Source organism: Blennius ocellaris (genome assembly GCF_963422515.1).
Source record: "Blennius ocellaris genome assembly, chromosome: 8".
Taxonomy (NCBI): domain Eukaryota; kingdom Metazoa; phylum Chordata; class Actinopteri; order Blenniiformes; family Blenniidae; genus Blennius; species Blennius ocellaris.
The window spans coordinates 7,468,668-7,612,846 of NC_137657.1; the positions used below are offsets into that span (position 1 = coordinate 7,468,668).

Here is a 144,179-nt window from a genome sequence, read left to right on the forward strand (position 1 = left end):
TCAGCTTTGCACAAACATGAACTCGCAATCCCTGAAAATCAGCGGCGATCCCTTTTATGGTGTAGTGTTTATGTGTGCTGCTCACACATTTATTTATTTATTTTTTGATAGTTTAAATAATTAATTGGCAAACACAGAAAACAAAACTACCAGTTTTGTGGTCAATAGATTCCAAGGCCAATATTTCACACCGGGGGGGGGGTTTTGGATGCTGTCTTGGCATTAAATATCTCAGATTAAATATCAAATCAACTTGAGTGCCAATATGTCAACGTTTGTAGTTCACACGAGGATTAAAATTGTACTTCAGACACGTGCTTGAAAATCAATGCATTATATTTTTGTATTTGCACAAACGTCAGGTAAAAAAAAAAAAGTCAAATATCCACCAGATTGTACCAAAAAGATCTTATAACACGTATGATATTGACCTAATTTCATAGTCTTGATTTATTTAAACTATATGAAAAAAAGGCTTTTAATTCAGCGCATTTGAGCAGTATGCTTCGCTTATTTTGTTTTTAGGAATACTTTATTCAGAACTCGGCTGCAGAAACTCCAGCGTAAAAGAACTGTGGTGACGTAGACGTCAGTGTCACCAAGGTTCTAGTGCAGCAGTGGATATGATGCAACACTGTCCCATACAGATCTGTATCTATATTACCATCTATTCTACCACGACCTCAAGAAATGACTCTTGCATTTCTTCATTACTGGTAGATCTATGTGTTAGATTAAGTCGTGCTGATGCCACCTTGTTGATATAATCTGGGATACAATGGTGAAGCTACATTTGATCTCCAGATTCATATCTTACCGGCTGGTCTCTGCATTGATCAGGTTTCTGACACTGAGCAGGTTCACGCTCATTCATGCAGTTGGACTTGAAGCCTTCGCTAAATCGCTTCAAGCAAAGATCAACCAAACAGCCAACTCTTTCCTGAAAGCTCTTTTAGCTCCGAAACGGTTTTCCTCAATGTAAAACCTTGAACGACGGACCAGACTGACATGACGTCAGCTGATTTGTTCAACTGGTGTTCATCGATTTTCCTCGATGTCCGGCGGCCATATTTAAAACACAAGGACTTATACGAGCTGGCGATTCGATGCCAGCACATCTCTGTGGAAACCTACAGTCACATCAGCTCAGTTGCTGAATTCTGCTGTGTGCACATTTCCAAAGAACTGAACATTTTGATTTATTGCACCTTGAGTTGCTTTATAATGATGAAATAAATTAAAACCTCCTTTCTACGAGACCAAACTATGAAGACGTACTGCTTCTTTCGCAGCCTATTATACTTGTTTCTTGGCTTCTTTTCATTTCAACATCTTTAAACTCAAGAAAGTTCTTGATTGAACCAGAACAACCACAATCGTTAGAAAAAAAAAAAACCACAACTTTGGATTACATCAAAATGCCTGCGCCGACTATCGCAGGGATTCTTGACATGCATGTTAAGAGTGTGACGGGGAGGCGACCACCGAAAACCCGGACATCCTGCACACACACTGTGTTTTCTCTGCTGTAGGCAGGAGGAGGTGCTGAGCCTGATCAACCTACGGAGATACTCACATCCACCGAGTTGTGCCCTGCCGGAGGCCATCTGCCGCCCTCACTCTAATCCAGGGGCTTGTCACTGGTGATTAGCCGGCCACTCCATCACTCTCTCTTTTCCCTCCACCATTATACGTTCCTGGCTTGTTATGCTGATAGCAGAGTTAAAGCGGGGTGTGGTGTGCGCACTCACTAACTAAACTCCCTTTATTTGGATATTTGATGCTTACAAATCCGCTCCTTCTTCCTCTCTCAGCCTCTCCACCTTCATTATAATTTCCGAGGGTATAACGCTGATGTCTGGGTTTTTAATGTGCTTAAGTGTGCTCTCTCTTTCTCTCTTGCACTATTTCCTTTACTTTGCATTTTAAGATGCTTTTTTTCTAATTTCTTCCAGCCTCTGTGATTTTATTCAGGAAGACTTTTCCCTGACGCTAAAGAGATTAGAAATGTGGATCGATTTCAGCAGCAGTCTCGAGACAAAGACGACAAACTCGAACAGTTTAAACACAAACATGATCTGTGTGATTAATAAACTATTGAGAGGTTTCAGAGCATCTTGACATAAAATTCTATAAAAAGAAATATTAATCTAAGTGAAGCTTGTTTAATTGAACAAATTAACTCATTGAGAGTCCCAACAATTGACATACATGTTAATGAATCAGAATATTGCTTTTCTATAATCACCTATATGAAAGCGTGATGATGGATGGATGAGAGTAAAGGGCAAATGCATGAGCTACTCTTTACTATTGGAAGAGCAAATCTTTTATTTTAACAGTGTTTTTCCTATCGGTTCTATTCAAGGATCCATGAATGAAATTGTCAATCTGTTGCTCAAATCAGTCAAAACATTTTCATACCCTTGAAACCAACATTTTATCAAGGTTAAATCAAATTTAAAACAAATTTAACTGAGAGAAGCTCAGTTAAATTTGTTTTAACTTTGCCTGATAATACCTTGTTGACGGATACTGAAGGATTTTTTAAAGCCAAAAAAACCAACTGTTTGCCTTCATATATGAAAAGCTCCTGTTATAGGGTGTAAAACAAAACAACCAATAAGTGTCGATTGAGAGCATTATTAAAGCCTTCCATTGCTCTCAAGCAGCCCCTATTCCCAGCACACCAATTCAGTCAAGTAAGATTTCAAATAGAATTGTCATTCTCGGATATGTCGCCACAAACATGTTTGCTTTTCGCTGACAATTTATCTCGCGCCGTCCTGATGTTTGGCATTTAAGCTTTAAACATTTATAGATTGTCTCTTTGGCATTTACTCTTCAAGCACTAAGTATGGACGGGAAACATGTGGAAGTAAAGCAGCGTGTACTTAAGGTTCAACGAACTACGAGGGAGTTAAACTGTGGGGTTGAGTTATTGGGGCGAGTGATTGTCCGCCACCAAAACCACTATTGGATTGACTGACATACATGTTTTTTTTCCGGATTCGATGACGACAGCATGGTTTATTTGAATAACTATTGACGTGATATTCAAACTCCACCTTTGTATGGGACCAGTGTTTCTCACCTGAGGGCTGATGAGGCCACACGGCAGCTATGAGGTTGGTAAATATACCGTTAGAAACACTCCTTTAGGCACATTTGGTTAACTGCCTGTTAGCTTAATTTACAAATCTCCTGCTTTTGTCTGTTGATCCACGTGGGCGTGCCCACTGGGTATTGATGCTTCACTGTAATCCTTCGGCAAAAGCAAGTTGTAAAAACAAGAGAAAAAAAAAAGAAGACTGAACATGTTTGTGGATATTTTTTCTTATAATTTTTTGGGAACCGGCACTTTGAAGTATTTATTTATTAGAGTCAAATGTAAAGCCCTGTGTGTTTGTGTTTGTGGAGCAGAAATGACTGTTTAAAGACTGGTGGATTTGAAGCTTCGCTTCGTCTGTGATACATCTTGAAATTCACAAACCCACGAGGGCACATTCTGATTGAGAGTTTATTGATAGACTCTGCAGGCTCCGAAATGAAAAACAATGAGAACAGGGTTTCCTCAAGAAACATAGAGGATTTCAGCTTCCCAATGAAGAGGACAGTTTTAACTTTCCGTATTGATTCCTTTACTAAAGCCTTGACGACTGCAACACGATGCAGCTACACTTCTTTGTGTAAGTGACAGATTGATGGATCACATAGGGAGTAATGAAAGGAGCACTACTAAGAGCAATTCATCTGTATGGAAGGAAAACGCTTTCCTGGACAATGAGGTGCTATCACAGACAGAAACTTTTCAAATGGAAAGTTTTGACGGCACTCAGTCCATCCGTCCATCCATCAAAGTGCTAACACAAATAAAGAACAATCCCGTTCACGTTTAGGCCGACGTGCAATTTAGGGGCAAGAATAACATGCTATGCATGTTATTGAACGCAAGTAGGTTTTCAAAATCAAAAATCGCAACAAACGAAAGCCACAAAAAGCTACTTTATCGTAAAGACCTTGTGATTTAATAGCGTTCGATGGGCGGTGGCGGCTCAGAGGCTTGAGAAGCGGACTTGGGATTGGAAGTGACACTTCCCCTACTCGTATGGCTGCACATCAGCAAGCAAAGTAACATTAACTTTGCCGTTTCGGCTGCAGTTATTCAGTAAACATAACAGTAATGCTGGAAGCAGTCCAAGGTAAGTCTACACCTATGTTGTTGTTGTTCCCCAATCCAGAACAAAACTGAAAAAACCTGGCACAAAAGTTATGGCCGCATTGTGCCCATGTTGGGATTTTTCGGACCAATCGATGTAAACTAAACAACTTGTTCATTTCTAATGTTACTTCCACAAAAATGCACCAAAGACTACATGATGCCTCTTGAAAGTCTTGCGGTTGGATTTTTTTTTTTTGCCAATGAAATGTGCAAAACAATCAAAACAACTGCAGGATGTCCTCTGTAATGCACACCGATCACAATGAACTATAAGTATACAGCACTTCTAAACAAGTATGACGCATCCTGTGTTTTGATCCACACTCCAGTTGAACTTAAATTGACTCACACCAGAGTTTGAAAGCGAGTGGACACGGTTTGAATGTTTCATGTGCACCAGGGTGCCGATACAAACGCTGCCACTTCCACACATGCTTCGTTTCAATATGACCACACATGACAAGTGTGAACAAGCCTGGAGACGGTGAACAGATGAACGCAGAACACAGAGAATGAATCCAGCAAAGTCTCGGGTGTCTCAAAGCGAGGGTTTTAACTCGTTCCCCAGTGTAAAAAGTCGATAAAAACACTGCTGTTGCATTATGTAACAAGTTTCCCTAACAATATGTTAAAACTTTCCAAATAGAGCACATATGAATTACAGCTTCCTCTGAATCGTCGGGCTGAATGCCGCTATGGGGGCAGTAGAATCAAAACTCACTGTGGTAACAAGAAATTTCCACACCAGAACATTTGTTCCAATACAAATCAATGTTGTTTTTTTCTGAACATGCCCAAAATGTTGTTGCACTTCCACTGTTTTGAAACTATGTGGAGTTGCAGTGTTGAGACGCAGACAGGAGTTTGAGGTTTTGGGGGTGTCCGAGACATTTTCTGAAAGTTGAACCTCTAATCACTCAGACACCATAGTTCCACCAAATCAGAGTGATTCACGCCTGAGATTTACACAGCATGCTTTTATTTTTTTTGTAATCGTAGCATACTTGATGCCACAAATACAAGCCGTATGTCACAGTATACTCCAAAATGTACATTTTTGACTAATAAATATCAGCCGATACAACTTAGTGCTATATGCAATTACCAGTTTTTATATTCAAGTCTATTGGATCCTCAGGGCGTCTTGACCTTGAGAGTCAAGATCTTCCAAAGCCGCTGAATAATTTATCTTCATCATGAGGATATTATAAAAAGCTCAATGACTATTATTCAATAATGTGCTCACATGCTCATATGGATCTGCAGTTAAATGATGATCCGTGTGTGTAGATTCATTTTCCCACTAACTTACATTGTAAGGTATCTGGCGAGGTCTTTTTTACACTACCAAGCTATTATAGTCAGAGGTGCACTGTGCTAACGTCACGATCTCAATGTTTGTCCTGTCAATCTGCCCTCTAATTGGCAAAAGATGAGCCTGAGCAAGGAAGCACACTCCAATAAAAAAGAGCTGGTTTAATTACAGCGCTACTTCAGAAACTCTGGATTAGAAGTGACGTGCAGATCGATAGCAAACGACCACTTCCAATATCACTTGACTTCATTTTGGGATTGATACCCGTATTGATTTTACATTGAAGTTACAATTTTTTGATTTTTTTTTAAATCAAGTTTAAAAGATTTGACTTTATTCAGGTCCTTTTTTCCTGTTAGTTAACATACCTGCCACATGTGGTTAGTAATGTTAATATGATGAGTTCATAATGTTGAAATGAGCTTCTATGATGGCTGAATGCTAATGTTGTAGCTGAGATAAAGAATAAAGAATACTGTTTACATTGCTGCATTATCTCTGATTTGGGATAAAGTACTTTTATCCTTTTTTTTAAATTTTAAGTCACCACAGAACCTCAGAGTTACATGACCGCATTAGGTTTTTGGAAATAGCAATTCTATATATGGTTTCATTTCAACCCAGTCTCACTCCCAATTGTGTCATACCTATGTTTGTCCACAGCTCAAAAGGGTAGTCATTTCCCAATATTGCAGAAAATGGCTCTGAAAAGGTAACAGGGGTATATTTAGTCTGCCTGCTCTTTTTTGCTCCCAACATGAAGAGTTTTAAGAGCCATGATACATTGATTTCCATAGCAACCACAAAAAACAAAACAAAACCTAGGTTAATTTAGAAACCTGAAACAATGTACATTAAAATGAAAAAAGTATGGATCGTATGCATGAACTGAATAGATAATATGAAAATAAAGTGTACATTCATAGCTAGAAAAGCTATCAAAACAAAGCTAAAGCCACAATCTATCTTAAAATATAGCAGTTTCTACCAAAAATAGAAGGGATGTCCGACATGCTTTGTCATTATGTCGAGAATAACTCGGCACCCATGTGATCTGAAGTCTGAATAAACAATTTTGTGCAATTTTGTGAAATGACTACGTTTTTCAGCTGTGAACAAACGTAGGTATTACATAATTTGGAGTGAGACTGTGCATGTTCTACACTTCTGACGATTATTGTTGTAAAGGTTTGTTCATCCAACGTAACTCCAAAGCATCCCTTTAAGTCCATTCAATTCAAATGTCATTTGAATGGCGCCGTAAGATGCTGAGAATATTGTCCAAATTATGCCTTCAGTATCAACATTACCATTGTGAGTGTGTTAGCATGCTGACTTTAGCATTCACATCAAGGCACCACTGTGCCTAATTACATCCTCTCAGAGCTGCTAACATAGCCGCCTCTCAGTCATCTTAATTAATACCCTTTAATCACTTAACTGTACAATGATAAAATGCAGAAGTAAAACTAACGGGGGGTAATAAAAAAATAAATAAAAAGTTGAGCACAGGGGTGAGAAGACACAGAAATCCAAATAATTCCACAGATAGATACCATCAAATCAGGGATTGGCAAACACTGTCACAAACAATTACCTAAAGCCACTGTCCTGTCACTGTTGTTTAGGGCACTCTGAGGAATTACTGCACCATTTTCGCTCGACGTACCGCGAGCACCCGGCCCAAAAAACAAGCAGAAAATCATTCGTAAATGGGGTCAAAACTGCAGCAGTACAATGTGCCTTTCAGTCACCCAAAAAAAAAGAAAAAGAAAAGGGAAAACACTGGTTATATAAGATTCAAACCAACAGCAGCTCAATGTTCTGGGGTAATTTTCTCATGTTATTCAGATTTAGTGGCTTTGATATATGACTTCTTTTCCACGCTGCAGATTATAGTTGCAGTGTTTACAGTCCGTCACATGACCTAATGATGAATTAATCTTCCTGCAGTACAACAAGTGCTTTCCAGGGCATCTACTTCTACATCAGATTACCCACCAGGCAATGAAACAAAAAGCTTTTATGTTGTGTTGAGGGGGAAAAAAAAAAAAGTAGATGGGGGGGGGGGGGGGGGAGACAATATAAACTAGGCCTATGACTACACTGCAGCTGGAGGGAAAACAATTGATGTCCAGTAGGAACAATGAGAGATTCACGACGGCATCGCGACGGACAGGGCGATATTTACTTCCCAGCCGCCTCGGTTGCTTCAGCTTTATTAGAATAGCTCGGGAGGCGGCAGCTCGGGCTCTTTTCAGGTAAATGTCACTGCTTTCTTCGATGATGATGCCGCCGTTCCTCTCGGCTCGCCGAAGCTGCCTCGCGTGTCTCTCGGGGAGTCGTGGGCCTGTTTTGAATGCCACTCCCCGGCCATGAAAGTGCTCCGTTTCCCCGCAACGGGTCCCGGGGTTTGTTTGTGTTCCAGCTTGTGGTGGAGCAGGTTTACGTTTTCGTGCGGAAGAGGAGAGACTCTAACGTGATACGATCTCTGCAAGGAGACCATATTTCATGCTTCTTTTACTTTGTGGGGAAGAACAATGAGTAAATAAAGGCACAGATGTTCACCAGATTGAATTTGTGGTAGTTGAGGCCCAAAACGCGAGGCTGTAGCACAGCTTAACATGATTTACTTATTGTTTTTGTGTTTTTACATGAATGATGGAAACAAAATCTTCTCCACACACTTGTAGTGGCAAACATAATGATTTACAACCCTTTTAGACGTTTAACAGTATGGGAAATTGATATAATCATGGTAATTAAACTGTAATACGAGGTTTTATTAGTATACCTTGTGTTAAATCAATTTGGTTGGAGCATTTCATGTGTCTGCATGGATTGTTGGTTTAATGAGGTTGCTATAATACACTTTGAAAAGGCTCCATCTTTGTAAGAGCAGACTGTTACTCCACTAAACGTGGCCTGGCCCGTCACCCAGGCCCCGAGGCAGCGGGGGTTATCAGCTACATAAGACTCTCAGGGCTCAAGGTATTGGGGTCAACCTACGATATCAGGGTTTGGATGTGGGGAGGCTGCAGCTGAATCCCACTCCTGCTGTTTTTAAGTTTGACCCTGTTGAGTTTGGGGGCAGCAGGGTAGAAGTGAAAAGTTTCCTCGCACTCTGGCACCAATCAGAGGAAAGGAAAGTTGGTATGAATCAGAGGAAAGAAAAGTTGGTATGAAATCGCGCATCACAAGCCATGACCCAAGAGATGTGGGTTGTTCCGACAGTATATGACATACGCTCTCACACGGTGAATGCCAGCATCAAGCCCAAACCCAGAGTCAGTGCCTCGCTGGTGTTTGGAGAACTTCGTAAACAAGCAACTATCAACATTTCCTAAAAACAGTGATGAATATGGGACGTAAGAGCCTCACAGAAAGGAGGCGTCAATTGTTCTCTGCAAACCCACTGTGAAAAAAGCTAAAATAATTGGATATCAAACAAGACCATGCACTTGATAAAAATGGGAAGCAACCATGCGGAGAAGACCAACGTGGTTCTGCTGGATGCACTTGGTCCTGAATAACAAGTGTGAACGAAACCTTACATCTGTGCTCTGCATTCATTTCCTTCATATTCTGTCGAGTGAAATCTGGACCGCCGGAGCAGTACCACTTGTCGTCATCGGGGGGTGCTGTTGAGATTTGACATGAATACCGCATATAAAAATGTTCAAAAGAGGAACTGCGTGACACTTGATGTTTATCCAAACAGACAACATCCACCTGCAGCGAGGCCTTCAATGGTGCCTCGACACTGGCGCTACCTCATCCTGTCACTATCGTAGTTATTGCTGTCTTTATTGTTTTCTCAAAAAAAAAAAAAAAAAAATTTCCATTCTTCTTCTACTTCTTGGTTACATTAACAGTATGCTGATTACATTGTACTTTCCAGGGGATTCTATGTATGTCGCTCGTTCCAATGCATACCTAAGGACGTATAAAGACAAGACACGATTTGAAATGTATGTTTTTGTGTCTGTGCGTTTAATCAATTGGCCTTTCAAACCCCATGCAAGTGTTTTTGAGCAAAGCAGTGAACTCCCAAATGTCTTCTATTGGTGGGTGGGCAACTTGTCAAGTGAAATCACTTAGATATTTTACATGCATACAGTATCTACATCGAGTAGGACGGGCATGACAATGTAAGTATTTAAAGTCTTTTGGAAATCCCAACCGTATCCAATAACCAAGAAAAAGGTGCCAGAAAATTATGATGCACTCTCATGCTAAAGCTGCTTTCTCAAGGAAAACTGACTGGAAGCAAAAACACGGAGTAGGTCAGTTGCTCCCTCATGTACTAATCCCTTCACGGCTGCATGTGCCACTTTGACACGCCAGGACCAGGCTGAAAATCGGAGTGAAAAATATCCCTACATAACATAAATCTACTCACTGATCTGCTTACTCACACCACAACCGTCCACAAAGGACACTGGTCGCCGAGATCCATGACGTAGCACTATAAACTATGTTACGAGCCATTTGTACATAGTAGCATAAAGCAGTGGGAATCCTCTTATGTCACTCTAAATAAAGTTTTTTGGGATGATGTGTAATCTATAATCCTGCCACCCCCCCATATCGGTAATAGCCAGGTTTTAGTGTAAGCTCTGCCATTTAGATTAAGCAAACTCCAGCATCTCTTTGGCATCTCGCCTCCGCTCTGGATGGATTGGCAATTTTTGGAGAGTGGGAGAGTAATATATCTGAAGCCACAAAACAGATCAATGTGGGTCAAACGTGACGTATCTCACTGCGAATGCTTTTAGAATCAAGTGCAGCGTCATGGTAAAGCCATCAGAAAAGAAAAAAAAAGCTCAGTGTGACACTGGGCCGCGGTCCTGTGGAGCTCCGGCAACCTCAATCTTTCTCTGCTGACACGAAAAGTAACTTTGAAAAACAGCTTCCCTCCTCTTTTAAGGGAGAAAGATGATGCTGTCCTGGCTTTTTTATCCCCAGAATCCGACTGCGCTCTTACAAATGGTTTTGGGGCCAGACGCACGGCAGACGCAATTAGCCTTCATTTCCACTCTAATTCATGGTAAAAAGCAAAACAAAAACAAAAGCATTCCGAATTAAAAAAAAACCCATTGGCATGTTCCGTTATGAAAAATGAAATTCCCATGGAAATTGTCTTAATTTGTATGCATGGCCTAAATTGGTTGTCTGTTGCTATGGAATTTTTAACAGTGGCTAGCCGATTGCTGGTGTCTGCCCTCAGGCGCTATATGCTAATGAGGGTCACGGAGGGTCATGTTGTAATGCACTCGCTAAAATGAGGCGGGGATCTCCGAGGGATATTCTCATTTGGGATAATGCCAATTACCACCCCGCTGCTCTCAAAGCCTCGGCCACCCGAGCAGCCGTGTGTCGGTGTGCGACTGAGTGAAAGGATGGGAGTTTGACAGAAAACAGGTGGAGCGGGCGTCAGCGCACGGCTATTTAAGGCGGAGGATTTTCTGGCTGTGCTTGGACGTCAGACGTTTTATTTTTAAAGCCAGTGCCCGGGTCAGCCAAGGACACCAGTCAATCAAGTATGATGGGAAAAAGAAGACTTATAATCGAATGAGAAGCTGTAGATGAGAACGCCCGACAGTGTCAGTCCTTCTGCAGCGCTGTAACGGAGTGAGATGCTGCAGGACGCTGGAGCACGTTGGATAGGTTGCACAGATCACATTCACACAAAAATACAAATTGACTAACCAATCAGAATCAAATATATGTTGTTGTTTTTTTGAGTTTCTGACAATCATTCCATAAAAAAGCAAGTGAATCTAACCAAATGGATTTTAGTTCTGTAATTCTTTTTACCACGAGAGCCGTCGCAACACACTGGGCATAATTAGTCATTTTCACACATTCACATACATGTATTGTGAATGCTGCAATGCAAGAAACACCACTTAGTGTTCCAGTCTTCCAAAACAGATGTCAATTGTGGACTCTGTGGACATTTTCTAAAAGGTGATTGAAGATTAGCCTTTATCAAATTCTGTATATATTTGTGTTTTTGTACATGTTTGATCTGTAAAAGTGCTGTATAGACAAATATTCATTCATTCAGATGGACACAGCGAGATGGGAGATTGAACTGACAAACTTGGGATTTGAGAACTGCACTTATGACTGAGCCACATCTTTCCCAAAAATTGGAATCCAATGCTTTGAATCAAAAAACCATGAGTGGCCTCATACAGAAATAAGGAATATTCAAATTGAGGTTAAGCATGCATTAGGTCTTCTTCGTCCAAGTTGGATCTGCTGAAAGTTCTGTCATTTCCTCGTTTGTTCGTCTTTATTGGAAATGCACGTGCCAGTGATGGAAGTTATCAAACTTATGGAGTTGTTGACGCAAATACATCTGAATTTGGCCCCCAAAAAAGTCGCAGTGTAGGAAATGGCCACCCACAATGTCAAAGTTTGAGGTAGGATGTCGATGTACCTTGCAATAAAGTCAGCAAATAAAAGTCCATGTGCAGGTTCTTTCATGGGAGAAAAAATACGTATGAGAATCAAAACAAATTCAGTTCTCAGAAACTCAAAGTATATCACGACTACACCCTGGTCTGCCCTTTTTCTCCCGCACTCACCTCATCCTGCATTTGGTTACTACAACCACTTTGGCTAAAGGCCATTTCGCCACATAATGACCTTGACTTGTGAACTTATGAACCCATCGCACCGACTCTCCCTGGGTCTCAGCGGGTCGGCTGTAATGGCAGGCGATTGAGGAAGAACCACTCACATCCCTCAGAGAGGCTGACATCCTTCACCGTTAGTGTTTCTGTAAAAGGGGGGGGACGTATTGGCCTAACAATGGCCTGTCAGCGCGAATCTCCCCGTCCCCGCACATTGGAAGGTGACATCAGCGGGATGATGGCAACACACAGCCGGCGCCGTCCCTCGTGCCGAACGCCACCGCGCTCCCCCGTCGTATGATACCATGCAAGACTAACACGCCATTGTTCCTGCAAAGTTGACAGGTCATTAGAGATTCGGGGCTGACGCATGTCCCATCCCACACATTCAAACCTTTCAGACACGTGCATAGAACTTTAGAATCACAAGGATAAGTTACTATAAATACTCTTACCGCACTTTCTACAAAAAAAAAAAAAAGGTACTTTCTGAAAGTTTCATTAGAAATGTTTTTCAATTGATTCAGCCCTTTGAGACGAAAAGACAAAACTGTTAAACCGGGTTAACTAATGTAAATCGAGTCTAATTTGGACTAATCTTTTTTTTTTGCTGAATTTGAATTCCTCCTTCATAAAGAAGAAAGTCAACACATTTAAACCATTTTTTCTGTCCATGCAAAACATCATTGTTGCAACTAAAGGCAGATTTTCCAAAATGCCCAAAATTTTATCATATGGAACATATCACATTAAAAAATCTTGAACATGTTCATTTTTGGTATTACTATCTCCTCACATGCACATCTCGCTTGACCATGAGATCATGAAATGTGGTTTAAGTTTTACGTATACTTCCCTAAATGGGGAGGTTGGCAATGTCAGAATCATTTTTATTGAATGATGAAGCTGCTTTTTTTTTTCTTCAGAAAAATGAGATGGTGTCAATCTGTTCATAACACTTGTCGAGGAATCTTTTGACATATATTCCAGATTGCCAGCATGTGTATTTCTCAGAGACAATCACTTTAGTCATGAAATGGTCAAAAACATTAATGGAATCAGTCGATTACAAGAATGATTCAAGTTGGATTTATATGATCTGATTCTCAATGCAGGAAGCCTTTAAACTCTGAAAACAGTAAAAACAATCAGGTGGCTCATAAGTCACTTAGATTTTGTGTTATCAGTCTAAATCTGCTAAATATGGCACAAAACTGTTTTTAAAAGTGATCAGCTCAAACTCAGAATATGAATATAGACACACTCTCCCGGTTGGAGACTAAAGAATGTTTGATCAATTAAGGTAAGATGTGGATGTGTCAAATGCCCCAACCGGCCTGATGCCAGGAGGCACACAGGGCAAAGAGCAACTTGAGCTGATAAGGCGAGAGGGTATGAGAGTATAGATCGGCTTGATAAGAGGCCAGAAGTGACTCCTGCATCGTTTCAATGAGAGATATTCCAGATCCCAGGCAGATTACGTTCAGTCGACGAAGCATCTTTTGAAGTTTGTCTTGATTTCCCAATTTGGGATCTGCTGAAACCAGGGGCAGATCCAGAGGGCTGGCAACATATGGCAGACGTACATATACTGAATGTAGTTCGTGCTGCATTCGCTGCTGTCGGACATTAGAAATTCGCACTTGGAAATGTCAAATGGGCCATAACTTGGCAAGTCTTTTTTCCGTTGTACCACCCCGGGTAGATCTGTCCCATGGCTGAAACGTTAACCTGCGTCACTGGCAACCCGCGGCGAGGTGTTGGAGTCACACGTAGAGTGTAAGAGTGTCGGGCTCACAGCGAAAACGAAGATGTCGAGATGGTGTGCGTTTGCTTGAAGACGCCGTCACCTATTCTGCCACCTGTAATTGCTTTGTCCTCAGGCAGACGTGTGAGGTCTTGACAGCTCAAACCTGGCAACCTCTTCCATTCCAACAACGGAGTCTAATGAAGCACGCACATCGTACCCGAACGGGGTACGATGCACCTGCTCTGTGTGTGTGTGTGTGTGTGTGTGTGTGTGTGTGTGTGTGTGTTTTTGTGGCACTTGTTATCTATTACAACAGGCTACAGTGGTATTTGTTGACATCCTGGTGTTATCAGCAACAGAAAAAGGTTTCTCTAGAATTTCATCATATTTTCACTGTTTCATTAGCTGGTAGGAGACGAGAGAGTGAAAAAAGCTGAGGTTCTTCTTCTTCCAAAAAAAAAAAAAAAAAGCAATGCAGAATATAGTACGAGCGCCAGTGAAAAGAGCGACGAAAACGCAGAGGAGTGCAACGAGAGTGCATGTTGGTGAGGAGAAAGACAAGAAGGAGAAGAACGGTGTGAAAATCTGTGACAAAGACAAACTTGCAGCAATCTCGGAGAGAGCCTGGGAAAAATGTGTCATGCCATTATCACCAACATCATCCTCATGGTGGCTATAATCATCCTCTTTTTCTTCTACCTTCAGTTATCTTACCGCCACCTTCAGAAATATCACTGGCAGCATCTGCCACCGCCTGTTGTCTCTACCTGTCTCATTTGAATAGTATTTCACAGCAAAAAAAAAAAAAAAAAAATGGCTCACCTTCCAAAACAGATACATCATATTTTCACAGAAGGCAATAAAAGCGGTGCAGGCCCAATTCCCCACAGTTTCGAAGACAGGGGCTGTATTTCAGCTCGACTCATCAATATGCAAAACATCAGAGCATTGCTTTGCCACAAGAATATTCCCTCCACTGCACACTCTGCAAGTGCACACAAACATCACATTTAATGTTGCTTTTCTCTTTAAACAGCCGTCCATTGGCACGAGAGGGAGAGAAAAAAAGAAAAAAAAAAACTGTGCGAATCTTGCACGAACATAATCACATTTTGATGAAAAGCGTCGGGATTCAAAGCCGTAAATTGCCCTATGTGATTTTAATACTCTGCAGGCAACTGTCAAACCAAAGAGGCCCACAAGAAAAAAAGAAAAAAAAAGAAAAGAGGGCGACGGCGACGACTCCGGGGCTGAAATCAATGCGCTACCTTTTTATTTGAAAAGAAGTGAACAAACTCCCAACACTGGATTACATTTCAAAGAGCAGGGCCTGGAGCTTTCCAGTGCACACAGTGTGGGAGAAAGGTGGCGTAGCGTGGGAGAGAGGCATAATCATTATGACCTACAGTAGGGTAGATGTAGGTTAAGTTGGAACCTCTCTCTCTCTCCCTCTCTCTCTCTCTCTCTCTCTCTCTCTCTGTCTCTGCCTGCAGTGCTCGCTCTGCCTTTCTCTTTCTCAAGTCGGTTCCCCGGGCTGCCTTTCCTGGGTTGTTAAATCCCTGCTCCTTTAATCTCCTTACTCAGCTACATCCTCTTTAAAGATGCAGAACCACAGGAGAGACGTGGGATACGTCAACCGGGGAACTGGTGCCGAGGAAGGCGGGGCGGGGCATGTGGGGGCTGGGGGGGAGAGGGGGTATTTGCTTTGAGAGTTACAGGGAGAGAGAAGTTGGTTTGATGTAGAGAAAACATTGGAATTCATCAAATGTTAAGAGCACGTCATCACCCGCTGAGCTGGAGTCGAGTCAAGAGAGAGAGATAATCATTTAAAACCCACATTTCATGACTTGTAGGTCTTTCTTTTTTCTTTTTTTTAAAGGTAATTTTCTGAATCCATTACCTGTCTTTTTGGTGATAATATGCATTTCCTGTAAGATCTCTGCTCCTTGACTAAAAAAATTAAAAAATAAATAAATCTGACAGGTCTGTAATTACATGTCAAGCGTAATAATGCACCTGTGAAGCAGCTTCAGCAAGATTGAGTGGGACCGGAGACATAACGCCAGCGATGTACACATCTCAAATGCACAAACGAACCGCTGTGCTCCCAACGTCCTATCAATACAACCAACCACTCAGTCCCCCTCTCCCAGGCAGGATTTGTGAAGCGGTGCCGACCCGTCATGGGCATGGCTGCAACACACAGCAGCTCAGCTCCATTTCAATAATGGTGCGCCACCTGAGACTGACGGAGATGAAAGTAATCCATTCGAAAATGGATCACAGTCGCTCAGCGTGCCACATGCTGTTGGAGCGTGAGGAGACGGGTCTACTGTAGATTTCTGGGTCATCTTTCAAGCGCGTGTGTTTGAAGTTTGGTGGCGTAGGGATGTGTATGTACCTCCAAATGACAGATGTAGGAGTGTGTGTGTCGGCATTATGGTTCTGTGCCATGTCAGTTAAGCATGAAACCATCTCAGTTCTGGATCCCTCGCAAGTTCGGTTCACACTTATCAAAATGGAAAACACACATGACGGCAGTTCTCTGAGAGTGGGAGCTCACGGCGACGGCGCACGCCGATTCACCAACAGCAGCAAATCAGAAGCAGCCCATATGTACAATCTGAAATGTAATCTCTAATTAGTGGTTCAGCGGTACCTGTTTCCCAGAAGTAGACAGACTTCCCATCGTCTGTCTGTGTGTGAGCCCTCCGGAAGCCGCACAACAGCAGCAATGTCACCAAAAGGTACCAGCAGCTCTCCTCTGTCCTTTTCCGGAGGGTCCCCTCTGCCCCCCTCCACCCCGGCCCCATGGTCCGCCAAAGGGTAAAAGTAAATCCACTCAGCTCGGACGCTCGGCGAAGGCAGCGGTGGCCCAAAGAGAAAAAAAAACAAAAAAAACAATCACCCCCCCCTCAAAAAAAACAAAACAAAACAAACCCAACTAAAATCTCACGTCCAAGAGGGAAGGAGAAGTGAAGTCTGCTTCAGTTAGTGAGGAAGTGTGTGAGAGGCAGACGGGGACAGATAAAGAGGTTTGTGTACGAGGAGTCCTGCAGGAGTTGAGAGGTCCGGTACTTGGGTCCTGGTGAAGGACAGAGAGAGTGGTAGTTGCTTCCAACTTGGCCGGATGGTCCCAGCGGGGGGCCGTCAGTGACGGGCACTGAGCCGCAGATGGATGGCACAGCAGCCGCCGTCCTCCTCCATCGTATCCACCTTCCACTGCTGCCGTCGCTGCCTCTGTCCTCTGGCTGTGGAGCAGTGACAGTGGGCGAGTGTCTGCAGTGTTGTTCGCCTCCCTCCCTCCCTCCCTCCCTCCCTCCCTCCCTCTCGCTCTCTCACTCTCTCTCTCCTACTCGCTCACTCATTTGTGCTTCTCCCTAAGCAAGCTCTCTCTCTCCTCCTCCCTCCCTCCCTCCCTCTCTCTCTCTCCTATTTCATCTCCACTTGTTTCTCCCTCTTATTTCCTTTTCACCATTACACTCTGCATCTCTTGCATGCTCACTTCTCACTTTCTCTGCCTCCCTTTCCTCCCGCCGAAGGGAGGAGGAGGAGTACTTCTCCCCACCACCTCCTCCTCCTCCTCCTCCTCCTCCTCCTCCACCACCTCCTTCCTCTTGCTTTGTCTCCAACTCGCGACTGGAGACCGGCAGGGCTCACACTGGTCTGAGGAGATCCCATAAGCACTGCTCCCGGGATCAGAGAGGCAGAGAGACAAGCGGGGGCTTAATGCAGAGCGGGAGAAAGGGGTGGGGGGGGGGGGGGGGGGCAGAGAGGAAGAGGAGCACGAGGAAGGGTGCGAAAGGAGGGGCGTGAAAGTGAAATGATGAAATAGAAAAAAAAAAGTGAAAATGAAGACATGCAGTTGCAATGCTGTTGCCTCCTCCGAGAAGGAAAACTGCTTGTAGCAGCAACAATTAACTGTACAATATTTATATACTGTAAACATGCGGTGCAGTTATTTTGAGAAGGAATCACATTTTCTTTCACGGCATTTTTCAGATTTTTCTCTTTTGCATACTCATTCTATTCATTCTAACAAAATATGCAATTCATTTATATCCTTGCATTAAAATAGTCTTAATAGTTCAAATTAATTGGTTATTAAATAAGTGAAAAAAGATTTCTGAGGAATGGGTGGGATATAATAAGTCCCTTTCAGACATGCAACAGAATTGTACTGTTCTGTTGTTTAGTGCTTGATGAGATAATTTCTGATCGACTGATCATGGTCAGTGGTTTATTTTGTACACGTTTGAAATCAAATATTTGTTTCTCATTTTTGTAAATTTGATTTGATTATTTTTCCATTGGGAAGCCACAGAAACAGACAAAAACATTCCAGAGGTCTTCTCTCGATGGATCAAACTTGTTACAGTCGAACATAAAACCAATGTGCATCAGAGGGCGAGTCCCCCCCCCCCCCCCCCATTCAACTCATTCACTCACAGCCATTCACACCACAAAATGCTCAAAAGCCTGAAAGTAAATAATTACCCCTTGTTGTGTTAACACTTCGTCAAAATTGAACATCAATTTTGTCTGATTTAAAAATGTAATTCTACCTCATGTCATCTAATGTATAGCTTTAACAACAGAGTGAGGCCAATGGCATCTTTAGTTTTAGCACTTTACAGCTTTTGATAACATAAAATAGTTCCCATACCTAAATTAAGAAATGTGAATTTAGTGAGCTGCAGGTGATTAACACTCTTTAACTAACTTAATGAAAGTAGCTTTTTTCACAAACAAGAGCCCATGTGATTATAAAATGCTCAAAAATATAAATGTAAACCAAAAACTACAACCAATGACAGTCATGTTGATCAGCTCACAAAACTAAAGTGCAGAATTGCAGATTTTTTTTCCGAGAAACAATAAAAAGGCTGCACATTTCAACGCATAACCAATTGGGTTTTATTATTTTATGATTGAGAGATGCTCTATTGGTAATTGGATAAATGGAAAATCTTACTGGAGGAATCAACTCGTTTGTCATCTGATGACGCTGAGCCAGCCAGTATTCAGGTGATGGTGAAATTTCAACTTTCGATTTTCACACACATCGCCCTCATCTTATCTGCCTCCCTCCATCGGACTGACGACCTGCAGCCGGCTGCTTACAGTTGACATTTAAAATCAAATACGGCGACATCCAGACGCTATGTCATTAGCCTTTAACGCCATTGTTACGCTGTCAAATCGTGTAAAGGGACAAATGTCAGGAAGTTTTATAGCTATTTAAAATAAGTGCAATGCGAATCATACTTCAAACTATATATGCAGGATTTAAGGCAAAGAAATCTTCAAATCAAAGGTTTTGCTGAGCTTTTTGTCGGCACGCATCTCAAGGCTAAACAAGCATTTCATGAACTTGTCGAAACTGAATGTTATTGCTCCTATCCGTTATGGCATATTTTATTGTATTACCCCTCTGTTGCACAAAACAATCGGTTTTCATCGGTGTGCATTATTTTCCACACAGCTGCACAGCCTCCGTGTAAGAACCTCAATCTCTTTCTATGCAAGTTCAGCAGAAAAAGTTGCTGCACAGGCATTATGGCCAGAGGATAAGCAAGTTAGTGGCCCGGTTATCCGTCTATCCGGCCTCATGCTCGAGGCGTTCCTGGGTAATTCCACGGAGTTCCCACTAAGCCAGGGTAAATATGTGATCCCTGTGGAGTTCGCCCCGCCCAGTTCGACGTGCCTGTGATGAATCTACAGGGAGTCATCAGTTTAAGGACCGTTTGGGGTTTCTAGAAAAGATGTGTGACCCAGCAGAGGTTTAAGAAGGAAATCGTATCTGGAGCACTTCTGGCTCCAAACACCCAGAAAAGGTCCTTGCTGGCGAACAGAGAGGAAGACGGGAGATCAGATTGTAATAAGGCATTTTCACTTTCCCGCCCTGTGATAAGCCAGACTGTGGGGAGGGCAATAGCTCGGCGTGCTCTGGAGTTTATGGCTCTCCCGAGCAGACACGTTTTCAAAAGTCTGCGCCCGGTCTTCGTCAGAGGTACTCGCAGACTTGGTCAAACAAATCAACAAGCCGATGGCAGCCACGGTGAAACAAAAGCATTGAGGAAAGGACACAGCTTTTGAGATGCATGAATGAACCAATTTCCACGACCTCTCAAGATAATCGTCACCGCCTTGCGAAAACAGACATTTGAAGATCTTCTGGGAGAAGCATCTCAATTACTCAGATTGTGACTTCTGCTACCGCCCGTGGCTATTTCCAAATAATAAAAATGGAACAATCAAAAATGATGCAGGCATTGCACGAAAACATTGAGTGCTGGACCGTATCGACCCCCATATCAAACTTTCTCCCCAACGTTTAAATGCAGCTGCAACATTTATTCACTTGCCGACAGCAGCAGCTGTGTCTCTACGTGCCATGCAGGACAACAAGGTTTTTCTTGTGTATAGAAGTCCATCATAGCAGTTGTTGCCTCCGATTGAGTTAAACTGACCACTGTGTCTATTTGAGGAGGAACTAAACTTGAAAGCCTGTTGGTTCATATGAGGTCCATTAACGTCCGCCACACAATGCTGGAGGTGTTTCCAGTCTGTTGGTCAGCAGGCACTACGAGCCGGTTGGTGCCGACCGACACAACCAGATGAACAGACTCCTTATAAAGCTCAGTGACATCCTGATTCAATGGATTCAGGAAGTCGGAGGGAAAGATATGGTCCAAACTGAGGTCCATCCGGGGAAATGTCTCCCTCCTTCCATGATGTACCGATGAACAGGAGAATTTTCAGTAATGGACTCTTTCCACCAAAATGCACTACAGAGTCACATGAGCTCCTTTCTTCATGTGGCCATCAAACTTGGAAATAGTCCTTATTTAAATTTATTGTCAAACCCTTCTCCGTTTACAAAATGTACTTATTCTTATCCAATATTAGGGTTTCTTCTTCTACATTGTCAACTCCTATATACTATGTAGACTATGTATTAAAAATATATTTATACTGTGCAATTTTTACATGACAGACCTGTGATGACCAAGTTTACACCACAATAGGTCCTCCTATACACTACCTTCCATACTGTACAATGTACATTTGTTAAATTTGGGTACATCAGTCAATTTGACTGTTCGACTTGACCGACAGATGGACAGACTTTCCAGAGGCAGGAGCTTATCATGTTTTCTGTTGTTGCTCTGCAGCCTCTTGTCTGTGCAACACAAGACCTTACATTTTAAGACAACCAGATTGTTCGTATTTCCTCTAAAAAAAAAAAAAGAGCGAAAAATCACAAAGTCAAATCGCCCCCATGAGTCAGATAGAAGATGGATGGTACTGATGCATAAAATAGTGTCAGTGATGGTGGAGGTATACGTCAGTTTTCCTGGCTCGGTTCTTTGTGGGGGAGACATTTATATGACAGGACAGAAGTTTTAAAGCCACGCTGATGCCACTTCTCACATTTTCTGTTCTAACCCAGTCTGATACGTAGACTCATTGTGAAACAACAAGAAAAATAAAATGACACAAGAGTTACCCTCTCCTCAGTCTTTAGTGCGTCTGTCACTAACCAGGCTTGTGCCATCTCCTCAGACTGTCCCGTCCAGGCGGCACCGGAGCTGAAAGTGCCGATGACAGGCCGACTGAGCCTCGGTCGACGCCTGCCAGTCACACGTCCCGGCTCAGCCTTAAAGTCGAGTCGTGCTGTCAGGAGCTTCGACAGCAGAGGAGCTCCCATTTGTTTCTGCTCACAGTGTTTTGGAATCTGAAAAGGGCCGAGATTTTTCTAATTCTCTACAAGTCTGATGAGAATGTCACGAACTGTAAAGAACTCGTCCCTCTCTGTTTGTCCAACGCTGTCAGAAAAATGAAGGTGGAAGGAGAATCAACCAGGTTGCACTACTGTTACTGTTAAGCCGATTTCTATCTATATTTTACTGCATCGTCAATAGCGGGCATTTCATTTAACTAACTTATACACAGTCAATAAATCACACAAGTGTAAATAAATGCAGACAAAAGGAGAATTCAATCTCTTCAGAGAACTTGTTGGCTTCAAATATGCACTTCAAGGAGTTTTAACAGCATTACATTAATTATTGTGAGTGTACTCAGTGGCAAGTTATGATTTTAAATGAAGCAAAGATCAATACATAGTAATAGAATTACCTCCGCATATAAAAACTTTATGATGATAATCTGTTATTTTGCCATCTTTAAAAAAAAAAAAAAAAAGTTGCCTCCTGCAACAATAAGCACTCACTGCTGCACCAGATGTGCATTAATCCACATCTGAGCGAAGGTTACAAACAAATGCACGACTCTTTCTTGACGAGTTATGACTGCTGTAAATCTAACGCGCGACGGTTTGTGAGGGAGCAACAAATCAATATATTTTTGTAATTTGTCTGTTTAAATGTGTGTTTTGAATGCAGCAGGGAAGGAGGAAATTAAACTGACATCCTCATGTTTTTAATCAGCGATGCAGACTTCCGCTGACACGTTTGGCACAGCGCTGCCACTCATGTTTTTTTTCTTTTTTGCTCCATTAAAAATTTGCACATCAGTCAAACAGTAGGTGTCTTTTCATGGACATTTTGCTGGTGTCGTTCCTCGCGGTTGTGTTCTCTGTTGTTTTCAACATGTTTATATCTTTCCAGGTTTTGGAGCGTTTTCTCCAGGTTGGGGTTATAAGGCGATACATTGCAGGGTAAATATAGAGCGACAGACACGTTCACATTTATAACTCAAAAATTATGTGTTTCTGGTCTGTGGGAGGAAACCACTCAGGGAAAAAAATGGGAATATTATGCAAAATCCACATTTAAAATTGCTTAAACCAGGGATTTTTCTTACTGTGAGGGAAGAGTCCTAACCACTACACCTCTCTGCATGACATTTACACCATAAATCTAACCGATTGATATGCCCGGTGCATGCAAATTTACAATTTACAGAGAAATACAGAAATAAAAAAAAAAGAGAGACATTTAAAAAGCAATACTAACAGTATCGATAATAGTTTCTCTTTGTGGTTTGTCAGTATTGAGCGCTACATCAGAATTATAACGATATCGGCAACATTTAGTTTTAAAAACATGGGCACATATCCAGTGGCGTACATCCCTCGTCGTAACCTTTGAACTGCAATACCCAAACTCTGAACAAAATGTTTTCCACCAATCAAAAAAGGGACATTTTGAAGTCCAAGTCTTCTGAGTCAACTTGACGTGTAAGTATTTGTTTGTTCTTTATGAGAGTGAGGACAAAATGAAAGCAAGTGAAGTTACTACTAAAAACACACCAGTTTATCAACTTTGATTTGCAAATCTAGAATTCAAAATTTGTTTCATCAGATTCAGCTTTATTTTATGATTAAAAACTGAAAGTGAAGTGAGAGTTTTATAGGACTCGTACATTGCGGGGGGGGGGGGGGGGGGGGGGGGGGGGGGGGGGAATCAATCCTGAATAAAATGCGAATCATTACCATTACAAGAACATTAAAATCCCAAACAAAATGATGTAATAATGTAAATATTAGGCATGAAAATATGCAGCAACAGAGTTGCACAAATAGGCATTTATCACCATGCTGCCCAGAAAAGCTCGGAACAGTTCCCGTCGGCGTGCAGTATGTTAATAATGTCGTTATAGAATCATTTCTCAGTTAGAAGAGGCTGATCTCTGCATGTATACACATCTCAGTGCTTTAAAGAGCCGACCGTCTCTATAACCACTTTGCTCATGATTTAGTACAAATAGCTTTTCCTCCTCCGACGCTTCTTGTGGCAGTAAAATATCTCCGATAACTCAGATAACGGCCGTGATAATGGACAACAATTTGCTTGTTTTTGCAGGTCGTGTGGTTACGTGGCCTCAGAGGTTGGTTTTTTTTTTATCTTCCCTTCCTCTCTGTGGCATTATAGCTGAAATCAAATGTACATAGACATTCTACAGTCTGCAGTCAACACCTACGCACCGTAACACGATACATATTTATGTACATCTGTAGGCTTGTTAATGGCGCCCGTGTTCACACCTCGTTCACCTCGATGCATATTTACACACATGCTGGTTTAATCCATACTGCATCATTTCATTTTATTGAACTGCATTTTATGTTATTTGCATTTATGTATCTGAATCAATTTCACATGTAAATTCCACCAGAATTGGTTTTCTTTGTCATTTCATTGTATGGATTTTTACTGTATTCAGCCTCAGCATGCATTTGAGTGCCTTAATCACATACAGTGCAATTTCCTTAAATCTATATATGCAAATAATTTGCGTATATTCAGCTCACGTATAGGATTTAATGCTTCTACTTTTTGTCTTTAATTCAATTCGTTCAGTTTTGTTTTTCCTGCAACAAAATGCTTTTCCTCCAGAGGATCACTGCAGCTTTGTTATGGGCTGTAACTTTTAATTCATCATTAAACCAGAGTTTGTTAAGGTTACGTTTAATTATGCCAAAGTGTTGCCGCGTTTCCTCCAAGTGGTTCGCTTATTGAGGATTTGGAGTTTCTGCACTAATAATTAAAAGAAGGCACAGGATCATTTATCAGCAGGCCTGAAGCTGTGCATGTGTGTGTGTGGAGCGATACGACCACATTTTATCACTTGTCAGAAATAAATTTGGAGTTTTTGGTGAAACCTGGTAAAAAAAATAATAAAGGGGGGGGGGGGGGGTGTAGGGTTTGCAAAATGTGCATCTTGAATTGTGTTATCTCCCTCAGTTTTAATTGCATGTGTGATGACTTACTCTATCAAGACAAGTCTCAAACATTCGTAAGGGCTAATCTTTCCCAAAGCTGCACTTTGATGAGGGGCGAGGCAGGTGTGTGTGTCTGTGTGTGTGTGTGTGTGTGTGTGTGTGTGTGTGTGTGTGTGTGTGTGTGTGTGTGTGTGTGTGTGTGTGTGTGTGTGTGTGTGTGTGTGTAACGTGGAGGATGAGTGAGATAATAACACAGAAAAACACAATCGTTCGGCGCAGAGATTGCAAAGATTAAAACCGATTAGCGAAACACAATGAATCAACAAATAACATTATTGCTTTTCTTGTTGCGAATTACAGACTGCCGCTCTCCGAGGCCCCGAGGCGTCTTGTTCGGAAATCACAACAAAAACTGGCATGAAAATCAGCCACACTACCAATATGTGAAAAGTCTGAATGTTGTTTTGCTTCTGCTGAAGGACATAAATCAGATTTGAATGTTTGGTAAATTGTTATTTGTCCAAAAATAGAAAAGAAAAACATAATTTGACAATAATACAGTATTCATTTTTTTTTTAAAATAATGTCAACCTCCACTAACTAATGTAACATCAGGTTTCACCTTAAAAGTAAACCTAGTATCATAACAACACTACAGTAATACAACTATGGTAACATTACTGAAACTGTACAAACTGAGTAAACCATTTCTTCTATTCACTTTTTATTTGCTATAACTCATCTGCTGATTTCTTATCGAGTTGGCATCAACCACCAACTTTAATTAACTCTCCTAATAATGCAGCATTACCGTTGATAACTAGAATGGATTTATTTTTAAATGAAAAGGAAAAATCCCCAAATGCTCTAAAATAGGAAATTATTTGAATGAAATAATTCGTTTTAATCAATAAAACCCTAATTTTGTAATTGCTTTGTTTTGGACCATCATTGTACAAGAGATTATGCTCCTTTTAAAAGTGACACTAGATTGGAGATGACATGCAGAGCATATTATAAAAAATGTCAGATGATTTTTAAAAGATATTAACGCAACTTTGTGATCTATTTATTTATACGTCACCTCTTCGAGTGCAGATTGAAACCAATGCTCGTCGTGAGACGACGCCGCACTGTGCTTTGCAGATGACGAGCATCAGTGGAATTACTATTGAATGGATTGGTTTGTTTTGCCGCACAGACGGGAAACGGGCACTGGCCGAGGATAAAAGAACGGCTTATCTGATGCAAATATGCTGCAGAGAAAACTTTACACAGGTGAGCTTTATCAGTCGGTGTCGTTTCAGCTGCTAATGAGGAGATCAGCTCCGAACACATTCGTCCCTTCGATCCCAGTCGACTGTGGGTGAGAGGCCAGGCACAACCCGGACAGATCACAAGGCGAACGCACGCGATCGGATTCACAACTGGAGGCAACTCGGGGCCACAAATTCACCTCAAATGCATATTTTCGGTACCGTGGAAGTAAAGTGGAGCAAATGAAGAAACCCATCAGGCCCAACATGAAACCAGAAATGGCCAAAAAAGTGTACATGGAACATGCATTAATAAGGAAACATTAAGACTTTCAACAAATTTTTACCTGTTGTAGGAATTAAAATGACGCATTAATGAATATACAAAGGCAGGGAGTGGGAAAGCGTGTATCACTTTGACTTTCTTCCGTTTCTACCCCATAAAACACTTTATGCTAGTTTTTCCTGAATTTTTCATTTCATTGTTCAGCCTTTACATTTGGAACTGTGATCAAGTTGAAAATTGTTGAAATTAATCATGGATTCATTTATTAAAGTGATGCAGTGAAGCACTTAGAAATGCACAAATGTATTATTTCTATGTTGTCAAGTAGAGCAACTCTGTTGTTTTCGAAGGTACCCGGAACCGATGGCAGGATGTAATTTGATTTGAGTGCCGAATACCAAAAACTGCATCCTTTCCATTGGATAATGGAAAGGATGAGAGGTTTTTAAGTACTTCATATTTCTAATAGTTTTAGATTAAGATAGCCTTCATGTATCAGTAGATTATATATAAATACATTTGCCTTGCCCAAAAGTGCTACACAAATAAAGTTTGATTTCAATTTTGAAGCATAACATGAACCACAACAGTGGGAAGGAAGATGCAAACTCCATGAAATAAATAACACTCACAAACTGGGCATTTTCTCACTGTAATGCGACACGAGTGTTTTTACAAGTGTGTCTTATTGTCTTTAGCAGACACTGAAACGTGAACATAATGCTGCTCTAAGCAAGTATTCACAGACTTTTGGACGTGAATCTAATAGTTGGTATCATTATTAGATTTGAGTCAGAGCGGCGCAGCGCCGGAGGAAAAAGGAGCAGAAATGAGGTGCAGCTGATTACGGGAAGAAAAACACACAAGTCGTGGAAACCGTGTTTGGATTTCTCGTCAGAGGCCATCCGACTTCTCTCTGGTGGCTCTTTTAAAGCTGAACTATTTCATCGAGCCGTTAAGTCGCACTCTGGAACGGAAAAGACTAAAGGAGATGCATTTTTCAGTTGGAAACTGAGCGCGGGCGTTTTAAAATGGTTTTTCTCTGAGCAAAAAGCTTCGACGTTAATGGTGCATAAATCAGGTTTGAGATTTTACTTCATGCAGCTCTGGCTCTTTTTCCTTTTTTTAAGTTTATTCATAGCACTTAATATAACATGTCTGCTTTTATGTGCATCATGTTGCAACAATAAAGAAAGTTATGTAATGATAATTGCCCCGAATTCAACCAGAGTATTTCTGTGAAAGAAACGCCTGCTGACCTTTTCCATTAATTGAACATTTATTTAACCGATAAAGGCATAAGGGAAAATGTCAAGTGTCATTTCCCAGAAGGGAAATCTTACATTTAAATGGTGATCAAATATTGTAATGTATTCTGATCATAAAAGCTGGAGTGTTTCTCGTCTTAACCGTTTAAGCAAGGGACATGGACATATAATAGTTATCCATCGTGTTGTGAAACATTTTTTCATACACGATAAAAAGAGGAAATAACTTTTGCCGCAGGTAATTTTCCATCATGTTTGAAAAAACTAGAAAAAGTATCACAAAGACTTTCATGTAATTTGTCAGGCATGTAATTGATCCACTATCTAATCCCAGAAGTCAAAGTAAAGTTAGATTCAGCCTGAAATGTGGCTGATCTGCGTTCGTCAGTGAAGAAGGAACCAATCAGAGGAAAGACTGAAGGCAGGATACAGACTGCTGGCAGATTCCAAATATATCGTTACAAAATAAAGAAAGCAAACTAATCACACTTAAAGAAATTCCTTTTTTGTCTCATCTTTCAATTCATGGTGCATTCATGCTCCACAAATGCAAAATGACTGAATTTCAGGAATGGAAGAAAAGCAGCATTAATCGTGGTCAATTCACAACAGGAACGATTACCTGAGTCATTTCTTTTTTTTTTTTTTTTTTTTTTTTTATCAAGACAAAGAAAAACAACTGGTTTGCTCTTTCAAATAACAAAGACATAAGATATCCAATCCAACCAGATCAAACGTAACTTTATCAACTCCACAATGGACCAAAGCGCTGTATAAAGAATAAATAAGATGTAAAAGTGTGCAGTTCACACCTTTAGATAAGACATAAGATACAATACATGCAATAAAACAAATGCAGTAAAAACAAATTAAAAGGGATGAAGATCTGGGCAGTATAAAAGACATAAAAAGATGAGTGAAAACAAAAAACTGCTCACATTGCATCAAAGGCCAAAGAGAAAAGGTGGGTTTACTTAAGGTTTTGATTTATTACAATATGCATTAGTCACACACAGGTTTTACAGTATTCCTGCATCTTCTGCAGCTGTGAAGCAACACGACGACAGCGGTGACGATGAAACGAGACTGTGAAGATGTGGGCTGGACGGTAAAATAATGAGCTGCTGTACAGCCGGGAGAAAAGGAGCCATTGGTCCTGATTCGTTCCTATAAAGAGCCGTCACTGTATCCAGAGTTTAAACTTTAAAAAACACAAAACTGGTTTTAGACTCATAACAATGTTCTCAGTGTGAATTCAGACACTTCCAGCTTACATTATTGTGACTCGTCAATTTGATCACCCGGTGTGTGTGTGTGTGTGTGTGTGTGGGGGGGGGGGGGGGGGGGGTATCCAATGATGGCAATGATATTATGCAACTCCTAAATAAGCAGAAATATGATGTTCATGCTGTGGAGTTTGTGAATAAAGATGGAAAGCGGTAGGTGGGATATTTATATATTTATATCCAGCAAGAACTATTGAAGTTATGATGTATAGGGAGAAAATAATACTGAGTCCATTAAAAACGCATGTTTTAGGATTGAATTTAATGCAGATCTAGTGGAGACCAACAGGGCAAATGGCTGAGGAGAATTAAATAAAGTCTGACTGGTGGGTTAGAAGAAGGGATACCAATAAAAACCACCCTTTGTTTAATGGACGGTGGTTTTTTTTTACTTTGACATCTTTCCAAAACACACAAACTAAAAGCGAAAAAAAACTTCAAATAATGAGCCGTTTCCTCTTATTTTAATGATCTGTATGAAGAGACAACACAGTAATGATGAATATTCTCTTCGGTTTTATTATGTCGTATTCTTGCTCGGGGTTTCATTTCCCCCGGTGGTTGACAGCATGACTCATAAAGCAAAGGACGACGACTGTGACACAGACGCCGGAGTACAACCGAGCGGCGGAGCCCAGGATGTTGCCGCGGCAACACTCGTCACAGTCAAAACACGGCCGTACTCCAGCGCCACGCGGAATTGGTGACCAAGCGTGTGACACAATGAGATCAGCGAGCCTCGCCGGGGAGAGAACGGCCTCCTGGGATATGGGAATATTCTAAACCGGAGCCGATTTGCTCTGCGACGGCGATCGCGCCGAAACGACACAAAACGCAATAATGAAATGCAATAACCAAAAGAAATCTTATGAGCTACGGCGGCGCATCACCTCTGGCGGCGCCGTCCTGCCGCCATTCTTTCATAAAACTTCGCTCAGACACGATTAATCGCCGAATGAGTTTGTGTCTCTCAGCAGATCTGAACTGAAAATGAAGTTTATGGCAGAAGCAATAAAACAAAAAAAAAAAGAAAAAGAACTGCCTCTGCTTTGTTTAGACAAGATTTAATGGGAATCTTTGTGGTTTAATTGGTTTGTGGCGTCGTTGGAGTTCGTCTTGGAGTCGTTCGGCTCTCGAGCCTCACTGGGAGGATTTAAAAGGGTCAGCAGAGCGGAGATTTGCGGCAGTAACGTCCCTTCAGGGGGAACTCCAGCATGTACTCGTACTCAAATGACAGAACGGATCGATTTCTGCTCGCCGCCGCAACAACAGAGGCTCCATTCACACTCGCTATTAAAACTCGTCTCAGAGATGGTATTCAAATGCCACCGAGAACCCGCCCACATCAATATCTGACAAGATTATCACAGACAAAGAAAAACAGGCCTCGTAGAAACATTTCATTTTCAAAGACCTCAATTTATGTAGGAGGCTGCAAGCAAATCATGTTGAAATACTATTTTTGATTGTCCGAGTTTGCAAAAGTACTTTCAATTTGCCAATTTGTTTCTGCATTTTTGATTTTACCTTTGAATTTCATGTTAAAAAATGTTTTACTTGGCCTTGTTTTATTTTCTCAGCACCTCACCTGTGCGACTGTACAATTTCTTTTTTTCCATTTTGACAAAATGGACTTCAAATTGAAAAAGATAACATTAATAAATACAAAATCAGAGTAGACAAACCTTAAACGTGAAAAAAATATTTTTATAGCTCAGATTGCAAATATTGATAGAGTAAATTTCAATAATTACTGATGTATAGATATTTCTTTCTCACAAAAGTGACAGTTTTAGCCTTTATATACTAAGAAAGTACAGTCACAAGTAACGTTTTTGGCTTCAGTCAGGGTGTATAAATCTATTGTTATGGTAATACACATTTTAAGAGTAGATACAAAATAATAATCACAATAATAGTATTGAGACAGAACATGAGGTGGATCATCCCTAATCTGGACCCGTGTGGAAACGCTCCCTCATCATCTCACAGTGTGAACGTCCAACAGGTGGAGAGGAAAAGGTTCAATATCCATTATTTTTAGGTTTCAAACATCATGGAAAAACAATAAAATCCACAAGTATGTTGACCTGTAATCCATCCTGAAGACTTTCAGGACACACAAGGTGGGTAATGGCTTAATGAGCTCAACCCCGAGGTCAGAGGACTTACAGGAGTCTTTACAGGAGTGTCCTGCAAGGCGGATCAGACGACCTGGGCGTTAACAGAGGGAACACCTGCATGCATTTCTCAACCTTTACCTCCCCGAGGTCAGAGGGAGAGAAATTAACGCCTCAGATCAAATTGATCTGAAAAAAAACCAACATCTGCTGTGACGGATGATGAACGGTCGCAGACCTGTTCAATCTACAACATGTGAAATTAATTATCAAAGACATTAAAACTGTAAATATTGATGCAAATTAAGCAAAAGATGTGTTTAAATTGAAGCATGCCATTTATGAGAAATTTAGAAAATGAAAAAGAAATTAAATAACACAAATTACAAAGTCAAACAACAAGGCGTTAAACATTTATTTTTTTTTAAAAAAGAGGCGATTAAAACAAATATTTTATCAGGGACTTAAACGTATAAAGGCACCAAAATCCCTTTTTTTCCACCCATAAATATCTGTATTTTGACCCAAGTCCTTTTTTTTTTTCCAGCACTGCAAATGAATCCCAACAGTTAAAATCTGGATTAAAAATTAATTGTGAGCGTAAACAAACTTGTGTCCTCAAACTCGTGAACCATAAATAGCCGTTGCAGATATGGGTCAGTGTCGTTATCAGAAGCCACTGCAAAAAGGGCTCAAGCAGAACGAGGTCAGGCTGCTTTTTTAGCGGCCGCTCTGCCAAGCTACTCCAAAATAAATACAAAAAAAGAAAGAGAAAACCTCGACCCACATGTCAAATCTCTGCCTCTGTCCGCCCAGCGCTCGCAGCATCAGGACCACTCCTACTCTGACAGACATGAAGATCCTAGCAGCTCAAACCCAGGGATTTATTAACCCTTCATACGACATTGTCCGAATTGAAACTTGTTTTAATTAGGTTTTATTGTACTTTTGTGACTTTGATTTAATGCAGAAAAAGTGAACTCACTTTCCGAGGCCTGGTTGATCTTCCTTTCATCCTGATCACTCCCCCGTCAGCTGTGCCTCATTATCTCTCCACTCCCTCTGTGTAAAGATAGAATGTGCCTTCCTCGGTCACGTTCATCTATTTAACCATTTTGCCACATATAAACTAGAGAGTTATTATTTGAACTTTCCTATTTACCAGGAACATCCTTAATTGAACCTTTCTTTATATGGCTCTGCTTGATGGACTCCCTCTGTGTCGAACCCTGATTGCAGTTGGATTGGGGCTAATCTGACAGCCTGATGTTCTGCTGCCCACGCTCCTGACACTTGCCCCCTTCTTCTTCACATCCAACCTGTTTTCTGTGTGCGATAAAAAGTCTCCATCACACCCCGCCACATTCAACAATCCTGAATATGTCTGTGAGTCACAGTTTGACTCAGTTAGATTGTGGTGATCTTAACATGCACCAAATAAGACCAATGTAATGAGATATCCTGGGGGTATACTGTGCTTAATAGCCACTACCTGTAATTTTAGATTGTTATAAATATGACTGGGGCCAAATTAGAAATGAGAAAAATGTCAAGTTTGTCATTTTAGCTCAAGAAATTGTTGGCCGTTTTATTCTTCAAAAATTTTTCATAAGTACATAAAACTAAAATTGCAATAGCTGAAACAGTTCATGTGCATGAAGAAAATCTGTCCAATATATAGGGCCACATAATTAGAAGACTGAAATTTTTCCTCTTTTAATTGTTTCCTTCAAAAGAAATTGACTAAGTCGCCATCACAATATTTTAACCACATTAGACTCAATTATCTGGACTAAATATAGTTTTATCATGTTATCTTACACACTCTTACAGCAATACTATAAGAAATGTTAACTTTGAAACTGGTGTTTAAAGTAAATAACCCATGGCGAGAAGAAATCCAGTGGGAAAAGATTTCATCACTGAAATCCTGAAGCAGGTGCAAATGTAATGAGAAATAACTAAAAGAAAAGAAAAAAAATTTGAATTAAGAATTTGAGGGTTAAAAGAAAATAAAATTTCCTTCAACCGTCCAAGACTTAAAATCATAGAATGTATTTCCAATGGCTTCTGGTCAGTGAATGGAAACATCCAAAGAAGTTTTGACCCTGAAATCATTTGCCGTTATTTGATGCAGCTCTTGAATGAATCACCTTCAGCGCAGTAGTGAATCGAGATCTGTGATATTATAGTTGCAGCGATCCTGCTGCTGCAGTCGTCTTTCTGGAGACGCCTGTAGGAGCGACCCGTAGACCCGCTCACTGCTGCCATAGCAACCAGCAAAAAAAAAAAAGAAGAAAGAAAGCAGCCTGACCTGATGCTAATATGATTTGACAGGCGGGAATGTGCATGTGCGAGTGCACGTGTGCGTGGGAGTTTTATAGAGGGTATATACGTTTTATTTTTTTTTCCTGGTGCGTGCGTGTGTTTGTACGTAAAGCTCATTAAGTCCTCAATGTGCCGTTGCCATGCTTCTTCGCCGAGACTTAAACAAAAATGAAAGCCGGATCGGTCGTTAACCCTCTACGCTCACCTGCCTGGTTATGAGGGTTGTGGATGTGAAGCACTTAAATTAATCCGCTAAAAAGAATCACTGCAATTAGAAGCTGTTCGGAATTCGTCGCCTCGATCTCAAACCCCCCCCCCCCCCCAACATATTTACCGAGGAACGATGAGGATACTGATCAGAAATCTGATCTTATCCTCCAACAGGGATTTTCAAAGTGTGGGAGGATGAAATGCATTGTTTCCCCCCTGAGCCGCGCCAAGTGCCACGTGCTGGATTTCCTGGTGTTTTTCATGTCAGATGATGTTATAATTATTATTAACAGGCGTTGGGATCCGTTGGCAATGAAGCTTTTACTGTGCAAGTTGGATGCTTTTAAGATCCCGTTTCACGTTTCAAGGCAAAACGCATCGCTTTTGCACGTTTGTTTCAGAAAGGTTTCACATTCATGCGAAAATATGTCCATTTCATGTCGTAGTGAAGCTACACACGCATATGTGCAGACCACATCTAGAACAACATCAGCACAGCAGTGAAACCGCACACAAAACTCCAACGGCTGTTTTTCCACCCAAAAGACAAAATAGACCCGGAGAATAAACGCAACATGATGTAGGAAATCCTGTCAATAATGTGACAAATGGTACATTGGTGAAACAGGCAGATCCTTTAATATAAGGAAAAGAGATCAAACAGAATGTGAAAGAGAAACAGCGGGACGACTCACAAGATCAAAAAAAAAAAAGACACAGCAGAACAAGAAAATGCTAAATCAGCATCACCGACCAGTGCAAAAGAAACAACCACGTCATGAACTGGAACCAGGGAAGGGTCATTATATCAGAGGATCTGATGAAGACCGACACGTCAGATGACGCAGCATAAAGCCGAACCAGCATTTACCCGTCTATACATTTGTATTTAACACACGACACGACAAAACGAGCACAATACACACGTGTGCGCCCAGAGAACGATACGCTATAAACATTGGCAATGGGAGATCATGAAGTTTCATACGGACAGACGATTGGCATTCCGGAGATTTGACTATTAAACTACCGAGTCCCAGGAGAATCTGGAGTCACTGTGGAGGCCCCCCGTTCTTGTTACTGTCCATCTACTGAGCATGGGCAGAAGAACTGTTTACTCCGGCCGTGGTGTGCATGCGCGGCAGCAGCATTTCAGAAGAATTGCATCGACCCTCCCTCCCCGTTTCCATGGAGACTGAGTGTTTTTGAAAAATTGCATTTTCAATGACTCAGAGCACCGTTGTGGTGTAAATGGACTCCCAAAGTGCAATAAAAGTTTAATGTTTTCGGTTGAAAATGTCATGTCAAACAGGACTTTAGTTTGTAGTGTTTTTAGCACAGTGACAAAATCTCCGGTTCGAGTCCAGGCTCACGGTTGTTTCTGTAGGAACTGCTTCAAGATGTTTTAACGTCCTATTTATGAAAACTTTGAAGTTGGTGTTTATATGTATTCTGCAACAGTTAAAACTGGCACTTCATGGTTTTGCACTAAAGTACATTTTTAATTTATCCCCACTGCACTTCTAAAAATGCATCTGTATATTTTTGTAATCTGCAGAAATCTGAAAAAACACTGTTCTAACCAAGTCCGAATCATTTTTAAGTTAACAGGGACACTCCGCGGGTACAATAAATAGTGTCACAATACATTATGAGGATTTGTTTAAATTATTCGGTCTCCCTTTTGTCACGGATCATGGACAGGACCCAAGTGCAGGACTCTGGAAACAGGCTGAGTTCAAACAAGTCTTTTATTGACTGACAGCACAGACAGATGAACCGCCGGCTGCTCCTTGACATGCGGGGTGCAGCAGACTGGACTCCAACGCCCTGGACAGACCGGACGAGACATGGACGACGAACACTGGACCGGACGGACAGGACATCAATAACAAACAAACCAACACTGAACAAACACACAGACAGGACATATATAGGGCAGGGTGATTACAGACAAGTGGCCACAGGTGAGGTGCTGGACAGCCCTGACCTATGGCCCGCCCACTCTTAAAGGGGACCTCAGCCTACACCCTGACACCTTTAAACAAACAACTTAATTAAACCCAACGTCAATGTCCTCAAATAAGGTTATTAACTAATAAAATAATAAATGGTTAAATCCATTATTTATTCTCCTCACAACTCTCACCCCCATAAATCACCCTGCACCTCTGCGACTCAGAAATTACTCCGTATATCACTTCCTTCCCCCGTTCCTAATGAAGCAATACGCACCAGCTAATACGGGGAACTAAACCATTCATTTCCTTTCAGTCTGACTCTCAGAAAAGCAAAGTGATTTCTGCCTAAGTGACGTGTATTTGGGCAGATTTGCGAGGCCGGCGCCACTCGCCCCGCTGAACATTTGTTTTCCTGCGTTTCTCTAATCTCCACAGTGGAGTTGAAGGAGTGCAGAGTCAACAACACCAGCCGCAGTCACAGCGGCGGTAATGATCGGGATTACAGGCAGATTGAGAAATGTCATATTTTCCGCTGCACTTGTCGTTGTCGAGTAACGTGAAACCAAAGTCGCTCCGTCAGTGCAGTTTATATGTGGAAGGCGTAAACATTTGCAGAGTCTCCGGGGGGGGGCATCAGAAGACCGACCCCCCCCCCCCCCCCCCCCCCCCCCCTCCTCCTCCGGAACTTTTGCTCCACTTCCAAATTAAGTGATGCTGGTATGAATGAGGGACGGAGAAAAACTCCCCGAACGCAGGACGTGACTTCTTCGGAACAGACGTTTCCCTGCAGCAGATTCTTGATGTGCAACTGAAGAATCGCCTGTAACTGTGAAAAAAAACAACAACAAACTATCAGATATTAACCAATCAATTCCAGTGTGGATGCAGATTAAAGTAGAACAGTGCAGTTGTTTGTCTCTTCTTTAGACTACAATCTGTTTCCCGCCGTTCCATCAAACGCATCGGATCAAGAGCTATAAATGAGGTTCGAAGAAAATAATAAACTGCTGATTAAACATCAGTGATGAGTCACAGGGCTATTATGTCTGGAACCGTCTTTCGGTTGAATGGACGGGAAGATTTTTTCTGCCAACGGCTGATTTCAATTTTCCTCCCATTGACAACCTTTAAAAAGTGCTGCGTAAACCTGGCGGGGTGAATAAATTCCCCAATAAAGCAGGTTTGTGAGGGTAATTCTCACTGTTTTGGGGATCTTTCTAATCCTTTTTTTGTGAAAGCTGAGACTCTTTATGACATGATGCTGGGGGGGGGGGAATGATTACAGCAGTGACATGACAATCCCTAGGTTACATAAAAGGAGAGAGAGAGAGAGTGAGAGAGAGAGAGAGAGAGAGAGAGAGAGAGAGAGAGAGAGAGAGAGAGAGACCTCCACTGTCTGGTCAGTGTTGACTCCAGGAGCAATTACCCAACTAGCTTGGCATTAGTGCCCTGGCCTGTTTTCGTCCCCGTCCTGTCCTCTCCTGTTCCCCGATCAAGCGGCAATTTTGTAAATTAAAAAGGTGATCAAGGAGATTAGATTGTGTGCAGACTGCGACATCCCATTTGCCAAACTAACACCAGGATGACCTCAAAGAAAAAAAAAAAAAAAAGGAGTATTTAACTGAACACAATTACAGGTGGCTGCAGGCGGCTACACTTTAAAGTCTGGACAGTTTAATGTGTAATGTCATATTTAATCTGACTTAGACTTTATGGACAGTATCTCCATAGTGCTGCAGTCGATGCTTTTCGCAGTGCGACAACATAAACAGTTCATAGAGAAAATCCTCCCAAGCCCGGACTCAAATGACAGATTTCCCTGCCGTGTTGTGAGAGAGTGAAACACGACTTCACCATGCAGACCGAGGCCCCGTTTACAAGTGAAGATATAAAACATTTGTGGTGTTTCAGGTGTCGGTTTAAAAGAACAACGGTGCTCGGGGTCACTGAAAACGCAACTTTTTTGAAAACGCTCCGACTCAGTCTCCATGGAAATGGGGAAAATTCAACCATTTGAAAAAAAAAAGCTCAGACTCCATGGAAAATACAACTTTTCTGAAACGCGACTCCCAAAATGGCAACTCATCGTTTTCAGTGTTTCTGCCGCTTCCGTTGTAAACGGTCGTTTTCAAAACGTTGCCGTGTAAACGTGAACGTTTTCTGAAAGAAATCCATAAAAAAAATTAAACGTTTGTTTTCATGTTGAAATGAGGTCTCAATCAGTACCAATAAAACTTTTACTCTTCAAAAAATATTGACCAGACTGAAAGAATTTTAATTCCGATTACATCTGAGAGAACCTACAGTGGCCAATAAGACAATCAGGAATGTCTGGGATAATAATGTGTTCCAAACAAGTCCTGTTTCTGCTCCAGAAATATGTCTGGTGCTATATCGGTTATCATTAAACTACATGTGAACAAATGCGTAAACATTTTCAAAAAATTCTTATGGTGCAGCCAGAGTCTAATATTGGTAAATCTCTCATTTGAATAATTTTTTGCGCCGATGCGCAAATGCGCATTTTTTGCGCATCTCTGACCACCGCCGAAATCTTTGTATACAAGATCGTAGTAAATCAGGCTCAGTGTGGCAAAAAATTAATTCCAACACTGCAATTTAATTTCCTCCTATATTACCAATGTCTGATAGAAGAAGTCGTTTTATGCCAGTTTGGTAACTTTGCTCCAACTTTGGCTGCTCATTACACATTCCTCCACGATGACAATTTGTTATGTCGACCAGTCGAGAATTCTAGCATTTTCCCAGTGGTGGTGTGGCTTTCCGAAGCAAGATTAATGCAACGTACACCAGGTGATTGGACAGGTAATTGGCCCAGACCTGTGTTGGAAGCTAATTAGACCACTGTGCACACCAATGATTTACACCACTGACGGCTTCCAAGGGCACTGAAAAGTGGATTCTGACAGGAAATCATATTAAAGCAGTGTAACCCCACCACCGCCACATAAGCCTACTTGCTGCATGGAGAGCAGTTTATTACAAACACCAGCAAACATAAAACACATGTTCATAGCATGGGTTCGCTTCAAATTCAGATTACATCTGTGTCCAGCAGACACGAGAATATGTGAGCTGAATTATTGCTACGCTTCTTCCATCTCTCCTTATCCATCATCTAACCCTCTTTGCAAATCCCTCTGATATTTTTTTTTCTTTGTTGTGTTCCAGCTAAAGTGTTTCTCTCTCTCTCTCTCTCTCTCTCTCTCTCTCTCTTTTTTTTTTTTAAGTAGAGCATCAGATTGGATTCCAGCAGGAGTTAATCAGAAATGCTGCATGGTGTTCAAAGATGACATGCTTCATAAGCAGGGTGGAAAATAACCATCAGCCTCCAGCCTCCAGACAAAATGCTGGCAAAATTTGACAGAAACTGGTACGTGCATCAATGGGCCCCATTGGAAGACGTCCAGCCGTTATAAAGATCCCGCAAAAATAAATTAATAAATAGTCTTGAAAGCGTGCGAGTGGGCCGCCGATGCATTACTGGTGGAAAGAAAGACGTTATCCAAACACATTCCCATGCTGAAACGCCAGAACAGATCGATTTGGACTTTCCAAATTCAACATATATTTCTGTTTGCATGAACTAATTTCACCCTTGGTGAACAACAGTGGAGGCTTTAGTTGCAACACGCTGGTGCCGGGTGTGACCTTGTTGTTTTTGTACTCTTGGAGTCGCAGATGCAAACAAACAACAGGTTTTGGTGCGTTGTTGATGTGGTGGCATCAACGTGTTGCTGCAGATTTGTTGGTTGCACGTCCAAGATGGAGTGTTTTATCCTCCTTTCCATCAGAAGACGGTGCACCAGAAATACAACATACTTGGTCTCAAGTGGACCAAAACCAATAGATAAGAGACCTCTGATTTAGTGGATTCAATCGACTTATTTTTAATTCAAGTAAAACTGTCCAAAATAGGCGAGTTCTTCTGCCTCTTCCCTTTAAAGGGTCACAATATCCAGCTTTAACACTTTCACATGGTCTCGTTGGCCCAAAAACTTGGTTTACAAATTGTATTACCCCAAATCCAGCTTTTTGTTGATTTTCCACCATTTGAATTTTGGATCATAGGAGCTGCATTCACAATCTGCTGTGTCTGTGTGAGCTGGTCTGGCTCCCCCCACACATCTTGGGAAGAAGAGGAAGAACTTCTTCTCGTGGTGTCATGTGCCAGAGCAGAGCTGCCTAATTGTGTGAGGAGTCAAAGGGGAGGCCGACCTTGATTGGGATTGGTTCAACCCAATCCCAATCTTAAACCAAAACACTATATTGGGTTTGATTTCTGATTGGCTGGTTGGAGCAACACACCTTTTAAAAACTAGACCAGGCCAGTGAGAGAGAGGACAGACTCTTTACTTCTGGGGCGTCATTCCAGGCATGGGAATGATTATCACTGTTGGAAAACCATTACAACGTGAATTTAGCATAATATGACCCCGTTAAAGTAACTTCAACTTTCAATATTTGGCAGTTCTTCAATCTGCGCGTTACCGAGGAGCTCATTCCACACATGTGAATCTCATCTGCTATTGGACGGACGTACTGCGGCAGTCTACGAGGGCAAAACCCCATTTCTTCATCTGTGATGGCTTTTGAATTATCTCGATATTTTGAGAGAGAGCGGCGTGAGAGTGATGGCTACGACTTACGAGGAACACGCGAGCCGAATCCCGTCAGCGGCAATGGGATAAAGAGCAAAAAAGGCTTTAAGGAGGACTTCCGTTGCCAGAGCCGGACAGGTTTAAGCACCACTGGCCGAGCCGAGTTGAATCGCAGGTCACCCACACAAGACAACAACGGCTAAAAGGATAAAGCAAATTGCCCAAAGATGGTGGTTGGGTTTGGGATTGTCTGACAGAGGCTGCCGTCTCGCTCCTCTCTGCAGTGTCACTGCACTGCCAGTGTTGGTTAAGTGCCTGGAAGCAGCAGCCCGGCTGGAACACATCCATTCTCTTCTGCAACATCTCCCCTTGTCTGTTTTTTCCCCCTCTCTCTTTTCCTGTCTCAGCATACAGAAAGTATTCAGGGAAGGCTGAATGATATTGTTCCGGAAATAGAAAACCTGCTTGAGTTCTCGGTGTTAGTACTGTTATGAATCACTGCTCATTTCAAAGAAAAGCAGTTCTACCATCTGATGACGACAAAAAAAAAAAAGAAAGTGCCTGCTCTTTCAATTGGTTTTATCCACCTTTTCTGCCATCTTTAGTTTATTCTTAAGATTATCTATGCCTTGTGCTTCTGAGCAATGGGCTGCACAATCAAGCTAGCACTCTTGCTTCACATCAAGAAAACCCCCAGTTCGAATCCAGGTGTCACAGCTGTCTTTGTGTCTTTGTGGAGTTTGCCTGGTCTGTATGTCGCGTGTTCAGGATCCCCCCCCTTTAGTATGAGGTGAATTAGTCGATGGATGAATTCTAAACCCGTCGTCTTCTATTTGGATCATTTACGCCCCGTGTTCACACCAAAACATATCGATACATTTCAAATGTCACATACAATCCCATGTGTCCAACGCAATTAAATGTGCAATCAGTGTTTAACCCAGCAGATGACAGCCGTTAAATCAACACAGAAGATTAGAGTTCTTTTTAGAGAGATGAAGACCAAATTCAACAATAACTAAAACGGTGATGACTGGAAGAAAAAAATGTAGATATTGAGAAGGAGAAACAATCGGAGGTCTGAAGCCCATAAACGCCTCGACGTGTCACACACTGCTGCTGGAGAACTAATGAAATACTGCCCTGGTGGCTTTAAGCGGTACTGCACCTTTGAAAATGAAGACCGGGGGACTTTTTAAGTTGCAGCGGTACAGGTAGCCTACGAGTCGTTTTTCAAAAGCGTGAGCTCCAGGTGCCAACACTGGAGATGCATGCCCATAGTGATTGAATTGTAAAAGTCCCCCCCCCCCCCCCCCCCCACCTCACTCAAACCAAGGAACTTCAGTTCCTCACAGTTCAGTCGGGATTTGATGTTTCCATTGATGCATCGACTTGACTAATCGTCACGTTACGGCACCATTGTCGTCACAATTCCTGCACATTGGTTTCAGTTGCATTCAAAGTAATTTTGCAAATTGAGGCTTCCATTTGTTCCACACATTTAGCAAATGTGCATTTGCATGGTAGATTTCTGTGCCCCCCCCCCCCCCCCAAACACTCGCTGCATGTTTCTGCTGTGAGAGAAATAAATCCTTCCTGTGCCGGGTCAGAGGAAGATGAATTCCTGGTAAAACTCTTAATACGCTATTTGTGCACTGGATTTTAATGCGTTTGCTGGGTGCATGGATTTCTTAACGGGAACGCGTCTCAAAGCCGCGTCTTCTATTTATTTATTTATTTATTTTGTGTGCATAATCCCACCTTGAGTAATTACCAGCACGATTCCACCAGTCAAGCCGAGACAGACGCCCATAATGAATGATATTTTTTCCGTCAACCAGCCAGAGGCACCATTACTCTTTTATTCTCATTATTATAAGATTAGAAACCAGTCAAATAAGTTCCGTCCCTTGAGAATAAGAAACAAGTGGCGGAACAAGTGCATCACAATTTACTTGAGGGGTTATTAACGGCGAGTTTAAGAGCTCAGATGGCGCTGTTTATTTTCACTGCTCACTTCATCAGTCTTGTTACAGCTGCTCACAACTGGGACCGACGGCACACACCTCTCAATAATCCCCAGCAGCTTCTCATTAAAGTCAACGCTCTCGGTGTCACGCGCTTGATCATGCCAACGAAACTGAAGTGTCCTCATACGGCCAGGCCGCAAATCAACGAAAACATTGGCAGAAAGTTTCCACTGACTACAAATCCCACCAGATTTTTTTTTCCCTCCTTAAGGTTTTGAACAAGTCGACACCAAACATCATTTACTACAAACTCAGAATATCCTCCACTTCACCTCTGCAGTATGGAGGTTGTTTTTTGTTTTTTTTTTAAACACACATTCTGTCTGAAGCTGTGCTCCTGGCTTGAAGTGCTGACACCTGAAGTGGGCCGACGCGTCCTCGCCGCTCGCCGCCTCTTATCTGGGACACGCAGGCGGCTTCCTCACAGCACGCCGGACCCACGGTGCCACTTTTAAGCCGCTCCCTCACACCGGCACCGGGGCCTTTTTTTTTTTCCTCCCCCTGCCCCCATGGTGATTCAAAATGAAATGTTCTTCCCTGTGTACGACACGACTGTATCGGTAAAGCAGGCTGCAGTGACGGGACGGGACGGGGAGATTAGAGAAGACTGATTGTTGCACCAATAAAACGGAGTAGGGCGCCAACCCCAGTGCCCATTAGCAAGGATTACGTTTGTTAGTGTATCATCAGCACTTTTTTTTTTTCCTCCGTAGACAGTAATGAATCCCGGTCATGAAATAAGTAACAATTAAAACTGTCAGTTTGTTTCTTTTATTTGTACATAGATGTTTTAAGAGCTCATTAACTGGCGTGAATCTAGAAAACATCCAGATTATAGAGCATCTTCCTCCTAACATCCAGATTATAGAGCATCTTCCTCCTAACATCCAGATTATAGAGCATCTTCCTCCCACCAACTGATGCAACTTTAGGAAACACACAGATTATAAAGCATCGTCCTACAAACACCAAGATTATAAAACATCTATCCCTCACCAACATCCAGATTATAGAGCATCTTCCTCCTAACATCCAGATTATAGAGCATCTTCCTCCTAACATCCAGATTATAGAGCATCTTCCTCCTAACATCCAGATTATACAGCATCTTCCTCCTAACATCCAGATTATACAGCATCTTCCTCCTAACATCCAGATTATAGAGCATCTTCCTCCTAACATCCAGATTATAGAGCATCTTCCTCCTAACATCCAGATTATACAGCATCTTCCTCCTAACATCCAGATTATACAGCATCTTCCTCCTAACATCCAGATTATAGAGTATCTTCCTCCTAACATCCAGATTATAGAGCATCTTCCTCCTAACATCCAGATAATAGAGCATCTTCCTCCCACCAACTGATGTAACTTTAGGAAATGCACAGATTATAAAGCATCTTCCTCCTTACTGCAACTTGGAGGATTTCTCCACATGTTCATACACCAACCATGTGACGAAGATGATATGATTTAGCATTATATAAAATCATATAGATTTAACTCTTGCACTGTTTGCAGTAAACAGGAAAAACTACCAGAAAGTAGAGAAATACAGCTTCACGCTCTTCAATCTGACTCTCTGATCACAGTTTAAATTCACAGAGGTGTTTCCGACTACTGACCACCTGCCAAGATGTAGAAGTTTAAAGTTTTGTTGTAAAAAGGAGCAGAAGCACTGACAAAATCAAAACAAGTCTGGATATGAATGTGACATCTTACAGACAATCTTAAATCAAATTACACTAAAACACTGCTTCAAATTCAATCATTTCCCAGTAAACCAAATGAGGTATGAGTGCAGAGAATTACTGGCTCTGACATAAACACAACAAAAGAAAGTCAACAATCTGCAGCCTGGTGGGATCAAAGTGTCAAACAAAGCTAGAAATCAGCTCCTGGATGGTTCAGATCAGAGAAAACAACCTGCATCGATGGCCTCCTTTTCTATCAACAATGACTGGTTTCCTGCCAAAAAACAAAAACACGGAACTAAGAAACTGGCCACGACCTACTGGCACGAGAATCCGCCGCTGGTCATTTCTGATCCATTTAATAATAGAAGAGGAAGTATCCCGACCACAGAGTCCTGCATCAGCAGCAGGGACGCTCCAGTTTGTATTTTGTTCGATACTAATTTTGGTCCTGCAGGTTCAGCTGCAGGTTAATGTTGCTCCTTGCTGCATATTCGCCTCTTAGTTATTCAGAAACTCAATGGGGATGTTGTTGATGGTCTACAGAACATTAAAAAAAAAAATCAAAAATTCCTGTCAGTGCTAGTCATTAAAAACATATTTTCAAATCCACATTTCTAGCAGGATATGTTGATTCCTGTCATTCAGCTCTGGCACGGAGACAAACGACGGCGCCAAGTAGGTCGACGTTTAAAGCCGACCTGTCAAACAGCCTTTTCTGTTTATTTATAGGTGGATTAATAAATGGAAAATGAGTGGCTACTGTTTAAAATCAGCACTGTAGATTATTATAAAAAAAAAAATTCAATATTAGCATGAGGCTGATCACTTTTCTGGAGTGAAAAACATCATAGGTTATTAGTTGCGGTTTATTTTTTTCCCCTGCAGCTTTTACCGAGAGTGGGACGCAGACGAACGCAGACGCACAGATTAAACTGATTAAAATGAATCTATTATCACTGCAGTCTGATGTTTGCTGAGAGGCTTTAATGGTTGGTGGTTGACTGGAGCAACCTGCAGCCTGGGTCACAGTCACACGTGGCAGCACAGCGCCATCATGTGGCTGATCGCGTTCCCACACAGATTTAATCACTGGTGAGTTTAGAGAATAAATACATCTTAGTCCAGAGGACACGAACAGCCCAGTTTCATCCTGAGTGGACCGGACCGGTAAAATAGTGCCATAATAACCTTTAAATTCAAAATGTAAAGTTTTTCTTTGTGGTGACAGAGTGTACGGAATGAAAACGTCAATATCAGGTGTGCAACCTGTAGCTTAATGGAAATTATATATACACATTTTTACCCTACCATCTATTTTTTTTATTTTTTTTTATGCATTTGCAGGTCTGGTTTACTTTCAAAAAGAAAAGACCCCCAAGCTAAAATAGTGGTAAATAAGTAAAACTGCAAAAAAAAAAAAAAAAAAGCAATGTCAAAAAAATGTATTAAAAGTTGCCAAAACGTTTGAAACTGTTGAGAAAAACACATCAAAAGGCAAAATGGTTCAAACAAACTGACTAACCCTAAAAACTTTAAAACAGCTCAATTAATTCTAAATTGGAGTCATGAAATGCCATAAATGTATGTTTTACAAAACTACATAAATAACTTTTGAAGTTGTGTGATCTTTTATGATTAAAATTTATGATTCTTGTGGCTCAAGAAGAATCTTACTTGGTGGAAAGTCAAACTGCTCTTTTGATGGGAAAGGTTGCAGACCATTGGTCTACATTCTCACAAAAACTAAACAAAAAGTGAAACTGAAACTGAAACAACAAAAAAACTGAAAGTGACAATTATATCAACATGAAAATAACTTTAATGAAACCTTCTGGTGCAAAATACAGTAAAATGCCCCACAAATGTATCCTATAGTTAGTACATTATGCAAGTTTTTTACAAACTCACTCTGACAGCTCAGTTAATATGGCATAATTTTAGCAGTCCGGCCCAGTCAGGATGATATTAGGCCCCTGGACTAAAATAGCAGAGGGTCACAGAACCAGAGGGGCAGATTAAACCAGGACGAGGTTCTTTACCCGGGGACAGACAGGAGAAGTTCTGAGTCTGAGTGCTTGAAGGTCAGACGTGAGTGAAGAGAATCAGGTAATGAGCCTCAGGTGAGGTTGATCCACCTGATGAGGCATGGCAGCTGAACAATAGTAGGAAAAGCCTCATTTTACCAAAGTAATTCTTTATTTTAAGCTTATTCTGCTTCATTCTCTGTCCTCGCCACATTTTAAAAGTCAATTTGTCGTTTGATAATTCCCTGCCAGACAGGTTCAGTTCACCTGAACCAGAATGATTGAGCCTGATGTAGAAACTGTCAACAAAACAATCCCAAACAATAAGGGCTTGATCAGATGTTCGCTAAAACTTCAAACGGCTATTTCAACATTAAATAAACTGCAGACAATAATGGATTGCAGTTGTGCACATTTTTCCCAGTGGAATACATATTTTTAATCCGGTGTATTTGTATTTGAGTGCACAGTTTGCATGTTTTGCCACACAGGGTGCAGTTCATGTCCGAGAGAATAAACATTTTGTGTAGATTTTTCCCCTACATTTTGCACTTTTTCCCCAAAGTGTGCACAGTCTGCTTTCTCATGTGCATAATGTACAAAAACTACATATTGCATGTTGTGTATTCTGCATATTTTGCTTTATATAGTAAATATTTTGAAGGTTTTGCCCCTAGGACGAGCAAACATACAACAGAATACATGTTTTGCCCCACAGAAAAGCCCATTTTGTCCCCAAGGATGAACATTTTACATGCTTATGCCTGTATTTGCTCCACAGAACACATTTTAATCTTTTTGATACATAAAAAGTACATTTCTCCCCCATAGTTCACTTTTTGCACGAGAGATTTACATCACAGAGTGTATAAATAGACAAAGTACACATTATCACATGCATTGCCCAACAGCATGAATTTTTTTTTCGCATTGAGAGCCTGTGTGTCTCCCAGACTGCACATTATACATGCTTTAGACTACAAAGGCCCCACAGTGTATATTTTTCCCACAGAGTACAGTTTGGCCCCACAGAGAGATTGATTTTTTTTTTGGTATGTTTTACTCCACAGATTGAACTTTTATGCCCGACATAGTGCATAATCTGCCCCCTCAAAAAGCACATTTTCTCTACAGATTACACTTTTTCCCCACAGCATGCACATTTTGCCTTTTGAAGCGTGTGTTGTACAAGTACTACACATTGCCTGTTGGATATTTTGCTCCATATAGTTTATATTTTGAAGGTTTTACACCTGAAATGAACAAAAGCGGCACAGAAGGGTTACATAGAGAGCCCATTTTGTCCGAACAGCGCATAGTTTGGCCCAATAGTGAACTTATTTTCCCATCACATAGTTCTCAAGCTCAATTTGCCCCATAAAAAAGCAGGTTTTCTCTGCGGAGTGCATGTTTCTTTCCACTGAATACATACCTTGCATGCTTTTTCCTGCAGGGTTGAATGTTCCCCCTGAAGAATACAGACTTTCCTCCACAGTGCAGGTTGTGACCAACAGTTTTTACTCCACAGAGACGTGTTAAACCACAAAGACCACACATTGCATGTTTTGTACATTTTGTCCCACAGCGTTGGTGTTTCGAAACACAATGTGGAGATCTTCACAGGGCCTCAGAAAGAGACCAAGTTGCCTTCTGTTTTACTCCACATACTGCAACAACCCCCCCCCTCCCCCGACAGAATGGACGCTTTGTGCAACAGAGTTTATATTTGCATGGCTTTTCCACAGAGATGAATGACGACCACAGAATGCACTGAAGCCACAATTTGAAACAAAGACAAGTTTTTAACCCTGTGAATGCACCACAGAGTGCACATTGTACCTTACAGATAAGTTATAGATCCATAGCGTGCACAGTTTTCTTTCAAAGTACAAACAACGGATACAGTATTGCATATTTTGCCCATTGTGCAAACCACATGCTTCACCACATGTTGCACATTTTGCTCTGTAGTTTATATTTCTAATGTTTTGCCCCTCAAATGACTCACAGAATACATATTTTACTATGAAAACTATATGTAGCATGTTTTCTTCCTGCTTAGTTAATATCATATACACATTTTGACTCATAATGTGATATCAGCATCTGAACAATATTCTTCTAATATTATTCTTCTAGTGTGCATGTTATAGTTTATATATTGAATGTTTTGCCCATTCATTTACAAACTGCCCCACAGACCACGAGTTCTGCCCCATAGAGTGCATGAGTTGCATATTTTGCATGTTTCAGCCCACTTAGGTTTGCGTCATGTTCACGTTGTGCCCACCAGAGGGCGTGCTCTCCCACAAAGACGAGATCAGGGGTCTGCAACCTTATGACCAAATTAGCTGTTTTCACAATTTTCCAACAAATTAATATAGTCTGGAGACGCAAAACATGTACATTATCTGAAAATAATAAAAAAAAATTGTTATGCAAACAAAACGTTGGGTTGTATTCATAAAGTGCCACAGATTCATTCATTTTTTTTTAGCTCTTGTGGCCCTTTTTAGAGGTTATTTTTATGGATTTTCCCACTTTTGCTGCTTTATGCATCTTAGCTATTTTAGCAGCTTTAGCCATTTCCCAGTGGTTAGAGCAATTTCCCTTTCTGTTTTTCTACTTTTTTCCTTTTATTCTTCTTTTTTTCCTTTCCTTTTTTATTTTGTTCTATTTTTCTTTTTCCCCTTTTCCTTTATCCTATTTTCTTTTCCTTAAAAAAACCCTGTTTATCTACCCATTTTTACATGTTTTTCAGCAAAATCTTATTAGTAGTAGTAGTAGTAGTAGTAGTATCTTTTTGGCTGTTTTATTTTAATTAGCAGTCTGTTTGATAATCAGTGTGGTATGAAAATACAATTCAAATACTGTAAGCAAATTATTTATTTACAAATAGTTTCCTGAAAGCTCCACGGAGCCGCTCCAGGAGCCTCTTGTGGCTCCAGAGCTGCAGGTTGCGGACTCCACAGTGGATGTTTTGCGCCATGTGCCTTTGGAACAACCAATGCACTGCGTTTCTGGCCCACGGAGTGCATTAATAAGCGGTGCATGCTTTGCATCGCAGACAGAGTGCAGTGCAGTATAACAGTTCCATGTGCAGCAGCGGCTCCAGCGGATGAGCTCACGACCTGCGGCGCAGTGACTCCGTCCAATGAGGACGTTTGGGGGCGTTACGCCTTTTATTCTCCACCGGACCGAGAACAACAACAAACCGCGATCATCCAGCGGATGGCATTGTCAAACCGATCTAGATAAAAGACAACACAGGTAAGGCGAGTGTTCAAAGGAGGAATCGATGATGTATTGAATACATTAAAAAAAAAAAAAAAACAACGCCTTTATGCGGTGCGTAATGATACGCGTCGTCCTCTGGAATCGATTCATCTCATTCAATCTAAATAAATAACGCGTATTGATGAGACGTTCGTTTTTTGTGTCGGAGCTGGATTATTAATCTGGACTGTAAATGTGGTGTTTGTCAGTGAGATGAGCGGGTTTCTTGCAGCCGGTACGTTGTGTTCTTATCTCCGGCGGCAGCAGCAGCATGGCGGCGGCCGCTGCGTGATTATGGACGCATGAAGACGCGCAGCCAACAGGCTGATTGTGTGTGTGTGTCCGGCTTTAGTTTGGCCTTATGCAACCCGCAATCCTATAATTACCTGCGCTTCTTTCACATGGAAGCTGTTCACTGTGTTTTCGACGCACTGGAGGCTCGAAGCCTGTCTGGACACAACGACCTGCTCCACTTATATGTCAGCCATGTGACAGAAAGAAGAAAAAAACGTTTTCTCTCACCAATACTCAACATCCACTGGCTAAATAATATATCCGTTCATGTCAGGCGTAAATATTGCCCTGTATTGTTATATATGCGAACGTTTTGCAAATATAGTTGTTTATTTCCAGCAATATACGCTGTTATGAAAAAACTAAACATTTGGCTCATATCTGTGTTCATTTATGCAATTTTCCTTAATATGTATCTTCTTTATAACAAATTAAATGCAAAAAGTCATTTCAGATGTAAGGTTTACAGCAAATATGGACATACTGCTTTTTATTTTCCCCATTCGATTGAAGAAAAACCAGCTTCTATTGAATGTGATGAACTAAAACAACAAGCAATTCATTGTTTATACCTGCTTCGAGACGCCCCTAGATATTTAATGCCATATCTACAGGTAAATAGACATTTACACAGTACAGCGGAACGCTTACTTTTGTGGTCTCTCAACTTATAATTGAGTAAAAGATGGAAAAAAAGGGGTTGGCAGAGTATGTGCGGGTAAATACGTTTACAAAGAACATAGATAAATAAGGACAACGGACATTACAAAGCAAAACAGCAACACGAGGTGGTGAAAATATGTCTGGCAGTATGAACGACTTCACTTATCAGCCATGTAACAGACCATTTGATCTCAAGCGCAAATGTAAGTTTTGCTTTTTGTTCACACCGTTTGGATCTTTTTTCCTATTGCAAAACAATTCAAACCAACTATAGACTGTAGAAATAATACTGCAGATCCACTGGTTAACTTAGTGAGCTGATACTTTCATGCATCAACAATCCTTCTTAAGGAAACATTTTGCAAAGTATAGGTGCTTGTTTTCAACAGTTGACACCAGATGTGATGATAAAACGTGCAAGTTCCAAGGTTATTGGAAGATTATCGTATATTTTAGTGTTTAATTGGACCATTTGTCTTTATGTTTCTGCTCTATAGGGAAGTAAATGGAAAATATATTTAAGAATCCCAATGTAATGTAAGATGAGATGTTCGTGGAAGAAAAAGGCGTGTCATTATTAGTTAATAACATCTGTTTGTCGGTGATAAAACATTGTTGCATAAGTTAAAACGTTCCCTGCAGGTGATTCCCCCTCTCACCCCCCTGCTCTCCTGCTCTCTGCTCAGACCGCCGCAGCCATGGGGAAGTCTCAGTCTCACCTGGAGAAGCACAAGGGCGAGAGCCAGGACAACCTGACGGCCGAGGGCCAGACGGACGAGGACGGGAAGCACGGGGACGTGTCTCAGTTCCCCTACGTGGAGTTCACCGGGCGGGACAGCGTCACCTGCCCCACGTGTCAGGGAACCGGGAGGATCCCGCGAGGTAAAACGACAACAAAAAACAAAAACATTGCGGTGCGGAGAGGCCGATGTGTAACATGCTGGAGAACATGCGGCGTTTTCCAAAAGTTGCGCACCGTTGTTTTGTCAACAAGACGCCAAGAACGCAATGAAAGTCTCACCAAGTTTGGGAGAATTTCAGTTTTCCTGTATTTTGTAAATGAAAGAAGAAGAAAAAACGTCAATCAGATCCATTTGGAGGAGGCAACGTTTTAAAAACAACTTTTTAGAAAGAATAACATGTAAAACAAGAAATTTTCACGATGCTCAGATCAAGACGGGAGCTGGGAAGATTGAATGAATTAGATGGTCATCACTTATTTAATCATGTTTTTGTTTTCTGTGGATTTAAATTACATAACATGCATCTTCCACATTACACAGTAAATCACACACACACACCAATGGAGGTGCTTAATCCTTAAGTCGGGAGAAATTTGGGGTTCAGTGCCTTGCTCAAGGGTTCTTCGGATTAATCTGCATAGATAGACAGACAGATAGATAGATAGATAGATAATTAAAATGTCTATTTTTACTGACAAGCATATATGCAACTTCTATAACAGTTTAACCATTTAGTTAATATAAGCAGTAAAATTAGTATAAATCAGTTGTTTCGAGGTTTTTCCTGTAAGTTTATTGAATGTTTCATGGGGGCGTACGGTTTCTGACAGGAGGAAAACGGGTCAGGGAACATCTTCCGGTGTCAACAGTAGGCCGTATTGTTTCCAATAGAGGCACACCCCAAGCCGTGTCTTAAGATGAATACCGTGTCGTTCCCAACAGATGCTGATGGGAACGACACAGTATTCATCTTAAGACAATCAGACCTTTAAGAACCTCGCGGGCCACATGAAATAAGGTGGCGGACCTCCAGTGTGACACACGTGCTTTAAGATAATCGAGACACGACGAGGCGGATAAAACGATTCTATCGCCGCACGTCATCCTTCCGCGCTGCAAAAACGTACCACGCCGTCCCGTGTTTGCCGCAGCAGAACCGCGACACACAGCAACTCCCCCCCCCCTCTCCGTCCCTCCACAGGCCAAGAGAACCAGCTGGTGGCTCTGATCCCGTACAGCGACCAGCGGCTGCGGCCCAGCAGGACGTGAGTCTGCAGAGCGACTGTGACCAAACCCCTCCGTCCGGCCGTGGTCTTCTGGGCCCTCACCTCTCCTGTGCTCCGCTCGCAGGAAGCTGTACGTCACCATATCGGTGGCTCTGTGCCTGCTGCTGTCCGGCCTGGCCGTCTTCTTCCTGTTTCCCCGCTCCATCGACGTTTCCTACGTGGGAGTGAAGTCCGCCTACGTCTCCTACGACGAGAGCAAGCGCATCGTCTATCTCAACATCACGGTGAGATTCCGCAGACGTAGATCTCTTCATTTATTAGAGGGGATCACCTGAAGCTGCCACGACTTTAAAGTCTGCGGGGGACAAAGGGAAAAGGAGGATTCGGAGTTCATGCCTCCATTGTTCAGGACAACTTCCCCCTCCAGCCGCCCTCTCCTCATGCGTTTACACACACACACACACACACACACACATATATAAGTGTGTGTGTGTGTGTGTGTGTGTGTTTCATGGACATGATTTTAGGTAGCGAGCCGTCCAGCCGTCACTTGGACGGTCAATTTTTAGGAAAAGACGGGTGAAAAAAAAGTGAAAAAAGTAGCGGCTTGTAGTCTAGAAATTACGGTAACTTCCTGTCTGTGGTCATAAACTTCTGGCTCATGAGTTTTCAAAGAGATTAAACCACATTGTTGTCTGTACTGCCATATTAAAGGTGTCAAACATGCAGCCCATGGGCCAAAACCAGAGGCTCCAATTCAGCCAAACCATCAAGCAACTTTTAAAGAAAACATTGATTTTTTTTTAAAGAAAATTACCTCAGTAGCAGAAGAACCCCTGAAGCCCGAGCCGAGATGCTGCCATTAAAAAAATAGCAAACGTGTATTAGCTTCAAAGGCGAGTTTGTAAAAATACCCATAATGCAACAGTTCCAGCAGAAGTTTTCTGGACATTTCAGTTTGTTTTAGTTTTTATATTTTGCAGCAGGTTTCATTGAAATTGGGCTCATGTTGAGAATGTGGTCATATTCAGTCGTAATTGTTTGGTTTCGTGAAAAATATCGACATTTTAATCACGTATACTCTTCGCCACAACAAAGAAAAATCTTTAAAGTGTAGATTTAAAGGTTATTATGGCACTACTTTACCATTCTGGCACTTTCAAGATGAAATTGGGGTTTTCGTTGAACACATTTAAATAAAATGTGTTCGACTCCCCTGACTTAATGTTTTTCATTGAAATAGATAAGCGACCACATTTCCTGAGCAAGATTCAAATGAACTTCCTTTTCTAGTTCAATGTGAATCTATTAATATGCATTTATTTTTAAGAAGAAGCTTCCAGCTTTTTGTCCGAGACGCGTAGAAGTTCAGTATTTGCCTGTTTCATAGTGACTGGTAGTTGTGGACCTGTGACCTCGGTGTGCACAGTTTGTTTGCTTGAAATGCGATAACGCAGCAGATGAGATTAGCGTGTTTACAGCTCTAGTCTGTTACCCTCCAATGTTCCCACAGAAGTGAAGCCAAACCGCTTTTCAAGAGGAGCATTTAAGCTGCCCTTAACATGCCTTTAAAAAAAATTGAGCGGGTTTTTTTTTTTTTATCATTCACACCATCTGCATTTACACTTGCAATACATGCCACTGAGTAGAGTAAATATGTGACATTTGAAAGAATAGTTCATAATTTTATCTTCTACTCTGTTCTTTTTCATCTGAATTCCTTAAAAATGTGTCGCACTCTGCAGGCCCCTCTATAGTAAATAAACATTTGTATCTGTTTTTGTAAGGACAAATTTTAATCTGGTTAAAAATGGCAACAAAAGTTTTTTTATTAATTGCTCAAAAAATGTCCTGAAAGCATAAAACTGTTGGAATAGAAAGAAAAACTGCCATAATATCTAAAAAAAAAAAAAAAATTATGAGCGAGCAGGTGAAATGAATAAAACCACAAAAATAGCCAATAACAGCTAAACTATGTCTAACGTCTAAAATTACTTGAAAAACAAAAATCTAAATTATTTTTAATTGGCAAGAATGGTAAAAGCAAATGCAAATTTAATGAAATGTCAACCACTCTTGTAAAAGACAAAATAGTTTTAGTACATATTGCTAAACGGGTATAAACTGTTAACCTCATTTTTAAGGTTAAACATGTTTAATACAAACTTAATTTGGCGGAAAGTAGGAAAAAACGTTTCATGGCGTATTGCTCTCTGCACACGTCTGTGTGGTTTCATTGCAATAATCAAGAAACAGCGCCCTCCCATGGCCCGGCATACTAAATGCACTCCTTTTTTTTAGGCGTTTGTCACGTGGAACTCGTGTAAACTAGGTCTGAATGTGTCCAACGTTAAATTCAGGAGCTAGAAAGAGATAGACCTCCACTCAGTGTGCCGGTTTCCTCTGCAGAACACTCTGAACATCACCAATAACAACTACTACGCCATCTCAGTGACCAACATCACGGCTCAGGTGCAGTTCTCCAAGACGGTGATCGGGAAGACCAAATTCAGCAACAGCACGGTGATCATCCCTCTGGATGAACGGCAGGTACGCCTCATACACACACACACACACACACACACACACATGCACACACAGAGAAAATGCCGCAGAATGGGGCCTAAAAAAAGGAAGTGGAGTGGAACACGCAGCAGCTCAGTGCGACACTCACCCTCACGCCGACCAACTCAGGCGCATGTGAGCGATTCAGCGTCACCTCCATTGTGTTTCTGTAAATCCTCCACTTCAAAGAGCCGCTTCAGGCACGACTCGGCGGCTTCAGGCTTCATCCGTCAGGCTTCATCCGTCAAGCTTCATCCAGATGGAGCCAAATCCGACGGCGTTCGGGAGAGAACGGCGATAAATATATAATAAATATATAACACAGTATTTTGTGAACAAATTCAACGTGTTATATGTTGAAAATGGTTTCTTCCTCCAGCTTTTAGTTGTTGGAAGTTGGCATGGTGCCACACACACACACACACACACACACACACACACACACACACACACACACACACACACACACACACACACACACACACACACACACACACACACACACACACATTACCCACAAGTACACGCACAAAGACACTAAACCAACATGGACACACAATCGGTAAACAAGCACAGAACACTCCTTTACTTGCGTGCGCACACACACACACACAAACACACACACACACACACAAAATCATCATGCACACGCACTCATACACACAAACCACCTAACACATCACAAACACGCACAACATGCAAATAAAGCACAAACACCGAACCTGTTACTTTTTTATGAAGTTGATGTTTCTAACTGAAGTTGATGTTTCTAACTGAAGTTGATGTTTCTAACTGAAGTTGATGTTTCTAACTGAAGTTGATGTTTCTAACTGAAGTTGATGTTTCTAACTGAAGTTGATGTTTCTAACTGAAGTTGATGTTTCTAACTGAAGTTGATGTTTCTAACTGAAGTTGATGTTTCTAACTGAAGTTGATGTTTCTAACTGAAGTTGATGTTTCTCCACTTCAGTGCTTTTGTCTTGTTTGTGTCGTTAATTCCTCACATTTATGAATCCGGCAGATCGACTACATGGTTCCCACCACCATTGCTGATGAGATGAGTTATATGTTGTGAGTATTTCGCCACAATTTTCAGAAAGTTTGTTCATCAAGTATATTATATATTTGATCATTTTTCACCTTCCTTCCTCCTCTTGCAGCGACTACTGCACGTTGTCCACCATCAAGGTTCACAACATCGTGGTCATGATGCAGTAAGTTCAGCTGATTTAGCCTTTTGCTGACGCCATTGTGTGTTTATAGAGAGGGGGGGGGGGGGGGGTAATTTTGAGCAGATTTACATGTGAGCAGGCTGTAAAATCAGCAGAGCAAACATTTGTGCAGAGCTTCAATAGATGTGTAATCCAGTCTGGGCCGAGCCCACAAACTGAATTCTTATGAGCTTGAGGAGAAAAAAATCATTCAGTGTTTTTAATCCTGCTTAGTTTTTTTTTAACAGGCAAAAGTCGATAATATATGAACAATTAAATGAGTGAGCACTGTAGAAAATAAAGCTAAAGTAGATTAAGGTTTCTTTAAAGGGTTTCTTGATGGAATATATGTGAATAAATTGCATTATTCTTTTAACTACTTTGCTCTACGCCCACAATTAGAATTTTTTAAAAAGTGTGCAAATTAAATATCAATTTTTTGATTTAAGAAATAAATTAATTTATATACATTATATTATATTATACATATAGATTTATTTCAAAAATAAATAAATACATTTCTATACTTTTTTTGTTATTATTACAAATAGATTAATTTATTTCATAAATAAATAAATACTTTGTTATATTTTTGTTCATATTGTTGTGCATGAAGAGAATATGAGAATAATGGCTGTTATGAACAGGAGAGATAGAAATTAAATCCTTTCCTGTTTCATTTGGGAGGATTCACTCAAACATAAAATATTTTAAATTAACTGTTGAATGACGCAAAAGATCTGCAGTGTTGGATTCCCATAAAATATTCTAAATGAAAACGCAGTTTTAAGAAATGCCACATTTCCCAGACGACGACGTTAACATTTTCCCCCGTATTCAGGTTTTACCTCTTTAATTCATTTGCGTCTTGCAGCAACCAGTGTTAATGGACCCGAAATGTTTTGCCACAGTGAAAGTTCATATAATCCAGTGAGGATCCAGTGTTTCGGCAGCGTTTCCGACGGGAACTCCTCCTTCTCTCGCCTCCTTCTCTCACCTCCTTCTCTCGCCTCCTCCCAGGGTGACGGTGACGACGACGTACTTCGGCCACGCGGAGCAGGTCTCCCAGGAGATGTACCAGTACGTGGACTGCGGGGGGAACACCACCTCGCTGCACGGACACGTGCAGGTCTACCAGTAGGATGAAGAAGAAACGAGAGAGAACAGTGAATTAGTCACCGTGGCTCATCCATTTCTCCACTGCCAACCCAGCCCCCCCCCCCCACCCCACTACCCCTCACAACCCCCCCCCCCCCCCCCCCCCCGGTTCAGAATGGACTCTTCCCACCAGGTGGGCGGGTTCCTTGTTCAGCGGTTTGATCTGCAGCAGGTTTGGGTTTTGGCCTCCCGCTCTGCTGCAGACGACACGGCTCCGTTCGGGAGGAATTCCCGTCGTCTGCGGTTCGACTCGTGATGCACTTTAGCCTGATTCTTATCAACAGAGAGTTTCAAGAGCGGCGGGAGTTTTTGGTTTTGGTTTTGGTTTTTTTCCCCCATTCTGCGATACCTTTGTGAGAGAGATTTATGACTCTTTAGGAGCACGAGCACCACTCGGTAGTTTCTAACCACTTTGTTTTTCTTTATTCTCATTCCTTTGTACAGTTTTATCTTTGAATTTCATTGAACTAAAGTTTTCTTTATTGTGTAGTGCAATAGATTAATTTATGTCTTTGGGTTGTTTTTTTTTTTCTTTTCTAAGCTTGGGACTTCTCTGCTTTAAGTCTGATGATTTAAAATACATATTTAGAACTGCTGGTGAGACTTTTACATGATTATATTTTATTGAAAAATGTCAACATCTTGTGGTTTCAGAAAATAACTTTATGTGGTCCGGGGAACTTTAGGCTCGCTTTAAATGTTATGTCAAGGATTTTTTATTTGATTTTCCTCTTAAAAAGATACGATACGTAGTATTTCAGTCAATACAAGTCAAATCAATCTTAATTGGACGAAACGACTTTAATTTTGTGATATTCTGCCGGTTTTATTTACCAGATTTAGCTGATTTTTCCAGTTTGTTCTAGTCTTGCGGTTCAAGTTTTCTCCACAAGATGGTGTATTGAGTCACTCGGTGAAGCAGCAGGGGATTTAATTAACACAAACTGAAAAGACTCAATACTGCCACCTCATGTACAAAAGAGGCATGACTGAAATCTCACATTGTCCCTTGTTATTGAGATTGTTCTGATTTTGGTATTTTCATGCACTGTTTTTTTTTTTCTTCCACTTTACATCTCGAATTTATGTCATGACTTGACTCAGTTTTGTGAACAGTGATTAATATAATTTATAGTTTGGCCATTTTGGATTAATTGATATATTCTGGGTAATTTAAGTTGATGATCATGTGAGCTTGATGGACCGATCCAAAAACTTTTCCTACACTAATCATATCAGTAACTTCCTAAATTAATGGCCTGAATTCCTTTTTGAATAAAAGATTTAGTTGGTTTTATTCCAGCTTTTGAGAACTTTGGCCTTTTCAGGTAAAATAAAATGAACAAATAATGATATTTCACTCTAATAGTGTGATTTAAGTCATTTTATTTCGCCTATATCACAATACAATCTCACTTTTAAATATGAAATATGATCTCGGTTCAGTTTATTTAAAAAAAAAAAGTGATTTCTGCCTTTACTTTAGGATGTTTCTCGTTATCTTTGATCTGAAGTATTTTCCTGCTGCTTTCTAACATCTCCACAGTGTTTCTTTGTGATTCTCATGCACGACGCTCAAATAAATAAAGTCATTGTTTCAGTTGGAATCGGTTTTTTGTTGTTTTTATAGTTCTTGTAATATTCACTGTTGCACACTAGGGGGAGCCAGAGGCCGGAATGAGCGTTCAACTGCATTTGTAATTCATTTAAAGCAACGTGTGGTGATCAAAATAGGTCTATGATTTTTTTTTTTTGTGTGTGAAAAGTTTCAGTCTGGTGCGAAAAATCAGCCACATTTATGCCAACTCTTATGGAAAAGGTCATTTTCCCTCATATTGACAGATTTGACGTCATCCAAACAGTACCAGAAATGATATAGTTGAGGCTTAAAAGTAGAGATTATCTGTTTTAATAGTTATGTCATCAGATAGACATTATTTACATGCAAAAAAAAATCAGATTATTACTATTTATTATCAAATCTATATAAAATTGTCTCGTACTGTGGTTCTGTTGTGCAGTAATGCAGCAACATCACGGACGGATTTGCTTCCTCTCTAAACTGGAGCTGGAAAAGTCACATCTATGTTCCACATGTATGTTCACATCTGTTTCAGTCGTTAAAACTACTTGACTTCCGTTCTGGGATCCAGCTCAGCGGTCTGGACCAGTGCAGAGGCACGATCAGGTTTCCCTTCTTCTAGTCCAACTTACATCCTTTGTTTGGTGCCAGCAGAGTCTCGAGGAACTGAAGCGAAGCAACTTCAGTGAATATTTCAAAAAGGTTCGGATCATTAAGTACAAATAATTGGATTAAAAGTGTCTCTTTGTAATTCAATTTTAAGAAGCCTGAACATTTTCTATAAATACATGTGAGACGATCGTTTCAAAACTAATTTAGGATATTAATAAATATCTAAACATTTGTTTAATCAAATTTAAAGGGGCACTATGTGCATTTCAGTGAAGGCTCTTTTCTCCACTGGGTGGCAGTGGTGAGTTGTTTTTCGACCTGTTTTGAGTTTTGTCTCCACTTTATCTTGAGTTAGTAGCTTCACATTGGGCCCAGGTTGAGTAAACAGTGTAAATATGATCATCACATCAAGTAGAAAGTGACCTTATAAAGTAAAATAAAATAAAGTAAAATAAAAAATAAAGTTTGTCTGAGGCTTTAAAACATGTTGGTTTTAGCCGTTTTAAATTTTTTTTAAAGGATTATTCTGCTTCAGCTATTTTAGGCATCTTAGCTGTTTTCACTATTTAACCAATTATCACCGCTCTGCATTTCCTTGTGGTTGGAGAAGTTTTAGTTATAATAGCAATTTTTCCCTCCTTTTTTCTTTTTCCTTTACCCATCCATTTTTATTTTTCTGTTTTCTTAAAAAAAAAATGCCTGTACTCGCAATTTAAATAATTTTTGTTTAATATTTTTACAGTATTATTCTTATTCTTATTATTGGAGTAGTTTTAGCTATTTAATTTTTTGTTTTTAGAGGCAATTCCAACTATTCTGCCCGTTTTATTTTATTTTTCTGTTTTTAGTCATGATTAGACTTGTTTTTTAATGAACGCGCTATGCAAATCAAAATGTAAAAAAGAAAAAAAAAGATCCTGTCTCTGAAACTCACTCTAACGTCTCAGTTTGATGCTTCAGACAACATCCAAAATCTAAAGCATTGACTGATTTCATGTCTTTGTTCACTGATACACTAATGAAGCTTCACAAAATAATAATAATTTAAAAAAAATTTTGTCTAAAAAGTTTCGGAACTTTTTTGCAGAAAAACCTGCAGGAATTAATGCGAGTGGAATCATATGGAAAGTGAATTTCCTGTTTGGACTTGAGAGGTGAAACGTATCTGCTGCAGATTGGGATGTGTTATTGTCGTTACTGCAGCCTCCCCTCACCCCACACTTCATATAGGCCTGCCTGCCTGAGAGGAAATGGATTTAACATGTGTTCTACATGAACTTGCAGCTCACAGCAGGTCAAGCTGAACATTGAACTGGATAAATAGCTAAACTTTCTGCTCATGTGTACTAAATTTGAGCTCTGATTTTAAAAAAATAAATAAAAAAAAGTGACAAAACCTTACTTGAATTATGAATGTCCCGTATAAAGTTCAGTGGAAGTACAATTAGAAAAACTTTAAATTAAATTGTGAAATAAGCAGATTATTTTTAGCAGTTTGACTCGAGACCAACTGTTGGCACTTCAGATATATCTCCCACTACAACCTCTGATTTATGTTTATGTTTAGTTTTCAGAAAAATCATAGATTTTCAACAGCAGCTTCACGTTTTCTTTTTTCCCTCTTAAAATAAATTTTTTTTGTCCTGCTTTGTTTGTTATTAGGAAGAAAAAAAAGGTATGAAACTGGAATCTAATTGAAGTGAAAAAACATGTTTGTCTCAAAGTTGTACATAATAAATAAACCTGCAAACAAACAGGAATTCTTCAACACAGTTTCAAATCAACCTTTATCACAAACTCAAGCTGAGATGATTTATTTACAAAACCATGGAATATAGCGATTTGAATGTTGCCAATTGATTGCTGATTTACACCTCCTTTCATACACACATGCGTATTTTGGATTTATCTTGGTGTTTAGAAGCAAAATGGGTTTGTGTGTGTGTGTGTGTGTGTGTGTGTGTGTGTGTGTGTGTGTAGTGCTTTGCACTCTCACCTGGTATCGAGAAGGTCAAGGGGTCAAACTGGGGCCACGGCTCCTCTGTGTATCTTCCATGTTTGCCTTCAGCTTCCTCCCACAGTCCAAAGCCATACATCTGCAAATACTTTAATCCTGCAAAATACTGACAACCTGTCCAGGAAGTACACTGCTTTCACACATAGTTCGCTGGGATAAACTGCAGCATCTTTCATTTCAACTTCTTTTTTGGTAAATTAAGTTAAGTCTAATGCGTAAACCTGCTCTGGGAATTTACCACCCTGCAAACATTTAAATATTTTATTTTTTTCAGTTTCTCAGCATGACATCAAGGTGCAGGTATTTTACTAAGATCATCATGGCAACACCTGCTGACGTCAATGCCGGAAGTGATGCTACTTTTTTTTTATATATATATATATATATATATAGTTTATTAATAGCTATAATTACTGAATGCATTTCAAAAGTACAACACAATCATTCGTACGTATAAGTAAATCGGGGATTTTATTCACATTGTTTAATAATATGTAGAAAGCTGCAGCAAAGTGCGTTCGCTTCGCTCGTTGCTTCCAAGACTGTGTGAAAGTGTGTGAAATGTGTGAAAGTCGAGTATTTTATTTTAATCAAAATACCAAAAAACTGTTGGTTTTGTTGTGTTTTAGTTACATGTTTTCGTTGCTCGGTAGTGTCTGTAGTGCCGAACATCCATTTGAGCTCCTCCGCCCCGCAGCCCCCGCCCCGCCCGCTGCCCCGGTGGATGCCTCCCAAGCGCGCAGCGACTGGGGCGTCGCGGAGACTTTCTCCTCATCCCTCCGTGCGTCGCGCCGCTTCTCTCTAAACCTCCCGGTCAAAACGTGAAAACCTCGACCGGAACAACATGTCGTTCTCGGGTCCGGGCTCCGCGGTTCTGCTGCTCGCCGCCCTGGCGGTGCTGCTCGGCGTCAGCTCCGCCGGTTCGGACGCGCCGCGCGGCGTCGCGCTCGGGTTCGTTTTCGACCCCAAAGCGACGTGCGAACCTCCGTGCGAACACGCCGGGATCTGCATCCGCAACAACACGTGCTTCTGCTCCAGAGGCTACGAAGGGGAGACCTGCAAGTACGGTCAGTTTCACTTTACTTTAATTGGAATTAAATGGAGGCTTGGTTACATCTGGAATCATCAGAAGGCTGAGACCTTTTAAAACAACTAAAATATATAATACGTGATTAAAAAAAATATCTGTGTATTGCTTCTTCTTTTCAAGAAAAATGAATTTACATGCTTAAAGTGCACGATTGTTAAATATTATTGATAGGAGGCATGTTATATTAAACAACGCGCATTAATCACTCATGAAGAAGATCATGAGTTTCTTCATCCTTCTTGGTATCAAGACAACATCATTAATATAAATAAAAACATTGAAACAAACATGTGAACTGTTAACATTAACAATGTATAGCATTTCGTTGAATTGTTGGGATTTTGGCTGTGAACACAAGTGTATTTTGCTTTTGTTCAATAAACTGATTCTTCTTTTCAATTTTTGTGCAACTAGCAACTTTAAATAATCAGAAATTGCACGATCTTGCAGCCAACTGTTACCCCAAATGTAAAAATGGAGGAGTGTGCCTCCGCCCTGGAAAGTGCAGATGTCGACCTGGATATGGAGGAAGATACTGTCACAAAGGTGAGCGGGTTTATTTGAGGGGGAGTGAGAAACAGTTTCCTGCTGGAGATGTATTGTTTTTCCAGACCAGTTGGTGCTGCTGCAGGTCCAAATTATACTGTAACTGTATTGTCCTACTTTCTTTGCATTCAATGATGAAGTTTCATGCAACTGTCGTGTTGAGATTTTTCGGTCCTCTCAGTAATCTGATTAAAAACTGTCATGTAAACAATCTGATCAGATTGGGCTCATGTATGTAAAGGACGTGTGCATGAATGTATGTGCAAAGCATCACGGGATTGATCTACTGGCTGAATCAAAGCAATCCCATAATGAACTAATTTATTTTAATCAACTCAATAATGTAAATATAATGTATAATGTAATATATATATAATATATAATGTAATATATAAAGTAATAACTTTATTTGTTTATTTGGTTTTTGTTACAAGGCTATAACTTGTAAATTTTTTGGTATAATTTTTTTACATTAACACAAATATTCTCTATTAGAAAGTTATATTACATTCGAAATAGTCAAAAAGTCATTTTCTTAAGAATTTAATCAGTGACTCACTGAAAATCTATCATCTCTCACTCACTGCACCACCTGGTGGAACAAAGTGGTATTACAAAGTGATAAGCACACCCAAGCATTTGTTCCCTCACCATTTGCTCAGTACTTTGGTTCCTACTCAAGGGGTTTTTGGTTTTTTTTGCTTTTCCACTCAGCTTGAAACTCGTGTCGGCGGGTAAAGTGTCTCTGGTTCTCTCTGGTTTCTCTTTGGCAGTGACGTGTGAGGGGGGCTGCTGGAACGGAGGCGAGTGCACCGCCGTCAACGGAGTGGCCAAGTGCATCTGCCCCTCCAGCTGGGCCGGATCGAAGTGCCAGGAGGGTGCGTTCACAACCCGACCCGTCACTTGTCAATCTCACTTAGCTAGAAAATCATATGGAAGATGAAGAACTATGGTGGGGAATTATTTGTCAATCTGGGCTTGAAAAGTTGCGTCCCACCCCCTTTTTAGCACAATTTCCCTTTTTTAACAAAAGCTTGCCGTCTTAGCTGCAATTAGCAGCTGTAAATATGGAAAAATCCAGCAGCCTGCATCATCTGTCCATAAAGAACTAATGGTGCGCTCAAGAGTAACTGGGGGATCGAAAAGTTGTTGTTTGTGTCTGTAAAATAAGTAAAAACACTGTCAAAGTAGGAACTTCCCTTCAGGAAAAAAGGTATTTAGATGTACTTGAATGCACCCAACACAACACTTGTGCATCTACATAATAGAGTTTTCTCAGGATGTACTTTATAACCAACCAACCTCATCACATCTTTAAAAAAAAGAAAAAAAGATAAAGAGTAGAGTTCCCATATATGCGTTGATAATATTGGCTTCACAAGTCACATTTTTGTTTAGCAGGTGCATCTTAAAATAAAAGATTGGAAAGTTAAATGTTTTCACAATTCAAACAGGAATATATCCATATCATTTTGATTGATTAAAATAAGCTTTTTTTTGGTTTAATTCTGCTTTTTAAGTCCTGGAAATCAAAACCACAGTCTCTAAAATGGAGAATATTCCACAATATCTTTTATTTTTCTCTTATTTATTTAACCAAAGTGAAAAACACAACACATAATTTATTTTTTTTAATATTTGGAAGTTTCTGCTTTGTTTGAAATAAATGACTCAATTATTACATTTTCAATAAGATTTGAAAAGCTGACATTATTGCACGTTTAGTCAATATTGTGCCGTTATTAAGTTATTACCTACAAAGTAAGGGTCTAACAAACAGAAATATTCGATAGTTTCTAGTTCATGTCTGATTGGCTGCAACCCCCCCCCCCTTGCAGCGATTTGCCCCCAAGGCTGCAGGAACGGCGGCGTCTGCGTGGCCCCGGGGATCTGCAGCTGTCCGGAGGGCTGGCTGGGCGGCGCCTGCCACACCGGTCAGTTCCACGGGACTTTTCATACGCCGTCCATTGTTGTCTTGTTAAATGCTTCGTTTTGAAAGAGAACAAAACATTTTGTTTGTTTCCCCGGGTGTGTCTCGCGCTGCAGCGGTGTGCTCGCAGCCCTGCCTCAACGGGGGGAAGTGCATTTCGCCCGGCAAATGCCGCTGCCGCCCGCCGTTCTCCGGACCGCGCTGCGAGGAGAGGATGAAGTCCCACTAGCGTGTGAAGCAGCCCGAGTCGAGCTTCAGGAGCTTAACGTATTCTTTCTTTTTTTTCTTTTAAAGCATTGAATTTAAAATGTAGCATTTGACTGTAAATCGTGTCAATAAATTAAAAAAAAAGGCTGAACTGTGTGTTTTGAAAGCTCATTTAACAAAGCAAAACAAAGAAAAAGCTTAATCGTCTTTATTTTATTCCACAAATAATTGTACCACAATGTAATAATCGAAATAATTGTATTTCGTTCCTCTGAATGAACCGCAGGCAGTCGCTGCTTTGACCAAACCTGCATTCACTTCATATGGATTAGTTATAAATTATATTAATAGCAAATTACACAATGCTATTTCTTTACTCTACAACATGTTCCTGTTTAATGGCTTCAGTATAAATCTGATCTGCACACGCGCTATATTTGTAAAGAAAGAAACTGCAGTTTGAAGTACGGGAGCCGATACCGCCGTCGGTTTATCCTTAATGTGAAGATAAAAGAAGAATAAAGTAGAATAATGTTCAGGAACACTCTGAGGTAGTGAGAGATAAACAAAAAATAAATGTGCAAAAACATCCCGTCCCTCTGCAAGCATTCAGATGCACGCACACGCACACACACACACACACACACACACACACACACACACACACACACACACACACACACACACACACACACACACACACACACACACACACACACACACACACAACAACCTGCTTTGTGCATTTTGTTCGTCCCGTTACGTCTGATCCCCATCATGCTTGAGACGCCTGTCGAGTCCAGAAAGAAAATCATTAATGAATAACCAGGATTCATCTGTTCACAACACAAACACATAAATATTGAAGAGCGTTCAAACACATCGGGATCAAGTTTACGTGTAATTCACACCAGGTAGTTTTCTCAGAAAGAGAAGCTGGTCTTTATTTAAAGACGCTAACGTGGACGCATGCTAATTGCTAATTGCTATTTCCAATGTGAAGTCGGGAGCGACGAGGCAGACCTCCAGTAAACAGGAGTTTGGAGAAATAGTGGCTCATTAAGTTCAGCTGACGCTAAAGATAAGATAAGATAAGCCTTATCTTATCTTAAGTCTAAAGACAGACAATGATAGTTTTGGAATGCACCGATACCACTATGGAGTATTTAGTCTGATACTGCACAGAGTACTCACATTACATTCACATTACATCTTAAACGTGACTTCTATCAGACCCCACAGTTTCTGTTGACAGAAGTCAATATGGACGCCACGCCGGCCAGCACCAGGGTTGCCAGATGTGACTCACTGTTTCCAGCCCAAACAAGGTAAAAAAAAAACACCACACACCTCGATTAAAAACCAGCCCAAATCTCAGCCTGTGTAGAAATCCTGTTAAAACCGTAAAACTGTTATATGTGTAATAATGAACACGCCATAAACCCACAAATGCATGACATAAAAAAGAAGTTGAAAGGTAAGAGAATTTTGGCTCCCCAATTGGGGGATACCCGCCACATCTGGCAACCCTGGTCAGCCCAGGATTCATTTTCAAGTAGTTGTTAAATACGAGACGACAGAATGTCGACGGCATGACGAGGGAAAGAAGGAGAAAGAGGAAAAAAAAGGTTCCTCCAGCAGTCAAGCATTTAAATTGATAATATTACATTTACAGTTTAGACTCGTCATAAATCCAGTGCTTGTACCGAGCAGATGCCAGAAGACACGCAGCCCAGTTGTTCTTCTCCGTACCTTTATTGCGCAGGTGAGGCCCTTGTAGCCTCTCCGGCAGTGGCAGTAGTCGGGCAAAACGCAGCGTCCGCCGTTCAGACAGCGCCGTTTACACACCGCTGCACACAAAAGACACAAATTTTTAAAAATCACAGTTTTTTTTATTATCGTAATTTCCAAACTATAAGCCGCTACTTTTTTCCCCACACGCTTTGAACCCCGCGGTCGAAACAATGCTGCGGCTAGCTTATGGGTTTTTAACCAGCTTCATGCCGCCACACGGGCGATGTGTTCAGGTGCATCACGTAACTCCGAACTTTCGTTTTCTTTTTAAATTTAGTGGGTCCGGCTTCTATTCATGTGCGCTCATTAGTCCAGAAATTACGGTAGTTTTTCTTTATTTTTTTGACGGCGTAATCCTGTAATCAATCATAGAAGAATCTAAATCTGGTTGGTTGATTTTAAGCATTAAAAGGGAGTTAAAAGCTCACGTGTCTGGCAGTGAAGGCCCTCCCAGCCCGGCGGGCAGTGGCAGGTGTCCGGTCCCACACACTCGCCCTCGTTCCTGCACTTCTGCAGACACACGGCTGAAACACAGCAGACGAGGAGGGACGGAGACGTTTGATTTGTAACAAATAAATCACAAACAAATGAAAATCCAACACAGACTTAGAATAATTACCCTCTCAGTGACTCAAATGTGCTTCCTGGCACCTTTAGCTAAATATAAATCTTCCAAATCATCACGTTTCAAACCCATATTTGTGTTTTGCAAAATCACATTGCGCGTCTTTATACTCGACAGGGAAAGTGACCTGACAGTTACTTTCTCATCCCTTCATCTTGCTTCCAAAGATTAATTTGTAATCTAGTAAAAATAAAATATTCAATAGGTATAATGCATCTCCTCCTCTGTTGCTTTTAATCTGAAATTGTTCACAAAAAACTTAAGCAAGTTACTGTATGGCCATTTTGAGATACTATATTTAATTAAAAAAACATTTGTCATATATTGTGTGGTATAAAATTGGTGTCTGAATGTTTTTAAGAAACCAGTAAGAAAAAAAATCCATTTCAATACATTTTCTGAGCTAGAAATGGTTCAAATATGTGTAATTTTGATCAATTTAATGTTTGTATTACCTATGAGTGACATATTGTGTATCTATTAGTACATATTTACTTTATTGGCTTTAAAGATGTTGAAATATCAAGTGAAATATCAAGTGTTTTATTCTTTTAATTCGCATCCTATAAAGAAACTGTCAGCAGTATTACAACATGATGCTTTTCAATGCTGCAGCCTTTTTATTGAAACAAACCAAGTTTTTTCTTCCTAATTCAGCTTGAAGAAAAAAAAAAAAACAATTTAGCAAGGTTTTTTTGGGTGGTTTTTCCACACGTGTGATTAAAGCGTGGATCACTCACGGATGTTGCACCTCTTCCCCCTCCACCCCGAGGCGCAGGAACACGTGTTGGGACCCACACACTTCCCTCTGTTCATGCACATTGGCTCACACACACCTGGAACACACACACACACACACACACACACACACACACACACACACACACACACACACACACACACACACACACACACACACACACACACACACACACACACACACACACACTGATAAGACATCCAGCGGCAGCCGTGTCCTTAAGAGTCCGTTAAATCGGTAAGCGTCTCACTCTTCTGGCATCGTTTCCCGGTGTAGCCCTCGGGACAGGAGCACACGTTGTTTCTCCTGCACTGACCTCCGTTTTTGCACGGCGGGTTGCAGACGGCTGAAACGCAGAGGGAGGAAACCCAGAGGATGTAACTGCTTGTTGAAATCTTTTAATAGCTGCAAAAGCTGGACGTGATATAAAATAGATCTAAATTATACCTTTTTAGAGACACTTCATGAATAATCTCAGTTTTTGTTTGTATTGAAAAGCTTTTTTAGAGTTTTTTTTCTTCTTCATTGTATATAATTGTGTTTTTAAAGCTTTGCGGAAAATTTTGAAAGCGTCTCTTCTGGTTATGAAGATTTCAGGGCCGGTGTCGATAATAAATGCACTTCTACGCAGTGTTAGCTATTCCATCGTGCAATAAGAGTGGTGACTTAAATTAAACACCCAACCACTTCGGACCGTTAATTTAGCAATAGTTTGCTCGGTCAACCAAATACACAATGAAACAACAAAAGAAAAAAGAAAAGTTTAGTCTGAAGTTAAACTTATTTTGCCGACACCCTGTACATAATATACATAAAGCTTCTGCAAGTGAAGTGACGGCAACAAAAACCTGCATTTTCTTTGCCATTCCTGAGAAACCAAACATAAACTGTCTTCTAAGGCAGTGTTTTTCAACCTTTTTTGAGCCAAGGCACACTTTCTTCTTTGGAAAAATCTGGAGTCACACCACCACCACCCGAAAATGTTAAAATGTGAAACTCTGTAGCCTGTATTAACAACATAAAGTCATTCTCATCAAAGTTTTATCAACAGGAATCAAATAAATACAGAAAAAAGTATTTCCCAATTTCTTTTTTTATTTTTACTCCCTCAGTGTGAAACCTGGGCCTGATGGATGAAGAGCTGAGATCCTGGTTCACATTCTTCCTTTTCAAAAACTTCTCCATCACTGTCACTGACACACTTTGATACAAGATGGTAGCAGGAGGTGAAGGTTAACGAAACTGACGTCTGTTAAGTTCCGATTTCACCTGCAAAGTTCTGTGCTGCCATCTATTCGCGAAGAGTGTTTATACATGATTACTCTTCGACATGTTTTTTAGAAAAAATGTGAAATTGGATACTTTCCCACGTGATAGTGGTTGAAAAACACTGGTCTAAGGAACACATTTACTTTCACTCTTGTCCTTTCTGAGCTCGATGTTTGTCCAAAAGTGTTGATCTTTAACCGCCTTTTAAATGTTTTAAGTTATCGCCCAAGTTGCTCCAAAGACTAATCCTGCTTACACAAACGCATCTACTTTTCTTTATTCGTTCTTGCCTTATTTCTAAACATTCCAAAACATTTTCATGTTACGTGGAGTTTTTCCTTTTCAGTTTGGGAGCACCTCCTGATCGGACTCTTACCGATCTGACACTGGGAGCCATAGAAGCCGCTCGGACAGGCGCAGACGTTGGGCTTAACGCAGGTTCCTCCGTTCAGACAGACGGGCTTACAGGAAGCTGCAGGGGGCGCCGCACAGGAAAAACACCTTGATGACACATCGCTCCGACCAAATGTAAAAAACAAAAACATAAAAAAAACCCACACGTATACCACAGGTGTGTTCCGGTACCTGAGTTGCACGTCGGTCCCGACCAGCCCGGTTTGCATTGGCAGACGTCCGGAGAGACGCACTCGCCTCCGTTTTCACAGTGTCTGTTACAAACCACTGGGAGAGACGGACTATTAGCTTTTACACCGAAGAAACAAAAGCCACACTGAGGAGGTTCCATCACCTCCAACTTAATGTCTCCATATTTGTAGATCAGAGTTTTAGAAATATTTTAATCTCCTGCAGTTCTTCACATCAATCAACTGTGTTTTTCCTTTTTTTTTGGTGTCTGATTAATTTAATGTTTGGCTTATGTTGTAGAATATGAAGCAGCTTTTAGTTCTTCACCTGTGGAACAACTTCCCCCGAACACGTTAATATCTCACTATTTCTTCATGCTTTACAATAAACAATATATTTCATTTCATTCATTCTCCCTTTTATGCCTTCATTTATTTGTTTTAATTTATTTCTGTTCATTCCTTGTCTAATTGGTGCTATTAAAAAAAAAAATCCTCTTCCTATGTTTGATCATTTTCTCCACCAACTCGTCCAAATCCGTATTTTATTTTGTTTTGTTTTTTTTGAGGAATCACCGCTCTGTTGGATCAGTCCAGGGAAAATTATACCATTTCCAGGAGATTGTTGTCTTGCCAAGAGTTTCTAAAACCAAGTGTAAGCTGAGAGTTTGTAGTTGTTGTGCCGAAGCTGTGGAAAGAGCAGACAGGCCCCTTCCTTTAAAAAAAACTAAAAAATCTTAAAAACCCACCTGTTCTCTTCGGCGTTCGACAGGGGAGCTGGTAACTTTTTATTCTGTACAGTTTTCACACATTATTGGAAAGTCTTCTAAATTCCCCGTGTTTTCATGCTTTATCATTTGTATTAACTGCGTTTTGTTTTATTAGAGTTGATTCCATAAAGAGGCTCCAACTCATTTCCTGTTTCTGTGTGATGTCACTTAATGTTGATCGCCTTAAAAAAAAAAAAAAAAAAGAAGAGGATTATAGTAAACGTGGCCCAAAGTGTTCAAGTATCATCTCACTGATTTCACATCTGGGTCCCACGTAGCCGTAGGGGCAGGTACACAGGTTTCTGGCCAGGCAGGTGCCTCCATGGCGACACGGAGGCTCGCAGCTCGCTGCACACACACACACACACACACACACACACACACAAACAACATTGTGTTAGTCAACAGGTTCTATGTACGAGTGTGTGTGTGTGTGTGTGTGTTGAGACCACCTTCCTGACAGGTGGAGCCGCCGTATCCTGCAGGACACTCGCACACATTGGGCCTCACACACTTCCCCCGGTTGGTGCAGTCGGGTCGGCACACGGCTGCAAAGGAAGCAGAGGAGTGAGCGAAAACATCTCCAGAGGTGACGACGATTTAATGAACTCGTGCCTCCGGCGAGGGAAAACAAAGGGATTGTGTCTCTGCGGAGCGGCTGTGGCTCTCACCGATGTGGCAGTTGTATCCGGTGTAGCCCTCCTTGCAGGTGCAGGTGTTGGGAAGCAAGCATTCCATGTTGCTCCCACACTGATACCTGCACACAGCTGTGAGCACATTCGGCATTTACTGGCTGTTTGCGGCAAATAATAAACAATAAACAATCACTCAGATGAGCCGTTTAGGATCAGGAGGAAAAGTCTGGGCTCAAATCAGGGATATTTTCACTCATCTGTTAAAGGTCATGCACCTTAAAATGTATTAAAAAAAATTAAAACCTACATTTTACCAACATCAGACTATTGAGCACTTTAATATTTGCACTTTATGGTTTTTAGGAAGAATTTTGTTTTATCCTCATCTTTGTTTTACCATATTGTTTTTATGTTTCCAACCTTGTATAGTTTTACGTGGGACAACGGATGGAAATTAGCCTCAATCCAACATATTTATCGTAACCTGGTGAAAACATGGCTGGTTCATCAATATATACAGTCCAAATAAACAAATTAATGAAATGAAATGAATGAAAATATTGGTTCAGGTTCCACATTTCGAGTTCGTTGGTGTGAGGGGAAAAAAACCAAACAAAAACAACGTTAAAGTAACAACGATGCATCATGTTTCCTTTTGTTTTGGTGCTGAAAAAAAGCACAACTGTCATTAAAGAATGTAAATATTATAATAAACAGCTTTTTCCAAAAGCTTAAAAAGTAGAAATTAAAAAAGAAAATCCTATGTCACTTTTAACTTTCTATCCTGTTGTAAAATCCAGTAAAAAGATCCCTGCTTGAAGTTGCAGCTGCAAAAAAAAAACATTATTATTACTATTTAGAAACATTTTCACAGAAACAGCAATTATTAGTAAACATTTTCACACATTGTTTGAAAACATTGTCAGGCCAATCTCCTGATTCGACTTATATTTCCTTCTATATCACACAAATAATATCAGTAAACAAATAAATTGGACAAAAAAAATAGGAATATTAATGTAAAAAACAGGAAACTCGTGTAAAGAACTAATGGTTTTCTGTCAAAATATAAAGTTTTTTCCAGAATAATAAAAAAAACAACTTTCTTTGGCTTGTTGCAGCTTTATGTTGTAATGGTTGGACATTTACTGTTGATTGTATCTTAAATATCCATTTTAAGTATTTGTCTATGTACAAATAGAGCGGAAGTTATGTGTAAATATGAAGATGACCAAAAAAAAAAGAAGTTGTCCTTGTAGATAATTGTGCCTCGTACCTTTACACACGACTCCGTCCCCGGTGTAGCCGTGGGGGCAGCGCCCACACCTGAGGGCGCCGGATACGGCGGGCTCGCAAGGAACGCCGGGAAAGCAGGGCGACTCGGCACAGGTCACATGACTCGACCCCACGCCGACCCCGGTGGGGAGGTCAGAGGTCGGCTCCCCGCTGGGCTGACCCCTGTGGGCCAACACTGTGGCTGCAGTGTGGTTCTGTGAGCCGGACTTCCTGGGGAGGGTCCTCGAGGACGAGGAGGAGGAGGAGGAAGAGGACGAGGAGGAGGAGGAGGAGGAGGAGGAGGAGGAGGAAGACCTTTCAAGGCTGGAATCTGACTCGGCGATGTGAAAATCCACGTCTGCTGCCCCCTGACCTGGAAGACACTGGAAGTTAGAGGACATGACTTAAAGACGACGGGAAGCAACTCAGCAGGCGGCAAATATTTCAAAACATCATAAAGAAAAAGGTTGATTTCATTTAGTGTCCCGTTGCTTAAACAAGGATGGAAAAACTCATTAAATTATTTCTTTCCCTATTAAATCATGCCTTATTCTTACCACTATTTTTCAAACAATGTATTTATTTTAATTCAGTACTTCCTGAGGAATAGAAGGAAAAGCCAAGACTTGCCTCATCCTCACCTGTTGCTGTGCAGATCTGCCCGTTTCCAGTGAGCCCGGCAGGACAGGGTCCGCAGACGAAGCCCGTCGACACGAAGACGCTCTCGAAACAGCGGACGCCTGGGAAGCACGGCCCCCCGCCGCACGGCGTCGAACCCGGCGGTCTGGGCCTCGACGAAAGCTGCGGCGTCCTGGCCGGTGACATCACCACGTCCACTGGAGGGTCTGCATCACCTGTTGGAAAACAAACTCGGCTTACAATCTACGAAATCGGCCGATTTGACAAACGATACGTGGATCCTGGAGTCCTGCTAACGGGTTAAATGCTGGAAAATGTGTGTGTTGCGTGTCGCTCTTACGTCGGCAGGTTTTCCCATCACCGCCATGTCCTGGTGGACAGAGTCCACAGGTGAAGGAACCCGGCGTGTTATTACAGTCGACTCCTGGGAAACACGGCTGGGAGAGACACTCGTTTATATCCTCTCGACACGTTCGGCCTGGAAAAACACAAAAACAAGACAAAATGCAACAAAGAGAGGCTAAATACCTTCCAAAACCACTAAACACTTCAGATCCAGGGCATCTTATTTATGTGCATGTATTGTTTTATTTTTGTTGCTGTGGTTCATACAAATTATGATCATTTTCCACCATGTCCATCACGTTTAGTCTGGAGCTTCAATATTCTTTCAAATAAAGAAAAACTACGTTTTTTTTTACATGAATCAATCTTGTTTCTGGAAACAAAGTTTAGCAGTTGAACAAAAGTGAATGAGCCCCAGCATGCCCTCTCTTGCATTTACTCATCAGTATTAATAATATATTCTGATTCTAATTTATTGTAGTAAATGAGCCCAATACGAAAGTTGAACTGAAAAGCTTTTCTTTGTCAAGTGAAGCCAAAAGTTAACCAAATAGTTCCAGTCCATGGCTGATAGACCAGGTTTGGTCTATTTCCAACAATCACTACATTATTGTTTCAACCAGTTCAGAACAGAATGTGTCATTTTGTCCATATTCAAGTGTAATTATAACAATATATTCAAAATTAAACTGAAATCTTCCTCAAATAGTTGCCATATATCTGATATACCCTTGTGATAGAATTTTATGTCAAAATTTGGCCCCGTTATAGTGAGAATAAATGATTTCAAGGCCTTCAAAATGATCAAATATGCCTGTTCATGATATAGACCTTACTTTTCGTATGTGTTTACCTAAATTAGCCAAAACAATCTCTCTCTTGATCCCTGAAATTAGTCAAATAACTGCACAAAACATGAATAAATGTCAGAGGTCACTGTGTGACATGAACCGAATCACAAAGCCGAACTTACCCGTCATCCCCGGCGGGCAGATGCAGGAAAAGGAGTTGGGTAGATCGATGCAGCGGCCCAGTCTGCACGGGTTGGGCTTGCAGTCGTCGACGTCCACCTCGCACCGCTCCCCCCTGAAGCCGTCTGGACACACGCACACGTACTGGCCGCTGCCGGCGGCGAGGTGGACGTCGGTGGCACACGAGGCTCCGTTCAGACACCCGCAGGGGCGCACAGACACCTGGGAGGAAAGAACAAAGACAAAACACAAGAGGAATCCATGTGAAATCGGTGAAGCAGCTTTTTCATCTTTTTATGTTCATCTCATTATTGAACTGGTAACCCCCCCCCCTCCCTCATCTAATCAGATAACAGCATTCCAGACAATGCAAAAAGCTCATTATCTCCATCTAGTGGAAGAAATCCGAACTGTCGTAAACACTTTGAATATGTCATTGCTGCAATGGCAGCTGCTCCAGTTTGGATTTGGTGCTGCGTGACGGTTTCCCACCAGAGCTCACTGACACTTATCTGTCCTGATAACATCTAATAATAGACTAAATAATAATGGACTCTTCACCACAAACAAATCCCTGCTTAATTAGAGCAGAGCTTATTTCCCTACAGGTTGCAGACCCCTGGGTGTGTGGAGCCTCTTGCCTCTTCAGCTTGGACTCAATCAAACCAGAGCACCGACGCGACCCTCTTGTCATTCACCTCCACAGAAGCTCGGCTCTCGGCGTTGCAGTCGTCGGACACAGTAACGTGGAAAGTGTGCGTGTCGGCCGGTTCACTCGTGGCCTTCCACATCAGCAGCCCGGCGGGGGACAGAGAAGCGCTGTCGGGCCCCGACACCAGCGTGAAGAGGACGGACGAGCCCTCGGGGTCGCGGGATTCTAGCTGATAGATGAAATTCTCGCCCTCAAAAGACCGGAGAGGAAATGGAGGCGACCGGAGCGTCGGGGGCTCATTTTCTGATGGAAGATAGAAAAGGGATTTAAAGTCAGCTGCACAGAGGACGAGGCGTCAGTGCCTTCCTGTGTGCAGTGTGCATGACCGTCCTGCAGGTTCTCAGCGCTATTGGGGTCGTGAGGTCGTTGGTTTTCCTTTTACAATACGTGGTTCCCTCTGATCTTCTCTGATGAAGATTTCAGCGAAACACTGAAGGATAAGTACTAAAGATGCACAGAGAAAAACATGCCGCATTCACATATTTATGCTGAAGTGTTTCCTTGATGTTTGGGATCAATCCCATAAACGTTCAGACTCTTCATAAGTGTTTTATAATCAGCATAATGCAGCATGCATATGGATGAGATATTGTGGATATCTATCAACACCTGTTTTTTGCATTTTTCTGTTTGATAAAAAAAAAAAAAAACAACATACAAAATGCAAACAAACGAAGCCGTTGTGATCGGCTGCACAGAACAAGGATTCAAAAGATATGCCGACGTCTGCAACCTTTAAGAGCCTTTTATGTGATTTTACACCAAATAAAATTTGAATGGAGCCTCGAAATATGTTCCTGATCTGAAATGAAGAAAAAAACTGAAAAATGCATTCATGTTCAATATTCTTTTTTTTTTTTCAAAGCCAATTTCCTCCCTTTTTGATGGATTTTTTGCAGCTTTGGCCATTTTATCTCGACTGTTTTGGCTGCAACCTGTGGCTCCAGACCCAGATTTTCATATCGAGTTATTTATTGTGTTTTTCTGGAACAAATGTTTCAGGGAAAATCACCTTAGTCTCCTATTTCAGTCAGGTTACAGATTTAAGAGTTGGGTAGTAACAAGAAGATGTGATGATTTTTAATTGTATTTAATGATGGAGAACTCCAGTTTCCTCCTATTGTCTAAAAACATGTATATGACGTTAATCAGTGACTCTACATTTAAACGAGTGTTTCTTTTCCCTGTGATGGATTGAGATGTTGTATGCAGGGTAACCTGCCTTCAACTCCCACATTAGATCAAGTGACAGAAAAGATGGATTTCACTTCGTGACATGAAACCGAATGAGTAGAAGATGAAATCAATAATCAACACCTCGCCGCGCACCGTTTGACCTACTTAAAGTTGAGGAGGCGAAGCTGCTCTGAAAGTATAACAATGAGGCGAGCTGTCCTCGTACCGGCGCCGGGGGACAGGAACGACTTCAGTGGCTGCAATCTGTGCGCAGAGCTGCTGACAAATTTATCAAAAGCGCCCAGAGTGACTTGTCAGCCTGCCGACTCAGTGATATCTGTCCAAACTCAGCTCAACGCCAGAGACAGCCACGGACACACATTCTGTTCCATGTTGCTGTTTGTAGGAATGTGAGAAATCTGCGAGACAAAGCAGACTTGTTTTGTGTGTGTGTGTGTGTGTGTGAGTGAGTGTGTGTATATGTGTGTACACACTCTCTGCGATGGACCATGTATATTTGGAAGCATCTGGACGGCACGTGAGACACGGACTGGTGGGATGACTCTCCCCCTCGCTGTGGCACAGTCCGTCGATGTTGCAGGTTTTCTCCTGGAAAGAAAGAAAAAACCTGTTCAGACCCATATTATATGTAAAATTTGAATTTTGCAAGTTCACCTGAAAGCACGAAAGTAAACAAGCTACTACTTCTATTTCACGTGTTCCACATAAATTAATAAAATAATAACTATAAATCCAAAACAATGTTTACAATAATAAACTCGGACTCTGCTGCAGTCGAGCCTCCGCTGATGTTTACAGGATCGTTATTTAAACCTGCTGCTATGAGCAAAGCCTCGTTTGTTGTGAAAGCCTAAAATATTCTCCTGTGTGTCGGGGTCACTTTGAGGTAAAAGGAAACCTAAACACGTTTTAATTACAAGCAGATCTGTGTTTATTCTGTGACGTTTCCCAGGTGTGAGATCAGCAGATCAATCTCTGGCAGGAAACGTGTGGATGTTAACAAAAAGGAAGTGTTTATGGAACATTGAGACCAAACTGCACCAAAAAAGGAATGTACAATTATTAATCTAATTATTAATCTAAATAATTGTGCAGCGTAATACATTTAAATGCTTTAATTCTGTTAACATACAATTGATTCCTACAAAATTAACATTACAGTGATGCTTAAATCTCACTTTCCTTGCGTTGAATATATTTTCTGTCTCTTCTCGTATTCCTAGTCAGTCTGTGTGCAGTGCAGGCTTGCTGCTTCAAACATTTTAGGAAGAATCTTCTATCCAAAGAAAAATGCAAGACTTAATAAATATTGTGCTGAAAACACAAAATATACAAGGTGTGTAACAACCAAAGGGCATTAATGATCAATAACAAAGGCTCATTCTTAACATAAGGAATGTCAGTTATAACAAGCTGCCATAACGTCTTGCCAATAAAGTTAGTTTCTACATCTTTGGAATAGTATTTTTTTTTTAAGTGTAATAACTGCAGGAAATAATTTATTAGCATACAATTCAGATATATAATACAAGATTTTTGCAGTTTACTGTTCAAATATAGATATATTGGAGGACATAGTGGTAAGTTATTGACTTTTTACATAAATTAAATTACTCAAACTTGTAACTGTCCATTATTATATTAACAGTTAAGACACATATGTGTTAGATTAATGGCGACTCAGCAGGTTTCAGGTGAGGGTGCTGGATTTGTTCTTTTCAGTTTGGACTGTGGACAGAAGTAATATCTCTGCAGAGGAATCAGCTCCAACTCTGTGAGCCAAAACTTGGATGAACTGGGAGTTAAACGACTTATTGAAAGACATTTCGTGCTGCCTGATGTGTGTATTTTCCTAAAAGATGGCGGATCTTACCTTGAGGGTACAGAGCACTTCAGCGTTGAGGCTGCAGATCTGACAGGCGCCATCGTACATAGTCAGTATCTTGGCGTTACTGTAGCTGTAGCCATCATTGGAAACCTGCCGTCAAGGGAAGGTTTAATTACAGTGGGTCACTGGAAGAAGACATTGAACAAAGACACAAGAGATGATCAACTAGAATCCCAAACAATGGGTCAGTGACTCACATGGTAACTATGCATGACAAAAGTGAGGCTCTGTGGTTCTCAACTGAGACACTTTCTCGTGATTTTAAGTATTAAATACTGTCAAATCGTCTGCTACGAATGACCCCAAGACAAAATAAAAATCATCACATCCATCTCCTTTCATTCCCCACGACACAAACCTGCCATGTAAACATGCTGATATTATGATTTATCCTGAAAAGTAAATGGAAACGACTCCAGTTTTTGTATGAAGTCTGACAAAAAGCCTCCGAGGCGCAGACTGACTTTAATCTGCCAGCGGGCCAGCGGCCTGTCGGTCACGGCTTCCAGGTCCACGCCTGCGGGAGCCGGGCCGCCCTCCAGGGGGAGCTGGCACTCCAGAGACGAAGAGTCCAGGAACACTGCCGGGACAAGGCGAGGCTCGTCCAGGATCCACTCCCCGTCCACAAACTGGATGAGAGACACAGACGGGTGAGGGAGAGGTCACGGGTGGTGGGAGGTCCACCAGAGAAGGAAGACATAAAATGGGACAAAGAGATGAAATTGAAAAGAGAAAGTAGTTCTGACAGAAAGCGGCGGCGACTGAGGACTGTCATCCTCGTGACAAAAAGGTGTGATATAATTAATCTTTAAATAAACTCAGCAGTACAGTCAGTGATTTATACTCATTTGGATTGACATTTTGTTCAAATTCAAAGTGAGTTAAAATCATCACTAACCTTCGATCAACAGTGAAAAAAACAACATTTTATTAATTGTGAAATGCCAATAAAGCTCATAGGCAGGGAACCCACATGGGGCCCGTGTGCTTCCAGTGCCCACGTCTGACATAAAGAGATTAAAATACAAACGTTAACATTTTTAATTAACTTCTAAACCCAGAGATGCACAGGGAGGCGATGCAGACAGAAAGGCCCATGAAACGGGGGTATGAAATGCAAAGTGAGGGTGTTTATTAGGACCAAACTGACTTGATGGGCCAATATATTTGTGATCACAATTTTTTTATGTACCCGAAAACCGAAATCAGCCCCCGAAGTGCTCACCAATATTCTGACTTCCTGGTCTAAACAGTGTAACGAGAAAAAGGCCTGGTACTCCTACAGGCAGTGAAAACCTTGTCTGGAGACAAACTCTTTGAATAACAGCGGACAGATAATAAATGGCTTGAGAAGTAGAGTCAAGTCAAAGAAAAACAAAATACCTTTTCTTTCACAAACTCACACTTGAGCTCGTCGGAGTCCTTGAAGCTTTGGCCGTGGAGCTGCACGGTGGAGCAGCCGTCCTGCTGGACGTCGCACAGGCCGTCCTCCTCCAGCCGGGTGATCTCTGGGATCTGATCTTCACAACATCAAGGAAAAACAAACAAACAAACTAAAAAACAAGAAGGCCGTTGCTCGGCTAATCCCCCGCCGGAGGGCTTTATATTTTCTCACAAAGCCAGCTCTAAGGCAGCACACTTGGTACACTAGAGGGTGTTCCATGGGTCCTAGTAGATAATTATGTAGAATCTGACAGGTCTTCTTCATAAGCTATGTCAAAATACGTCTCCAGAGCCCAAAAGGTGTTTTTATGCACTTAGTGACCCTGTGACCTGATATGCAAATTAGGTCATGGTCACCATGGTGCCCCTTCTCCCCAGGTGGAGTGTCCATGTGTGAAGTTTGGTGACTGTGGGCCCAGGAACTGCTGAGAAATGAGGAGAAATGTTTATATGAAAATACATGTATTGTGCAACCATGACGAGCAAACTTCAGACCCTACCAATCTTCAAGGTCAAGATCAGGTCACTTGGTGTACTGGAGGTTATCCCTGGAGTGTGTATCATGTGTGTATAAAATTTCAGAGCCCTAGCTCAAAAACCTAGGCCTCCAGAGCCCAAAATGTGTTTTTAAGCACTTCGTGACCTTGTGACCTACTTGATATGCAAAATAGGTCAAGGTCACCATAGTATCCCTTCCCCCTCTGAGATGTATCCACATGTGAAGTTTGGTCACTGTGGGTCCAGGGGTTGCCGAGATATAGGTAGAAACGTTCGAACGGACGGACGGACGGACGTAAAGGACGAACGTAAGGAGACTGTTTCAAGATCCCCCTTCGGGGCCTATCGGCTACGGCGGGGGATAAAAACCCAGACACTTTGGATTCAACCGTAACCTGCAGGTCGAGACGAAATGTGTCCGTTTTAGAATTAATTCTATTTTAATGTGATTTAAAGATGATTAATAACCCACAGACTACTTTATATTTCACCTTTCTTCAAATGAGGTGAACTCCATCTGTATAAAGTCGCAGTAAGTTTGAAGTCAGATAATTTCATGTGTTACCCGACAGCGCGCTGCAGTCGTACGACCCGAACCCCGGGAAGCAGACGCAGCCCCGCTCGGAGCACTGCCCGTTGCCGCTGCACAGCCTGGGACACCTGAGGATGGCCAGGGCGTCGCCGTGCTCCTCCTTCCCCCCGCCCTCCTCCACCAGCCTCCTCTCGCACTCGTTCTCCAGCAGCGGCAGAGTCGCGTTCAGCCACGACCGCTCGTCCTTCAGCTGCAGGTCGGACACGCACATGCCGACGGCGCGGGCGACCAGCGGCCGCCCCAGCAGGCGCCCGCAGCCCGCCGCCACGCTGGAGTTCGCCACGGCCCGCTGGCAGCGGGCCTGAGCCTGCCGCCTCGTCAGGCCCGAGGGCGTGGGCCACGCCGGGGGGGAGTCCGGCTGGACGGCCGGCTCGTGGTCCTCTGGGAAAAAGTAGGCGGAGCCTTCCAGGCGGGCCTGGCCGAGACTCTGCGGCGGGGTTGCGACGTAGCGGCGGCGGTCGCTGCGCTGCCGACGTCGAGCTGCCGTAGCGGCGACGCCTCTCAAAGCGAAGCCTCCGTTGCTTCGCCGAGCCTGGGCTCTCGGTCTGGAGTGACTCCTTGTGTCGCTCCGTTTCAGTGGCTTCAACGAGCCAAAGCGCACGGCGGGAATGGCGGCGGCGAGACGCACGTTGCCATCGCTGGAGCAGGAGGAGTCGGGGGAAGTTGTCGGTTGGGATCCGACTCTGGAAACCGGACAGGTACAGTATTTGCGGGGAATCGGCGTGTTGAGATGAGACGGCACCGTGTCGAAGAGGCTGTTTCCCGGAGGGAGTCTGGGGAAAAGAAAGCCAAACACAACTGGTGACAGAAGGACCTTAATTGATGTTTCTGATCATCTAATCAATGTTTTTTTTTTTTTTTTTCGAGGCAGTAATTGATTCCTCCTCAGAAACTCAGACCTCCATTCAGAGATGAAAGCCTGCGCGTCGTCCAGTCTGGCGCCCCCTGCTGACTGGAAGTCGTTGTCTGCCTGTCCGTCGTAGGTCCCACACAGGCCCTGGGTGTGGCCCCGGTCTGAACCGGGGGCCCTCAGGGTCAGACTCATCCCCCAGTCCGACACGTCGGCACGAACAAACGCTCCCGACGAGAAGGTCATCTGCAGAGTCCATATTGAACATTAAATAAACATCAAACTATGAAAAGTCATAAATTACAAAGAAACAAAACAAAAAAACTTAAATGTTTAAATATGAAAAAGTATTTTTCACCTTTCATTCTTAAAGAAACAAAAATTCAAACCACTTGCAGCCTTGCGACTTCCTTTTACACCTAATATCTTAAAAATAAATAAACAGATATTCTCAGTTATGAAACGTATTTAAGTTTAAGCGTGACTCCTACTCACTGTGACTTTGCGTCCCTGGTAGGATTTGGTGATCCGGACGTCCGTTCTGTTCAGGTCTTTGCTCTTCACGGTCAGCCGAGGCTCGGTTTCCCCCAGCTCACCGTCGCACATGTCAAAAGCGACGACGTGGCCGCCGTCTCTCGCCGCGAAGCCGCACGCGCACGAGGCGGCGTGCAGCACGCTGCCACACTCCCACTGACGCACGTGGACCTCCAACGGCCAGAAGCTGCTCTTGTACAGCAGGAAAGTGCCGATCTGGAAGTTGTCGTAATACCTGTGAGGACACAAAGTCAAACATTTATCACGGGTTCTGATTACGGTACGGAGAACGTTAGAATCATTTCAATAAAACAGCACAACACATTTTAGAATTGAGTCGGTGGAAGTGATTAATTAAAGCTCTAAATTGGTCTTTAATGCAACATCGTATGTCTCGCAGTTATGACAGTTATAGACTATATATAAACACTTAACGGGTATTTTTTTTAATTAAAAAGCATCTAAACGAGCACAAAATTATTTTGGATCGTCTTTGGATCTAAAGAGCCGTTAACAATAATGTCTTATAATATCTTATAATGTAGGAAAACAGCAGCAATTCAGCTGAAAAACAAAAGTTGGCAAAGCACAGCTTGAGGTTCATCTTTCACATATGGCTCAATTTAAAAAAAAAAAAGTGAAATCCTCAATGATGCACTTCAAAGTTTCCTTGTGGAGATTTGCAGAGAAGTACCTGCCATCAAACGTGATGACGTGAGGATCAGTGAAGGAATAGCAGTACGCCGAGGGGACGTCCTGGACTGTTATCTGAAAGTATGGATCAAGGCTTACATTATTTCATTACAGTATATGGATGTTATTAAAACACAAGAATATATATTATTTATGAAGCCATGGGGTTGAGGGGAATAATACAAAGCAAAATAAACATTAAAAAAAAGAACTAATCGGATGAAGGAAATCAAAACTTCATCCATCAAATGCATAAATGTGTAAATTTCTTTCCAGTTTTGTTATGTTTACCTGAACGGGCTCCGGTGCGTATCCGTTCCAGAGGGCGTTGTGTGTGATGACAGGATCAACGGAGATCTGAGTCGTCCGCTCGCCGTCTCTCACGAAGTCGGTGACGGGGCTGAAGTGGAGCAGCGCCCGGCTGCAGAGGCCGCTCCTGCAGGGTTCCTGAGGCAGATCCACCAGGCAGGAGGACAGAGACACGTCTGCACCCGACTGGCCGTCGTCTGGGAACAAAAGGAGAAGGCAGGAAAGACAAAGCTAATTCAGTACCGATCGTTATATTTAAATTCCACTGGGGTTAGATTTTGAAGTATCGAGAACACAGGTGCATATGAAAACAATAAATCCAATGAAAAATGAACACTTATATGTTTGATTATCTCATCGTTTTCCCGTATAAATATTTGGAATAAGTGTATTTATTTGTGTTTTATTCTTTATGTACTTAAATATTTGCATATTGTAATTTGTATTTAACTTCTGAGTTTTATGAGTATTTAACTCTATTAGTGCATTTTATTTGCATGTTAATGCTTAGTTTCTATCGGTAAATATGCTTATTTAAACCTTTTACTGTTGTCGTCAGCACTAAAAGTGTTAATCCTCTTCAGGATCAAACATGGATCCATGCATTTATATTTTACAAAAGTATTTTTTACATATAATTTAAGAGAAATGGTGAAATGATGGTTTTTGACTCTATAATTTATTTCAAAACATTTTGCATAATGTATTAAATGTGATTATTTTACTACTTTCAAACACATTATTAGCAGATTATTTTTCAAAAATGCGAGAAATATGTCACTTTGGGATTGTTTGTACGTCAAATATTTTCTGCCGCACCGACAGACTATAAAATGTAAACATAGAAGAAAAGTCAGACGTGTACAAAAGTGCTAAAAATATTCAAGGTTATAATATATCTTTGAAGATAAAGTCACATGGCAGCCTCCTTTAACTTCTTTGTGCAGATTTAGTGTTTTAATGTCACCTTGACTGCTGGCGGTGAGATGCAGGGACAGAGTGCACCGCTCTGTGGAGGAAGAGGAAGAGGAAGAGGAAGAGGAAGAGGAAGAGCTCTCTGGACACGGGAGAGGAACCGTGCTCTCCACACCCAGCTGGTAAAGCCTCCCATCCTCTGAAACGCGGCTCAACTCCGGTATCAACTGTGAAAAAAGTGTTTTAAAAACAAAGGTTGTCAGCTTTTTCATAAAAAACCTCAATGACAATATTCAACTCCATTCACCCTTTTATGTGGCACCTAACAATATTAACATGTGGAATTGAGTGAATCTCTAAATAACACCTCATGCTGCTCAAAATACCACAATAACACCCATACGACAAGTCTTATGCTATCATTGTTATCATTAACAATATTTCAAACGATGTGTAAGTGTGAATTGTCCCGGAAGTGTTTTATTTAATAGTTTTCAGCACTCGTGCGACGTCTTGCTTCCAGTCAGACTAAAATGTTGCATCATGTTTTTTATTCCAGATCAGGAGGCTTCAACCTGCTGGACTGGCTCCCTGAAGCTTTCAGGAAATCATATATAAACATGTTATCTTATCTATAGCTTATTTACTGTCATTTTCAAAAGGACTCTTAACTCTTGGCTAAAAAAATAACTGAAAAAGGACACATAGTTAAAACCTCCATAAATAGGGAAAATGCTAAAACAGCTTAAAAAAAACCAACAAACTCCAAAATGACTAGAATTTCTAAAAGAAAAAAAAAGCTCACTTGTCAAAATTGTCTATAAAATGCCAGAAGACAAAGGTGAAAGTGCAAAAAATTTCCCAAAACAAGAATTTAATTGAATGTTTCTCATCCTAAATTGTAGCTGAAACTTCATGAATACAAATATTTGTTTGTATATCAAAACTTTACTTTATAAGCTTCATTTTAAAGCTAAATGTGTCGTGCGGCTCCAGTTATATTCGATTTGCTGAAACGTGACATTGCATGTTCTCCCTGTGCTTCCACGGGTTCTCCATTTTTCCCCCACAGTTCAAAAACAATGACTGAGGTGAGTTGTTGATTTGAAATTGCCCCTCGGTCTGAAAGAGAACGTGTGTGACCGTTTCATAGTGTGGCAACCGGAAGAGGGATGGACGGAGTCTGAAATGTGCTGAAGCGGCACAGCGGAACACGATGAGAAAAACAGCAGGTGAGTTTTACTGACTCTGATCCCGGCGAAGAACTCCTGACTTTCCACTGAAGTACTGCGGACGTCAGGCGAGTCCAAGAAGAAACTGGAGCTGGAGCAGTAAATCTGAGAAGATGAGAAGATTTACTACTTTGTTCTTCTAATTTCATCCAAAAATTAAAAAAAACACTTTTTAAGTCCACTGTGCCAGATGGATTTTTCTTCTATTTTCATACACAGATGATTAAAACAAGACTGTAAACTTTGTAATATAGGCGTCGGTTGCACTGAACGGAAAATAGACAGAATTGAACTGCAAGAAAAAAGCAAATATGAAGATAAAAAACTTTGTTTATAAAATGTATTTTAGCACACGAGCATTAAAACAAAACACATTGACATATTACAGTATTATCTTTGGCATATTTCCATATTATATCCACGATATTCTTTAAATGGATTAAAAACTGTTCGGTGTCAATTAAATTCTCATTCGTTTGACTTTAAGCGACTTTAAAACTTTAAGCGAATTTGTAATGACGAGCCGAAAGCCGCCCCGCTTCTCACTTTATCCCCGAGCCGGAGGTTGAATCCGTCCAGCTCGATGGCGGCGGAGGTCTGGACCGTGGTCTCCTGTTTGAGCTCCTCCTTCCTGCCGGCGGCGAGGAGGCGGGACCAGGCCACCACGTAACCCAGCGAGCTGCTGGAGGCGCCAGCGAAGCTGCACCTCAGGTAGACGGAGGCGCCCGTCACCTCGGGGACGATCACTGGGACAGACGGGGCGGGAGGCGGGGCTTCTGAGGGACGACCAGGAGAAAGTTCTCTGTATTTTGTTATTGGGGTTTTAATGTAAAAGCACTTTGTGACCTTGTCTAAAAAAATGCTATACAAATAAAGTTATTATTATTAAAGGATTTCCTTGGATAATGTTTATCCAAGGAATTTCCTTTTTACATCATTTAAATTATCAAAGGAAAGTTGTTTTAAGTCCTTCAATCACATTCAACTGTTAGGATAACATACAGACATTTGTTTTAATAATACATAAATAAATAAAATTCTGAGACACAAAACAACCTCAAAGACACAAAAGAAACACAAAAAGTAACAAAACAAGTACAAAGACAAACAAAACAAGCACACGGAGATGGTAAATAAATAAAAGCAACCACAAAAAGACACAGAAATTTACAAATAGAAACAAAGAAATAAAACAACTCATAACAAACACAAACATCCAAAAAAAGGACACAACCACAAAGAGACATAAACAACTAAGATGAGACACAAAACAATGATAAAGGGAAGCAAAACAATCTAAAAGATATTAAACAAACTTGCTTTTTTATTTTATTAGAGCTACAGATTTATTCCAGAATCTCATAAAAAAAGTTACGAGCCAAATAAATTGACTTATGTTATGAGATTTTATATATTTCCGTTGATGAAGACCGAGTCCTTCAATCTATGTGAAATTGTGGAAGAATAAATGACTTTCTTATCAGGATTAAATATAGTAAATTGCACGGAATTGAAAAGTAATACGTCACAAGTAGTTTTATCTTCCGAACATCCATTTAAACTATGTGAGTGATAAAATACTCTGTGAAGCCTTTTCTATAATAATCCTGGGAAACGCAGAGACATGAAACCATCTTTTAAAAAGAGTTAATGAATCTGTTAATCTTTCCTTTCTATCTAATCAACACGCTGTTCTGCTGTTCACGGCGGGTTTCTCACTTCTACAGGTTCCGTCGGCGCTCGCTTCGTCGCGGCCGCAGGTCAGGGAGGTCGTCGGTAAAGAGTCTGGTTCCTCTGCTGGAACGAGAATAATGTTTAAGACTGGCGGTGATGAATGAGCTGATTGGCTGGACGCTGGTAAAGGTACGCAATTCATTCCGAGCAGGCAAAAGCTCCGAGAACCACTGGGTACCACACTTCCATTGGCCCGCCATACGTTTACTCACCCTGTGCGCAGTACGCCATGCATCCCTGCGTCGGCTGCAGCAGGTAAACGTAGAAGTCTCCGCAGTTTCGCACGGTGACCGGGAGGCGAAACATGCAGCAGTCTTTGCTGCTGCTGCTGCTGCTGCTCTGGAACAACTGCCAGGTGGCGCACGCCGTCAGCTGTTGGACCTCCAGCGGGGCCGGCAGGGACTCGCCGTCGCCCAGCGACAGCCACACCGGAGCCTGAGTCCCACAGTGATTCACCTGGATCCAACACACACAAACTCCAATTTACCATTTGTGACAAAAACGACTCACCTTTAAAGCGTATTTGTTGGAAAAACGACACTGAAGTCAGTGCAGATGAAGGTCATGTGAAGGTCAAACAGAAGGCATCGTATTTACCAAAATCACACTTGTAGTTTAAAAAACTCTAAATTGTACAAAGTTCTCGCTCAATTTCTGTAAAAAATCGACTTATACTCTACTGTAAAGTATTATTAAAGTCCTCTACACGTCATATCTGCATATGTTTGAAATCTTCCTGTAGTTTGATATGTGCTATGCTTTTTGCAGTTTATTATTAAATGGGAAAGTTGCTTCATCAGAGTAAAACGGGGACAAAAATGTAGCTGTAACACAGTTTGATCACGTATGATCGTTACCATGTTGTTGTCAGTAAGAAACAGGAAGAAAAGCAGAATTTAGCCAATAAGGAAGCTTGCCTGACAAAATAAATAACCGTAATAAAGTATAAATGCCAAAGCAATCATCATGACATCCACATTCTTTAAAACAAAAGAACATTTGTAAATATATGTTTTTCCACATTTAGTTTTATTCATTAGGAAGACCGTCTAAACCAGGGGTGTCAAACATGCGGCCCGGGGGCCAGAACCGGCCCGCCAGAGGATCTAATCTGGCCGCCATGTGATTTTTTTTTTTTTTTAAAGTATAAATATGAAAACTGACAGAGGCTGATCTAAAAACACTAGATTGTCAGAAATGACATTCAAAACCGCCCTTGGTCAGAATTTGACTCCCGACATTAATGCATCTGTGGAGGTCACATAACTCAACACCTTTCACAATAAAACAATGAGTCCAACTTATGTGAAGTGATACTTTAGACACGTAAACTCAAAACACTTTCCAGATGATGACAAATTGTTTTAATCCTGAATAAAAATACGATATCCAGATACAGGTGACTGAGGGTTTCTTTTTTGTGTGTTTTTTGTTGTTGTTGCAAATATAATAATATCTGATTAACTTTAATATGTAAATTTCAGAATAGACTGGCAAATTCTTGCAGTTACAAAAGAATCAAAAGGAGGAAAGACTTTGCATTTGTCCATATCTGCAGTTTAACATATTCCGTTTGACTCGCTGGCCCTCCAGAGGTCAGGTTAGGTTGATGTGGCCCCTCAACTGAAACGAGTTTGACACCCCTGGTCTAAACTGTGTCGACCGTCTCTTCCTCCCTCCAGCCTCTCCTGCGGTTCTCCGCCTCCCGGGGAGAAGCAGTGGAGCCCTGGGAAGGCGGAGGGAGGCCGACTGGCTGGATGGATCCTGCAGACACTCAGCAGGCCGCCCGCAGGAAATGACACACATTCCAGCTCTTCTACAAATGTAGAAGTGTCCAAACCAGGCGAGAGCAGGCAGACCACCGGAGAGCTTCTCCAGCGTAGACACACTTTTAATGGGAAACAAATCCAAACTACAATGACTGAGGTTGAGAGTGTATTTTTAACCATGGATATGCATTTGCTTGTCAAAAGAGGATTCAGCTGATTTTCTATGTACGTTCTTGAACATCAAAAGAACTGGGCTCAAATTTATACTCCAAAGTTTTACGTTCTGAAGTCAAACAGCCTTTAAAAAAAAAAGGTGTGGGGGGGGGGGGGTTATTGAAGTATCCAACACTTAACACTACAAAATCCAGAAAAAAAATAATTAAAAAAAAAAAGGTTTTATTGAAGTACCCAACAATAAACATGAAGAAATCCAGAAAAATATTTATCAAAATAAAAAAAGGGTTTTTATTGAGGTATCCAACACTAAACACTACAAAATCCAGAAAAAAAAACAAAACAAAAACAAAAACCCAACAATAAACATGAAGAAATCCAGAAAAAAATTTATCAAAATAAAAAAAGGGTTTTTATTGAGGTATCCAACACTAAACACTCCGGGGGAAAAACCCAAACACAACAAAACTCACAGACACAAGAAAACAAGCAGGTCGCTGCTGACGCCAGGGGTCTTCACTGATTGGACCTGCTGCTGATGACGAGCTTGTCGCTGATTGGACAGAAGCACAGTACGTTGTTTATATTGTATTTGTTATATTGACGTAGGTTGACGGCGCACCAAGTACCACCTCATATTCATGCCCCGCATCAAAACCATGACCGACAAACCAAAAGAGTCAAACCTTTGTTGGAGCTCATGTTTTGGAGGCGGTACGGATTTACTGTTATAAAGACGCACTGTGCTTCTGTCCAATCAGCGGCGAGGGTGTCACTGGCAGGGCGTCCAATCAGCGACGAGCCCCGCCCTCACCTTTTCTGCTGCGTTCATGAATTCCATAGTGTTTTCTTGATTTTGTAGTGTTTAGTGCCTTTGTTGTAGCGTCCCTCTTAAAAAACTCCCTGAAAACTGATTTTTAACAGGAACAGGAAATCTTCTAAAAATGTCTTTTAGCAGAGATTTTAATCCAGGGTGTAACGACCAATAATGTAATAGTGGAGAATAATATCATACCTGCATAGTGTAAAAGGATATTTTAGCAAATATCATCTCATTAATAATCAAATATTATTATAGTAGCTTTAAAAAAAATTTAAGTTTTCAATATGTAATGACAATAATTTGTTCATGTGAGGGAGAAGCACCCAGAATTTAATTAAGAAAATATTGCATTAATGCCCAAACACTGTGACAGATGGTCTCTGAAATGACACCCACTGTGATCATTTGTGATCACTTCCTCACACACAGAAAGAAAAAAAACTAAGAGGGAGAAACATTACTCTTCATTGATTTAAATGTAACGACGGTGTCACGATCAAGCTGCATGCGGCCGCAGAACCACAATAAGTTGACATGCACGGGGAATTTTTCTAATGTTGTGGAGCTTAAATTTCCATTAATTTCATCTAAACATGGAAAACAATTAATGCTTCAAACATAAAATGCAGATTGATGGATTATTCTTCATGCGAGTTATAAAAAAAAACAAAACTAATTATACAACAATCCAGCCTCGACGTTCTCTGTGACGGATTGCGCAACTTAAATAAAGTCAAGAGTCGACTAATCGATTTGCCCGACGTTATTCAAATGACTGGAAATGAGGGACTGGCTTTGGAGAAGATGAATGGAAGTGCACATGATGTGTTAGTTAGTAAAAAAAGAGAGTTAGAAGAGTAATATCGGTGTGCGTGTCGTCCAGTAGCGTTACCTCCACGCACTGGGTGGGCATCGCGGCCGGCTTGTCGAAGATCTGGAACCGGTACCAGCCGGTGGCGAGGGAGTGGTCGCAGATGAAGTCCTGCAGGGCCGACTGCTGCAGCCAGCTGGAGCTGAAGGTGGTGCTGCGGTAGGGGTCCCGGAGGACGGCGTGGCCCCCCGGCGAACACTCTGCAGGGGGCGCTGCAGGCACAGCCAGAGACACACCGGGTGTTTACCGCGACTGTCGGCATCAGACACACGTGGAGGAGCTTCTCCTGGCTCGACCAATATCACTGTTTTATGGACATTTAACACCAGCTGGGCTTTACTCACACTATCAAAAGCTGATCAAAACAAATAAAGTCCACACGGCCACATGGTGATGTGTTGGTTTCCCACTCTGGGTTCAGCTCAGCTTTCAGGGAGTTTAAAGAATCTCCTGCTTCGTTTTATTTAATGACTAATTTCATCACTGCTGCGACACTGAACAGCCCCTTGAAGCCGCAATGTTCTTTATTAGTATATTGATGATGGATAAATTAGTTAGCAGTCGTCATAAATCATCAGGATCATGAGTCTCTGCAAAAAGCATTTATATTTAAAACATTGTGGACAATCGGACATCGAAACAAGAGAAAACACCAGAGTGTGCAAGAAATATGTGAGGTCATGTAATTTTAACAACTAATTCTGAACTGACAGAGAAGTTGGCCTCCATGTTGCACTGCGAAATTCAAATAATCTAAGTTTCTTGTTTATGTTTTGGTCAAGGAGTCTCATAGAAGAATGACTGCATGACAATGAAGAGCACAGAAAGACAAACTTCATTCACATTATATTCGCCGCCTGTGGTAACTTGAATTTCTGGGTTTTCTGTCGTCGTGTACAAATTATGTTTTGCCTCTCATCACAGCTTTTACCAGTTTACCAGAGTAACACTGGCGACATATGTGGGGAGCCATTTGTTTTCAAGAGGTCAACACACTCTCCCCTTACCATTTCCTTAAATGATTTATCATTAAGTAAAGTAAAGTTGTTGGTAGTTAATGGGGTTAATCTGGGATTAATCTTATTGATAGGAACAGATGACGGCACTTAAACATGTTTCCTGGTGAAGAGATGCGCATGTTTGAGAATGAATAGTAAATGATTGATTTAGATGCTTATGTTTACCTTTACATTGTACAATAATGGCACCGTGGACATTCTGCTGCTCATCTTACCACTTGAATTGCTGCTTAAATGTACCCGATGTTCATAATCTAATCTCTGTTCAAAGTGCCTCTCTTTCCCACCCAACTGCCCCTCGGGGATAAATTAAGTTTTTGCTGATTCTGATTTAACGGTGTTCAGCAGTCTCAGGCCATTATTATTCATTTAGTCACATTCATCCATTCACACACTCACACACCAATGACGACAACCGCCACTGGGAGGAATCTGAGATTCAGTGTCTTGCTCAAGGGCATTTCAATATGTGGATGTGGTAATGAGATCATCTTTTTAGCAGTTTAAATTAACGACATGAAAGTTAAAGGACATGTGATTCCATCAAGGGCTGTGGTCAAACACATTTCAATTCAGGAGGCTCAACATAGGCCAAGCCAGAGAAACGACAGTCAGGTCGTCTTAAGAATAAGGACGATTCCAACGGTTTCTCGATGTTGATGACAACTTTAAAACAAAAGAAATTGACATGTCTTTTCACAAAATGTGAAACCCCACTGACGAAAAGGGTATAAGTGATGTGAAATTGTGAAAATATCATTTTAGACCAAATATCTGGAAGTGAGGAGAGTTTACAGTCGTAAAATAAGACTCGGGGTTCATAATGTGCGATGGTCAAAGCAGCAGGACAGACACAGTCAGAAAAGTGAAATCTGAGAAGACAGGAGGCACAACCCAGAAGAACGGCCATCGTTTCTCTGCACAGTGACACTCTGTTTTACACCCCCGACCCCCAGAGGTCAAGTGAAAGGTGATGCCGGCTGGCCGCATGAGAGAGGCGGCAGGACAGGAGCTGTCTGAGCTGCAGAGCCTGGACCACCTTGGGTCCTGGTGGCCACCTGAGCAGGTACCCAGAGGGGGGGGAACCAAGAGGGGGAACCAAGAGGAGGAACCCAGAGGGGGAACTCTGGAGGGTCTGCATCCGGTCCCCCTGGGAAGGAACTGAAGCCTGACATGACAGTGAACTTCATCTCCCCTGCAGGATGCATTACACATGGAAGCATGTGGCCTTGACTGACAGAACATGATGGATGGACGGTGACCGCTGGAGACTTAGAGCTCCTTAACTTTGAAAAAACTTTTTTTTTTTTTAAATAAAACAATATTAGATTTTTAAATGATGTGTTGTTTGTTTTTTGTTTTTGTTTTTTTAAATAAACACAACAGAGAAAATGTTATTTTTTTCTTCTCATGTGTTATTCAATGGACCAAGCTGCAAGGGTCTGCATGCATTAGAAGAGAGAGCTCACCGGTCTCAGCGTGCATCGCCGCAGAGAGACACACCAGCCTGCAGAGCAGCTTGAAAGCAGCTTCCAGTCGCATCGTCCGACCACCACCGCCTCGTCAGAACCGAAAGCAGAGATCCGACGCCGGGTGGAGAAAGCAGGAGGGAGGGAGGGGGGGGATCCAGGGGTAAGTGCGGGCCGGTTGAAGCCGCGATCGTGAGCCCGCAGGACGGAGGGATCTGTCGGTGGGAGTCTCAGCGGTCTGCTTCCAGCGGCGGCAGCATCACGGTGTGTTGTTGTTAGGAGGAGCGGCCAGCTCTGACCCAGACCTCTTCTCAAATCACGTCTCATCCACTGGATCTGGAAAAAAGAACTGTCCAATCCGCCGCCGGAACTATATTAGGTTTGAATTGATTTATGTGTTAAAAGCAACAGAAATCAGGAAAAGACAAAAAAAACAAAACAAAAACAAAACATGCGTTTCGCTCGAGTTGGTGTCACTTCCGGTTTGGAGCTTCAGGTAAACAAACACTGAACAAGTACCAAACGTGTTTCATTGTTTCCGCCGCTCCATTAATATATGGGAACGATTTATATTAATTAGTACAACATACTACTTTATATGTCTTGTGATGATCGAGATCAGTGGTAGTCAGAGTAAGGTGGTCCTCTAGGGGGCGCCAACGAGTTATAAAGCTGGAAAACATGGCAGATTGGGTGGATGGATGGATGGGTGGATGGATGGATGGAGGATGGATGGATGGATGGGTGGATGGATGAATGGATAGTTATGGGGAGGGTCGGCTGTGGCTTGGTTGGTACAGCGGTAGGAGTTGAGCTCCAATTACAGTTGTCCATGTGTCGAAGTGCCCTTGAGCAGAACACTGAATCTCAAATTGCTCCCAGTGGATGGATGGACAGACTGCAGGAATGTAGCAGCCACATCTATTGGCTCAAGAATTTCCCACATGGATTAATAAGGTGCTTCCCATTCCATGGTGAGGATTTTGGATAAAACTATTAAAATTTAAATTTCAGGACAAAATTAATTGCACGTGTACAAGAAACAAACTAAAATTGTAAAATACTCTTTGCTGGAGACAGAACTCTGACTTCATTGACAAGTCATTCAACAAACATACAATACAGAGATGATGGTAGTATTCTTTAGTTTTTTGCCATTTGTTACCTCATAGGTGGATAAACCTGAGTTTTCAATGATGACGCTTAAGGCTCATGTGTTTAGGATGCATGTTGAGAATGATAATATGTGTTTTCACGGTTTTGGAATCCTCAAATGACCTGTCAGATTCACCCGTTCACTCCACCAACAGTCATGCACACGTCACAGTTTTTATTGGTGAATAAGCTGCCGTAGAGTCCAACTGTCCTCCTCCTTGACAGCAGCCCTGCAGCAAACTGTTTTCCTCTACGTCCAGGGAGAAAGAGACTGACGTCTCATCATGGAGCTCGCTACTGGCTCGTGTTGATGTTTCATTATTCACTTCTCCAAACCGTTAAACCAGATGGCCCGCATGCTTCATTTTTCAGTGAAGCAGCCTGAGCCAACCAGTGGGATTTTTGGAAAGAAAGACATATGAAAACCTGATCGTTGGATCGGTTTGTTAAAGGACAATAGGAAACACGAGAAGGCATGGGTCACTTTAACCTATAAAGTTGTAAATCCAGATCGACGTTGCTGAAGAGATCTGGATTTGAATGAGATGTCGTCTGTAAAATAAAGGTTGGAAGTAAGAAATTCAACCAATTAAACATCCTTTCCCAGAAGCTGCTCTTCACAAATGTTGCATTTGTTTTTATAAAAACTGATAAATATTTAATTATTGGCATGAATGCAGGTTGATTTTATGTGTTTTTGGCTCAATTATCAGGTTTTCTGATTATATCTTTTATAGAAGGCCAATATGTCTGCAGAATCGCTGAAATTCTCTAACAACCAGCTGGAACACTGTGTTTGAAATAAACTGGACGCTTCAAGTAAACTGTTAAAGTTTCAACGATGAATGAAGGTGCCTGAGTGTCTTTGTTAAGACGCTCGCCTGGCGGAAGAACCATATAATCCCCTTTTCTCATAAATCTCCTGGACCATCAACCTGGTTAAAAAAGAAAGAAAGAAAATCTGGAATATCCATCAGGTAAAAAAAAATCCCTTCTTCTCTTCCCGTCGACTCACTCTTCTTCTTACACAACCCGTCATTAAACCTCCTGGATGGAAAACACGACTCGGCGCCAGGAAGACACATGCATGTATAAAGTTTGTGCCTTTCAAGTCACATCCGGAAACGAAGAAAGATGTAAACAAATGGGCATAATTGCCCGGTTTAATAGTTTAATCTACATACACGAGCTCATTTTCTATAATTTTCCCTCATTACAATCAGTTACACAGACGAGGGAGCCATAGCAGCTCCGCAGTGTCCCCTGGGAAACGTCACATCAGCTAAATGATGCAGGCGCTATATAATTACTTCAACCTCCACCACCGACGGCAGAACTGATTACTTCCCAGTCCTGCAGAAGGAGAAGACGAGAACAGGAAAGTGCAAGGAACTCAACAAATACGTCAAACATAAATAGACAGTGCCGTGTGAAGAGGTGTTTATTTATTGCTGCGTAACATTGATTAAAAAAAAAACGATAAAGTGGTGGTGGGGGTCACTGGATTGCAAACATCTGCTGTGGTTTACATTATATGAGATAATGGTGTTTTGAAGAATTTTTCTGATAGAGTTAAAGTATAAGATTAAATTAACTTCACATGTTAAACACATTTGTACCAAATAAGCAGTCTAATAGTGAATTACACCTTCAGGCACATTCACACCACCTGGCAACGGTTGCTATAGGAGCAGTTTGGGGTTCAGATTTTGAGATGAGGGGATTGAACGAGCAACCTTTACGGGGGGAAGATAACCTTGTGTACCACATGAGCCTCTAGCTCACAAGTGGAAGTCAAGATGTTGGATAAATAGAGGAATGCACCCTAATATGAGGAAGTTTCTAAATTATTTAACATGAAAGTCACTTCAGATTCACTTGTTACAGTTGGACCAACTTTCATTTACCTTTTGAGGACTAAAACAGTTTAACAGTTAAACACGAAGAAGCAGCACCACCCACTGAATTACAGAGCAAACGTGGAACTCTTTATAATTATGAATAGCATATATTCATGGAAGTGGTTGGATGTGAAGGATAAACAAAACTAATAGATCAATATTTACTCAGTGGAAAACTCCAATATATTTTTGTTCATTAAAATACTTCTGATACATTTAGTAAACCTACGTGTCTATACTGGAACAACTCGACAGTTATATATTCATTAAATATCTAGTAAACATAGTTGACTGCACCACTCAAGTCCATGTTTGATCATTTTGGGGGGTTTTATTGATCCTCCATGGTGCTGATTGGAACTAATTTAACAGTAGACTAAATTTATAGGCTATAATAATGAAAAACGATCAAATGTTTCAGTACAATGTTGATGTTCCCTTAAAGCGACTGCTGAGGATCAAATTCAAAAATGTTATGTAGGTCTGTGAAACATCAGGTCGGCAAAAAGAAGTAAAACCCAGAAGTCAGTATCGAAAAAGCAGGCACTGAATGGCAATAAACACTGGAAATATGTGCAGTAAAAATGTACTTTACTGTATATATTTTCTGAATTCTTTTGTTGTTATAACGTATTTCCCTCTTTGGACAATATGAATAGAACTGATGTGTTTTAAGGTTACTTAAATAAATAAAATAAATAAAAACGCGACTTTAATCACTGTCAAAGTCATAAATATAAAAGTTATTGTTTATGGCCGATCATATTTCCTTAGTGTGGTACAGCAGGGCTGTTTTTTCTATCTGAGCTCCGATGGAAGAAAAGAGGAAAAGAATCGTCTGATCTGAAGCGTCGTGTTGACAGATCTGAGAAACTCTTCCTTGAACCGCAGACGGTGATGAAACTCTGGTGAAAACCGACGCTCGTCCTGACACACAGTCAGATAATGCACGTTTCCTCATGAATATGCAACAGGAGTTACAGAGGAATAATCTGCCAGACACACTTTTCCCTGTGTTTCGTGCCACATCTGATAAAGTTTCCCCGGTTTGTGGCTCAAACGTTCAGCTTTGGCTCCTTTTTCTCTCCTCACAATAACAACGCTTGCATGATTGATCTATTCTACCATTTCTGACAGTGTTAAAACAACCGAGCAATTAGGCTCCCCCCCCCCCCCCCCCCCCCCCCCCCCCCCCGGTCGCCACGGTGACCCGGAAACACCCGCGAAGCCACTTGAAGACGAGGTCAGCCGCCGCACCTCGACTCGTCTTCCTTTACAAAAGGCCTGTAATTGTTTCGGCCGGGCCGGCGATTGTAAATGTCAGAGGACACAATGGCAGGGAGCCGGTGAAGGTTCCTAATGGGGGGGGGGGGGGTCAGGACCTTCACAGGCCGGCGTTTGCTTTCAGCTCAGGTTTCCTGTTGCCTCTGCTCCCCGGTGTCAGCTGTCCAAGTCAGTACAAACAAAAGCGTGAACGCTGCCGCCGCATACAGATCAGGGTTTTCACAGTCTCTGCTTAGATGTCACAACTTGTGATGTTCCTGTTTTTCTTTTTCTTTTTTCTTTTTTTTCCCTGTCGTGACACATTGGCTCCGGGAAAGAAACAAAGACACACTGAATTTCACGGCTACTACTTGATGAGTATGACACCTGAGGGGAGCGTGTGGTGAATTAATCTTTATTTGAATTCATCCAACACATTTCCAGCTCTCTCAGACCTTGATGGGGACCCGTGTTTGGACATTGATTTTCATGTCCTATAAAGACTGTTTTTTGGTTTTTTTTTTTTACCTTTTTAGAATTCCTGTGCGTTTGCGCCAAACTGCACTGGTACATGAACACATGGCAAATATACGAACATCAACACAGGAGTATAGTTTCAATCACTCAGTGTCTTAAACAGAAAGTAATTGTTAGAAAATGTGCAATATATTGCAGTGTTCTGTGTTTTTTTTTTTATATATGCACATAAATACTGAGAGACAATGAAATAAAAAGCCAGATGTTCTATCTTTGGCATTTGAAAGGAAAAAAGAAAAAAAAACGGCCTCTCTTGCCACAGACTCTTTTTCCAGACTATTTCTCATTTTGTTGGAGGTTCAGTCGGTAAGTCTATCTGGAGAGCTGCGGCAGACATCAAACTGTGTGAATCTGGAAGTTAGATCATCTCTGCAGGCGAGAGTCGAAGCCTGAATGCTTAAAGTGCCTCTTCGGGCAATGCAATACTTTTAAATGGATTCTGAACCATTTCACTCTCACTCAGTTTACAAGACATTGTGTTTATCTCTCTTGCATTTAATGACGTTCTGTGCTTTCTCTGGAAGTCCAGAATATGCTGCCATCTAGTGGTAATGTCTTGATATTGCACACATTAAAACCTGTTTGTATAAGTATATTTATACAAATGTAACCATTTATCCTCGAAATGAGGATAACGCAGCTCAACAAAGTATGTAAATCCATCCATATTGAATTAAATATTGTATATTCTTCGCAGAGGTGTTGTAATAAGCATTTGCAGGTGATCCAGATGGTGAAACAGTATAGTTTCTATCACTTTCCAATAAAAAAAAGATTGTAACACAGCTGAAAAAGTTGTAGATTTAGTTTTTTAATACATACAATTCAAAACAGCAGATATTCTATAATTTCTTTCTTTTTTTTTTACCAGTTCACCCCCACCTTATTTTTATATATTTTTTTTAGCTTTTTTTCTTTTACTTATGTTTGCCATTTGCTTTAATTTGTAAATTTTTAAGCTATTGCTTATTTTGTCCCTTTTCCTTTACTTAATTTAAACTGTTTTAGCTATTTTAGCCAGTTTATCCATTTGATCTCTTCCAAATATTTTTGACTCTTTTAGACATTTTGGCCAGTGTTTCCACTTTCTCGTTTTCATGTGGTTTTTAGCTCCTCTGTGTTTTGTTTTTTGTGGCAATTTTAGTTCTTTTCACCCATTTTTCAGATTGTTAATTAACCATACATTAGTGAAAGCTTTAGCTAACCACTATAGAGGGACTGAAGAGCCACAGCATTTGTGTGTAAAGCTCAGCAGATTTGCTATAGGTGTTCTCCATTTATAAAATAAAACCATAGCATGACAGGATTTTTCCATCAAGCTCAAAAATGGCCTTCTGTATTATAGCTCCTGTTCAAATCATATTGTATCCGTTCAATGTAAGTATTCAACAATAGTCTGTCCTTTATTTGTATTTATAAACAAGCAAACTGCTTTATTTTCATGTGAAAAGTCTGAATGAGGTTTAGTGAGACGTTCAGATTCACAATCACGTCCCTGCGAACAATCCAGGTCAGGTTCTTTATTCAGAGGTGGCATTGATGTAAGTCTGCCGTCGCCAAAATCTCCGAAAATAAAGAACCTTTGACATTTTGAAAGGGTTAAAGTTAACCCCTAACCATCTCCCTGAGAGAAAACAGCAGACCAGGCCCAACGCGAGGACTTTTAATTGTCAAAGGAGAAACACAAGTCTTGTCACATCTTTTTTTTTTTAAACTCATTTAAACCTTAAACATCTCTACTTGATCTGAATTTGACCAAACCAACTAGTTTTCCATAATAAAGGGAGTTAATGGGCAGATTACGAGGTGCCATTCAGAGGGCACATTGTTTGTACTACGTTGCTAAGTTCCTGTTTTCTGTTTAGTTGAATGTCCTACTGAGCTCAGCTGCTTCATTCTATTTGTTGGGGAGACTAAAGCCACTTGTTACCAAGCAGCCCCCCTTTCTTTTTTTTTTTTACGTGTTGTGTTTGTGGCATTGATTCTTTCTCTTTGAGTTAAAACTGCCATCCCAGCATGTGAACAGGCAGAATCACAGCTTCACTTTGTGTGGATTTAATCTTTATCCTCTATACGTGACTTTGACGTCTCATCTTTGGACATCAGCTGATCAACATGGCCGCGTGTGCTCTTCCACATCCACTGTCCTCAGTCTCATTCGAAAGGAAAATCCAGTTTTCTGCAAGTCGGGATCTCGGTTTTACAAGAAGCGATTGTTTCAGGATGCCGGAGGAGACTGAGAGTCGGAGCGACGTGTGGAGCATCAAGCCACCAGATTTCTCTGTGAAGCTCTACAGCCGGCGCTTCGCTGCAGAAAAGGGAGTCAGGAAAGCTCATTCAAGTCCAGTCGTGGCTCGGCCTGACCATGCCGGGAGGAGAGTGGAAGAAATCACCCACAGTGTTGTTCGCGTTCATCTGGAGGAGAGAAAAGGTCTTCCACAGTTCGTGGCGAGGTACCGGCCTCCCGACGCTCTGGAGGCTCAACTCTGGTTTGTGAAGAACGGAAAGTTTCACTCCGGTCCTTACAGGAACCCGAAGCCCCACAACTTCAGACCGGTGAGTTCCTGCCAACACACAATGGACTCAATACATCTTCTGAGTTATCTTTTCTTTCTTTTTATGGTTGTAATACCTGGTTCTAACACAAGATGGCGACATACACAAAGATTCTCATCTGACCATTGAACCGTTTGCCTTTTGACCTTTTCTTTAGCTTAATGAAGATCTTCCAGAAGTAATAAGCTCTTATGAGAAAGATCCCGGCAATCTGAAGTTGAAAATGAAGCACTTGGACACACGTAAGAGGAGATTCTTCATCCCTTCATCCCTTGTTTGTTTTGGGTTGTGACTGTTATGGTTGTAAACTGGGACACCGGTCATTCACTCACACAAAAGCTTTTTTGTGTCGGGAGCTGAACTGAAGGGAGTACATGTGAAAGACGCAACAAAAGGGAAACGAATGCAAGAAAGGCTGTTTCTTTTTTTATTTACCAGTGTGGACGACCAAATCGGAGGCAGGCTTTACATTCAGAGAGCCCTCAGCACGGATGAACACGAACAAACGAGTGGAACCCAAGTGGGATTCAGAGCTCGTCCTGCCGCTGGTGCCCTGGCCTCCAAAATCCGCTTCCTATACGGTCAGTGTCTCACCATCACGTCAGTTAAAGGTCCACATAAAGCCCAGGTTCATCTCCAATAGGCTCGAACCAGTAAAATATTAAACGATAACTTTAAAAAAAAATCTAACATTTACATAAATGGTAGTGTTTTATACAATGCGGGTTTTCAAATGTTTCCCAACACCGGCTTAGACAGTTTCTACACCTTTTTCTAAACCCAATACAACTGTGTGTTTTACAGAGACACCGACGGAGAAGAGGAGCGTACAGTGCCTTTCTGGACCGGGTGGAGGAGAAACTCTGTAGATCTTGGGGAAATAGATAACATTTCATGTCTTTTTTCTTTGTGAACCAGAATCGTCTGTTTATGAAAATAAGCAAAGGTTTGGTTTGTATGTATTTTAGACTCCCTAGGTAGACCGTTTGGACGGAACCTGGAAAAAGACTTTGTCGTCAGTGAGAAATTACTTTAAAATTCTGGCAAATGCAGTTTACGCATGGAAAAATTGCTCTATTTTTATGAATTATGAATACAAGTTTTGACAAATTAAGTGGTGAGGTCAACCCGAACTGAACTAGCATTCAGTACTTTTGGTAATTTCTTGATGTTCTATTGTTTCACCACATTACGAGCCTCAATGCGTCTCAGACGTTCATGGAGCACGTCGAACTGGTTCGTCTGATCCTGGAAAAACACTGCGGTGTCAACAAGATCGGAGCTGAGCTTTCCCATGTCAACAACAACAACAACATCAAAGTCCTGAGGTGCCAAAACCAAGTAGCCACCGATATCACTTAACAACACAAGCATTGAAACATGAAGAAAAAGTTTATTGCGCTAAACTAATGGGCTTTTTTTCCCGCGGGCCTCTCATGGTATTCCGGTGTCTCTCGTAAAGAGGACTTAACTGAGCTGGACCCCCCCCCCCCCCCCCCCCCCCCGAGGTTCATATAGCAGCAGTCATGCAGAGGGGCTGGTATCATGAAACCCGCCGGTCCGTGGACAGCTGCTCGTTTGGTGCACCAAGAATTACAAACACGTGCGGCGTGCCCATGTTCCAGGCATATCTCAAATAGCTGCACACGTGTGTTTAATGATTCGTCTGTGACTGAGCGCAACTTGCAGCCGTAAGTACAAAATGAAAGGAATATCAGTTGCAGCTTTGAACCACGTGGCTGAGATGTCTTGTTCCGATTATAAACGCATAGTTTCGAAGGTTCCTGTTGTCCTTTTGTTTTTTTTTAAGTATCAAGAAGCAGTGTACAGGCTGCTGGGGAATACATTTAAAACTAGAGTCCTACATGCTAAGTCCTAACGCTCTACATGCCGCAAAACATGTTTTATATGGACTAGTGATGTACACTGGTGAAATTTTAATGAAATATGAAATATCCTTATATAAATTGTGAATTTACATAAGTTGTCTCGATTACCCTGCATCCCAGTACCACATTAACATTTAATAACATCAGTTTAATATTAAAAGAGAGGAAGTCATATTATTGTTATGATATTTACATTTAAACTAATTCAATAATTTTACAGTTTTTTAACAAATGTTTGCGCACTTGAAGGCACCCAAGTTTGTAAATGTCTGTTAAAGAAGGATTCACGGCAAAAGTACTTTATCTTGCAACCACAAAATTATGAATTAACATTGGCTTTGAATTAACAAAGTCATGCTGTCAGGTGGAGTTTGGATAAACATGCATAATAGAGTAGTTATGTTTTTCATTTCACAGTATTTTGCACCAGATGTTATTAAAATTGGCTTTATGTTGAGATTGTAGTAATTTTCCGTCATCGGACAGGGGAGAGAGAGATCGCAATGCATTCTGGGGAGTAAACAAACAAAGCTAACATCACGAATTAAGAACAACCTTTAGCAGAAAAAGTAGGATAATATCTCGGCAGCAGATGTGGAGTAGAGAGGAAGAAGTTTTTGTGGCTACCCATTAGCCACGAGCTAACTCGCCTCGCCACCATGGGCTAAAGTTTCGGTCTAGACCAATCAATGGGCCGTGTTTCTTCTTTACTTCCTCTCAGGTCAGTGTTCGTTTCTGGCGACAGCCCCTCAAACCAGCAGCTGGTGTAATTATGTCACATTTTCCAGGCTGTTTGGTCTCAAAAGTGAATGTGAACGCCACCCGGACCAAATGAAGGTGTGAAAACTCTCGACTCGCCTCCCTCCCAAGTGAACCAAGTCCCGGATTAACCATATGTGAAAGATCCCCAAAGGCACCAGTTAACTGGTCTGGGCTGTATGTGGAACTTGAACTAATATGAGTTTGACGCCCCTGATCTAAGGTACCGCTGCCCTTTGATTAGAAATTACATCGTTTTTGAATTGCGACACAAGAGTAACCACAAAGGAATAAAAGCCAGGAATACAAAAAAAAACCACAAATAGACTGAACATGACCTCAAAAGAGACAGAAAACATTGGCTGAGGGACACCGAATCACCACAAAGATTCATAAAATGTGGTTGTGCATGGTTGGGAGGTGCATGGTTGCGTGTTGTCTCATAGTCTTGCCATGTGGACAGCAGCTTGGTTGCTGTTGCACATTATGTCCAGAGGGTGGACAGGCTGGTTAAATTAAAAAAAAAGCCTGCAACTGGCTTTCATGCTCTTCTGTGACGTGCCCTCTCTTCCCTTGTGTCAAAATCAACACAGATCAAACAACAGTTATCTAACATCTAACGGAGTTCAGACACAGAGTGCGGTTATGCAAGCTGGTGGCCAGCAGCCCGGCCACTGTTTGTTATCCTTCATGCAAGGATGGGCTGCAGTGCACACACACACACACACACACACACACACACACACACAGACACCCCCCCCCCCCCCCCTCGGTTCTTTGACCAATCATTTTGAACAAAAACAGGAGGAATGAATGGGGCGGCGCTGTTTCTGCACACACACACACATTATGAACACGACACACACACACGGCCATAAAGAGGAAAAACACACACTCCGAGCCGAATCGACGGTACGTAAAGTTTAGCGTTAAACGTCATTAACCGGCGTGCTTCAGCGAGCTTAGCGGTGCCACTGTTTATGACTGTTTCGTGTTTATAACGCTGCGGAATGACTATCAACTGCAAACTGCTGTCTGGAACTGAGCACATGATGAAATGTGTGCTTTAAATTCACCCGTCTATTCGTTTTTAATGTCGCTAACCGTCGACCGAAATGTAAAAAAAACCCCAAAAAAACATTTTTTAAGATGATTTTTAAAGTGAAATGCTTGAAAAAAAAAGAAAAAACCGTACCACCGTCGTCGTGAGACGCCCTCAGGTATTTGTGATTTAATAAAAAATAAAAACTCGTATGTGCATAAAACGAGAGACTGGAGCTTTAAAAAAATAAAACCTACCAAAAATACTGACGTCTAAAAGTGAAATAGTGTGACAGACAGTCGGAGCAACAGGTGATCTGGGTTCCCGGGCAGAGGAGTGACTGACAGCTGTGTCAGCCAATCGGATCGCAGGCAATCGGCCGCACTGGCCAATCAGGAGGCTCCCGCAGTGTCCGTATGGGCGTTGTTCCAGCACCGGGCGCACTCTCACACACACACACAGGCAGTAGCAGCAGCAGTAGCTGTGTCATCAGCCGTCGGTCCACACGGGACACCGAGGACAACCAGCCAGGGTGTCTCCGTCTCTTGATCGGGATATATACATATATATATGTATGTATTTGTTGTTTTTTTGTTAAACCGTGTATCGCCCCAAGAATAGGAGGAGGATATCCGCTGTATTCCAAATTGTAGCGACCCTGCAGAGGAGCTGCTTTCTATTCAGAGGGAAAGGTTGTTTTCTGCTCACACACCTCAGACCGGTAGGTAACCCTTTTATGACTGAGAATCAAAATGCCTATCTGTAATCCAAATTCGTTGCCAGTACTCCTAAATATACATACTAAGGTATTCTATATATATATATTGTTTTTTTTTTTAAAGGGGGCCTGTTTGGCTCTAAAAGCAGTCATTTAAACTTGTTCCATAAATCTACTTAATTATGTTTCTACAGCTTGACAGTCAAAACGTGATTATTGAGTGGAATTAACTGCACAGAGGTGGTTTTCCACCTGAATTCATGTCTTGGCCGAGATACAGTCAGGTAGTGTTTTAACATAATGACACTACTGTGGCATCAGACAAGATACAGTTCAGATCAAATGTCTTTTCCTCTTCCTGAAGCTGCTTTGTCATTCCACGGAGTGACACGTTTCTGTAACTTATCTGGGCTCGTCGAACAAAAAGCCTTTTTTTTTTTTTTTATAGGGTGGGGGCAAAACCAAGACACTCATACTGCAAATCAAAAAATACAATAACAGTAGGTCATTGCTGGCTTGATAATGTGATTTTAACCATGTATCTGTCATTTTTGTTTGCGTCTAGATGGCAGCTAAGCAGGATGTAAACCTCATTTATGGAATATTCTCACCTCCGTCATTTGCATTTTAGCACCTATAGTAATCATGGAGGAACTATAAGGTTGAGTGACAGCTGTAATAGTGACGTTGCATTGGGCTCTGTTTTGGCCTGTAATTACTCCTGAGGCGATATGGCTGTCTCTTGTTATCGCCTGTTTACAAATGTGATTTTTTTGCTTATATTAACTGCCTTTTAGGTACAAACTAAATGTATATCTGGAAACTAAAAATAGCTTTTTTGGGGTAACTATGAACCGTGGTTCCTAAGAGGGAGTGTAACCTATCACATTACTGTGACGCCATGTACTCTAAATTTTACATTAGGATTGCGTTAACGGAAGTTGCGTGCATTCGGGGTCGGCGTAATGTGAGCTTCTCCCGGGGAATAAAGACGTGTGTTCAGACATGACAAAAATGAGCCCTTTGCCCAGTCGCTGCACCCATGGTTTGTTTTGCCACATCACAGGATCCGTCTCAGATGAGTAGTCGCTGGTGGCGCTGGTTAAACATTGGTTAGAGGCTGTTGCGCAACCTTGCGCTGCCCTGTAGTTTGAACTCATGACTAACTTCTGTTACTGTTTCACTCAAGAGCAGATCATCTTTGGAGATTTACAGAAACTTAATGTGGGATTGCCGTTTGTGGCCACAGTGGTTGCCTCTAAGTCGAGAGCCGGTCTGGTTCGATGTCTTTCGGGTGTCTCACCAACATGTGCAATGTGTTTTTCAGGTTGTCGTTTGCTGCCGTTTTGGAATATAAATCAACTCCAAAGGACTATTTGCCGGACAGTTGGCTCGAAGCTCTGAAATCACCATCCTTCCCCATGAGAAAAGATGGGGAATGGATTATCGGAACAACCCGGCTTCATCTCAAACATCCCGTTCTTCCAGTCCTTTCACATCGCCATCCTGGGACTGGACTCCGCCGGGAAGACCACCGTCTTGTACCGGCTGCAGTTCAATGAGTTCGTCAACACCGTGCCCACCAAAGGTTTTAACTCGGAGAAGGTGAAAGTGTCACTGGGCGGCCACAGGACCGTGACCTTCCACTTCTGGGACGTGGGCGGCCAGGAGAAGCTCCGCCCCCTGTGGAAGTCCTACACGCGATGCACGGACGGCATCATATTCGTGGTGGACTCTGTGGACGCCGAGCGCATGGAGGAGGCCAAGACGGAGCTGCACAAGATCGCCAAGACCTACGAGAACCAGGGCGTGCCCCTGCTGGTGGTGGCCAACAAGCAGGACTTGAGGCACTCGCTGGGACTGGATGAAATCGAGAAACTGTTGGCGCTGAAAGAGTTGGGTCCCGGAACGGCCTGGCACCTTCAGCCAGCCTGCGCCATCATAGGAGACGGACTCAGGGACGGCTTGGACAAGCTGCACGACATGATCCTGAAAAGGAGGAAGGTCATCCGGCAGCAAAGGAAAAAGAGATAAGCTCGAGCGCGAGCCTTGACTTTTCCGCTGTAACATGTGAAGGAAACATTAAAAAAGAAAGAAAAAAAAAAAAAAGTACCCTGAGTGAAATTCGAGGTTCCACTGCAGGCTTTCCATTTCAGTACGCTGAGTTTTATCAGTCAAAAAAAAGAAAAGGAGAAAAAAAAGTGAGGTTTCGGATTCCCGGTCTCGTGTTTTAAGCTGTTGATCAGGAAGTGACGTGTAAAAGGAACACAGAATGAAGAAGAGAAAGTTTCAGACATGTGTGGAGATGTTATGAAGAGTTTCTATGGATTAAAAAGCACCGAGGGTTTTGGGGTCTGGAAGGGTGAAAGAAGTTTAAGGATAACGTACGATATTTTTTAAAAAGAGGACTGTTCCAAGACATTTTACCAAAAATGATTAAAGAAAAGAAAGTTGAAGGTTTGAATGATTGAACCGTGTTGTATCACACAAGACAGCTTCACTGTTTTACATGTTGTAACTTGATTTTCTTTCTTTTTCTTACCTTTTTTTTTTTTACACTGGACTTTTTCTGTGAAAGAAAAGTATTATCATGCATTATCGCATTACTATTAATTTGCTTGCTGTCCTATATTGCTCCTTTTTCGAAAGCACTTTAGAATACCACTTCTTATGGAGTTTACAGTTTTTAAATAGATCATATTGTGTTTTGGTTTTTTTTCCCTAAGAAAAAAGAAAATTGGACAAAATACAGCAAATGCTACTGTACAAGTAGTTAGTCCACATGGTCATTACACAGGTTCTATATTATGTTTTGCTAAATAAAATGTTTTGAGCAATACTCATGGTGGGTTTTATTTTGACAGATTTATTTTTATACATAGTTGTTGCGTATTGGGTGAAGCCTTGATGCAGAGTGTCGGGGTCCCGGGTTCGAATCCCGATTGTGGCTGACCTGAAAACAACCCTGCAGAGAACCACTGGGAAAGTTAGCCGCCAAATAAACATTTCAGATTTAGTTGCATTAGTGGATCCTAATCGTACAATCATTGGAGTTGACAGAACCACTAGGGCCTCACTAGATATATTGTTAATGTACTGCTGTCACAGTTTTCAACTTGTGCCATATACGTATTGTGAAAACTGACCGACTTCATTTTGCTCTTCTCATTGGAATTACTGTCGGGCGTTTACCTCAAACACGTTGATCGCGTTTCGAGCAACCGGTTTGAAGACAAAACTCATTCTTCAGATTACACACTGTTGACATCTGAACACTTATCGCTTGCAACGCGCTGATTCTGGTGTCAAATTACAAGCCATTGTTTAGTTTTTGGCGGCCACAACTAGTCTAGAATTGAACTGGCTTGAAGTGGAAGAAACAACTATTGCGGTTTGTCTTTTATATTTCCATTTTTAAATTAAAAAGGTTCATTGTGACATTTTGAATCAAATCCAAAGCTTCAGATTGAAGTGAAAAGTCAGTTTGGCCAAGTTTTGCACAAGCTGCCACCACCTAGATGGAGATCTATGGATGTGGATTTTATGCACGGCAACAACCTGCCAAATACTGAAGCTGGTGTCAAATTACAAGCACTCATTGCAGCGTGTTGTAGCCCTAAAAGATGGACGGTCGGAGGACGGTGCTTTAAAAGACATGTTGACGTCTCCATGTCAAATCCACTTGATTCAGACCTAAAATGACCAGTTAAAGTATATTTACTGTATAAACATATATTCTTTTTTAAGTGATTCACTCTCCAAATAAACACATCTCTTCAGCAGATGAAACTGCAGACATTACAGAATGAGATTTTCCACATAAAACCAGTAAAAAAAAAGAAAGCTGAACAAACTTAGAGTCTCAGCGTCCTAATTATCTCTTGAAATCATCTTTGGTTTAATTTCATGCAGTTTGCACTCTAATTGTGTTGATGTAGGAGCACACCCAACAAAAAAAAGAAAAAAAAACAACCTTAAGGTTCATTTAAGTGGCTGTTTGGCTGGGAAACCACGACCTGCCTTATCTTCGCTTTCATTTCCCGGCAAACACGTGTGCTGGGAGGAAGCAGCGCGGCTGTCGTCTGACAAAAAGTGTCAGGACTGCCGTGTGTGTGTGTGTGCGTGTGTGTGTGTGTGTGTGTGTGTGTGTGTGTGTGTGTGTGTGTGTGTGTGTGTGTGTGTGTGTGTGTGTGTGTGTGTGTATTGTTATGATATCATACACATCAAGAGAAAACCGGTTAATGAGGCTTCATATTAGTGTTGAAGAGAAGGAATCAAAGCTCTGTTGCTGGCAGCAGGGCTGTGAACGGATGAGGAAGACTGATGCGTTGCCACGCACACACACACACACACACACACACACACACACACACACACACACACACACACACACACACACACAGACAGCCAGGTCTTCCTCAGGGCTTGAAAATGTGGTCGGGGCAGTCTGGAGGCCGGACCCCGGCTCCCGACAGGCTGAGACAAGACTCCCAAGGCTCCGGGGGAGTTTTTTTACGGCAGTATTTTTGGACTGGGTTGGAGAGGAGATGTAGCCCAGTGCATTAACGCCATTTGTTCTCCCGTTCCCTTTGAAACAATTAATGACTGTGAAGCCCAGCAGGCCCGCGCGGCAGCTGGCTCCTCTAAAATAGCCGTGCAGATTGCCGGTTTTCGCCGCTCGCTGATGAAATCACGAAAACTTCTCCGCTCACATAAATATCTGCTCCATTTAAACGTCACAGATATAACCACAGTTCAGGTTTTGGTGCTGTGCCTCTTGGGGGTCCAATGCATTCATAAATAGAAAATAACATGAATTCAAGATGAGATTTCACACGTTTGTAAGACTGCGCGGCTACAGAAAGCATGTTTACTCAAAACTTTTTTTTTTTTCCTTTTCCCCTTTTTAAAAGAACCAAGGCGGCGTTGAGAAGCGGCAGAGAATCGGGTCGCCCATGTGGTGGTTACGTGATTATTGGGCCGCCTCATTTCTTCTGTCAAACGTTGATGAATCGTGTGTTTGTATTGAGAGACCCAGGTGCCTCTTTCCCAATGTGTTTGCCAAGGAAGGAAACTCAAAGGGCAAAAGGCATTTTTTTCTGTGAGCCACATCAGCTTTGTGTGTGTGTATGTGTGTGTATGTGTGTGCAGTGTCTTCTATCTTTCCCTTTGTTTGGGCCTGAAAAGCAGAGGGAACATAACAGTGGCACAGTCCAGACTATGTGAGACCCTAAAAAAAAAAAAGCCAATCTTGACTGTTGTTGACGGTTAAGATGTGGTTATTTGGGTTGAAAATTACAAGGTGAAGGTTGGAGATATACTGAGTTCTCAGGGACTTTAGCAGGAAGATTGCATGAAGGTGGCGGCCACACAAAGATAATGACGTACGTGTGTGTTTGAGTCTTGCATTTTCTCATTGTTGCACACACTGGCAGTGTGGATAAGATGTACTTATGAGCCAGTGTTACAGTCAAGATGTCCGCTACTGGAATCACGGATTCTGTATAAAGCTTCCTAAATTGCATGCTCACGCAAATAGCTTTCAATTTGTGTGTCTTTTGCAGGCGGTCAGGTATGAATCATATCACCAGTGACACTACGTGCAAAGAAAAGTATTCAAAGCAGGGTTTTGTGAGCATTAGCTCCAGTTTACACCAGAATCTTGGTTTTGTTTCCTTCTTGGTTTGCATGTGATCACTTTAATAGTAGTAATGACAATTTTTTATTCCCCCCCCCCTTATATGGTGAATTTTTTTCCATGAGCTTTTGCATCATTCCTTCTTGCTCTTTGTCAAATCTTGAAAAGGTGGATTTGGGTCCGGGGGCCATCATCCATTAACCCGTCCTCCACAGAGGAGCCTTTTGAAAACAGGAGCACGCTAAAGAATCAACATGAAACGAAAGCAAGTGTCTTCATGAGCTCGTCTTGTTTGGAGTGGCTCATCCGTACACGACTTCCCACTCATTATTGCTTTTACGCCGCGCCGCGCCATCTCCGCTGCTCTTGCCTGCAAATCGCCCGGGGCGTTGTTGAGTTTGGCAGTTATCTTCCCAAGGTTGGGCGTCGTACAAGTGAACGCTGTACAAAATGTTCTTCCAGCGTGAGAGCAGATTTTACCTTCAGCATATGACATGAGTTGAACAAAAAAAAAAAAAAAAAAAGAGAGAGAGAGAAAAAAAAGGAGAAAAGTGGGTGGAGCTGCTGGTGCCAGCAGCAGAGCTTCTCGGCACTGTGAGTTCATATGTCAAAGTTGACTTTTAATGATATCTTTGGTGTTGCTCAAGATAGTCACACCCTTGAACTGCCCACACACACACACACACACACACACACACACACACACACACACACACACACACACACACACACACACACACACACACACACACACACACACACACACACACACACACACACACACACACACACACCCAAATCCAGACGCTTGTGGACAATTTAATCACACGTATAATTGAGATCATACACTTTGTTCCTGAAAACCTGAGCTTTCTGTATATGAGGGGTGGCAGTAAATACTAAAATAACCATGAGGCTCTGTGTTGTTGTGGGAAGGAGGCAAGTCAGAAGCTGCAGTGAATCCGTAATGTTGTGTGGTTGCGAATGACAACAAAACCCAACAGTTGACATACAATCTCAGTTTTTTTCTTCTTCTTTTTTTTTTTACTTGACTTTAAAGCCTGTTTGGAGTTGCACTAAGCTTTTCTCTGTTAGGGCACAGAGTATATATACTTTTAGCTCTGCCCTATGTTTTTTGTAGTGATATGCTGGATTTGATTCTGTTCAAGTACACGTAGAGGGCGTTCGCTTCAGAGCTGATTGACACTCTGGACTATTGTGCACTATGTGTATTACATAACCGGACGAGTTGGAGCAGATCGGCAGCTGTAGTTGTTATTGGTGCAGAGAAGACACCCTGCTGAGGTGCGTATGATTCACATTTAGGAAATGAATCCAAATACGGAATGAGTCAGAAATTTGACACATATACAAGAAGGGACAAGCCGGGAATTTATGAGAAACTCAACAGCAATGACTTGAGAATTATTTGGCAATGATCCAGAGATAAAATAACATCTTGCCCAGACTTACATGCTTTAATTCTAATTTCAGATCCACTTGTTTTTTAGTTGCTATTTAAAAAAAAAAACTTGTCTGGGGAGGTTGCATGTTCTTGCTTTACATGAATGTGTTTTCTCTCTTCAAGAAGTTATTATTTGACTCCAATGGCTTGTATACACAACATTTTAAAGTGAAAATATAAAACTTCTGTTGCGCTTTGGCTGTCTGTTTGCATGACAGCAGTGGTCGGAGTCTCTGCAAGTGCAACTTTTTTGAAAACAGTTCCCAAGGTGGAACTTTTTGAAAACACGACGGTGGGGAAATTCAACTTTTTGGAAATGCCTGGGCCGGTGTAGACAGCAGAGGCGCTGCTATTATAATAAATAGTTCTTATACACATGCGCAAGTAGATGGACAATAACAACAATGGTGACCTGTGGCGTGACTCCCAGTCCACGTTCTCCTGGGACTTGGTCATTTTATACTTAATAGTCACTCCAACTTCGTCTTCCATCCATGCTAAAGTCTGTGGTTTCATTACAAAGACACCCAACAACGCCAACTCGTGGCCAAACATGAATATTTGCAACGTTTCTGCCGTTTTCGTGTCAACGGACATCGTTTTCAAAACATTGTTGTGTAATCGCAAAACCTTCCAGAAACCAAAAAAATAAATTGATGGTTTTTCACCAGCCGGCGTTCGCCCAGGGCGGAAAACCAATTGTGCTTTCCAAAGTCATTTTCTCGACACTGTTTCATCTTTATGGACATCCAACATGCGTCATTAAAGGTCTTTCCTCAATCTGGGTTCTCACTGATCTTATCGGTTTTGTCAATAAAAGAATTTTATAACCACAACTTCTGATATAAGCCAGTTGTAAATGGGCTTGGCCTGTCGAGTTTGAACAGCTTATAACACTTGAATGCAAACAAATCACTTTTCAGCAATACTTTCTAAGTTACTGAGAGTGAGCGCTTGAAGTTACACTTAGTTTAAAGAACAGAGTTCCATATGCATGAAATATCCTTTTATGTTGTCGTTGGAGACAAACTGTCAAAGTCTGATTGGAACCGTAGCTGTTGAACACTAATGCCTGGTTATGCAAATAATTAGTCTTTTCATTGGCCATTGAAGGCAACTTCACAGAGAAATTGCACCAATTAAAGCCAGAGGCGAGGCTGAATGGAACTCTGACGTTTCCGAGCTGAACCGGGATGACGTTTGAAATGACTCACCGAGAAGTGAAGCCGCTGAAAAGACGCCTAAATGTGAGCGTGCGCATCTGCGAGACGGCGTGTGAATACTTTCCCTGACCTTGAGCCCCGGGGAGGGGGTGGGGGGGGGGGGGGGGGGGGGGGTAATTCAGTAAACTTCACAGCACATACAAACACACTCAACTACAGACTCACAAAGAGTGCAGTAAAATGTGATGTGTTTTAAGGGACGTTTGTCCTGACGCAACTCTTGCAGGCTGTTTTCTCTGCGCAGCCATGACACAGTAATGTTTGCGTCAAGCTGCACCGCTGCACCTTCACACAGGCCGGTCTCCAGAGGGTTCTCCTATTCTGCTGAGTTCTGAGATCTATTCGGGTGTGTGAACATAAAAAAAAAAAAAAAAAAAGGAGACATTGCAATATATTCATACTTGTCGCCTGCTTATTATGCAAGGTTATCATGACGGGATTCATTTTTCTTCTCCCTCCTCCCCATCAGTCTATTGAGAGCGAGTGGCCTATTTACATGTGAATTCCTCCCGCAGCCTCGCTCAAAGTAGCGAACGGGGCCACCTGCAAGGGGAGAGGGGGAGATGAGGAGGGAGGAAGAGGAGGAGGAGGAGGAGGAGACGCTGTTTGAGGAGCTAGAGAAGTGCACTCCTGTTTTCCTTGGTGCATCGAAGAGGAGCCGATTCCCTTAATCCAGAGAATACACAAAGGGAAAGGGAAAAAAAAGTACTTTGTTGAAGCTGATTTGAGTAAATATGTTTTTATTGTGGCCCGAAATTCTCAATCACCGAACTCTGGAGAGATATTTCAGTTTACAAGAAAATAATTAACTTCTACAATACTTTCTTTAATGTCCAATTGCAATAGCGAAAAAGTTTCAATGAAATATCATGAATCATTATTTTGATCCTTATAAAACATAAACAACACATGTATCTATTTCTATTTAAAAACATTTTTTAGCTCATTCTGTATTTGGTGCTTGCAGCATATCCCCAAAAAAGTTTGAAGAAGGGCAACAAAGAATGGTGAAAAAGTCTAAATCTAAAACAGAACTGCTGGAGAATTTGTCAACTAATGACGGTTATATGCATGAATGAGTATAAAAAGCAACATTTCAGAGAGGCACAGCTTAACACAGGTGAAAATGGAAAGAGGTTCACCAATCTATGACACACGCATCCAGATAAAAACACACCCAGCCACATGCATGCAATATTTTTTCCCCAAAACTTTCAAATGTTGCTCACATACTCCTGTCACGTTGATTAGATGGATCAACTCTAATTTTAGTTTAACAATATAAAGTTTAAAATGGATAAATTCAGGTCAAAAAATTCTCTGTTGCACATTTATAAGAGAGTACTATCTATTTAAGCCTGCCATGATTCAAACCAGAGTTTCGTCAATACGGTACAGATTAATTTAAAACGATTAAAATGAGTAACCGTACTACTATGAGTATGCATGGAATATCTTTTTCATGTTCTGGCAACCTGGTTTAAAACGGGATTTAATTCTTTATATTAGCTTGTTTTGAAACGTTTGGCTCTGTAATCTAAAGATAGATCGTATTTCAATTGATTTAAAAATGCCTGCTTATGCAATCGAGCCTTGTTTGTGCGCAGATAAGTACTGTAAACATGTTCTGTCTGGGGGCTTGAGACAAAATATTCTCCTCAATTCTGAATGAGGATTTAAACTTTGTCTTCAGCGTCTCTAACGACACTGAGATCTATGAGGACTTTCCTTGTTGTGATTCCTGGAGGGAGGTATGAAGCACAGAGGCCCCAGAGAGGCTTCGCATCCTCCTTCCTCTCTTGTGTTGACAAATCAAGCTTACGCAAACATTGGAGCCGGAAAAGTTTTTTTTTAAAAATTCCTGCATCTTGCTTTATATTGCAGGACCCAAGGCTGAAATGACAAGTGAAGTTTCGTCTGCATATATGTTTTTTTCTTTTTTTTTATTCTGGTCTGAAGTTGACACATATCTGTTTCTTCTCCAATTGCAGCCGCGACTCGACCAGAAACAACTTAATGAAAAGAATCATTCACATTCCCTGGACTTGACTTCCAAACCAGAAAACATGTCAACTGTCGTGAAAACTTCCAGCAGCTCATGAAAGAACTATACAGTGCGAGCAAACCAAACTCTCTGTGACACACACGCTTTTTAAAAAAATTAAATTATGCAATAAAACAGCTTTTTATTCATCATTGGAATGGTGAAATACAATCTTTTTGTTCAATGTCATTACCTATAGCATCCAATATATATATTTTTTTTAATATATGGAATGAATATTTATTGGATTGTGGTAAATGTGTCTTTAAACAACTCCTCAAAGTATGTTCAAATACACACACATACACACGTATACACAGTGTCGCGTTAGCATCATTCAGACTGTAAAAGACAGCAACTGCTTGCTTTCTTAGTATTTTTTATAACAGGTTGTGAGGTGAGTTATTACTGTAACATCAATGTTTTTGACAATAACTGATCTGCAAGTGATCCTGACAAAAGCAATAACAATGACTATAGTTTCAGTGAGTTTATTACCTGTTTATTACTTTTGTCGTACGTAATCAGCTGCAGAGGTTTGGAGCTGCTGTTTTCCTCTTTTCCGCTCACTGAGTTGTCAGCGTTAGCCAAAGCTGTTCTTGATGTAGTTACTGTTTCACTAAACTCCCGTTCACTGGTTGACAGCTCTGGTTGTTGTAACCCAGATTCAGGTCATCTCCCACTTTTGTGTCAAAAAGATGAAAAATCATTGCGGCGTTGTGACATAATGCTTTGTAAATGTGAGTTACTAACCAGCTTCCACAATGTCGAACCAAAACTACAAGGTTTTAGTTTTTTTTTTTTTTTATTCTAACATAATGCCAAAACACAGACATGATGGAGAAAACAATCACATTACTGCTTTAAAAACTTGAAGCGTACAGTGATTATGATGCAAGTAAACGATGGTTGTGTTATAATCTGGTGAGCTGCACCCCACTGGCTCTACACACACGGGTCAATCTCTCTTTATCCAGGCTTGTGCAGCACTTTCAGGCTCGACTTGTTTGTTGCAGCAGTGACTTTTGCCACGGATGGATGACAGAGTCCATGTGATGACATTCCTCAGTTCAGCCCGTGTGAAAGCCTCAATTGTGGAGGCGATGACGACTCTTTCGCCTTGCGCTCTTCGTCTTAGAGAGCCCGGTTGAAGACAGCTGGAACGATGGAGGGGGGGGGGGGGGGGGGGGGGTGCTGGGTGAATCAGTTGTTTTATTCCGTCTTCCATTACCGACCTTGAACCCTGAGCCACGTAGCCTCCGCTCACTCAACATCCATGACGCACCCATGTCCCGACACAAATGCCATCCACAAAGAGCCGTGTCCCCTCCAGTCTGGGCATTGTGAAGCACGGGCCTGTGAAATCTGCCTTTGGTCTTGTTTGGGCATGAGGGATTACGGTGGGTTTAGTCTGCGGTCACCCGCGCTTTATGTTCGCACACTGACTGATGGGTAAATCTGCGGCGACCACTGGATTTAGTGTCGTTTCATTATTTACCACACGAAGGGCCTCAGATTTGAGATTCGAGATCCAATATCCCAGTCAACCAGGAAGTACGTTTTGTGGGTTCAGAACTCATTATAAGGGAATACAATACTATAATTTACACAAACCAGCAACCACAGAAATCATAAATGCAGGAAGATCTACTGACGTCAACACTCAAGTCTTTCAGTGGATGAATGAAAACACATTTATTAAAGGGTTTTACATTTTTTTCTATTATGTGAAAATGTAAATGAGAAAGGCAATAAACTCAAGCAGTTGCTCGCTGTAGCATAATATTAACATAAAGGCAAGAATAATCCGTGCATTTGCCTACAATTAACATAAATGAAGTGCATGACTAAGTCGCTTTTCATCCGTGTTCTGTGGGAAACTAATGATGTATTAAAAGAAAAGATGAACCCTTGAGGTCACCAAGTTATTTTGTTTCTGCTCCCTATAATTTTTATTGCATCTGTTGCAGGCTGATTCACTTGTCAGGAGTTTTTTTTTTTTCCTTTTTCTTTTTTCTCTTTTGAGAATAAGGACAGCGGACAGTTGTTTCGTCTAGACGCTGCTCGGCCTTCTGCGCAACTAATTGAAATTCTAATCAGATACTGTCTGTGATTCACCTAAGCGCCTCTTAGCGGTGTCAGCCCTGAGATGCCTCAGCCTGCCCCCACCCCACCCCAAAAAAGAAGCATCCCTTCACAAAGGTTCACGCGGAGGTCGTATGCATAACTTCCCTCCTCAGATATCTTAATTGCATGTCTGTTTGGTGAGATAGCGTGCGCTCAGAAGGGAGACGAGGAAACTGAGAAAAGGGCAGAAGCGAGATTCAAATGAATGTTTTATGAGAGCATATCATATTCCTGGGAGTCTGCTGAGACACTATAAGTAGACGGGGGAAACCTGACCCAGTGTGGCATCCATCACATCATGTGTCATTTCTTTGTTGTTGTTGTTGTTGCTGAAATCAAGCAAATTTGGCCGGGTCAGCAAAAATCAAGTGTAAAACTAGACTACAGACGTTAAATGGCACCGTGACATGTCACTTGATCTCTTCAGGTTGTAATTGTGGAGAAATATCTGCACATCCTCATTTTGAATAGAGTTTCCTTGTGCTGCTGGAGCAACACATACTGCATATTACCCCGCATGTCCTCCGTAGGACCAACACATCCTTGCAGGATGTCTTTAAGCTTGAAGTCTGAAAAGAAAAGATGTTTTATGCTCCGAGGACAAATGAAACCAATGGTCAAAATCTTTGAAAAGTTTTACATTAACATTGTTAACCGCTTTAGGAATCCAGAAAGCCAGTATAGTCCTACTGACATTGATTTAACATTAATTTCTGAGAATGGCATGAGTGGCATCGTCACCTCTTAAGCTCCAGTTACACTGAAAACACAACGTTTTGGAACGGCAGCAAACGTGACGTGACTGAAACGCTGCTACTGCACATGTGCACCACAGCCGTGGTAAATAGTTCTTCTGCACATGCTCAGTCGATGGACATTAACAAACAAGGCTTTCCTCCAGAGTGTCATGACTCCCACGCCAGATTCTCCTGGGTCATCTGTCCATATGAATGTCTGTGTCCTTGATCAGGGAGTTTTAATGCTGCCTCGTCACTCTAAAAACGAGCTGTCAAACTCCGTTAAATCACGGTCCAAATAAAACCCATTCTGCTCCTGCATTGGCCAGACCAATAAAATGACAACCTCAATCTAAGATTTATGAACAAATTTAAAGATTTTGCTTTGTTTGAGTACATTTTGTTCACAAAACCCAGACAATTTATAGAAAAATAAGTGCAATCTCTCCAAATAAACCATGATGATGCTTCCTTCCTCGTAGTTCGGTGCTTTCACTTGGCTGAATTATGCGTTTGTCCACAACTCTAGAACATGATCCGAAATGAGTAAAACAGAAACTGATAAATCGAGCTGATGTGGGCTTGAGGGGACCCTCTGGCAGGCCATTATGGTCTGCATGCTGTATGTTTGACGCGCCTGCTCTATTGATTTGGTAACACTTTGCTGCTTTTACAACAAACCCATTCAGTTAGCACAGTCCCTGTACATGCGAGAACACTGTGTGTTCATGGTATTCGTTATGCAGTTTAGAATGAATAGCATTTGCTATAAGCTCCTTTAGTGGGACCTCCATTGCGTAACATCTTGACGTGAACATTGTGGTTATGAAATGGGAATAACTACAACGGGGTCAAGTGAGGACTTGAAGTCCTAATAGCTGGTGTTGATTGGATTGTCGTCTTTTCCTCTGGAGTCTGAGGGGCGTTCAGTGCAGCTGCTTTCCAATGAGCCACCTCACATTACAGCCAAATCTAGTTGTTGTTATTGGAATCACATTGGGCCCTAATTAAATCTGCAGCTAAAACTGAACGACACCACCTCTCTAAATGAGGAGCGTTGATGTCTCAACTAGTTTGTTGTCCCCCCCGCCTCTCTCTCTCTCTCTCGCCCTCTCTCTCTCTCCCACTGCGTAATGAAGCCCGCCACCACTGACCTCCTCTCGGTAGAAACAGCACGACTCCCCTGATATTGGCATTAATGCTGGCGGAGGTATTTAAACAACAAGAAGGGTCTCTGCGAGGAGTTCATTAACTGTGAAGAAAGGCGAGGCTGAATAATGAACTGGGCCCTTTTTAGCAGAGGATGAGGAAGAGAAAGGAGGAGGATAGGGGGGGGGGGGGGGGGGGGGGTGGGGGTTATATTGATGTTCCTCAATGACTAACACTCCCCTGTTCGCTGGCCGGAGGTCCTCAATCTGACTCGATTTCCATGGCGATCAGGGTCGGCCCTTCACCGCAGGCGCCTCTGGCCTCACTTTGCAGAAGTTTCTGCCTGGTTAAAATGGATCAGGGACGTTTTAAAGTTTGGTCTTGTGGACCATCTGCCCCACAGCTGAAGAGGAGTGGTAGCAGAAAAGAGAGGATCAATTGGGCTTTTTTTTCTTCTTCTTCTTTCCTTTTTTCTTCCACGTAGTCTGAGTTTCACGGCTGTCGGTGCGCCGGCGTGTTTCTTATCAACATCAGAGTCTCGGGGCTGCCTGGGGATACCCGTCTCACCTCCAGCTCTTTTGTCTCACCAGCTACAGGGTGTCAGAACTCCTGACCTAGATTAGGCCCGTGTCTTTGAAAAAAGTAAGAGGCAAAAGCAGAAGGAAAAAAAAAAAGAAGTGTGAGTCTATCAGGCATCTTATCAGCCGCCCCCTGCTGCTGCGTCAGATGGGGAACAGTCAGGTTGAAGGACTTTTTTTCTTTCTTTCTTTATGAGAAGCAGACTCCCAGCGCCGACATGGTGGGGGGAGGAGGAGCAGTGGAACGGAGGGGAGGGAGTACGTCCCTTTGCTCCCAGAGCCATAAATCAAAATAAATTAAAGTCAGGCTCCCAAAGCACATATGGTACCCTCGGTAACAGGACCTTTGGAAGCAGACACTGGCATCCACTCTTTGTAAAGCCAATATAAATTGATCTCGTATAAATAAGTGTCTCCTGCAAGTATTTATCTGGTGAAACAATAGTTTCAGGAGGGAAATAAAAGATTGCACAATTAAGCGCTGTTCACAAAACATGGTTTTCAAGTAGAAAGCGAGTTGTACATATGTACAACATGTATTAATTCAATATATTTGGTGCTCATTTGCAATTTTTATTTATTTTGTCAGTGAGTTGTTGCAACCGACTGAGATAGGAGCTTGAAAACTGACATTGCTGATCGTATATCAAACTTTGGCTCACAAGATGCTGCAGTTGATGCCAAGCGGACTGAAAAAAAACATGCAATCTCCACACTTAACGCCCTCCATGCCAGACTCAAACCGGGGATGTTCTTGCGTTCTTGCAGTGAGGTGAGATTACTAACCACTCCACCACTTCTCTGCATCACAACAATGCTCACCTTCCTTCCCGTTTCCCCCACTGTCTCCTGTGGCAACACATTCACTGTACATAGCATGCACTGTCACTGCAGCGTTAAGCCTCTTATCACTTTCACTCCCACAGTGCTCTTTTGTTTACGCTCTCTTAACTCTCGGTTAAACCTTTCACGTGTGCCCTCCCCCCACCCCTCCCCTCCCCTACCCCCACCCCCAACCCCCTCCCGCTGGATGGAAAGACGACATCTTGGAAAACGGCACACATCAATGTAAGATAAAAATGTGTAAACAGGAGATTTAATATCAGTAATTAAGCTGTTGGGAGTTCAGTGATTAAGACTTGAATGTCATCCTGACCATCCCCCCCCCACCCACCCCCCCCCCCCCCCCCCGTCCACGACATTGTGACCACATCGTGGCTGATCTGGAAGGTCTTCCTCACCTGATCTTCTTAGAAGAATCAGACGGTGGGGTTAAAGCGGAGTAATCCTTTATCCTTCACACGTGATTAGCTCCCTGCTTCATACAGCTAAGTGACCCACATGAATCCACCTTCGTCTGACACCAGCTGCCATAATGAGTCAATTTACACACGCGCTGCAGCTCCTCGCAGCTCGCTGGGGCTCCATGATGAAACGCTGATGAAAACACTCATCTGAAGACAAAGTTAAGACAGCGGTTGCCTGCTACCATCCATCCTGCTCCACACTCATTAAGATGACAGATGTTTGCGATCAGTGTTGCCACAGTTCCTTTAAAAAACTAATCCGATTACTGATTACTAGTTACTACTTTAAAAAGTAACTTAGTAACTTTTAATGGCGCTTCATGTGAAAGAGAACTTTTGTTGATCAGCGTGTGTTTACATAGGTTGCTATTGGAAACGGCTGTGGAGCTGCGTTCTGTCGTTCCACATCTCCATTCCTCATGATGTTGAAGCATTTGATTCAGACACGTTCAGAAATAAAGTGTAAGGAGCAGAAATTCACTACGCAATGCCCAAATGTTGAAAAATAAGCTCAAGCCTCATTTATATGTGGTAAAGTGGGAATATATGATTCGGAGCTGCTGAGAATGGCTCTTTTTGGAATAAGGTGAGTTTAACATGCCTGTATTTCACATGGTTTAGTCCCTGGAAACGTGGCTTTTAAAGTGTTCCTAACAGCAAATATGACGGGATGGAAGTGGCATTGATGAAAAAATATAATACGAGGGAATGCGATAGTAACTCGGTGTCTCGAGTTATTAATTTGAGGTTACTAATTATCATCCACTCCGGGGCTCCATAAAGGCGTTCATTACAGTACTGACTTATACCAAGATCAATACATCCTATCCTTCCTTTGTTGAACTGGCCTCATGAGCGCAGCGCTGCCAGTGAACGCCACGATGAGGGTTAACCACACTCTTTAGAAGTTAGTGGAGGTCCGGAGGTGCGTTAAATCTAGGGTCAAGATACCACCCGGTTAAAGTTAACCGAGTGTTGAACAACAAGATAACAGTGCTGTTCAACTTAACGGTCGGTTAAATGTACTTAACGGCTGGTTAAACAATAACCCAGTTTCGAGCAACTGGGCCCCGGTGAGGACTCACGTCAAGTTGATGTGAGAGGTATCACTTTTATTTCACTTTGCAGACCTTTGCACTGAACCATATGTTATTGGAAAAGAACAAATCTCATTTATTTATGAGACTTTATTTTAATTGGCCAAATTTGCTGTCCTGAGTTTCAAATGCAGTAGGTCTATTATACCAGCTATTGCTTTACTTAAGGTTTTAGTAAGAGGTATAGCATTAAGAAGTATAATGATATAATATTAAGTTATCATTTTTGCATTTTAATCATCTGATATTTAAAAGTGAATAATTTTTGTCACATTCTTCATCTTGTCTTTTTCATGTCAAAAAGTTGTTACAGAAAAAAACTGTTAAATTGCCAGACAACCTAAGTAAATGCAATTTTTACGACAATCAATTTGATTTTGACCAATATAAACATATTAAACGGTGCATCTGTGTGTGCTACTAAATTTGTCTTTGTGCTTCTGAAATATTTAGCTTGCTAGTAAGTGTACAGTCCTGTGATGACAGAATTATTATGCTTTGTTTAAGACTCAAGCCATTTTGTAACGGAGAAAGAGGGAGAAGTGTTTTTTTCTGAGTGGTTTGGGATGTAGTTCATTTTTGACATTTCTGGTTAAACTATTTATGGATCTGTCAGGTTTTCAATATGTGCACCCCCCCCCCCCCCCCCCCCCCCCCATGTTAAAATCATTCCTATGCCCTTAATTACAATTATATCAAAAGACACAAAGTATTACTCCCAGACCACATTATTTATTTACATCAATACTGTGAGTTGAATGAAAAAGAATACATTTGGTGAACTTGTATGACTCATGAAAGGTAATGCTTATTTATTCATTTTTTAAAGAAGATTAATCCGTGTGTATTTATTAAAATGTAGAGTTTCATGTAACATTTAAGTAACATTTCTCAAATTATTTGTGACATCTCAGGATGATGAAACAGGGAGCTTGCTTTCAGTACAAAAAGAGGGTTCAGCAAATGAAAAGGACTTGGAGGATGCGGATCTTTCAGAGTCTGTCAACAGGTATTTGTCCAAACTTTATCTCTCTGATGAGTTTGATTCTTTTAAACAAACAGACCAATACAATAGCTGCTAAGTGTGTATAAATATTTCAACATCATTGTGCTTTTGCAAGCTGTTGGTTGTAATGATTGTTAATATTCCACTGTGAAATCTTCCAGCAAACAAATGGTGGAGTGTAACAGTTGCAGCTCTGATGAAGATGAATATATTCAGCCACTCCTTGCCAGTATCACCTGGTCCAACAGCAACCATTTGGCTGATAAACATTGTTTGTCTGACCTGAACAATGAGGACCAGGCGTTGGCACAAGATGTCTTTCAACAACTTTCAGAGTCTGTCAACAGGTATTTGTCAAAATTTTCTCTCTCTTATTTTGAGTCTTTTAAACAAATAGACCAATACAATAGCTGCTCGGTGTGTCTAAATATTCAACATCATTGTGCTTTTGCAAGGTATTGATTGTAATGATTGTTTATCTTCCAATTTGAAATTTTCCAGCAAACCCATGGTGGAGTGCAAACATGTCAAAAACATCCAAATACTGCTGCATGAAGATGAGTCGTGTTTGAGCCCAGTATGTAACAACGACCTAAAATTGTTATAAAATATACTGTTATAAAACTGATGATACTGATGATTGGGAAATATAGATTTTCGCTATGATGAAGCTGCCATCAATGGATTACAGATGATAGAGGACAGAAGACTATAAATGACTTGGGCAACAGCAATCAAACTGTATATAGATCAGTGACCTGCAGTCAGGGCAGTCTTACTGTGAAGGCCACACCCTCTCATGAAGGAGGAGTGGATATTGTGAGTGAGTAAATCTAGGTTACCACGGCTTAGGTGCCTGTGAGTATATTTGATTAGCGCGGAACAAACCATGTTTCCTTTATGGGTGCCAATGATTTGATACGATTCTCCTGCTTTTACTGGAGTCAATTTAATTTATCCATATTGTTAATTTACTTTCCTTTTTCCATTTATTGGCTCTTTTTCATTTTGGAAAAAAAACAATATTTTGTTAAAAATAAGGTGTTACTAATTGAATCCGGGCACCGCCCCACCCTACTACTACTACACCCCCTCTATTTATTAGCTCCCTGGGCTGGGGTGACAAACGTGAAAACCACATCATTTCAAAATGTCCTTTATTTTGAAAACTAAGAGTTTGAATTTTACTGTGCAATTAATTTCGTACATGGAGGACCTGTCAATTCCAGAAACTCGGAAAGTTTCTTTACAAAATCTGTCAAACAGAGAAAGTAGCTCTTAAGAGATCTGTCCATATAAATGAAGTTTCCTCTGATGCAAGGATGTTTGACTGAGATTCTTTCAAAACAAGCCTACATGAAGGAACCCTGGACATTATCTGGGAGTTGAAGAGTATTTCAAATCACTTGCAAGAATCCTGCAAACAACCCGCTGTCCCATCTGGTTGGAGCCTGCGTGGGATCATCACTTGCTTCCGGATCAGATCAGCTGTTCCTCCTGCTGTCGCCATCCTGAACCATGCGGAGACAGTTTGGGATGAATTGGGAGTGTTGACGAATGTAAAACGTTGGATCTCTATTACAGGTGACTCTAAACTATAAAACTACTAAGTCCCAGGAGAATGTGGACTGGAAGTCTAATGAACAAATGAATATAAACATAGTAATATTCACATTAACAGTACATCAGAAGTATCTACTCTGAGAGATTGGTGATTCTTCAGAATGAATTTTACCTTGAAACTGAATTAAATGAAATACAGTTAATTTGTTGAAGCTCTGCTAACATAAATAATATCACTATCTATCTATCTATCTATCTATCTATCTATCTATATTTTTTCCATTGGTTTCTGTTTTGTTAATATGCTGCACTTCATTTAACTGCATGTAACTGTGATGAATTCGCCGTGAAGCCTCATGAATTGTTGAAACTCCCTGCACTGTACACTGTGTACAGCTCTGAAACAAACTGTTTCAACCATGTGATGGGAGGCTTGATTCTACACGATATGGATCTGCTGTATTGTAGAAAAGTATCTAGTTGGACCGGTGGCTGCTGCGGAGAAAAAGTCTTTCCAGTATCTAAAAATGAGTCAGCTCTTTTGTTTTTCATTCGTGGACATGAATTTTCTTTTTCCCATGCAGTTTTTTTTTTCTTATTTGAAGTGAGTTAATTAAGTTTTCTCAAATGAACTTATCTGAAAAAGACCGATATGTTGCGTCTAATTGTTTGTGGAGTCCCTTCTACTGTCTAAATGCGACATGAATAGAATGTGGGAATGACTGCAGCCCTTCTGTATTGATTGTTGCTTATCTTTCTGGTATTCAAAGCATTGAGTCTTGCATATTTCTTCATTTGGTGACTATCCACTCAAACAAAGCCTGTGCACATTCGGACAGGCCTGTCTGCATGCACAGGCTCGTTCCCAACCCAGATTTGTCGTTAGTCACAAACATTGGGGTTAATTCTCCTCGGAGCGGTTCAACAGGTTGCTTGAGTGTTTCATAATATCTTATATAATTCCTGCATTTGTGATTTAAATTACATATACAAATGTGCCTTTTGCATTGAATGAGGATTGTTGACCTCTCTAAGGTGTATCTGCCTTTCACCTGCGGTCGGATGCAGCCGCATGCAACCCGAGACTGGATAGAGAGGAAGAAAGGATGAATGGATGGGGATTGTTTGCTTTTCCCAGGAAGATGTTGACGACAAAAAAAAACAAAAAACAGTACTTTTAAAAGATCAAAGTCAAACGATGATGCGGCCTGTCTCTTTAAATATATTCAGAGAAACTATAAACCGCCACAAAATAAGAGGTTTTAAAAATCCCTTTGCACTGCATGTGATCTGGAGAAATGAGACTGTACTGATAATGTCTCTATCCTTTTTTTCTTTTCTTTTGCAAACTGAGTTGAAATCTGAGAGCCAGAGTCCCAAAGCCAGATCTAAGCTTCGAGTCTGGAGCCTCATTAGCAATCTATCTCTGTGGCCATGACACACACACACACACACACACACACACACGCACAGAGTAGCTTTGTCTTTGGGCAGCGTTTGATATGCTGCAGCGGGGCCCCTGAGCTCGGAGACGGAGCGAGGACTGAAAGCAGAGACTTCAAAAGTCGCCAGTGTCCACCTTCAGTCAGGACAGATGATGCCTTGTTTAGCGGGAACACCAATCAGGGCATTCTAGAGATGCCCCCAAATTACCACACTGATTAATTCAAGAGCCCAAAACCACAAAAACACGTCTTCAAACTCTAATATTTATGTAACGGTTGGCAGTGTACCAGCGCTTTGAAAGCTGTTTTTATTTTTATTTTTTTCTTATTTGTTCATCAGACCTGCTGCAGGAGGCTCAGTCGGGGGATTTCGGGGGGAAGTTTTTCTTTCTTCCAGCTGCAGTTTTCAGAGTCTGTCATGCATGCTGACAGTGGAAGAACATGAATGGGAGGAAAAGTGAGTGACGTAAAGGGAGGAAGTCAAATCAAGAGAAAAGAAAGTGGCACGCGCTCACCGATAAAGATAGATAATGTGTTTTTCTGCAGTGCTGAAAAACATTCATTATTGTTTGGAGCTGCCAGTTTAAACCTGAGTTGGGGCCTTTCTGTGATTGTATGTTTTTCCCCGAGTGTGCATTGGTGTTTACAGATAACCGCAACATTCCAAAAATGAATATTTAAGGTTAATTAATGACCCTGATTTACCCTTGTTTGACACCCTGGCTTCATGTTAGTCAGATGGGATCAGGTCAGTCCCTCCTGTATAAAAGATGCATCTCACATAATCACCTCAAAGGAACCTTTGAGCTTTACATTACATTAGACAGCTTCACCCGTGCAAGGTGTTCAATCCATCGATTGGGAGCGATTTGGGGTTCCATGACATCTTTTGCAGATGATGTTGTCCGTTTGGCACTGGTCCCATGAGGGACATCGGTGTGCAGTCGAACATCCCCACCTTCACCTATGGTCAAGAACTTTGAGTCATGACCAAAAGAATCAGATCGAAGACACAAGTGGCTAAATTGAGTTTCCTCCTCAGGGTGGTGGGTGTCACTTTTCACGACAGAGTGAGGAGTTTAACCATCTGTGGAAGACGCAAAGTCAAACTGCAAGTCCATCAGATTTTGGGCAACTTTTGTTTGGGTGTTCGACCATGATGCCCATGATCGCCTCCCATTAGTTTACCAGGCATGTTTGACTGGGAGGAGGTCTACAGGGCGCTCGAGGACATAGATCCTCCCGGAAAAACTGGAGGAATTTGTGCGGCACAGGGATGTCTCGGCTTCTCTGCTCTCTACCGCGACCCCAAATGACTGAATATGAAAAAAGATATTTGGATGAATTAATATTACATGTGCAAATTCAATTGACAACCTCAAAACAGGCAAATCTTTATGCCACCTGTGATCCCCAGTGATCATTTTTATGGTCAAGTTTGTAAATCAAAGTGTAATCTGGGTGAGTTCAGGGTTTTTCCACTGAAATCAGATGAAAGGAGCATTATCAAGGCCGTGAGAATTTAAGGTTATTTCCCCTAACAACTTGGAAGAAAACTAGATAGCCCAACATGTTTGTGACCTCTAAGGTGGAGAACTGATTTTAACCTCTCCACAGTGGGAGAAAAATAAACACTGCTGCAAACACAGGACAGACTGTCACAGGGTTTCTTCTGAATAGCGATGTACAAGTTCAGCAGCTTTCAATACAATAGCCCCCCCCCCCCCCCCCCCCCCCCCACAGGGGATCGGCTGTGACGTGCTTGGAAACAGTCAAGACCTGTTCCACCAGAGCAGGTGCATCCTCGTCCTGCAGGAAATCTCGCGCTGCCAGGCCGTGCGCGCTCTCTGACCGACAAGCACGTGGGCAGCCACATTTCTGGGACGGAATACCGATTAGTAAGCATTCCCTCTTCGACCATTGTCAACATCTGAATTTCACCGTTGTTTTCCCGCTAATCTTAACTCTGCCTCACGGAATTACACGCAGCGTGTTGTGGCATGACACACAATGTGACATTTTGAGGGCTTTCTCTGTTTCCCCGGTGCTTTTTAAAACCTCAATCTGGGAATGCTGACAAAATATCTTCCTCCTGTCTGATTTCTTTTTTTTTTTTTTGCCTGGCAGCACGTTGGCGTTTTGTGTGAGTGCCGACGCCGATAAGACTGTCTTACATTCGGCATGAAGCTTTCCGTGACGTCTTCGACTGAAAGCTGACAACATGGTTTGCTAAAGCTGCCTGACGACGGATGAACTTTCTGGAGCCTCGGGGGGGGGGGGATTTCCGTCATGAATTCCGTCATTACTACCACAACAAACAAGAGGAAAAGGTTGTAAAAAAAAATGTGAGTTAAAAGGTGATGAGGGCTGTAAAACGGCTCCAGGATGTAAATACACCCACGTGGTTACAGTGAGATGACAAGTGACACACTGACTCGCACCATATTTGCCGTTTGTGTTTGCAAACAGATATAAATGTGCAGCTCTCCCCTGTGACGGGATATGATGTGAATGTTTACTCAATATCAAGAGGAGCGTTTCTATTTTTAAAGCGGCACGGGAACTATTCGGCTCTTTATGTGGCACCTGTGCAGGCGGTACGTCTGCACATTGTACATACCAAATGAGGAAAGGCCCTGTTGTTGAATGAACGTCTCCATAATCTGTGTGACAAATGGGCTTTTGCAGGGCTGCAGCCATGAATGAAGACAACAGGGTCGTGTCCACTTGTTTGTCTTTGGGGTATTTTTAGCAGTGTTGTGGAGGCTTTGGAGATTAGTCAGGCTCACTTTTCATGAACAGTTGAAGTGAAAAGTTAATTAAATGTGCACATATGTGGAATATTTGAGAAGATTCATCCATCCATTTTTTTTTTGTACTGCTTAATCTCGTCCAGAGTCGTGAGACGATCTCAGTGATTAGTTTTAAGACTATGGGAGGAAAGAGGAGTACCTAAAAAAAATCACAGGAAGAACATGCAAACTCTGGATGAAAAGATTCTGGACTGGATAATATTATTACACACTGGTTTTTCTACTTGCGTCCCTACAAACCAACAACAAACAAATACATTATTAGCATTAGTAGTGATTAGAAAGGAAGAAAAGCCAAGATCTCTGTACATAAGAAGTTTTATTCTGTACTTTAAAAAAAAAAAAAAAAAAACGCTGATATAAGCAGGAGACTTCATCATCAGCAGTCATTTTTATTGTTTGTTATTTGCTGTCTGCTTTTAATTTTTCAATGGAATGATTGTTTGAGATAAAGGGGCAGAGTACACAAGTTTGCTTTTGTTCCGTATTGTAAGGAATGGTTCACTTTTTTCTTATCTTTACAATTAATGAAACAAACTGAACTAAACTAAACTTCCACCCATTGCGGTCAAGCTCATTGTGTGATTGTAATATTGTGTTTCAATAAAGTAAACGTGAATTCTCAAGTCAAAATTAACTTTTCTCATTAGAAATGACAAACTTCTAAACTCCCCACCCCGTCGAAACATCATCTGCTGGTTTGCAACACAAATTGCGAAACTGGAAATGGGCATTGTTAACATTTCCGCTGAATTATTAAAGGGCTTTCTGAGTAATTAGAGCATATGTGGTGCTCGTCTCAGGAGTCGATTCGCTGGCACTTATTGCCGCCTCAGCATCAGTTGTTGCACATGCCTTCATGGATGCTGCCGTTCTATTTGTGCAGCGAGCGCAGTGAGAATATGTGGGTTTGTTTCTCAGTCGCCCTCAGCTGTCCCATCACTCAGCAGGGGGGCGTGGGGGGGGCGGCATACCCCAGTTCCACCCATTTTCCTCCCTCCACCCAGATTTTTCTCTTTCATTCTTGCAGCGACGACGGCAGGCTCGACGAGGCAACTGGGTCAACCTCCAGCTATTAAAGTCCCGTGTGCCTGTTGAGACAGCGGGACAAATGGGTCCTACTTCAGCTCAGACACACAAACAAAAGGGCCTCATATCCATCGAGGGCCTCGCCTCCACTCGCATCCTAATGAAGCGAAAATGGAGCGCAGGGCACTCCCTGGCTTAGTTAGTATGCTCGCTGACCAGGAAACACAATGGGAAGTGCCGTGACATCACACCTGGCGCTGAGATGCGTTTCGGGTGATCTGATCACATGTGGTGAGCCTGGACACAGACTGTGGGTTTACCGTAATCTGATTACTTGTTTTAATTAACGAGTAAAGTAAGGGATTACTTTTGCAAAAACAGTAATTATATTGCCGTTGCTTTCCGGTTACTGCGTCACCAAACTTTGAGTTCAACTCAGTAAAAGGTGACAAAAACCTCAGTGTCCACTGTGTGTTCTGTGTGGGAAGAAAACTGTTACCGACCGAGAAAAATTCCACCTTAAATCTGAGTGAGCCGAGAGAAAATAGGTGAAAATCCGTGAGAAAAGCGCTGCCGCCCCGCCACCACTTCACCCCCGGATATAAATGTCAATACCTTGACCTACAGTCTGGAGAGACTTTATTTTTAATTATTTTACGGCTGAATTTATTTCCTTTAATCATCTATTCAAATGAAGGAGTACATACACACATATATTGTATTTAGTTTGCTGGAATATGAAAAACCACAGTTCCGAGCTGCGCTTTTATGCACAGATTAGCGATCAATAGTGATCAATGTGTTTCTATGTGATATTTTATAGAAATGTGTGCTGATTGTCAGCTGGCACACTGAACAGACACACTGAGGTCTTTCCTCGCTGATCTCTGAAGATTTCATGTAATTCGTTGTGAGAAGTTTTGGGAAAAGACGAGGGTCGAGCTCCAAAGATCAAAGTCAGGTACAGAATGAGAGAATCGCTGCTTCCTGGTTCCTCCTCTCAGTGTTTTCAACTTGAAATGTTACTAAAAAGAACGATCTGCTGATCCCCCGAGGCTCAGAGGCGTTCAAAGCTTCCTTTCATCAGTTTCGCCACGGTGTCGAGCCGCGCGCGACACTATTTTTATTTAAATAAAATTAAAGTAAATTATGTTTTGGGATTATTTTAAAGTAGAAATGATGGTTCCCTCTGTCCTGAAGCTGATTCATTGCGAGTGGTCCCCTCAAATGAAAGCCTGAATAATTCAAATGCAATTCGGCCGGTCAGACGGTGTTCATTTCCTGTTCAATCAGACAGTTTGATGGGTGTTTAGGAACCACGGAATATTTCTCTGCAGAATGAGCAGCGGTGCCGTCCTTCTTGATACCCATTGCTAAAAATAGACGTCTTTAAAAGGGGCCAATTGTGGAAAATCTAGTCAAAAACCATTGTGCTGAATGTTTTAATGCCAAAATGTCATGGCGTGTGTGCTGGGATGTGTTGGAGCTGGACAGTGATGCTGCAGCCACAGTTTCATGAGAGCCTAACCTTGTTTCTTTCTGCTGACAGACCCGGTACACCCTCACGGCAAACAAGCTCCCATTACTCACCTGATAACCCATCATGATGTCACTGAGCAAACACACAGGCCTGCGAGCTAATAATAAAGCGCTTCCTGCATCACCGTCTGTTGATGCTTTCCCCGGACATATACTGTGAGTTCACTCGACCAAAAAAAAAAAAAAAAAAAAAAATGTAACACAAAACCTCAAATTAGGACCTGACAGACGAGGCAACAACATTCATTACTGGGTTTTTCTATTTGTTTTCATTCTGCCCCGAGTGACCGTGACGACAAGGGGAAATGCATTATGTATGTTTTCTTATACCTGGCTGCTGGGTTTTAACTTGCACACGAATGAATGGGCCGGAGAGCGCGCGGGGACACGTGGATGATGGGATGAAATGAAAATGATTCTCCAGTGTTTGTACACAGGACATTCAGGCTTTTATCTTTGTTATCTCTTCAAACAGGAACGTCCCATTCAGAGCAGGACGAGCAATCAGCCGTGACGGAGGGAATATTACATTTTGCTTTGTCACTCTCCTTTCTTCCAGTATATGAGCTTGGTCTTTTGTTAATACCCTCTTTTTTTTTTGCTAGTGAACCATCACAGGAACCTTGTGGCTTTCGACAATTTTATAAATTTTTTTTACTCAACAAAAACTGACCAAAACATGCTTTATCTGGATCGTATTGTGCGTGTGATTTTACATGGTCATGTTTTGGATTTCTGCCCCTGAGTGCTCGCTTCTTTTCCCGTGTTGTTTCATCAAACATGTTTACAAAGCAGTAAACCGCGTTTAACGTCATCCGTGTTTACAGGACATCAAACGCGGACGCCGGCTTCTCGTTGGCTTTCAACGGTGCCGTCGTGACTTTCGGTCCTCGTCCTCACACAAGACGGCAGCGAGAACAGGAGCCTTTTTAAGTTCCTTGTAGAGAAGAAGACCATGTTTCGGTCGAAATGCGACTCGAGTCAGGAATCTCGGAGGCTTAGACCCAACATTTAGCTGAAAATTACACCGTGGCAACGTTTTGAAGATGAATAAATACACGTGTGATCCCTGTAACTCTCCAGAGTGCGTCATTTGAAATGGCCACACCTTAATGACAGCACTTTATGGATTTCTGATAGATGACTGGGTTCCTGCTGGGATCAGTTCGGAAAGTGGCTCTGCGGCTTTTTGCTTCCCTTCAGTCGACCCAGTTAAACTGCAGTGGTGCAGTGGTTGGTACCCCGGTTTGAGTCCCAGTTATTATCAGCTGCGGAGAAGATAGAAGGGCAAAAAGAAAAGCACACTCAGTTTTTTGCAATTATCCGCACAATCTAGTTTACAAAAGGGTTGCAAGAGCTGTAATTTTCTTCATTACCATAATTGATTGTTTGTCACTTGGAAAGTTAAAGTTTCCTCCCTGTGTGTGTGGTTTTTTTTTAACATCATGACTAGTCATTCCAGTGGCCTATATTTCACCCCCCGAGGCCGTTATTTTGCCTGAAAGCTGCATGTTTAGCACAATGAGTCTTGATGAAGTCAAGTGCTAAAGTGACAAATTTACAACCCAAAAAAAACAAAACATTCAAACTGCAGATTAGGACACAAAACAACAAGCTAAAAGACACCAAAACAACTGAAAAACTTTTTTTTTTTTTTTTTAATCTACCAAGGTGAAGATTTCTTTATTGTCACTTAACTGTGAGATCAGAAAAACATTAATTTAAGTCATTAATTATGTAACTAAGAACTTGTCTCTGTGGGTAAATGTACCACATAAGAAGATTTCATACATCCTGTAAATGTAGGATTGAAGTCGGCTTTATGAGCAGGAGGTCTTTGCATAAGTATAAAGTTGGATTTTCTGCTCAGCAGAACTACACTTAGCTCTCATTTTTGAAAAAAAATAAAAAAAATAAAAAATCCCCACCACTAAAGCCCAAATTATCTTTTCAAATCTTTAAGCTTTCAAAGAAGTGGTGGAGCCTCATTATGCAATCAGTGTGTGGTCAATCCGAATCATGTGAAAGTGCCACTTCACACGGCTCCGACTGCAGCGCTCAGTCCCGACCTGAACTCTGGGAAGGAGGCCGATCCTGCGCGTGGCTGCAGGCGTCTCGTCTTTATCAGCCGCAGTCGGCAGCACATCGCCGTTTTTCTGCTTCACAAACACACTGCGCACTGCTTTTAATGCCAAAGATGATTGATGTTAAACTTGTGCGGGCAGAAAGGCGTGTCAGAGATAAGCCTCGGCACAGAGATTCATGCTCTGCTGTTTAGTGGCTCCTGTTTTGAAATGAGATATGTTATGATAAAATCTATATATGTGTCTGATTTCTTTTCCTACGCTCGTTGTAAACCCAGGCGACCCCCCCCCCCCCCCAGCCGTATTCAACGTTAACTCTCTTGGTATTCTTTTTGACCGAATCGTCTTACTCTTTAGCCGAATGCGCCGCCATTTTTTCCTCCCACTACTTACTTTAACAGCCATATTTGAGACACTTTTGAAGTGTAAAAACATAGATATTTTGTACGAATATGATAAAAGATACACTTTTGATGTAGATGCTTAAACTTAGTAGTTGTCAGTTAGTAGGAGAAATACATATTTTAAAACAAAACAAAATTTAAAAAAAGTTATACCGTTTAAAATTGAGGAATCTCAAGGTGCTTTTTAGCTTCAAATATGCTCGATGTTACTCAGACGGAACCTTCGGTTCATCCTTTGCATTGATAATCTGGTTTCCAGGGAGCTTGCCGTTACGCAGCCAACCAAGTAATACCACTGATGACCTGTGGGGGGTAGTGTCGTGCAGTGTAGCTCAGGTGCGACCAGCAAAAAAGAGCAAAGAAACGTGGATAATAATAGAAATGACAATGGAAACACTGCTGAACATCACAGTACTGGCCGTCTGTCTGCTTCCTCGTCAGGAATCGACTGTTTGCTTCAACAAACCAGAGCGGGTTTCATAATAGTTACTATTTTAAGTGACTCCTGTTTTCTGGGGAAGGACAGCCTCGTGAACTCAGTCAGACCTCCTGAAAACATTTCTGCTTGTGGTCTGTGATTCACAAAGCTCCTGCATGACGAACTCTAAATAAATCTGAATTTGGTGAGGAAAGAAAGAGATAAACACGATTGGTGAGATCATCAGTACTGTGTACGTGTGTATGTGTGTATTTCACAGTGAAACCAGCCGCAGTGGAGTAAATTACGATTTGTGTTCCCGATGTGGAACACACGCCTGATATTCTATATTTATGGATGCAAATGGTCTAAATAGATAGTGTGTGTGTGTGTGTGTGTGTGTGTGTGTGTGTGTGTGTGTGTGTGTGTGTGTGTGTGTGTGTGTGTGTGTGTGTGTGTGTGTGTGTGTGTGTGTGTGTGTGTGTGTGTGTGTGTTATTTTGCCGTTCTGACAGACTTGATCCTCAGTGCATCCGTCAGTAGCTCAGCTTCCACACACGTGTGCGTGCAATATCACCTTTACACCCGTTTTCATGAAGCTTCAGTCGTTCAGGCCTTGTGAATATAATTAACCTGTACATATACTGCCTGGGAGGCATTAGCTGCCTTAAAATAAACATAAGCTTCCTTCATAAGAGCTGCTTGGCAGCATGTTGATGACGGATTTTTGCTTTTTTATATTTGTCCATCGCCATCTCTTGTTCATCACTCAAACATACAGGTTATAGAGCATCTTCCTCCTATGCATTGACATAACCAAGGCCAGAGTTACATGGCAACATTTCAAGTGAAAATGCATCGTTTTGGCTTTTTTGTTTCTGAAAGATTTTGCATTTATGTTGCAAAGTTTCAACAAACAATGTCTGTTTCCATGGTAACGACAGAGGAAAACTAATGGACGTAATGTAACTCAGAAGTTTTTGTTTAACTGTACTTTAGTCTTTTTATCTCCTCTTTTTTACTGCAGGTCGTCACCATGGAAGTGAATCTTTCCACTCGATCCACTTTCCTAATTTAATAATTTATTGTAACTTGCAAAATGCTACTCGTGCATAAATTCCCCGAAACTGAAACTTTTCTTTGGACTTTTTTTCCCCTCCTAAATAAATTAATCTCCGAGCTCCGCATCTTTCTCATCTTTCCTGCGTGATTTAAAAGCTCTTTGTCCCAGAGGAGCCCGATAAACTCAATTTACCGGCGATCGGTCAAACATGAGGGCTTCCCATGACCTGGTGAGTAATTGGTTTAACTGTAAATCCCACACGGGGGCAGACTCATGCCTAAAGACGTCCACTGCATCCACTGAGAGGAGGGGGAGGTTTGAACGGTAACACACCGTGGCTGGTACCGGTACAGTCTTTGAACTGGTGGGTACTGGAGCTAAGCTTTTACTGTATAACAAAAAAAAAAGAAAAAAGAGGGCAGTGAGAAGAATGTGACCTTCTTTTAAGTCCTTGAATGTGAAGAACAGTGTCAAGAGGTTATTATGAAACTGCCATTGTGGATTGTGTCAAGTTGTTTGTTTTTTTTAAGTTGACGAGGATGAATTTACATTTAGAGACAGAAGAGTTGAGTTTAAACACAACATGCAGCTGAGTTTGTGGACTTCCAGCAGGAACTGTGCAACAGAAGCACTAATAAAGGTCACATTTCTGGCCTGATGAATAAAAGTTACACATCTACTGTTTTTCATTCTGCGTTCTTCTGCTCCTTTAGCCCAAAGTTTGCTCTGTGTGCCTGTGATCTTAATAGATGGATAATCAGCTTAAGAAATTAATTAAGACTTAATAATTGAGTTTATTTCAAGGTTAAAATATTCCATGTATCCATGTTGATACACGAATGAGAGTCATGGTAATTAGTTTGCTAATTAGATGGAAAAAGTCCTTGTTGTTGATGGAAGAGGTTAAAACCACATTGAACTCCTAAGTCGCATATTAAATGACAAAACTTCTTTGTTTACAATCTGTCTTGTAGATCTAATTGGTAACGGCTGATACTCCTGCTGATACTTAGGAACTAAGTTAGATTACAAGTAGCTTTTAGTTCCTTTCAGAAGCTGGTGACAACACCCACCGAACAGTCTCAACTTAAAAAGGAAAACCGGTTTTGCACAAACACTCAGCTGCTAACCCTGCCTGGCCTCCTGCACCTGTGATCTACATTCCTTGTTGTGTTCATATCTGACTCAGATTTTTACTATTACTGGTATTTATTTACCTGGTCGTTGCATTATTTATCTATTTATTAATTTATATGGGGGTTTTTGAAAATACTCTTACTCCATGTAAACGGAGGAAAACAAAGCTTTTCTGAAAGGCTGCGGCTTCACATGTGGAGCACAGCCACAGTGAATAGTTCTTCTGTACATGCATGAATAGATTAACAACTTGCTCGTCTGTCCATACAAATCTCTGTGTGCTCCCATTGTTAATGTTTTCAGACTATTGTTGTCCGTGTGGTTTCATGTGAACCTGTTTAAACGTTGCCGTGCAAACGTGAAACCTTTCTAAAACAAAGAAATTCCAATATTGCGTATATAAAAGTCACTTCTGTCTGCCTTTGGAAGAACAGGTGTGAGATTCCACCTATTAAATCATTGTTTACGTTCTCTTTTTGTTACTGATAACCCTTGTTGATGCATACAGTATGCACAGACTGCGAGCATGTTGGGACTCGGACTAACCACAGACCGCTCAGTCCCGGTTCCACCTCGTCCTGAACTGTGGGAACATGTTGTAAAGCGAGATACTTCAAGTTCGACACACTTGGAATGAATCACTGTTTATCAGCGAGTGTTTCACTGTTGCCAGTAATTATGGTGCAGAATAGAGGCGGTTTGCTGCTTTCGGTAAATACAACTCAAAATCTTAAAAAGGAACTTCCAACAACTTCACGCATTCAAAATGGAAACTTTTGCTATTTTTAACAGCCAGATATTATTTTTTACGACTTTCAAATAATTGTTGCTTTCTTTCCAGCTGACTGGTGAAGCAGAAAACGTGTCGGAGCCAATCTTCAGCCAGTGATTACTTCTACACCCCGCCTGTGGCACTGAAGCTACATCAATTTAAAACTGTGTGTGTGGTGAAGGTGTGGGTGGGTTTTTCTTGCATGTCACGAAGGAGGCTTAGTGTGTTTTTTTTTTATAATTATTTTTATAGGCTCCTCACTGGATGGAGGTACAGTTTTATTCCAATTTTAATGAATTTGGAGCGAGCTGCGACGGCTCAGATTGGAACCAGCATGACTTCTTTGGGCAGTAAAATTCACACACAAACATTTAAACACTTTGACGCACAAAAGTGGGAAACCCCCTTAAAATGTCACATTGCCGATTTTTTTTTTATAACCTAATGATCATAAGAACCTAAAACATAAAACATAAAGTAACCACATATGATTATAATGAATGCACACGCAGAACTAAAGTACATATATTTCTTTTATTTTTTTCTGCTGATTCTCTGCGGAGTTTCTCAAACCTTTGCAGTTTTCATATCAATGGGGGCCACAAACCACGACCATTAAGTTCATGCATAATTTATCTTTGTGTAAAAGGACCCAATTATAATGTGTGTGTGTGTGTGTGTGTGTGTGTGTGTGTGTGTGTGTGTGTGTGTGTGTGTGTGTGTGTGTGTGTGTGTGTGTGTGTGTGTGTGTGTGTGTGTGTGTTTCTCACCACACAGGAATCGTTTCAAACTGTGGTTTTTCACCGAAAGGCTACAAATCGGGTCCTTTGAAATGAATACACTGGGGAATCAGAGACTTGGGGCAAGGGGGGTGGGGTAGGGTGGGGGGGGGGGGGGGGGGGAGGTCAACAGTGCCACAAGTGTGTTGGAATTTATAATCCCCCAATTACAGGCCATGCATACATTCAACTCCCTGGTTGTTTAATGCATGAGTGTCTGCAGGGAATTTTCCTAATGTGAGCATTGGGAGGAGTGTGAAACACACACACACACACACACACACACACACACACACACACACACACACACACACACACACACACACACACACACACACACACACACACACACACACACACACACACACACACACACACGTGTCTTGTACAGTACAGTGTGTTTACATACATGTGTGATAATGGTGTAGAATCCTACAGGGGCGGTTGTGTTTCACTGTCTCAGTTGAGCTTCTCTCTTCTAATAATTGAGATGTGTGTTAATTCATGCTGGATCACTTTGGGGGGAGAATGTGTGTAAAATGAAAAGCTCCAGTGTTGACGGCCAGTCGGACAAATGGACTGGTTTCAATGTAGTTTGAAAGCGGTCACTCAGAGGGATACATGTACAGATAACAGGACGCTTTTTGGGGATTTTAGCCCCTTTTTCTGGTTTTAGTTTTAGTTTTATAAAGTGCAGCTTGGTGGTTTGGATAAGTCTCACACCAACATCTCAGCACTGAACAGCGTAGAAACATATGAACCAGTCAAATCGTAACACCTTCCCTTCGTAATTCCTATAGATGTAATATATTCAAATACACCGTTGCAATGAATGACACATATGGAGTTCACTTGACTCCATCTGGCAGCACTTTCTGCTCTGGCTCAGCTCTCGCCTTCACAAGACAATGTAATCGGTTCCCTTTATCTCAATCGAAAATGGCTGAGAATGGAGTACCACAGGGCTCCTCCCTAGGACCACTTCTGTTTTTCAGTTTCATAAATGATTTAACAAAAAAAAAAAAGTTCCAGCTGCCATGTATATTTATAAGCAGATGATGCTTTAATTTAGACATTTAATGCAGATGAATCTATAATTACCAATTGTCTAACATGAGTCTGCTCTAAATGAACTTTTTGTACAGAACATTGTTGAAGCCATGTTGTTGTTTGGAACACGAGGCGCAACTAGAGATATTTTACACTTTCAATGAAAGTGAAAGGAGCTCAATTTATAAGAGTACAAAAAAACCCGGAAAAAAACCCCACAGACCAAAATTACAAAATCTTGGCGATTACAGGAACTAATATTGAGACGTTGGAAAGCAACAAACGCAAAACAGAAAACGAACAACCAGAAGAAACACAAGATGTAGTGCTGTCACATGGTTAAGACAATCACACACGCAGGCTCAAGGTGAAGAACATCAGGGCAGCAATTAGACATGAAGAGGGAAGTCAGGAACCTGAGAACTTCAAAAATAAGAAATGTTCTTTCCCATTTTTTTTCCAGCTTTTGAATATTGTTATGTTTTATATCCATGACCTGTTTTACTCATCTGATAAGGATAGTAATTGTAAACTAGGGCCCAGCTGTTGGCGAGGTCCCTAAAAAGAAAAAACAACGTTCTTGCTGTGGGAGGCCTTTTCTCATCATGATCTTTTTTCTTTTAATTTCTGACAATAAACTATAATTTTAACAATTAGTTATTAATTAGAAAAACACATTTTCACAAACAAAACGTACACAGTTTAAGTGTAATGAAAACAAATAAGTACGAGTTCAAAACCATCCATGACAAGTGTAGACCATATTTAAAAGATATTTAAAGGTACCTCATATATATAGTCACGGTATTTGTTGCTTATAGATCCAAACATCTGTTTACAATAATATCGTATAACGTGACAAACACCAAGCGGTTCAGCATTCAACTACAAAAGAATTTCGAGGGCAAATGAGCAGGAAGCATCTGGATACCAGGGGGGATGCCTTGAGAAGAGACATGAATAAAATAAAGATACAACTATAAATTATTATCAGAATAAGCATACAGTATTTATTCAGTATCTTCACATAGCTGTACTTTCCCCTTGCTTCCATTCTTCAAACTGACTCGTTCCTCACTTCATCCTCCACCAGGACGGTTCAGAGGCGAAGGCGGCACGGTGCAGCAGCGCTCAGCGCTCTCACCTCACAGTGGAAGGATCCGGGTTCAAATGCCAGCTGGTGCTCTTGAGTTTGCACGTTCTCCATGTGAGGGCATGAGTTTCCTCGCACAGGTCAAAAACATGTGGCGACAGCTGTTCAACCCCAATCCCTTGAGTTACCTTTGCATTGTGTGTGTGTGTGTGTGTGTGTGTGTGTGTGTGTGTGTGTGTGTGTGTGTGTGTGTGTGTGTGTGTGTGTGTGTGTGTGTGTGTGTGTGTGTGCGTGGAAATGTTGTTCTGCTGTTGAGTTTCTACAACTGGAAAGCTCTTAACCCATATTCCATAGATTGCGTAATCTTCCTAGATGTTTTCTCTGCTTGATGCATTCCAGAGATTTGACTCTTCTCCGTGGCTGTTTAAGAAAAGAGAAGTTACTCATTGCATCAGCTGAGGTTAAATAACTTGTTGCCAGCTGAAAGATAATCGCCCATGCAGTAATTCTCCAATATGAGGCGTGTATCTGTTTGCTTAGTTAAATCCAGGTGGTGACTGGTTTGTTTTTTTTTTTTTCCGGCAGTGGATTTCACCACAGTGTCAAACCGACATGTTATCATCTGCTGCCCTCTGCTGTGCAACTGTAACGACCTGCTCTCCTCCACACGCGCACACACACACACACACACACACACACACACACACACACACACACACACACACACACACACACACACACACACACACACACACCGTGTTGCATATACAGTAAAAAAGAAATCATATCTATCATGTAATGCGCTTTATTTATTTTGCTGCATTTTCATTGTTAGAATAGAATCAATTCAGTATTAAAACACAAAGAAAACTAATCATAAATCATAATATTAAATAACTTGTCTCTGTTAACGGTGCTGAACAAATTATATTCAATTAGAATTGTTGCCTTGAAAACCTGGAGCAAATGCCTACACATATTGGAGGTGTTTTGATTGTGTTTTGCATGTTTTTCATGTTACTTATCTGTATATTTGTATGTATTTTTAGACTCACAAGCATTAGTCTCTATGTAGTACATTGTACGTTTGTCTTTTTTTTTTTTAGGTATTCAAAAACGATCTTTATTTAACCAACTGATATAATGTCTGCTAGAATCTACATCCCCATATGTGTTACTATAGAGCCACAAAAGTGTGTCCTCCATCTTTAACTGCTTGTTGTCTCCTCTCGTGGAGCCCTGAAGAGGGCGCCATTGCAGCTCTGAACACACGCAGCTCAGCACTGCTTCTCAAACGTCCACCAAAGTTGACCAACAAACACCTTTTCAAGCTTTTCTTGACTTTGTAGCAGAGAGATGTCACCAGCAGGACCTCGGTCATGTCGCTGCGCCTTTATTCGCCTCTATTTTATATTTAAGTTGGAGAAAATCATTCGGAATCATTATTCAGTTTTATTATATAGTGTTTCTGGAAGCAAATTATATAATAAATGCAATGTTGATATGTTAAGAATTGTGAGCAGTAAAATTATAATATCGACTGGCTTTATTTTCACCAAATCTTAAAACAAAGAACGGGCCTGTTTCAAAAAATGTAGGGACTGAATGTAAAAATCAAGATTTTCACATATTTATGCTTTAATTTAATGTAATAATTTTTGTGATTTTATCCAGGCAACACAATTGTGTGAAGACACTTTTTAATAGACATATTCTATAAGTAAGGCCTATATTTACAAGAAAAATCCTTAATTTTAATTAAGCTAAACATCAGCATCAGAATTAAAAACGTCCCGTGTTCATGTTTGATGCATTTAACTGAGCTGTTTATACATCAACCCTTTACTATGCATGTGACCAAATCTGATAACGTCCACATTTCTTCTTGTTTCTTTGCCACTAACACTGATGCTACTTGCAGATTATATAAAAGAGAAAATGTGTGTCATGTATTGTGAGATGTATTTTTTTGGCGGTTTGTTTCTCCTGAAATGTGTAAAATTATGTCAATGCACAACACAAAATGTGCGGGTCATATTTTGTTGTTGCTATATTTTGCTTTAAGTTTGTGCACCTCATTGAACTACATTAAAACATTTTCTTTTTTCAATAAATGCAAGCGACAACAGGTGATTAATGCATGTTTTTTTGTCATTATTTTTACATAAATAACATTATATTTGGTAGATATTTGCAGAAAATGTATCCGATTACAGATTTTTTAGGAAGTAAAAATACCCAAACATTTGATTTTCATCAATTATGCTCTCTTAAACGGGTATTATTGCACAAAATTGAAAGTTTGTGTGCTTGTTTAATATCAAGAACTAATTCTGTCCTGAAGCAACCTTCAACAACTCAGAACTAAACAATAGATCACACCAGTGAAGTAATGCATTATCTTTGGGGCTTGGCTGTAAAAAAAAAAAAAGAAAAAGAAAAGAAAAGAAACTCCAACATTCTCGACAAAAAGCTCAAATTTATTTCTATTACCGGGTCTATTTCACAACTTGACTTTCTCATAAGGCCAATTAAAAGCTTCGATCACACCCTCTCTAACTGTCTTGCTGATAAGCCCCCTGTGATCACACACTCGCTTCGCTGCCTGCTTTTGTTTACTCGCCAGTGTGTGTTTCTTTGCACTTTAGTGTACACAGTAACCCCGGCGCTGCCGCGCTCGCCCACAAGCCACACCTGATTGTCACGCCTACATTGGCGGCGGCTCACCGCTGTCTGTCTGTGCTTCCAAATGCCAGGTCACCACAGTCTGTGATCCCCCCCCCCCCCTAAAATCACCCCCAATTTACCCAGGAGCACTCAGGCTAATGAGCTGCCTGTGAACCTGGAGGTTGCTGTAACCAGCGCAACTCCAGGATGAAGGCCTCAAATCAGCTGTTACAGTGTTAAACATCCATGTCAGCAGCTACACAGACTGAACCACCATTTTTATTACTTGATATGTCACTTTTCAGGGTTTTACTTCCATGAAAACGGGGGAAAAAACCCCAAAAGAACAACATGGGCTACAGGAGGTGGGGATAGTAACACCATACCTGCCAATAATGGAATAACTCGACAATCTGTAGCGTTGAAATAAGAATCAGAAGAAAAAAAAATTGCAAATCAAAAGTTGTAATCCTTATAAGCCTATAAAATGAAATCCTGATCCAGAGTACGGATCCGGATCCGGGATCACCTCCAGCATTGAATGGAATCTTCCAGGGCCTAATATCTGTCTGTGGTGAAAATGTAGATAAAATCCATGTACGGTAGACGTTTTGATGTAATCTGCTAACAGACACACAGACAGAAATATAGGACGAAGAAATAAGAATTTAAGATAAATAAATAAATAAATAAATTGTACATATCTGTACCAATATTAAGCGCAGCATAGAAGATATTCGATATTTGTTTCTAACAACAAATAACTCTTAATGGGGTGAATCATCTTATATGGTTACTTCTATATTAAAATGATAAAAAAATCTTTATTGGGAGGAAAACGGCACCATGTGCTGATCAACATGACACTTTCAGGATGATGAAAGCTTCATATAGACATCTTATGATATT

The 144,179-nt window shown here is 41.4% G+C and overlaps 5 protein-coding genes across 6 annotated transcripts in view; 3 read left to right on the forward strand and 2 right to left on the reverse strand.

Moving 5' to 3' along the window:
• thsd7ab (thrombospondin, type I, domain containing 7Ab) overlaps window positions 1-16,747 on the reverse strand; it is a gene marked incomplete at both ends in the record, with an annotated part of 208,610 nt that extends 191,863 nt beyond the window's left edge. The window contains one exon of the mRNA XM_080501462.1: window positions 16,594-16,747. Coding sequence (XP_080357588.1) covers window positions 16,594-16,747 — 154 coding nt within the window. The remainder of the gene's footprint in view (window positions 1-16,593) is intronic.
• A 32,148-nt stretch (window positions 16,748-48,895) lies between these two features.
• Window positions 48,896-58,458, forward strand: tmem106ba (transmembrane protein 106Ba). The gene is made up of 8 exons (XM_080501181.1): window positions 48,896-48,985; window positions 50,635-50,830; window positions 51,893-51,956; window positions 52,042-52,201; window positions 54,327-54,467; window positions 55,504-55,553; window positions 55,643-55,696; window positions 56,714-58,458. Exons 2-8 carry the CDS (start codon window positions 50,647-50,649, stop codon window positions 56,832-56,834), a joined length of 774 nt encoding a protein of 257 aa, XP_080357307.1. The 5' UTR covers window positions 48,896-48,985; window positions 50,635-50,646; the 3' UTR covers window positions 56,835-58,458.
• Window positions 58,459-61,855: 3,397 nt separating this feature from the next.
• On the forward strand, window positions 61,856-64,986 carry seraf (Schwann cell-specific EGF-like repeat autocrine factor). Its single transcript, XM_080500415.1, has 5 exons — window positions 61,856-62,129; window positions 62,603-62,698; window positions 63,472-63,576; window positions 64,537-64,632; window positions 64,745-64,986. Exons 1-5 carry the CDS (start codon window positions 61,907-61,909, stop codon window positions 64,855-64,857), a joined length of 633 nt encoding a protein of 210 aa, XP_080356541.1. The 5' UTR covers window positions 61,856-61,906; the 3' UTR covers window positions 64,858-64,986.
• A 334-nt stretch (window positions 64,987-65,320) lies between these two features.
• On the reverse strand, window positions 65,321-93,334 carry vwde (von Willebrand factor D and EGF domains). Its single transcript, XM_080500414.1, has 31 exons — window positions 93,225-93,334; window positions 90,758-90,948; window positions 87,312-87,555; window positions 87,085-87,162; window positions 85,912-86,141; window positions 85,381-85,470; window positions 84,186-84,360; window positions 83,201-83,415; window positions 82,911-82,984; window positions 82,178-82,451; window positions 81,732-81,928; window positions 80,806-81,605; window positions 79,683-79,819; window positions 78,764-78,928; window positions 78,285-78,389; window positions 76,885-76,999; window positions 75,201-75,457; window positions 74,505-74,724; window positions 73,527-73,664; window positions 73,189-73,401; window positions 72,549-72,920; window positions 71,309-71,404; window positions 71,090-71,185; window positions 70,890-70,985; window positions 69,869-69,964; window positions 69,660-69,755; window positions 68,265-68,360; window positions 67,995-68,090; window positions 67,058-67,153; window positions 66,588-66,685; window positions 65,321-65,625 (listed from the first exon to the last, which is right to left on the reverse strand). Exons 1-31 carry the CDS (start codon window positions 93,295-93,297, stop codon window positions 65,611-65,613), a joined length of 5,244 nt encoding a protein of 1,747 aa, XP_080356540.1. The 5' UTR covers window positions 93,298-93,334; the 3' UTR covers window positions 65,321-65,610.
• A 10,819-nt stretch (window positions 93,335-104,153) lies between these two features.
• On the forward strand, window positions 104,154-107,883 carry arl4aa (ADP-ribosylation factor-like 4aa). 2 transcript variants are annotated; one of them, XM_080500811.1, is made up of 2 exons: window positions 104,154-104,196; window positions 106,372-107,883. In XM_080500811.1, exon 2 carries the CDS (start codon window positions 106,476-106,478, stop codon window positions 107,076-107,078), a length of 603 nt encoding a protein of 200 aa, XP_080356937.1. In that variant the 5' UTR covers window positions 104,154-104,196; window positions 106,372-106,475; the 3' UTR covers window positions 107,079-107,883. The 2 variants fall into 2 exon arrangements, with proteins under 2 accessions (XP_080356937.1, XP_080356936.1); XM_080500810.1 differs by lacking the exon at window positions 104,154-104,196 and adding an exon at window positions 104,231-105,047.
• The last annotated feature ends 36,296 nt before the right edge of the window (window positions 107,884-144,179 follow it).

Excerpts from the sequence above, each read along its gene's own strand:
- arl4aa (XM_080500811.1), top strand. The coding sequence starts at position 106,476 with ATGGGGAATGGATTATCGGAACAACCCGGCTTCATCTCAAACATCCCG.
- seraf (XM_080500415.1), top strand. The coding sequence starts at position 61,907 with ATGTCGTTCTCGGGTCCGGGCTCCGCGGTTCTGCTGCTCGCCGCCCTG. Across the intron at positions 62,130-62,602 it reads AGGGGAGACCTGCAAGTACG|CCAACTGTTACCCCAAATGT; the intron begins GTCAGTTTCACT and ends ACGATCTTGCAG. Across the intron at positions 63,577-64,536 it reads CGGATCGAAGTGCCAGGAGG|CGATTTGCCCCCAAGGCTGC; the intron begins GTGCGTTCACAA and ends CCCCCCTTGCAG.
- tmem106ba (XM_080501181.1), top strand. The coding sequence starts at position 50,647 with ATGGGGAAGTCTCAGTCTCACCTGGAGAAGCACAAGGGCGAGAGCCAG. Across the intron at positions 50,831-51,892 it reads AACCGGGAGGATCCCGCGAG|GCCAAGAGAACCAGCTGGTG; the intron begins GTAAAACGACAA and ends GTCCCTCCACAG. Across the intron at positions 55,554-55,642 it reads GATGAGATGAGTTATATGTT|CGACTACTGCACGTTGTCCA; the intron begins GTGAGTATTTCG and ends CTCCTCTTGCAG.
- vwde (XM_080500414.1), bottom strand. The coding sequence starts at position 93,297 with ATGCGACTGGAAGCTGCTTTCAAGCTGCTCTGCAGGCTGGTGTGTCTC. Across the intron at positions 86,142-87,084 it reads CGCCGACGGAACCTGTAGAA|AAGCCCCGCCTCCCGCCCCG; the intron begins GTGAGAAACCCG and ends GTCGTCCCTCAG. Across the intron at positions 82,452-82,910 it reads GTCATCACGTTTGATGGCAG|GTATTACGACAACTTCCAGA; the intron begins GTACTTCTCTGC and ends GTGTCCTCACAG.